The 144,179-nt window shown below is 46.0% G+C and overlaps 1 protein-coding gene across 2 annotated transcripts; it reads right to left on the bottom strand.

Moving 5' to 3' along the window:
- Positions 1 to 6,372: 6,372 nt before the first annotated feature.
- LOC138267996 (cortexin-1-like) lies at positions 6,373 to 114,310 on the bottom strand. 2 transcript variants are annotated; one of them, XM_069217296.1, is made up of 3 exons: positions 114,257 to 114,310; positions 12,004 to 12,067; positions 6,373 to 8,227 (listed from the first exon to the last, which is right to left on the bottom strand). In XM_069217296.1, the coding sequence occupies exon 3, from the start codon at positions 8,133 to 8,135 to the stop codon at positions 7,878 to 7,880; it is 258 nt and encodes an 85-aa protein (XP_069073397.1). In that variant the 5' UTR covers positions 8,136 to 8,227; positions 12,004 to 12,067; positions 114,257 to 114,310; the 3' UTR covers positions 6,373 to 7,877. The 2 variants fall into 2 exon arrangements, with proteins under 2 accessions (XP_069073397.1, XP_069073396.1); XM_069217295.1 differs by lacking the exon at positions 114,257 to 114,310 and adding an exon at positions 112,617 to 112,735.
- Positions 114,311 to 144,179: the final 29,869 nt, after the last annotated feature.

Here is a 144,179-nt window from a genome sequence, read left to right on the forward strand (position 1 = left end):
ACTCCATTAATTTTTAAATATTTCACCTTTAAGTAGGTACAGCCTTTACTGTGCATCTCTGGACACATGTGTTTCTGGGTTAGTCCCTTCTTCAGCAGAGAACATATTTGTGGGGTGCTGGGAATGCTGCCATAAATCACCCGGTTTCAGTACCTCTTCCCTGGCCTGCTGGTGCCTGCTCCAGAGCTCGTCAGCCCAATAGCTCAAGGGAGCCTTTAAAGTCACAAACAGTTAGGAGCGCACCTGCCTGACATCCCAGCAATTAATCTGCCCCATTGCATCATGGTAGATGTAGTATCTTCAAAAAACGAACTCCATTAATTTTTAAATATTTCACCTTTAAGTAGGTACAGCCTTTACTGTGCATCTCTGGACACATGTGTTTCTGGGTTAGTCCCTTCTTCAGCAGAGAACATATTTGTGGGGTGCTGGGAATGCTGCCATAAATCACCCGGTTTCAGTACCTCTTCCCTGGCCTGCTGGTGCCTGCTCCAGAGCTCGTCAGCCCAATAGCTCAAGGGAGCCTTTAAAGTCACAAACAGTTAGGAGCGCACCTGCCTGACATCCCAGCAATTAATCTGCCCCATTGCATCATGGTAGATGTAGTATCTTCAAAAAACGAACTCCATTAATTTTTAAATATTTCACCTTTAAGTAGGTACAGCCTTTACTGTGCATCTCTGGACACATGTGTTTCTGGGTTAGTCCCTTCTTCAGCAGAGAACATATTTGTGGGGTGCTGGGAATGCTGCCATAAATCACCCGGTTTCAGTACCTCTTCCCTGGCCTGCTGGTGCCTGCTCCAGAGCTCGTCAGCCCAATAGCTCAAGGGAGCCTTTAAAGTCACAAACAGTTAGGAGCGCACCTGCCTGACATCCCAGCAATTAATCTGCCCCATTGCATCATGGTAGATGTAGTATCTTCAAAAAACGAACTCCATTAATTTTTAAATATTTCACCTTTAAGTAGGTACAGCCTTTACTGTGCATCTCTGGACACATGTGTTTCTGGGTTAGTCCCTTCTTCAGCAGAGAACATATTTGTGGGGTGCTGGGAATGCTGCCATAAATCACCCGGTTTCAGTACCTCTTCCCTGGCCTGCTGGTGCCTGCTCCAGAGCTCGTCAGCCCAATAGCTCAAGGGAGCCTTTAAAGTCACAAGTTCGTTTTTTGAAGATACTACATCTACCATGATGCAATGGGGCAGATTAATTGCTGGGATGTCAGGCAGGTGCGCTCCTAACTGTTTGTGACTTTAAAGGCTCCCTTGAGCTACTGGGCTGACGAGCTCTGGAGCAGGCACCAGCATGCCAGGAAAGAGGTACTGAAACCGGGGGATTTATGGCAGCATTCCCAGCACCCCGCAAATATGTTCTCTGCTGAAGAAGGGACTAACCCAGAAACACATGTGTCCAGAGATGCACAGTAAAGGCTGTACCTACTTAAAGGTGAAATATTTAAAAAGTAATGGAGTTCGTTTTTTGAAGATACTACATCTACCATGATGCAATGGGGCAGATTAATTGCTGGGATGTCAGGCAGGTGCGCTCCTAACTGTTTGTGACTTTAAAGGCTCCCTTGAGCTACTGGGCTGACGAGCTCTGGAGCAGGCACCAGCATGCCAGGAAAGAGGTACTGAAACCGGGGGATTTATGGCAGCATTCCCAGCACCCCGCAAATATGTTCTCTGCTGAAGAAGGGACTAACCCAGAAACACATGTGTCCAGAGATGCACAGTAAAGGCTGTACCTACTTAAAGGTGAAATATTTAAAAAGTAATGGAGTTCGTTTTTTGAAGATACTACATCTACCATGATGCAATGGGGCAGATTAATTGCTGGGATGTCAGGCAGGTGCGCTCCTAACTGTTTGTGACTTTAAAGGCTCCCTTGAGCTACTGGGCTGACGAGCTCTGGAGCAGGCACCAGCATGCCAGGAAAGAGGTACTGAAACCGGGGGATTTATGGCAGCATTCCCAGCACCCCGCAAATATGTTCTCTGCTGAAGAAGGGACTAACCCAGAAACACATGTGTCCAGAGATGCACAGTAAAGGCTGTACCTACTTAAAGGTGAAATATTTAAAAAGTAATGGAGTTCGTTTTTTGAAGATACTACATCTACCATGATGCAATGGGGCAGATTAATTGCTGGGATGTCAGGCAGGTGCGCTCCTAACTGTTTGTGACTTTAAAGGCTCCCTTGAGCTACTGGGCTGACGAGCTCTGGAGCAGGCACCAGCATGCCAGGAAAGAGGTACTGAAACCGGGGGATTTATGGCAGCATTCCCAGCACCCCGCAAATATGTTCTCTGCTGAAGAAGGGACTAACCCAGAAACACATGTGTCCAGAGATGCACAGTAAAGGCTGTACCTACTTAAAGGTGAAATATTTAAAAAGTAATGGAGTTCGTTTTTTGAAGATACTACATCTACCATGATGCAATGGGGCAGATTAATTGCTGGGATGTCAGGCAGGTGCGCTCCTAACTGTTTGATTAGGAATTATGTCGTGTCGTCACAGGAAGTGATGTCACAACTCTATCGAACCCATCACTTTCATAGGAACTATCCTATTTTCTATTGAACGGTGCACAGAACAGTGTCTGAAAGCCCCCGTGTACCACTGAGATTGTTTCCAATGTGGCACGCAGCGAGTGAGATCTTTTTTGTAATAGAATCAGTGTTCTTTGAAAAGAAGCGTCTTTTCATTCTTTGATTGTTGGAGAAGGGTTGGAGAAGTTCGGTGATCAGTTAGGAGTTTGTTCCTGATCCAGGGCATTCACTGGAGAAGACTTACCTTCTGGTTTTTTTTCTTCCATTTTTTGCACTTTTTCTCCTGTCTTGCACCGGGGTCTGTATTATACAGGGCACACTCTGCATAGCAGCACCTTTACCTATGTACAGCTGGCGCAGACGGGACAGTGTACCCTGTTATGTATGATGCTCTGCCCTAAGGGCAGCCACAGACTCCTAGCTGCCATCATGGCAGCGCTTGAGTGAAAGGCGGAGCAGTTTTTTGCTGAAATCTAGTATATGGTTAGGACTCCCGGTTTTATGTTTTAAATTTTTTTTTTTTTAAACATTTCCGTCTGTATTTATCTATACTTATTTTTTGACCTTTCTATTAGTATGTATCCATAGTTATTTTGTGGTTTCCAAATAAATGGAGTAAAAAACGGTTCATTTCCACATTCATTTAACTGATAAATATGCACTCATACTTTGATTCTTAGCGTGTTTCTGCAAATTCAGCAGCCAGATATAGCAAAACACTGCACTTGCAAATAAATATTATCAATTTCCTACAACTATATTTTAACATATGCCTGCATTTAAAGATATCTTAACCTGTGGTTTTACTCTTCATGGTGTCTGTCTGATCATCTGTTGTCTTGGAACTCACAACAGACAGCATGGAAAGATACTCTTTAGAAGCACAATCTTCCGTATTTTTCCGCTTTTAAAAATAAATACAGCCAGGAAACACATTGTTTTCTGTCTGTATTTATCTATAAAATCAGTAAAAACAGAAAACTGGGAGCCTTATATATGATCTAAAGGAGTGGTCCAGACACTCTTGCAACTTACATTATGGTAACTTACTGCTTACATAATGGTACCTCATGTAGTTACAGTGAATACTCTTAAGTTTATAAGGGGATCAGGGAGTTTGCAAGGTAACTTCACTGAAATGCCTGGGGTAGCGGAAGTGACATCATGCACCCTTTGACCTCCACTGTCACTCACTCACACATACATTCACACTTACATACACTCTCTCTCACACATACTTATACATTCACACTTACACACACACTAGCACACATACTTATACAGTCACACTTACACACACTCTCTCTCACACATACTTATACATTCACACTTACATACAAGCTCTCTCACACATACTTATACATTCACTTACATACACGCTCTCTCACACATACGTATACATTCACACTTACATACACTCTCACATATACACACTCTCACCCACAGGCAAGCACATAACATATATTTAAAAGCATTTTACTTACCTCAGCTGCCATGGAAGGGCATACTCCAGCTAATTCTACCCAACTGTTATTACACTAATAGTGAAAAATATGTAATTAATCACTATTAGTGTAATAAAAAATTGACAAAAACACAGAGTGGAGCCCCAACCAAGGTACAGAAGGACGAGCTACCCCTGTGTTCCTGGCACTGAATTTGCCACCTCTCAGGCCATAGGTCGCAGAGGCAATGTCAGGGGTGGGAAAGGGCAAGCTTGGGGACCCCTAAATGATGTCCATGGGGGTTCCCTTTATACATCTGTGTTAAGAGAAAGATCCAAGAGCACTGCAATGGGTTAACAGATAAGGTAGCTAGAAGATAGAGGCCAGTACACATTGTGTGACAGGACAAAGACGTGCACTTTAGTGTGGGTTGTAGTAGACAAGTGCACATGTGCAGAAGCCTGACTGATTTCTAAGGAAATATCAATGTAGTCTGAGACACTGAGGGGCATATTTATACTCCGTTTGCGCCTAATTTGCGTCGTTTTTTTCGACGCAAAACTAACTCCATATTTATACTTTGGCGTTAGACGCGTCTAGCGCCAAAGTTCATGGAGTTAGCGTAATTTTTTTGCGTGAACACCTTCCTTGCGTTAATGATATGCAAGGTAGGCGTTCCCGTCTTAAAAAATGACTGCGATGCATATGCGTCGTATTTATACTCCCGGGCAAAAATGACGCCCGGGAGTGGGCGGGACTAAAAAACCCGCATTTGCGCTGCATTTTAGCGCCTGGGTCAGGGCAGGCGTTAAGGGACCTGTGGGCTCAGAATGAGCCCAGAGGTGCCCTCCCAAGCCCCCAGGGACACCCCCTGCCACCCTTGCCCACCCCAGGAGGACACCCAAGGCTGGAGGGACCCATCCCAGGGAAGAAAAGGTAAGTTGTGGTAAGTATTTTTTTTATTTTTTTTTTGTGGCATAGGGGTCCTGATTTGTGCCCCCCTACATGCCACTATGCCCAATGACCATGCCCAGGGGACAGAAGTCCCCTGGGCATGGCCATTGGGCAAGAGGGCATGACTCCTGTCTTTGCTAAGACAGGAGTCATGTTAATGGCGTCTGGGCGCCAAAAAAAAATGGCGCAAATCGGGTTAAGACGATTTTTTTGCCTCAGCCTGACTTGCCCCATTTTTGGACGCCCAAACGCCATTTTTCCCTACGCCGGCGCTGCCTGGTGTACGTGTTTTTTTTTCACGCACACCAGGCAGCGCCGGTCGGCTAACGCCATTCAATAAATACGGCGCCCGCATGGCGCTTCAGAATGGCGTTAGCCGACGCTAATTTTTTTGGTGCAAAACTGCGTTAGCGCAGTTTTGCGTCAAAAAGTATAAATATGGCCCTGAATGTGGTTAAAGTGTATGTTATTTCACTTAAAACATCTGTGTGAAAGATTTCCAACTTTCCAAGTGTGTTGTTAGAAGTCGCGGTGTAATGAACACGTGGTACCACTGGTGATGCTGGCCAGTCTTAAAGCTGCGGTGAGTGGCCGGAGCCTGAATGCGAGTAGATACATGAAGGTCACCAGAAAGGTGACTAGTGAACAAGAACGTTTTAGACATGAGAGTGTGGAGATGATCCAGAAGGTAATAGGTATTTAGATGGATCAGCGTTGGATGAAGGAACTAAAGTCAGTCAAGGAGAAGGAAATGCTTTCCTATTAATTTGTGAGTCAATTATGGTCCACATTTCTACTATACCCTTGTTAAACCTGTTTGGCCTATATATGGTGGGTTATCTAAAGTGTCTGAACTGTTGGGTAGGGGCGATCATTATATAAGTCTGGAGGCCTTGGGATGCGGGTGGATCAACATCAGAGAGTTTGGTCGGAAGCTTAGTTTGGCCTTAAATGTGCCTCATGGTAGTTCAATAAACTTTACCAGCCAACTTTCCTTTCCTCGCTTTCATTGCTGAATTTACAGTTTTTACTTTGTTCAGTAATAGAAAAATGATGCTGTCATTTTACAATCCTTATTGTTTATTTACGTTTAAGGCCATCAATTGTATATTCTGGCCTACTGAATAGCCTTGAAGGAGGCTAGAATGATGGAATTACAGTTTTTTAATGCTAGGCTCCCTTCAGTCAAGCCTTTCCATTTTTTCTCTGAGTGATCTTTCTAAGCACATCTAAATGTTAGTAGTGGACAGTGGCAGACACACTACATTCAACTCTTCTCAAATTTAAAAGCTGTTAGTCCACAATCTAATGTCGATGGGCAAACAGATATGTAGTTCAAAGTATTATCTGTGGGAAACCATCTCATGATCATGCAGGGTAACTGTGAAGAAGTACCAACACCACCACTTGTTTTTAAGCTTAGCTGCAGCGATAAGCACACATTTTATTAGAGGAACTTGTGGAATTACTTCACACTACAGATAACAGAAGATTGTCCTCGAAGAGATTACCACTAGATCGCATTCAAACAAGATATCTCAGCATTGTAAGTTCAGCCCAGGCAGCAGAATCCTGATGACTCAGAAATATGTTTGTGCACAGAGCTGGAGTGGCAAAAGCTACTATTTTGTTGACAAGGGGAAGCCATGCTAATAATTCTCATTACCATTTGTCATCTAAAATGGCTACCAAAACAGGGGAAGAGCAAGTATTAGTCAATCCCTACTAGTATGTTTCTTCCAGTAACGACGATGTGGCCCGGACCACGATTCCATTGCTCTGAAGAATATCCTTCTATTGTGCATAATGCTGTTTTTATGCTTTATCTGCCACTACATGATATTAATTTAATTTGCCATGTATCATCCACATGAAGGGTACTCAGTATAAGTGGAAGTATATCTTGATCACCCTGGTTAAATGCACGGTCATGAAAATGGTCAAACTTTGGTAATCATGAAGAAACCAGAGGGCTTAGTGAACACATTTAGGCTATAGGTTACAGTACATCTCACAAAGCATACTTTTTCAGTTCTGACAGTCAGGATACAGACTGACATTGGGGTGGTATCCTTAAATACATCACAATTCACAGTCACTCACAAGACAAATCACTGGAGTGGAATTAAAATGAGCAACCCCCAAAAACCTGAGAAATCCAGTAAGACACAATTCCATACCACTGACACTGAAGAGCTGCTAACTAACAATTCTCAGTGGAACAATGACTAGTAAAATCACCCCCTTTCAGGGAGAAGACCCTCAAAAGCAGACCCCCATTTTGAAAATCCCATTTTCACATACAAAACAAAGTATTATATTTAGAAAACAATACAATAAGGGCCTTTCGGTATACCAGGCCTGGAATGTTCAAATTTTGAAGGCATCCAAAGTTAAAGGCAGTTAAGCTGTCTCGTGCAGAAATGTAGCTGTATTCCCAATGGCTACTTTTGGGACCTGTCTCTGATTCTCCACCAAAGCTTCGCTCGGGATTGGTCTGTGAGAGAAGACTTTGGCTAGCCTCTTGGACTCTGGGAGAATCAAGAGTGTGGGTGACTCAATTAGGCCCTATTGTTTTAAGACTTTTGAGACTTTTTCCATTGATCAATTAATGATCCGGATGGATTCAATGTCTGCAAATTGTTAACAGAGCCAATGGCTGATTATGCAGAAGGCGTTCAGAATAAGGATCTTTCATCTTCATAGTGGCGGCTCAGAGCAGTAGGGCTTATATCTTAATTTTAATTAAACCAAATCATCTTTAACACCACATGGTTATGTATAGATCTAAAGCAACTTGCACATTTTAGCTAAATGATCAATATGCATTGCGCCTGTCTCTGACGAGTCACCACCAGTTTGCTTCTAGATATTTCCACAATGCTTTTTTACACTCATAGGCTTCCATTTGTTGGAAGATACCAATTTACACCAAAGCGTAGTCAAACTGCCCTCTATCCAACCCCTCTTTGTGGTCTGTCCACGAGGATGCAGGCATTCTGCTGTAGGGATCAAGCAGAATTCGGACACACCGCACCATGAGGATGACCAGAAAGACCATCAGGAGTATCACCAGTGCAAAGACCGTTTTCTGCTCAGCATCCATGCCCATGCCGTTTGTCGGGTCATCCAGCAGGGTCGGAGAGAGCAGTAGTTCATAATCTGTGGTTGCTGCATAATTCATTGCAGAAGCATGGCAGTCTGCAATCTATGACTGCAAGTAAGTTATGAGAAAATCAGTCTCCGCGACAGATATTCACCAGAATGATGTAAACCCTGAAAGAGAAAACAGGATTCGGAATAAGTCATTATATAAAAAAACTAATCTTCAGAAGTAATACATTTTTTTCAGCAGCAGCTTGTAAATTTGTTTCCATACAAATTCAGGTACTTGAAGATAGGCATACACAAAAACTAGGCGGAATATCGGACATTTTAGCTAAGCGGCCATAATTAAGACACTAGGGGCCAGATGTAGAAAGATTCCAAATTGCGATTTGCAATTTGCGAGTCCCTGCGACTCGCAAATTGCAAGTCGCAATTTGGAATGCAGAAAGGTGTCTCAGACACCTTCTGCAACTCGCTATGGGGTCGCAAAGACCCACCTCATAAATATTTATGAGGTGGGTCGCAGTTTGCGACCCCATAGCGAGTCTAGGCACTCACGGGGATGGTGGCCTGCTGGAGACAGCAGACCACCATCTCCGTGACTGCTTTTAAATAAAGCAGTTGTTTTTTTTTCTCTTTGCAGCCCGTTTTCCTTAAAGGAAAACGAGCTGCAAATAGAAAAAAATACCGAAACCCTTTGTTTCGGTTTTTTTCAGAGTAGGCAGTGGTCCATAGGACCACTGCCTGCTCTGAAAAAATAATTTTGTGAGCATTCACAAAGGGGAAGGGGTCCCGTGGGGACCCCTTCCCCTTTGCGAGTTACCATCCACTTCAAGTGGATGGTAACTGCGAGTTGATTTGCGACCGCTTTCGCGGTCACAAATCAACTTAAATCGCGGTGCGAGTCGCAAATAGGAAGGGAACACCCCTTCCTATTTGCGAGTCGGAAACACATTTTGCGAGTCGGTTCCGACTCGCAAAATGTGTTTCTGCATCGCTTGAGGGCTTTTGCACCTCGCAAACGGCGTTTTTCGCCGTTTGCGAGGTGCAAAAGCCTACCTACATCTGGCCCTAAATGAGTTAGACCAGCCACAGAAACCTACTTGTCAGAGCATTTAAACCTCTCCAAATTCCAATCTTCTATACTTAGAACTCAGGAAACACATTGGGCCGCAGGAGGATCCTACCCCTAAACACTGAGGGTGTTAGACACTATTTTTGTAACAATACTTTCAGATGCAGGATAACCCTGTCCCATGTCAAAACTTTGTACGGATAAAACTTGAAATAATATGTAGGTGGTGAAAAAGGCTGATAATGAGGAATTTATGCAAGTGTGACAATTCTAATTCTCGGTTCAATGGTCATCGATCGACATATACCACAGTCGTTCTTTTTGAAGTATAAATAGTATCAGTTTTAATGGTCGCTCACCAAGCTTTTTACATTTTTTGTGTTTTTGAGACACAAAGTTCCAAAGGGGGAATCAAACAACGAATGATTCCCAAACTCTGTATGTCTTCTCCCAAGGTATGGGAGGGGTCATTATTTATTTCGGTCCATCACTGCCTGGTTTTTGCCAGTGTTGTTGGACAGCACAAAAAGGAATTACATTGTCCTCCCTAAATAGGGCAGCCACTGTAATGTAATTCCTCAACAGCCCCTACTCTTGCAGGCAGTCAGAGGACATCTTGGCTCCATTGATAGAATACTGTCCTCAATAAATAAGGTGGGTGGAAAGACTGGACAGAGTACCCTGACCACCAAACTCTAAATTGGACTTCAAGTGATTTATACCAGGGCAGATTCAGGGCTAATAACAATACAGCACAACATGAGCTATTTTCTGTTTCCCTCTAAAGTTTGGATGTTTTTAATCCTGAAAACTCACAGGAAGGTCGGGCTCTCAATACTCAGAGGCTGATTCGAACATTGGAGTGTTACAGCTCCATTGATGAAAGTGAAGTTACGGAGAACAAATAATGGCTTATAATTGCTGGTATAACCCTTCTGACCAGCTTTCCAGTGTTTGCTTTTCCTGTTTTCCTCTGTTTGATTTAGAGCATTCTACCCTCAATGGATGAAATGTTCTAATAGCCTTATAGGCCTTCTACCTCAGGCTATACCTATAACTTGTGAGTAGGGCCTTTTACAACCGGTATAGCTGTCTACAGCGGGCTATAAGGCTATAATATGTCTCTGCCAGCAATATGGTTTTATCTGCCAATGGTAATAATATCTTACTTCTTCAAAGAGAGTCTTGCATTAATCCACAGCAGCAGGAGTAGTACTTCTTGTGTTTTTCAGTTTTCAAAGCATAGGTAAAAGAAATGGTATGCTCTATTGCTTATTGTCCTTGGATCATTGGTTCACTGCGTCTGCCCCACCTATGAACTGATTGCTGTATAATTATTATTTAAAATAGTTTTGTAAAAGCTTCAACCCTTACAATCATTTTTATATTAACTATTTTTTAGTAAACTTTATTAAAATGTATACATTATTTGATTTCAAATAATTGTAATATCTAATTAAATGTTTAAAAGATTTAACTATTTTAAAATAGACAATGTAATTTAAAACTTGAGATAATTTGTTTTATTTTGCATTATTTCCTATGCAGTATTACTTTAAGTTCGTGCCACCATTATTTTCTTTGGGCATGTGTTGCATGTCAGTGGCCGAGTGCTGTGCTGGACTTATGCCAAGGCAGAGCTTGAATACATTTACGACTCTTTTGGCTCCTTTTTGGCTGAAGTAACTCGAGAAGTGCATTTTGAGAAAAACTATGGGCTTACTCTTTTGTGGTTGGGTGTTTTTGTGCTTGCGTGTCCCTCACCAAACCTGTCCGTACCCTGTCCTAAGACCCTCATTACCTCTTCCTAATACATTTCTATTTAGAAGAAACTGTTACCCATTTTCCAGCCACTTCCCTAAGTTCCTCCAACATTTACTACTAAACTATATATCTACTTGTGCTGAGACCTTGGCAACCAGAGTGCAGAACTCGGCATAGAAAACACATGCGAGGCAGAGGTCTTTTCATGTTGGTTAGTCAATAGGATTTTGTAGTATGTAAGTAGGTTATTAATCATACTACAAAGTGAAGTTTGTGAATAGGCTCCATAAATGTCATGTGGCAATAATTTCACCATTTACTGCCTCATAATAATACATTGTTTGTGTAAGCACCAGTTAGCCTTGCACCATGGCACAGGGACAGCAAACTGATTTGTACTGTGTATTGTATTGTTTTCTTTTGTGCGCCTGGTGCACCCCCAGGACACATTTCACCATCTGATGATTGCCCAAAGGTGAATCATGAACTGTGTACTTTTCTGGAAAGTTACACATATTATCCATGGACATATCATGCGAGTTACTTTTCAGCCATTGTGTGATTCTATGTAATTCCTGAGTTGGTGTTCTATGCATAGCCAGGTATTGAACTCAAAAAAGTATGTGCAAAAGTTGATCAGTGCTATAGTTTGTGTAGCTTGGTGTTGCTTTTTTGACATATCTGTTTTTGACATTTTGAATACAACATCAGTTTCAAAACATAGCACTGCCATAGAGCTTGCTTAGTTTTGCTTTCTGACACACATGCGCCCATGCAAAACTTCTGTAAACCCGGGCGCAGATACCTCTGTTCAAGTTTCGCATGTTTCTGTACTGACACACCCCTAGGCATTTTAATATTATATAGAGGTTACTGAGGTGGTAAAGATTGGACAAGTTGTCTTCTCTAGGGCTCAGGGGGATGCCACTTTTGAGACCCCTGGAATTTTGTTGAATGGATATTCATGACCTGTTCTTGAGTTGTTCGGAATTTCAGATTTTGGATATTCTTTTTAGACACAAGAATCTTCATGATTTGTTTTGATTTATTCTAACCAATAGAAATGCATGGACACACATGCAGACAGTATCTAGACACTACTCACCATTCAATGCCAAGTTGATTCCTTTATCCCTCAATGATTTCTTTGCCAGAGAAACAATCTTACCCTGTGAATGAACCAGAAACAAACATGGTCCTTATTTGGTTGCAATGATATCTCACGATGAATTTCCCCAATATTTGCCAACTGCTAGCCCACAATCCGGTGTCAAAGACCATTCCCTTTTACATTGGCTGACTTAAGAAGTTATAGTAGTAAAGGATGCATGCAAAATTTCCAGTGAAGCGTCTAAATGCTTGAGTTCAGACTAGCTTCCGTTAACTTCTCCATCTTGGGAGACAAAGCGTGCACCATCTTTTGCCCACCTTGCTGCAGTAGGCACTGTTAAGGTGACTTCAACAAAAGAGGGTCCAAAAACAAGATAGCTTCCTGTGTGAAATGCCAGTTCATATTATATGTGTGGGAGCTTAAAACCAGAGGACATGGACCCTAGTCCTCCATTTGAGATAAACGTTACTAGGTGGTGGTAAGGTCCCAAGAGTAGATCTTTTCAAGCATCCAATTGCAGGTTGTAGAAGTGTTCATAAAAGAAGACTACGGAAAGGAATATTAACGTTTTCCATTCAAGATTTATTGTTGAGTGCCAAATAGTTTCAGTCCACAGAACTGGATCACAACATAAAGCAAAAGCTCAGCCAACACGTGTTTCGCCCCTCATGGCGTGTATGCCAGGGCTTTTTCAAGGCTGTAAAGAAGAATGTGATCCAGTTCTGTGGACCTTCATTTGAAACTATTGAGCACTCAACAATAAATCTTGAATGGAAAACTTTAATATTCCTTTCCGTAGTCTCCTTTTATGAACACTTCTACAACCTGCAATTGGATGCTTGAAAAGATCTACTCTTAATGTGGGACCTTACCACCACCTAGTACTGTTAGGGTGACCCAGCCTCTTCACAGTGGCATAACGAAACTGGAGAGGGCCCCCCTGCAAAGAACTTGGAGGCCCCCCCCCTCTGGACTCACTCAGGCCGGTGCTGTGCTAAGGGGCCCCCTGGAGCTCATGCCCCCCTTCAAGGCGGGGGCTTCAGAGGCCTTTGTTACGCCAGTGCCTTTTCTGTGGCTAGTCCACCAACCTGTACCATTCGTATTGCTTATGTTCTCCTCATTCTAGAGTAGAACTTTCATACCTTATTATCTCCAAGCCTACATGACGAAACTGTACATACCCATGCCTAATTTGGGGTTGTGGAGGGTTCCTGATTATCTAGAACACGGCTGTTCAAATATTTCTTGGAATTAATCATCTCCTGTTATCAACTCGCTATACAGCATCCAGAATATTATATTCACTGGTTTCCAGTAATTTATTTGGTAGTCTGGTAAAAAACATTTGGACTTATTTGCAGTGCAGAGGGCAGGTTACTCCATCACAAACGTGACTAATATAACGGCCACCGATTACAAGCAGCATTGAATATAATGCACTACACCGGATGGGATGTCCATCATGTTTGTGATGGAATAACTCAACCTCCTAACTCTAAATCAGATCCATAATCTGAAATCACACCTTACAATCTACAGGGCAAGTGATGCCCTGTAATCAAGAGTACTAGCAAATTCTAAGGAAAATAGGGGTAAGGGTGTGGTGTAATGGCCAGAGTGGATGACTTTCTAACTGAAGTACAAGGTTTGAGTCTCGGAGTCAGCTCAACGTCCTGTGATTCTGTGAAAATTACTTAATCTACAAAAATGAATGTGTCCTTAGTACATTTAAAAAAAATCATTAATAGAAGGCATTTCTGACAGGGGCGGAGCTAGCCGGTGAAGATGGCGGCAGCCTAGATGAGTAGCTCCAGACCCACCTTTCACAAACCCTGAAACTCCCGGACCGCGCCGGGCGCTGCAACGCAGTGGGAGTGCTAACAGACGGCAGAGGCTTGAGCCGACCAGAGAGTGTTGGCGGCGACCCTCCCACTGGGCACACAACAAAATAAACTAAGCGGCAGTAGCAATGCCGTACAAGATGGCAGGCGTTCAGCAGCACTGAAATGCCGTGAGTGACAGACACAGGCGAGAGGTGCAGCTGCGGTGCCGACGCCCCACCACCTGAAGTCCCAAAGGAGCGAAGGGGTGCCTGTCCTCTGGGGACACTAGTGGAGAGAAGAGACCTAGACATGCGGTGAAAGGAGCTGAACAGGTATAATGGACAGCAGCCTTCCTTTCACTCCCCTACCCCATCCCCCGCTGCGGCTGTGCCGAACGTGAGCCGCATGGGGGTATGAGGCCTTCAGTACACAGCTGGTGAGGCCTACCGGGAGCGGTGCACGGCTGGTGAGGCCTAACTGGAGTGGCACTGAAGAAAGGTGCAGCCAACAGTGGAGAACACAGCGCCCCCACCCCAGGCACAAAAGAAGACGTCGGCAGGCGGGCCTACCAGATTTAGGCAGTGAAGCCACGGCAAAGCCGCTGGGCGCAGATGCCCCCCTGAGAAGAGAGCTGAAAACTGAGAGGACCCTAACACGCTGAGACATGCCCGGATGTTGTCCAGAGGTCAAAGGTGAGACAGCGCTGAGAGGCGGACAAGACAAGCGCTGGCACGAATGGAGGGCACCCCCCTTAGGGGGTATGCTGAGACTGGGAGCGGGGGAGACCACCCGGCGAGCAAGGGTTACCCATCTGACTGTGGGCCTACGAGTGACGGCCTAAGACTGCCAGGCAGCCGGGGATGGCTTTGAAGACACGTGGGAAGAGGGCCCGGAAATTCGGAGGCCCCGAGCTGCGGGGGAGCTGCGTGTCCTGTTGGGACATCTGGAGCCCGTAATGGCAGAGGGGGGACTAACATTGGTGGCAAGAGGTCCCCAACTGATCGATGCATGAGTAAACCGACTAGGAACAGTTAAGCACTGGAGAGTGATCCTAATGGGGAAACAGCTCCGTAAACTGCAGGGATTGTGGGCAGTTAGCCCAGAAAATGGGCAAAGTGCCAGAGCACCGATGCCACAGTTGGCAATCCAGCCATCCCAAAAGCATGCCACCTTGCAAAAAATATTGGAGGTGATCAAGGACTCTAAGAACACCCTCCGGCAGGAGATCGGTAAGTGTTGTCCGAGCTGGGCTTCCTGAGAACTGATCACCAGAAATTGACTGATAGGGTGAAAAACAAAGAGGAAGACCTGAGTGAACTGGGTGCATCGCACCGTGCGCAACAAATCAAACTCACCCACCTCACAGACAGAGTACAGTGGCTAGAGCACTGGGCAGAAGATGCAGAGGGACAAAGCGGTTCAACAACGTACATATCATAGGGCTTCTAGAGGGGGTCAAGGGAACAGACATGGTGGCCTACCTGGAGCCCTGGATGTAATTGCTTATTGGCAAGCAACAACTCGCGCCTTCCTTCACACTGGAAAGAGCGCACAGAGTCCCAGACAGACCTCCTATGCCACGAAGTCCTCCCTGACCGGTTGTGGCCAAGCTTTGCACTGCAAGGACTGGAACCTATTACTACAGAGAGCACCCGAAGCAGGCCCCTTTGAGGTGGAGATCAGCAGAGTCAACATGTTCCTGGACTACATGGCAGCAGTGCAGGCAAAAAGGGCATCCTACATGGAAGTGAAGATGTCCTTAAGAACAGAAAGAATCCGTTATGCCCTGTTATTTCCCTCGAATTTAAAGATAATATGGGACGGCCGCACCCATTTCTGTCTGAGCCCCAAAGAGGCATGGGCCTGGCTTGAAACTTATAAAAGCTGGAAAGACGGCCTGGGAATGAATGAGCCCACGACGCCTAGACGCTGAAGAAAGAGACACCGCTCCGGGGACCAGCCTCGCAACAAGAGAGTGGTGAGGCCAACATAAATGCAAGCAAGCCAGGGAAAATGAGTGGAGATCAGGGCAGCGCCATCTTTGACTGAGTCACCCACATCTGATAAAGACAAAAATGACCAAACTGATGCTCGTGAGATGGAAGACACATCCGACCTTGAGTCGGTCACTAGCGTGCTTGAAGATCTCCCACATGTGACGCCCCAAACAGCAGAGGACCTTCTTTAGTGGATGACATCTCTCAACACTGTAAAGAATTCTTAGACCAGGAGCAGTAACTCACATATGGCCTGGGCTGGTCTGGACACCATCGAAAATTGACGGTCTAAAGACATCACACAGTAAACTCACCCCCACTCGCCCTTGGGCTGCTCCAGCAGGGTGAAGATGATGGATTGCCACAGACTGACATCACAGGTTTGGGCAGTCACCCATTGCCGAACTGCCACAGGGACGGGAAGTTGTGGTTGGAATTGTATTGTTATTGTTAATGCCCAAATATGTGAATGGTGTGTGGGGTTGCAGGAGGGATACGGGGGTGATTGGGGACCCAGGACAATAGACATAATAGATCCATGGTGAACAATGATACTACTCTTAAATTGATGTCCTGGGACATACAGGGGATGGACACTGCATCAAAGCACCAAATAATCCTGACATACATGAAGAGGAGAGGGGTCCACATTGCTATGTTACAGGAGTCCCACCACACTAAGGTGGAGGCCAACTGCTTCCATGAATGTTTCCAGGGGCAACTGTTTGCCACCACTTACTCTGCATATGCTTGGGGAGCATTGGTGTGGGTACATGCGGGAGTGCCCTTCAAGGCTACTCCAGTACATGCCGACAAGAAGGGCTGTTATGTACTGGTAGAGGGCCGCCTATATGGACGACTAATAGTGCTGGGGAGTATGTATGCCCAGAACCCGTTTGCCTTCCTCCATACACTGTCCAACCAGTTGGCGCGATACCCCGAAGGTCCCTATCTCCTAGGGGTGGACTTCAATAGCGTCTCTGTAGGAAAGTACCCTCTTTCTTGGCGTGGTTGCCCCCATTTTCTGCCTGTTATCAGTTTGTTTGACTGTGTCTCCTGGAATTCTGCTAACCAGGACCCCAGTAGTTTTGCTCTCTCCTGTAAACTGTACCTTTTTCTTCCCACAGTTGGCATACTGGCCCCCCATGTAAGTCCCTAGTGTATGGTACCTAGGTACCCAGGGCATTGGGGTTCCAGGGGATCCCTATGGGCTGCAGCAGTTATTCTGCCACCCTTAGAGAGCCCATGCAAAGGGTTCTGCAGGCCTGCGTGAAAGGGTTGCATGCACCCATTTTCACCACAGGTCACTGCACCAGGTCACTGTAAGTCACCCCTATGGTAAGCCCTCTCAGCATTAGCAGAGGTGCCCCCACAAACTCCAGATCAATTTTCCTGGACTTTGTGAGTGCGGGGACACCATCTTACACGTGTACTGGACATAGGTCACTACCTATGTCCAGCTACATAATTGTAAATCCAAACATAGGCATGTTCGGTATCAAACATGTCAGAATCATGCCCTAATACTGTTGCAGGTATTGGAAGTATGATTCCATGCACTCTGGGGGCTTCTTAGAGGACCCTCAACATTGCCACCACCAGTCTTACGGGGTTTTCAGGAGAAGGCAGAACAAATGATTTCCTTTGGGAGAGGGAGGTATCACCCTCTCCCTTTGGAAATAGGTGTGACTGACTTGGGAAGGGTAGCCTATCCAAGCCACTGGTTTGCTTTGAAGGGCAAATTTTTGTGCCCTCTGTGCATAAACCAGTCCACACCAGTTCAGCAATCCCCAGTCCCTGCTCTGGCACAAAACTCAGCAATGGAAAGGGGAGTGACCACTCCCCTGTCCATCACCACCCCAGGGGTGGTGCTCAGAGGTCCTCCAGAGGGTCTCTGGGTTCTGCCTTCTTAGTTCCAAGGTTGGCAGGGAACTCTGGGAGCATCTGAGTGGCCAGGCCAGGCAGGTGATGTCAGAGCCCCATCATGATAGGTGCTAACCTGGGTAGGTGACCAATCCCCCTTTCAGGGCTACTTAGGTTCTTTCTCATGGGTGGGTCCTCAGATTCAGCTTGCAGGACTCCACCAGGATTCCTCTGCAACCTCCATTTTGACTTCTGCCCACTGGAACTGTGACTGGACCCTCCAGGAACCGACAACGCTGCAAACAACGAAGAAGACTCTTCTGCAACTTTGTTTCCACGATTCCTGCCAGCTTTGCAACATTTCCCCAGCCGTGCATCCTCAGAAGACAGCAACTCTTCAGCCTACACAAGAAGGAGAAGGAATCTCCTTTGGAGTGAAGGAGTCACTCCTCTGCAACCGCATGCACCTACAGCAAGCGACGACCAGCTGCGTGGATCTCCCCTCATCTTAAACTGCATTGATCCTGCGTCACAGGTGGTGGTCTGGAGTAGTGCTCTTGGTCCTCTCTGCCAACTGTCCAACTTTGGTGAAGGTAAGCCCTTGCCTTCCCACGCAGGACAGTACCCCCGTGCACTGCATCTCTTGCAGCTGCCAAGGCTTGTTTGCATCTCCTCCAAGGGGTCTTCAGGCAACATGTAGCTCCAGCCCCCAGCACTCCTTCCTGCAAAGCACAGCCTCCTGAGTGGTTCTCCGGTGGCGTTGGATCCTCTTTTGTAGTGCTGTGTGGTCTTCTTCTGTGACTCCTGTGTCCCCGTCCTGTGGGACTCCTGCGGGTGCTGGCTCTTCTCCTAGGGGCTTTGTGTGATGCTGAGGGTCCCCTGTGACTCTCCCTCCTGGATTGAGACCTCTTGGGTCTTGTTGGTCCTCAGCAGCACCACTTTTCTACTAACTGTGAGTTTGCCTTTGCCAAGGCTTGTTGGTGGAATTCCTGCACCGACACCCGTCTGCAATCTTCACTCCAGCATGAGACATCATCTGCATCCATCAGGAACTCTTCTTTAGCTCCAGGGCTGCAGTGCTGACCTGTTCTTTATCACCATCGACCAACTCCTACGAGTACAGCTGGGTGGGTAGTAGCTCCTACTACTCATGGACTCATGGACATTTGACTTTTGGACTTGGTCCCCTCTCTCCACAGGTCTTTTTTCTTCAGGAATCCACCTCTGGTTTTCTTGTAGTCTTGTCTGGGTGTCTTCTTTTCTTCTTTTTTTGTCCTTTTGGGTGTTTTGGGAAAATTGCAGTGATTTACTCCTGCTTTCCTAGTCACTGGGGGGTACTGTGTTACTTACCTCTGTGGTGTGGTTTTCTACTACTCCCAGCTCCCCTCCACACATTTCACTTACGTAGTTGGGGGTCCTGTGTTCCATTTTTCTAGTATATGGTTTGTGCTCCCCCTAGGGTCATTGGTTATTGTTATTTTCACTGTTTTCCAACCTTTTCTATATCTATTTCTGATTGCTAGTGTATATATTTAGTGTATTACTTACTGTTATAATACCACAAATTACTAGAAGGGCAACCCTCCTAGTGGAGGGTTGCCCTTCTAGTAATTTGTGGTATTGTGTTCCAAAAATAAAGTTCCTTTAATTTTGTACAACTGAGTGTTTTCTTTCACGTGTGTAAGTGCTGTGTGACTACAGTGGTGTTGCATGAGCTTTGCATGTCTTCTTAATAAGTCTTGGCTGCACATCCACAGCTACCTCTAGGGAGCCTGGCTTCTAGACACTACCTACACTTCACTAAGAGGGGATGCTTGGATCTGGTATAAGGTGTAAGTACCTTAGGTACCCACCACACACCAGGCCAACTTCCTACAGTCTCTGACCCAGACTGGACCTCTCCACCCCTCTGTGCAGGGGGTGGCAGCACTCAGGGTGGCAAGGGGCCTGACACTGAGGAGATCTAAGTGGGACATGGAGGACATCTGGCAGACCAAACACCCCCTCAGTAGGGAATTCTCATACTACTACCCCATCTATCAAGTACACACTAGGATTAATCATATGATCTGCTCTGCTGGCCTCAACACTGCCTGTGTGCATTCAGAGTATTTGGGCCGCACGGTGTCCGACCATAGCCCATTAATACTAACAATGCAGACATTGGAGAAACCTTCACCGATCCCGACGTGGCACCTGTATCCTAGAGCTATGGAAGACGAGGCCTTTCAGAGGGCCTTAATAGTCAAGCTGACGGAATACCTTACACTGAACTCTGGGACAGCCTCTACCAGGAGGGTGGAGTGGGAGGCATTGAAAGACCCCCTCCAACACCAACCAACCACGCACGCAACCTAGGCTTCGTCCTCGACTCCGCCCTCACCATGTCCAAGCAGGTCAACGCAGTTTCTTCCTCCTGCTACAACACCCTCCGCATGCTCCGTAGAATCTACAAGTGGATCCCGACGGAAACCAGAAAAACTGTGACCCAGGCCCTCGTCAGCAGTAGACTAGACTACAGCAACGCACTCTACACAGGCATCCCAGCAAAAGACATCCGCCGCCTCCAACGTATCCAAAACGCCTCCGCCCGACTGGTCCTTGACGTCCCCCACTGATGCCACATCTCCCACCACCTGAAAGACCTCCACTGGCTCCCCGTGGACAAGAGGATCACCTTCAAACTCCTCACCCACGCTCACAAGGCACTCCACAACGCCGGACCAATTTACCTGAAAAACAGACTCAACTTCTACGTCCCCTCCCGCCAACTCCGCTCCACCAACCTCGCCATCGTACCCCGCTTCCAACGCAAGACCGCCGGCGGCAGATCCTTCTCCTATCTCGCCGCCAAGACCTGGAACGCCCTCCCGACCTCCCTGCGACAGACCCAGGACCTTCTCACCTTCAAGAGACTCCTCAAGACCTGGCTCTTCGACCAATAGCAGCAGCCCCCCCTCAGCGCCTTGAAACCCTAATGGGTACGTAGTGCGCTCTATAAATACTGTGATTGATTGATTGATTGATTGGTCAGAGGCCATTGCCTGAGACAAAAGGTGGGGATTCGGAGGGAGCTGGAGGCTGGCATTCTCCGCATAGAGACAGCCCTGCGTAGGTTGAAATTGGAGCTGGGGACCAACCCAGAAGCTCCCCGACAGCTCTTAGAAACACGAAAAGCCCACAATGATGCACTGGAGCGCCTTCGATGTCATGATTACAAAGCATAAACAAACAGGTTCCACAAAGAGGAGGGAAGGACGGGGAGGCTACTGGCCTGGTTGATTAGGCCGGAGAGCAGGGGCATGCTGATCACTCGCCTGAAGTCTAGGGACGGGACTCCACTGTACTCACCGGCACCCATTAATGATGAGTTTAGATCTTGCTACATGGCCCTTTATAGCAAGCCGCAGCTTGCAGATATGGGCTCACTCCACAATTACCTGGAGGGCCTGCACCTGAGAACACTTTCTGTGCCGGAAGGCGAACATCTTAGGGTGCTGGTGGACGTCCAAGAGGTGCAGACTGGTATCAAAGTTCTGGTGATGGGGAAAACCCCCGGGACTGATGGTCTCCCCCCAGAATTTTATCAAAGATTCATAGGAGTCCCGTTGTCACAACTCGTGGAAATGTACACAGAGGCCTATGAGAAGGGAGAGTTGCCCCCCCGCACTAGGGAAGCATGGGTGATACCTCGTCCCAAGGGGAAACAGGACGAGGTGACGGTTGCTGACTTCCGCCCACTCTCAATCTTAAACACTGATTTTAAAGTGCTCAGCAAAGTGCTTGCGAATAGATTGCTCCCACATATGCGGAACCTTATTCATGATGACCAGAATGGGTTCATCCCTCCACAGAACAGTGGCTCTACATGCTACTGTACAATGAACAGTTCCCACACGACCTAAGAGCAATGATAGTATCGGTGGACCTAGAAAAGACCTTTGACACAACACGATGGGACTACCTGGAGGCTGTGATGCTACATTTGGCCTAGGACCTAATTTAGGGGGGGGGGGGTGGGTTAATTTACTTTACACACATCCCACAGCACGGATCAAGACCGGGCACACGATGTACAGCAGCCATAATATCTATACGGGGACCAGACAGGGCTGTCCGCTCTCACCCTTACTGTTCGCTATAGCCATAAAACCACTAGCGGAGAGTTTCGGGCCGTGGTGTGTACTCAGAGGAGGGATCCCACACATCATCCCCCTTTACGCAGGCTACCTCCTTATTTATTTACGGAATGGGAATGCTGTGCTACCCCAGGTGCTCCAGATGCTGGAGGACTTTGGTAGACACTCAGGCCTACAGCTCAACAGAACGAAGATGTGCGTGTTCCTGATTGCTTGAAGGGGTGTCACACCCACTTTTGTGTCCGGTGGTTGTACTCTGGGCCCCCCAAATGTTTCAATATCTGGGAATTCAAATTTACCACGATCGGAGAGACCTTAGAGAAGGTAACTTGGGTGAAGCATACAGTGCATTGAAGGCTGCTGTGGCTTTCTGGCACTCGTTAAATTTACCCATGGCCGGGGTCAAACTTTCCAAGATGGTGATGCTCCCCAGAGTCCTTTACTATTTTACCAATCTGCTGTTGCACATTCCGACATCATGGTTCTGAACCCTGGATGCACTATTGCAAGAGTTGGTGTGGGGCAGGGGGCGTCACCGGGTAGTGCTGGGGACCCTTTGCCTGCCTCCAGCAAGGGGGGACTCAGAGCCCCCGACTTCCACCTATGCTACCTGGCGGCTCAACTTCAGTGGCCAGCACAATGGCTAAACGGGTTAGACTTATCAGCGACCCCCCTAGACAGAGAGGCTAAGCGGGGGAATAAATCCCCAGTCTGACTGCTCCGTGGGAGGCAGATACCCCCCGGAGCAAACACACTGGCGCCCACAGCCACAGCTGCTTTAGTTTAGAGCCCTTAGGAGAACAGGCACGACTAACCCCTATGCCCAGGCCCTACCGCTTGTTGGACTACCACATGGTGAACCTTGTTCCTCCTTTACCTCCAGACAACTAAAACCCTGGATAGAGGTGGGGATTAAGACTGTGGGAGACTGTTACCAAGAGGGGATGTTGGTACCTTTTGGAGATTTAACAGAGCAAACGGGTTTAATTGCTGGCCAATTCTTAAATTACAAGGCTGTTACACGTGCATTGAAGAATTTGTGGGGCGACAGCAGTGAGGAGCCCCCCATGGCTGCAGTCCTCCAGACTATGTTGGTTGTTGGTGGGGGAGCTCATCTGGTCACATGGATTTACAGGGCATTGAACTGGATGTTTGAACTGCCACTGGACGGACTGTGACTCAAACGGGACACAGATATAGGCAGAAGTATGACAGACAACGAATGGTCTAGAACTCTAGCACATCCACACAAGATTTCAAGAAATACACGCCTGAAGTATATACAGTATAACTATGTCCGCATGACCTACCTCACGCCACAATCGGATATATGGGTGATGACGGGGGCTTGCCCCTGATGCCTGGTGACTTGGGAATGTCCAACACTAAGACACTATTGGGAGGAAGTCCTTGCTCTGCTCAACAATATCTTAAACAGACAACTAGACAACAAGCCGGCTGTATTCTTACTGGGATTTTTCGGTAGGCCTTCATCAAAAAAGGTGGGGAACAGGTTTGCGTCCCTGGCATTGGTGTTGGCACGCAGGAGAGTGGTGATGGCCTGAAAAAATAAACATGGGCCTAGACTGGACACATGAGTAGCGGACATCACACACTGGGTGAGGCCAGAGGAAAGGGCACTACAGAGAGAGGAAATGAGGCGACCGATAACCCCCATGTGGGCAGACACATGGGAGACCCTAGATGCGGTTACAGATGATAACTCTGAGGGGGCACCGGTCCAACATGGGCTAGGGGCGAGTGAGCACTAACCTTCGGTTTACCCCTGCAGACATGCGCACTTGGTGGAGGCCTCTACACTGCACAGCCTACCTTGTGGTTCCCCCCCGGTCCTCCTCTCTTGTTTGAAGGGGTCCCAACCAGGCATTGATAGGTGGAGGGGACCGCAGAGATGCGCGATGCACGATGATATGGCATTTGCAGCCACACAGATGTACTAACCATATATGGGCAAGTTAATAGATTACCTGGTTATTTAGTTACTTTTCCTGGTATTTCTTTATTGGTTTATGCTCTAGGGGAGGACGGCTATACAGGCTTGCAGAGATGCAATCGATGGAAACTGACTCCCCTTCTCACAAACATGCCACTGAGAAATTGATGCACCTTAGACGCCTACACTGCGATTTAATATGCTGGGATATAAGATTGCAATAAAGGTTACCTTGAGTTAGTGGTACTATAATGCATAAAGCAGCCACTTATGGCTATGTGAATAATGATATGTATTATGTGAAATACCAATAAATAAAACTGTTAAAAAAAAGGCATCTCTGATGCCACAACAGGGACTCAGAGGTTTTGGAAAAAACACTTTTGGATTGCAGCCGAGGATGTTAAAAGACAGAGGTACTCACTGATGGTTGCTTGGCTTCTTTGTGGAATTTAATTATTTATTATTTATAATTTTTATACACCACAGCTCATATAATAGGGTGATGGTGTGGTTTACAGTTAACAAAGTACAAGAAGCAGGATCTAAAAAATGCATTTAAACAGAAACTGTAAGACAGATAATTAAATTAAATGAGTATAACATGGTGTTAGGTATTATGGGAAGGCAGGTGGAAGCAGAAGGGATGGAGGAGTAGCTAAGGTAAAAGTGGCAATAAATAGTACTTCACCTGTTGGTGGGATGGTTAAAAAAGGATAAAACATTAAGGTCACTATGGAACAGAGTAGTTATATTTTCAGGGTTTCCTTTTAAAGAGACGCTTCCGCTCTTCTAAGCTGCTTTGGAAGTCAGTTTCACATTGGTGACTGGGCCCAAAAAAAGACTTTGTCACAGTTGAATGTGATGTACATCCTTTTAAATCCAGGTGAAGAACTACTTTGCTTGGAATAGATTGGTGATTAAACTAAATGCAAGTGTATGCCACCTATTAGAGGCCTTGGGGGTACTTACCACCTGAGGTGGGCTTCCATCTCTCTACCAGCTCAATCTGCCAGCACCATTGCCTAGGCGTTTGTGGTTAACAGTTAGACTCAAGTTTCCTGCCCTCCAACAAACAACTGAAGGGCACCACCCACCTACATCCTGGACCAGAGCAAGTCAGAAAAGGTCCTGAAGTAGAAGATCCTGACAGAGCCCCTTTCATTCCCAGAGTGAATAAAGGTATGAAGAGCCCATATGCCAGCATACGATTTAGGAAGAACAGTGTTTGCATCAATGAAGCTTGGGTTCCCTTTACTGATGATGAAACACAGTGAAGCACCCATGCAGCTTCCTAAGTGGGAAGGAACCATACTTAAGGTTATGGTCTGGGAAATGTCCCAGTTACAAGATAGGCTTAACCATAAGGAAACCATGAACTAAAAATGAAGACATGGCATCCAGCTTCTATGGCATGGATACTCAAAGTACGGCCAGCGGGCCTCATGCGGCTCCTCTGACCTTTACATGCCGCCCCTTGGGCAACAGGAGCACTGGGCAACTGTTTGCTCGACTCCGCACTAACAATAAAAATATTAAATAGACACACAATCATTTATTTCAAACTTATTTGGTGTTAAAAAAATGAAGTAACTAGGGACTCCTGCACTTAACTTTAGAAACGCCTTCATTTTTAAAGACATCTTGCAGCACAAGTGTAAAAACTACAAAATTAAAAAAGTGTATTTAGTTAACATTCAGAACATTTTTGCCTTAGTACAATTTCTTTTATCAGTGCATTGAGATGTATTCATTTAAAAGTGATAGTTTTCAAACATAAACATTCTTTCCTCTACCCTAAGAACACCATCAATAGTAAATTAAAGAGGCAAGCCACTTGGTATGTGCACTTTATGGGTGGCCTGGGTTCCTATCATAAAGAACAACATTATAGTTTAATAAATCAAACATAGAAGCAGGTTTTGTGCAGTGCACACCATGAATCATGTATTTTGAAGTCATCTTAAATGTGATAATGTAGAAAAAGGAGGGAAAGTGAGACTAAACAATTGCCTAGGATCACACAATTTGGAAAAAAGGTAAGCCGGGATTAATTCCAGGTTTTCTAGTTTCCTATTGTTTTTTTTTCAGCCACTAGATGTATATCATTTGCTTCTCTTACACCTACCTTGCCACCAATCCCCCAGCTACTCCACCCGACCGCCACTGCCCTGACATCAATGCGGTCCCCCAGGCACGTCACAGACCAAACTTTTTGGCCCCTGGGAAAATGTTTGCGAGTACCCATGTTCTATGGGTTCCTTCTGTCAGGTGACCCTATGACATCACAAAATCATCCAGAATACCCCAACCAGGGAAATGGAGGCCCCTAAGTGAATACTGACAGCATTAAAGAAGTAAGCGCTCCTTCTCGGTTACTAGAACTCAGGGGCGGTCACTGAGAAGGGAGCAAAATATATTAGGCCCGACAACTGCAACCATGATACAGTGCATCGAGGCAAGTGGGTAAGGTATGTTGCTATATTATTTATCTGTAAGTCAAGAAGTCTACGGTGGGTTGTCAATAGGGTAATGTTAGAAATGGGGTCTCTAGTTGGCAGTCAGTTTACACCCTGTCCAAGTAGGGACCCTCACTCTAGTCAGGGTAAGGGAGATACACAGCTTGAATAACCCCAGCTCACCCCCTTGGTAGCTTTGTACGAGCAGTCAGGCTTATCTTAGAAGCAATGTGTAAAGCATTTGCACATAACACACAGTAATGCAGTGAAAACACTACAAAAGAGCACCACACCAGTTTTATAAAAATAGTCAATATTTACCTGTGTAAAACAAGACCAAAATGAGATAAATCCAACATACAGTAATCAAAATATGAATTTTACAAGAATTACTTTAAAATGCAGTTCCTTGAAGTCGATAGCTCCGTCGGGCCTATCACGGCATTGTGAGCAACAAATCCAATATTTCAGGCCAACCGCTGGTTTGTGGGACAGCTATGGTGTTGAGAAGACCCGCAAACAGTCCCTTGGAGATGTAGGGCGTCGTGGTCCTCGCAATGAGATATGGAGTGCGGTGCTGCAGGCGTCAGCAGCCGTCAGTTCTGGAGGTCGGTGCAGGAGTCGTCAGCCCCTCGAAGTTATACACATTGCAGATTGAACTCGGCGTTGATGGTGTCGGTGCTGCGGTGTGAAGTGGAACAGTGCGACGTTCGGTCCCACAGGTCTTAGTGCAGGCAGCGGCTCGGTGACGGTGTCCTGCGGTGTTGGTGAGACCAGGGCTGTGGTGTGAAGCAGGGCAGTGCGACATGCAGTGTCTCCAGGTCACAGTGCTGGCAGCGGCGTCATTGTTGCTGGGGTCGCTGGCGTTGGTGGACCGGGGCTGCGGTGCAGGACAGTGCTTCGTGTACGTCACGTGGCCACAGTGAAGGCAGCGGCAACTGTGTCAGTGTAGAGCGGCGGTATTGTGGATACCAAGGCTGCGATGTGAGCAAGGGGATGCGAAGTGCGGAGCCCGCAGGTCACGGTGCAAGCAGCGGCTCAGTGACGGCGTCAGGTGTCGTGAGACCAGGGTTGCGGTGCACAGCGGGGCATTGCTCCGTGCAGCATCATCAGGTCACATGGCAGGCAGTGGCATCATTGACGGCGTGGTGGTGGTTTTTCTTCTGTTGCAGCACAAAACACACAGTTCCCAGTGTTATAGGCAGTTGAATCTGAAGTCTTTCATATCCCTGAGACTTCTAACAGGTAGCAAGCTCTACTTCAAGCCCTTGGAGAAACTTCACAAGCATGATACACAGCAAGTCCAGTCTTTGTCTTCTTTAAGGCAGCAACAGTAACTACAGGCCAGCCCAGAAAATCACATGCAGCAAAGGGGCAGTACTCCTCCTCCCGCTCTTCAACTCTTCACCTTGGCAGAGGTTCCTCTTGATCCAGAAGTGTTCTAAAATTCTGGGGTTTTGGGACCACTACACATACTCATTTCTGTCTGTGAAATAGGCAAAGGTCAAAGGAAAGTCTCTGTTGATCACAAGATCCTGCCTTGCACAGGTCTGGGTCCAGACACACACCAGGGGGTCGGAGACTGCATTGTTTGAGGACAGGCACAGCCCTTTCAGGTGTAAGTGTCAGCTCCACCCTCCTCACTCTAGCCCAGATGGCCCATCAGGATACCCAGGCTACACCCCAGCTCCCTTTGTGGCACTGTCTAGAGGGAATTCACAACAGCCCAACTTTCAGTCTGACCCAGACGTGGAATACACAAGCAGGCAGAGGTACAGAATGGTTTAAGCAAGAAAATGCTCATTTTCTAAATGTGGCATTTTCAAACAGACAATTTAAAAACCAACTTTACAAAAAGATGTGTTTTTGAATTGGGAGTTCAGAGACCCCAAACTCCCAATCTCTATCTGCTCCCAAGGGGAAACTCTACCTAAATGAAATGTAAAGACAGTACCCATGTTAACCTATGGGAGGGATAGGCTTTGCAATAGTGAAAAACAAATGTGGCGGTATTTCACTATCAGGACATGCAAAACACACCAGTACATGTCCTACCTTTTAAATACACTGCACCCTGCCAATGGGGCTACCTAGGACCTACCTTGGGGTGACTTACATGTAGTAAAAAGGAAAGGTTTGAGTCTGGCAAGTGGGTGTACTTGCCAGGTCGAATTGGCAGTTTAAAACTGCACACAAAGATACTACAGTGGCAGGTCTGAGACATGTTTAAAGGCTACTCATATGGGTGGCACAATCAGTGCTGCAAGCCCACTAGTAGCATTTGATATACAGGCCCTTGGCACACATGGTGCCCTTTACTAGGGACTTACTAGAACATCAAATATACCAAACACTGTTAAAACACAATCACCAATACAATTTACACAGGAAGCACTTGCACTTTAGCACTGATCAGCAGTGGTAAAGTGTGCAGAGACAATGAACTAGCAAAAACAAAGTCCAACATACCATAAAAACAGGAGGTCAGAAGGCAAAAAGACAGGGGAAATACACCAAAAGATGCCAGGTGTAACACGTATCCTAAAGCATTCCATGGGAATACTCTACCTACCTGAGCCCCTTAATAATCATGCCGCAAGACCGACCTTCCAACAATTTGCGTCCAACCTACTCATCCTTTCATCGCTGCTCCAAGAATGCTAGTTTCACGGGTCTGGGAACCAAGCTACCTTACCATCAACAGCAAGGACTGAAAAGCCTTTACTTTCCTTTTCATGTTTGAAAAACTTTATTAAAATGTTTTACATAGATACTGCACAATGCCATACAAAGATACATGAATCTTCCTTACAGTAACCCATGTAACGGGATGTCACTTTATAGATATACTTGTAATATAGGCATGATATTGAAGATAACCAGGAGACAGTGAAGACCTTTAGCATTTGAAAGAGAGAAGTAGTGATATTCAGCCAGAACACCTCATCTTGGTACTCCAACTTGTGGCCGGCCGAACTCATACCCACACCCAGAACACACGTAGGAACCTCAGAATAATCATTGACAGCAAACTGAATATGACTGCACAAGTCAGTGCTGTCACTGCATCCTGATTCCACCCGCTAAAGATCCTGAAAATCTTCAAATGGTTCCCAACCAACACAAGAAAAACTGTCACTCACATCCTAGTCATCAGAAAGTTGGACTTAGGGAACACCCTCTACAGTGGGATCACCAAGAAACTCACTACAAGACTACAGACCATCCAGAACACAGCAGCCAGACTCATCCTCAGCCTCCCACCCAGATCTCACATTACACCGCACCTCAGGGAAATACACTGGTTTCCAATACACAAACATTCTCAATTCATACTCCTCACTCACACATTTAAGGCACGCCACAACTCAGGCCCCACCTACCTGAACTGTCACATCTCCTTCCACCAAGCATCCAGACACCTCCGCTCTGCAGGACTCCTAATCACCAACATCTCTAACATACACAGAACCAGATCATGAAGAAAAGTGTTTTCTTACATCGCTCCTAAAGCATGGAAAGACCACATTACAGCCCCCTCCTCTCATTCTGAATTCCGCAAGAAGCAGAAGACCTGACTTTTCAAAGAACCAATTTACCATAAATAGGGCTACGCAAACACACCGTCTCAGAGCCAGGATACCCTAGCAGGTGATACTGCGCTTTACAAATACACATAACATAACAAAAATCTATATAGTAAGTGAGAAAAAGGCAGGGAGGCCAAAGAACAGAAACAGAGTCAACTACTGTGTAAAAGTTAATGGACATGTATTTGAAAATGTATACAATTAAAGAGAACCCAATATTTGTAAGCATGTGTGAAAACTGAACAAATCCATACAAACAGCAAACTAAAAAACACTTAAAAGAGCCCATGAAAAGCACATAACCCATACATATTCCAGGTGGGTTGAGAACTTCTCCACTCTCTTAATAACCAAGTTTTTTTTACATTTTGGATCTGGATTGATATGAAGTAAAAGAAGTCCATATAATGTTTCTTTTAATACAAAAATGTATGGTAGGATTGTTAGCAAAATCCAATGTGTGGTTGTGATAAATGCCCTTCTACTATGTTTTATATGATACATTGCAGTATTTTTCAATTAGTTGTATTATGTTGAAGTGCATCTGCCAATAATTAAGCTACAAATTGAAAAAAGAACTTCTGTAGTTGCTGGGGGTCCAACCCGAAGATATATTCTTGAAATTCACCTACGCATGGGAAGCCTGACTTCTGCGCCATGCCCACAAAGGTGGCAGAGAATGCAGAGCACTGGGGAGTGGAGGTTTTGTCTTCTGTTGCTGCAATTCTTAGGCCCACTGGAGGCAGTCATGGCTTGTGATTGGACTCAGTCAACAAGTAGCAGACCAACATTCCTCACTGGTATCAATGGCTAAAAATGGCTGCTGTCCATCTTAACCACAATTAGTGAATCGGACCTAAAACTGATAATATGGAGGATATGACCCTGCTGGTCCCCTGCTGAGACTTCCTTTGTTTCCAACACCAAAGCCAGCAGCTGAGTTTCAACCAATATGCGATGGCTCAATGGCAATGCACGGTTTTCACCTTTGACAGGTGCAGGCTATATACCTGTGTGTCCGCAGACTACTGTTTCTGGCCTCCTTTCGTTGGCCAAGAAATAATTTCTTGAATTGCTTCTAATGAGTATCCGTAATTTGCGTTTTTAAAACATATCCTCAGTACCTTTCTAGCAAACCTTAAATGCTTATGTATTATAATGTAAAGATGTCTGTCACCAACTGGACACTTGTTCACTCTATATGCCACTTGGCATGTGTACAATAATGATATGGAGTGGCTACAAAATATTTTTTCCTACTCATACATTTTTAGTTTCACACAGCATAAAGAGCTCACTCTCATATTTAAGACAGTATAGAAAGGAATATTCTGCACTATTTGACAAGTGACTGACATGAGTGCTTTTTCGCAGTGCCAAATGGAAAACCCTGTGATTAAACATGCAACATATGCGTCCAAGGTCTTTAAGCACCTATGGTAGGATGCCACGTGGGTTGTACTGTAACTGCCTGTACTTCCAGTCGGTAATACATCTTCTAATCAGGTCTGTGATTATTCCTCAAGGGTGTGTGTTTGTGTATTCATTGGATAAGGAATAATACTAGATAGTGCAGCCATCCTCTCATGTCGATCGGTGTATGATCACTTGATACAAATGCAAGCCGCGGGAAGCAGCTACAGTTCAGGAGGGGTTTCACGAGTCCTAAGACAATTGTGGAAAATGTCTGTCCCACCACAAGTGGGTAGTAAAGGACAAAAATAATTATGGTGCAGTGAGCCCTTTAGAACCTGGGTCTCAGTGCCATTGGACCTGTTCTTCTAACGAAAGCCATGTGCGTCCACCTTATGTTTGCTAGGTCTAAGAATCTCAGGAAGGAGAGCCATCTTCGATTGGGTGGGATTCAACCTCAGAAGATGAGAAAGCATCTAGGCCTTGAACATGTAAAGGGAATCATTAACCAGGCTTGCTGGAGGGCTCACCCACTTCACCTTGCAGACTGAGGCAGATCTAGATGTTGTCGGCTTAAATTAAAACTCTCAAACTGAACACAAGCCAAAAGTAGGTTATGGGTGACTTGAACTATTATTAGGGAGTGGAAAGAGTCTTTAGGTTCTGCTGCAGGACGAACCTAAAAGAACAAGATTGCGAGAACGAATAGAGATCATCTACTCCCAGTATGAGAGGAATGAACCAATCCAATGGAGGTAAGACCTCTGGATACCAGCGGTGTCAACACGTTTGCAATGTTAGTGGATGGTTGATGTCAATGGATGATGTGATCAGCTCTAAGACGATTAGGGCTGTAGCAGAGGGCCAACTACATCCAATTGATGGTCATCACTGGGATAGACCACCCAGATGCACACCCTGTCTGCTAAACTAGAATTTTGGTTCTTTTAATGATAGATTGCAGTAGAGTGATCTTAGCGCAAACCAAAGTCAAAATTAACAGTGTTTACCTTCAGAAAACAAGATTTTGATAGAAGTGAAATGATTAAGACAGCGCAAGATGAAAAAGCTAGGATAATGGTCCTGTAGTGACCTAGCAGAATGCCAGGTGACCTGAAAAAGATATGGAAAATGTGTCCTCTTGGTCAACGATTGGGCAGTAATATATAGGTAAAACTGCTGTACAGTGGTGCCTTACTCCAGCAAACCACTGCAGACCACGGGCTCTGGTTGTAGCTTGGCAGAAGCCAAGGTGAGTTTAGGAAACACTTCTGGAATGTTCCATTCCAATTAGCATACATGGAGATAAAATATATGTATTTATATGTAAATGTTTTATTTTTGCAAGCCTCCATTTTCCATATACTCTGCACAATTTTTAATACAAAAAAATAAAAATGTTTGTAATAAAGTCTTATTAGTGTTTTATGCGGCACTAATGGTCAACCTGCTATATTGCATTATAGAGATTAAAAAGAAAGAACGAGAGTGATAACAAGAGGTTGTTTTATATGATACTTAAAGCAGCAGTTTGCTATAGCTGCACATACCGCCTTCTACTGAATGGAACTGTACTCAGTTTTAGAAATTCTCATGAATTTATTGATCAAAATATTGTGAAAACATTATATAAATACTTTGTACATAGCATCTGTCAGCGCTCAAATTTGGAAGACGCCCGACGGAAGCTTTATGGAACTCTAGGCCCATTAAACCCCTGAGTTAACAGGTATTGCTGCTACGAAATAGAGAACATGTGAGAGAAAAATTAACGGCGTCACAGCGGACGCCCCAGCAGAAAACGGAAAAGGCTCCGATTGTATCTGGCTCGACGTGGAGAAAGGTGTGGGCGTGAACCGGCCATCAGCGTCTTTCGTTTCCCCAAATCCAAATTTAAAGAGTACTGTAGTGAAATTATATAGCGCTTGGTAACCCTGACGAGGAGTTGGAGCGTTCCTGCTTACATTACTAAAGCGCCAACATCATGTGCGTCAAGGCGCTGGTACTTCAGAGGTGTCCTGTCCGTCAGAAAAATGAGCGCTTTCCGTCAAGTGCTAACAAATGAAGATGCTTTGAACAGGAAATGAGGATGGGGACCATCCCACCTCAGGGGAATAACTGATGAAGACGTTACCCCCACCACCAACTAAACTTGAAAAAGAACCGCCATCCCCTGCAGGGCAGCGCAGAGGACCCCGCCCAGGTGCGAGCATCCCTGCGGCCACCGGTTGCTTGTGCATGTCACGCCCAGCGCTCTCGCCCCTCCATCCAAGAGACTGTAAGATCTGGCGGCACGAGACGCCCTCTCCCCCGCAAACACGCAGCGCTTTACCTGTGGCGCGCCCCTCCGCCTCCGGTGCAGCAGCGCCCGGTGCCTGCCAGCCTCCTCCGCCAGAAGCAACAGTTGTGTCCCTCCGCCGGGGAGGGCGGGAGAGGGCTCCGCTCCGAGTCTCCTGCAGGTTCCTATGGCAATCCCGCCAAAGGTCAGGGAGAGAGAGCGGGGCGGCCTCTCCCCGGCACCGGAGCTGCCGGGAGCCTCTGCCAGGCCGCCCTCGGCTCCTCACGATAACAATCGAATCATTGAATTCATAATTAATCGCTGTACGCGGCGAATCTCCTGTCCGCGCCTTCTTTACACTTTTCTGCCAGGCACTGAGACGGAGTGCCCGTGTTTGTCCATCCATCATCCTCGGTTTGTCAGTGTCTGTTTGTGTAGCTCGAAAACTAAGGGATTTTGTGTGTAAAGCTGAGTTTAGCCCAAAATGGTGTTTCTGTGGAAAGCTCGGACTCAGCAGTAAAATGTGCCAAAGGCCTTATTTAGAGTTTGACAAAGGGGTTAATGTGGCGAATATCCCATTTATTGTATTACAGCTACCATAGGGTGTGATGCGCTTGTAATATGTGGAGGTGATGCACATCATGTTTGTGACACAGAATCACATCCATCATACTCTTAGTAAAACCCTTTCTGTCCATCACGGCCCATAAAGTGAAACACAGGCCACTGTCGGGGCCCAGCATTATCCGCTCTCCAATAAACATGTCTAATCGGTGGTACGTGCTTTTCTTGGTTTAATTACCTCGCAATCCAAAATGATTGGGTAATTACTTAAGGTTGTTGATATATTAGATACAAATAATCTACTTTAAGACGCACATGATTAGGGTCTCATTTAGAGTTTGGTGGACGAAATAGCTTGGTAAAACATGGCACTATAGTGTTGCGTTTTGTGGCAGTTTATCTCACATGCCAACCTCTAAATAAGTCCCTAAAGCCTTTATTCCAAGGTCTGACTAATTCCCAATTTGGCCTGTAGCAGGAGTCCTTGAGCGAGCCAGGAAAAGGCTTGAAGCAAAACTGTACCTAATCTTTTCCTCCCACAGACACCTCTTCTGGTAAATTCCCAGTTCATTCAGAGGTTAACTCTGAATTGTCCAGAACTTCTCCAATCCAGAAGTGCAGGGACCTCTGGAACGGGTATATTAGGGTGCGGACTATGGATGCAGGATCCCCCAATATCACTGCTCTTAACATTTAAGAGAACTGGAAGCTGAAAAAGTGATAGTTTCTGTAAAGGGGGATAGACCTAAAAAGCACAGTAGGTTGGTTCCGATAATTTAAAGATAAGACGGGGAACTATGAGATTTACCTTAAAATTCCCAATTTTAGAACCCATGCTTTCTGAAACCCACCCCCAAAAAATATAAAAGCCAGAGAATATATTACCAACCATGAAATAAACACATGCAACTGTTTCATTTCAAATCGCTGCTGCAGCGTTCAATACGAGAGGTGAATGATCTGGAGAGTACAGTGACCGGGTTGCATCTGAATGCTATTATCAATGGGGTGCGTGGCCTGCATGCACACACCAAGTGGTGTGATGGGGTGAGGCGACTGCATATTTCTCCCAGAAAATTCAAAACATGGATGGACTGCATTGGCAGGGTCTAACTGCCCGGATGTGTAGTGAGTGTATGATTGGAGGATGGATGGGCGTGCCTATGGTGTGTCAGGATATTCTGAAAGAATGAAGCAGTCTTGACTGCACAGACATCTGGCATGTTTCTGCTGCTCTGTGCACCAAAGGGCTAGCCTGAGATGGTCCTCCTTAGATGGTGCAGCCCCATAGGGTAGCCCAGGAGGTTGATGCGTGAGCAGGAGCACAGACCAAGCCACTGTGTTGTGTGCCCCTGAAGAGTCATATCTCTCAACTGTTCCAAAGGATGGATTGGTCCGGTTTCCTTAGCAACACAGTTGATCTGAATCCAGGAGAAGGCTATGTGGATGATAATGTCAGATGAGGCTAACAGTCCATTTGGAGTGCACCACCATTGGGTAGCACCTTATCAAGTCTATGGCTGCTGTACAGTAATCATGGATGGAACCAGATAAACTCCTAGACCGGGTCTTGTTTACAAATCCTTGACAGCCCAATAATGTTTCTCCAGGGAAGGGAAAGAGTACCGCAGGTCCTTATCATTTGAAATGTAGACTTAGCATTTCAACTTTCAGTGCTAATGCTTTTAATTTCACTAAACGAGGGATGAGATCCAGTCTGGTAATGGTGCAGGTCCAGGTATAGGGAATCCTGTGGGAGCCCCAGGTCATAGGTACTGTATGGACTGCGCAACTGTATCCCCAGAGTATGTGTTGAAGCTGTTAGGATTAAGAAGGATATGTTAAACTGTAAAACTGTATTTGTATATGCGGTGTGGCCAGAGTCAGGCTCAGTAGATAGTCTAGGTGGGCCTTTTCCAACAAAAAGTGGGTCTTCCGTACTTTTCATAAAAGTGTTTGGCCCTTCGCATGTGTCTTATCGTTTTTGAGGGAGATTGGAAATAAGACTGGTAGAAGAGCAGGAGAGAACACTGTAGTTAGATGCTAGTGGACAACACAACATGCAGTTACTTGTATATGTAAAGCTCATGCACCCTGTAGATATCTTGTTGCTGAATAGTTGATGTTGATGGTTACCCAACTCAATAGTGTCTAGTTATTAAACGTGTTAAGACTTAGTTGACATACCAGGATTCCAATTTACGACCATGGAGTTAATCCAGATCCATTTCCTCAGTGCCGCAAATCCAGTTTAGATACCCCTCACATGAGATAAACTGCACCTCACACTCTCATGCATATTCAGCCTACCCACACATCACAGGGTGAGTCACCCGTAGCCTCTCTTCAGGGATGGGAACTTTGCGACAACCGTTGACCTTACTGATCACGGGAGAACCAATGTATAATAAGGCTCCACGCCAAGAGCATTAATTTCACTCACTCATCTCTTTTGCACCTTCTTATTTATGTTATGTATATTCTAGGAGGGCTTGTTTTTTTTAGCTTTTGATGCATTTAAATTTATTGTATTATTTTAACACTATATTTATTATAATAACTCAATTCTACTGCAACTTCTTATTTATGGTATGTCTTCAGATGGAAGATTTGTTTTTAACTTTTTGATTCATTGAAATTTATTTTTAATATTTTGAATGCTACGTATTATTATCTATTTTTTATCACTCATTTCTTCTGGGCTTTCCTATTTATGGTATGTCTATAGGTGTTTTTCTTACCTTTTTATGCATTTGCATTTTTTGCTATTTTATATAATAATTACCTACTTTCAACACCAAGATAGTTATTAATTCTCCCTCATTTATTTTCACCTTCATATTTAAAGTTTAAACAATAGTTATTTACCAGATGTGATTATTACTTCTCATTTATTTGTTTAGCTCCTTTGTATTTACGTTATGGACCGGTGGAGGACGTGGTATATTTGTTAATTTTAATATTTTAAACAATAAATACCTGTGGACCTCATTGAATTCGGGGCCGGTGCAGTAGCGCTGGGCCCAGGAGCATGAGAGGGCCACAGAACCCTGATTATTGACCGACAAAATAGATTTGTCTTGAATATTCTCACTGACAGTCTCATTTGGTTATAGCACTAGCATTAGATTGTTTGATAACAATCCTCAATGGCGGAACATATTAATGAAAAATAATACCAAAAACGTTAATGATCAGTAATGGGTTCAGGAAGTAATTGAAAACGGTGTCATCAGTAAGTAACGATCATCGGTTGATAGGCAGTGAGGACTCTGCGGACCCCCAACAAAAGGCAATGGGGCCTGAGGACTAGATCACCTTGATAAGAGTAACACAGTTTGAAATAATAAATACATATAAGCGTTTTACTGTCATTCTCCACGTTGTAATTTACCAACTCGTTTTAATCAATATTTGTTTACCTTTGTAAATAGTGATATGTGTTCCATTTATAGATGATTTTTGTGGGCCCAATTTACTTATGTAGTGGAATGTAAAGGTTAAAAGAGTACATTTAAAGCTATCTGTCACCCAGGACTCTAGGAGTTTAAGAGTTTATTAGATGGTACAGCCTTTTAACATGTCTCTTTCAGCTTTTGTTCTAACTGAAGAGTGGAGGCATCACTACAATTGAAAAAATAGGAAATAAAAATTTGTGAAATTCAAGGCATGTTTCTTCTGAGATAAAGCCCAGAACAATCACTATCTAACAATAATGTAAAGCTCCAAATACATTTAGATAAATTCAAAATCAGTAAGAAGACTAAGTTGCATCAACACATGTAATATTTGGCACAAAGGGTAACTATATCTGAATTATGAGGAGTACCTTGGGGAGTATTCTTTATATAATATAACCAAATTACAGTTTTGCAATCACAAATGAATCCAAAATTCCTCTGGTAAAGTGTATTTCTCTGTGCTTTCCACAACAGAAAAAGTATAATGATCATTTATTTTAGGGAGAGAATACAAATGTGGCAAATTTGCCAGACCAATGGAAAAAGCTGCAACAAACATTTGCTGTTCTTCTATACCACTTTAGAAGCTTTGGCTTGTGGGTACTGTCTATATACATTTGTTGCTTTAAAAACAGAGTGATCTTTTTCCTAACCACGACATCTTGTACAATCTAGCATACCTAAAAAGAAGCACCAGAACATTGCAACAGTCACCGAAATAGTTATGTATCAATGAATTTCCCCATAGAGACAGCAGAAATGATTAAACACTTTGCTGCATCAGACCGCTAATTATTATAGTAGAAGGACCTTTATATACAGTAGCAGAAGTCATAAAGGTCAATCAGTATCTCTTCAAATTAATGCTGTTGATGTGTCAAGAAAAAGTATACAACTCAACATCACCCAGAAGGCAACAATCAACGAGAATCATTTAATCACCCACTGGAACATGCATACCATGTAGTTGAGAAAGTCACGAGAAAAGAGGCTAACAAAAACAAGCAGAAATAAAGAAATGTGATCCGGACCAAACGATGTCCGAAGTTAGCGATCTGCTTGCAACCTTGATTGTTGGACAAAAACCAAAAAAGGAGACAATTCATTGCAGGCTGCACGTCCCACAACAACACAGACCTGCTCTATGGGATGTCTGAGTATTTCACCACACCCATCTGTGCCCAGTTGGGCCACTCGTTTAATTTCTCTCAAATACAGATGATCTTTTACTCACAGAAGTGGAGGGGGACGAGGAAGTTATGTATATAAAGAGTCAAGGTACATCCTCCCTGCCATGCAGTATAATCCAAAAGTACTAGACACTCTAATGACGGCAGTGCGTGATCCTCCAAGCATGAGAGCCTGCAAAGCGGCATGGTTTATCATCAGGCCCCATCTTACTGTTGCTCCCGAAGGTGATCCACATGGTGGGCTTCACCTGGAGCTCTTTGAGAGGAGAATTATGTGCCTCAGTATCAGTGAGGTGTGTGGGATGTTAGCAGCAAAAATGCATGAAGGCAGGTAAAGTTTGTGAAATCTATTAATATATGTGATATGTATACCATACATTATGAGGTTTTTGTAAGTCATTGTGGAGTTGCTTTATAAGGTCATTGATCTCTAAGGTGACTTGGATTATCCTGATAAGTACATCGGGCTACTTTATTTCTTTTAACACATGGTCACACCTTCACCTTTCCCACAAATCAATTAAATGCTTTGTGTGTTGCTCTTTCATATGAAAGAGATAGCATGTTTGCAAACGTGTACAAAAGTAGATCCTCTACAAATTTAACATGCCAAAAAAGCAGTTAAATATTTGTTTTTAGAAAATATTAGAATTTGTCTAATATATCAGATTAAAAAAAAAGAAAAATGCCATAGCCAGAAAGAGTAGGAACATGCAGAGATGCTAACTTTTCTATAGTTACCTAAAGCTTTACACAAATAAACATGTTGCTATCTGCTTATCACTGTTCATCTAGAAAAACACAGCAGTAGATGGAAAACATATGTTTTGTTTTAATTTTTCTAAAATTTCAGCTTTATACTCCGCGCCCCTCCTTTTGCCTTGGCTGCTGACTGTGGAAGTTGGCATTCTGATGTCAGAACTCAATTGTAATATCTTATTACAGTTGAGCAGCTAAGTCATTTCTTTATCAGGCGACTAGATGCATCTCAAGTCAGTAATAAAGATATTTGAGATAGTTTTTTTTTATACAGGGATTGCAGGATCTGATGAATTACATTTGGATATTGCATAATTAAAAACAGTGTACCAGAGAATCTGCAATGCAGATCAGTAATTTAGTGTCAACAAGTTTCTGCCCATAACCTTTGCAGCCCTTAGCAGTCCTGGTCATTGACCAGAAGTAGCAACCCATCTTCCTATTGTCTATCCCTGCCTTTGGGTCTCAGCATCTATCCTTCGATGTCGAATACACATATGACCGGGTCTCATCACATTAATGTGCAAGTGGTTGATGGTGGTTAGCTTCACTTCTGTTCTTTTAGGCCGTTAGTAGTGTAAGTGCTTAGATAAGAGTTTTTTAGTGATTGATTTCACATGGTTCGTTTTACTCATAATAGGGGGAGGGGCCATCACTTATATGTCTGCCCGGGGCACATAAGCTACTTCAGAAAAATAATCAGACTATGTTGTCCATATGGGCATAGGTCCTTATGCAAGTTAGGCTTCTGGGAGCCTTTACATACATGAAGGTGCAAATGTAAGAGACATCCACATATAATAACGTTAAAGCCACAGTGTTTAATTTGAGCCATTCCTAATAGGTGGGGGCGCACCAGCACTTTTTTTTATTGTCGACCAGCACTTATTGTTCCTCATAGGACTTTGGTTGCGGAAAAGGAAGAAAAAAGAACACAAAATAGGGATAGAATGACGAAGGAAAGACGGAAAAACTGCGAGAAAGAAAAAAAAGGAACCTAAAGGGGGAGGGGCGGGGCCTGCCTGGTGGTGGATTAAAGTGACAGGAAGTGGGATCAAGTCTGCAGTAGCCTTAGTATTCGGCACACAGATATTCAATAGCGGCTTCTGAGCAAAACCTCTGGCCCTGGCCCTTATTCTTTCACAAATTAGGCACTGTTTAAAATCATGTTAGCATTTTGAGCTAAATTGTAAATTTGAGGTTTGTGTCCACCAGGTGGCAGCAGTGGCCGGACACAGCAGCAGGTGAAATGTAAAGCAGAAGCATGCTAGGGTGTTTACCTTTCCACTTCGTCCCAAATTTGCCTTAATTACCAAATCAAATGGGTGCGGGTTTGCACGCGCTGAAAAACGTGCTTAAAGCACACCATGCGATCTCACGCCTGCGCCTGCATGAAATCTGCACTTTTCCAAAATCTCGTGCATTTCCTTGATTTCCGTATGATCGCATAAATATTTTGTACCTGGGGCATTACTAATCCAGATTAACGAATGTGTGCATAGTCAAACACAAAGAAAATGACACTATTTTAGGTCTGGCTTGATAGTGCAACTGCTTATTACCTGACATACTGTTACCAGTTCTTTGAAATAGACACAGTGGGCTTTGACTCTTCCCAGACCAATATTTGTTTTCAGGTCATACTGCGGGCAGCTTATTGTATCATTCCACCCCTTGTGAAGTACTCGACTCACAATTAATGAGGGACTATTTTTTATCTCAAATGTAGACTGATTCATCACGTATTATATTTTAGAGTTTCCTAGTTGTAGTGTATACAAAAACATTCCTTTTAGTTTTAATACAATAGGATCCTGGGACAAAATATTCAAGCCAGACCTACTGGCTTTGCCACTGTTTGTTCTCTCTACACCTACCAACATGTCTTTACTTTAATGGGGATATCGTTCCCATTCCTTGCTTACATCTTGTGTGATGGTCAGTTCATTATCTTGAATACACAGGGCTAACGCAGCATTTCATCCTTCTGTGGTCAATACATTGAGAACCATTATATTAGGTAACAATAACGTGGTATTTTATTTCTAAAAACTAAGGTATTCACTACCATATAATATTAATGACTATGAATAAAAACTATAAAAATGCAAGCACTTCTGTAATGATTCAGTAATGATTAGAGGTAATTCTGCCCTTAAAGATGTGACCTCCTGCCTACAGGGAAAGAAGCAATGGATAGCCAGCCTTATGTATGCACACACCCATAAATATGCATTTAAACTACTCAGCTACTATTCATAAGGCCCACAAGTTGAATGTGTGTGTGTATATATATATATATATATATATATATATATATATATATATATATATACACACATATGGTATTTCCTTATCGAAAAACTGAGCCAAAAGGCAGTAGAGCATGGTACATGGTTTAAGACAAGCATGGCGGCCTCAGATGATGATGAGGAGCGCTCGCCTACCCAGTGTGGCATGCTTCATCGATGGGTTCCATGACTGCAACTGGAAAGCATTTGGTCATACTACTGTTCGTTGTTGTAAAGTTGCCAAGCTATGCGTTGTCTGGTTTCAGGTGAGTGATGAAGGACCTTTATGTCTACAGTGATGTCCTTCCAGATTATATTACAATTGTGTATGAGGGAGCTTGAAATGCTTTTATTGGTATCTCCCTTCCGCAACATTGAAAATAGGAGGGTCAAGCAACCAACCCTGTTTTTTCTGTTGACATGTTTTGGTGCTTGAATATTGGTGAGCACTCTTCTTCAGGACTGTAGGTCTCACAACAAATATTGTGAAAATATTCCTGGTTAAAAGGGCATGTTATGAAAGTTCATTCAATATATTCTGTGTTTTTTTCAGGACTGTTAACAGAAGAGGAAACACTTATTGTTCATAGAACAGGGTGACCTTGGGCAGAAACAATGCAAGCTTCCATCATTCATAGGACAGGTACAGCTTGGGCAGTAGCAATGCAATCTTTCCCCATCACAGTAGAAACAGAACTCAAGCAGAATCCGTGCAAGCTGTGCTTCCTTAAACAAGTAGTATATCACGGGAGAAGCAAGGGGAGCTCCCTCCTTTCACAGAAGGCAGCAAGTGCAATCTTCCATTCCCTGCAGAACAGATTCAGCAAAACAGATGAGTGCAACCTTTCATCGCTCACAGACCATGCACAGTTACAGCGCGAGTGATGTACTCGCTACAGACAGCTCGCGAAAGCAGGTGCTTAATGCACTTTAACAAATGGACTAGTGGGGGTGAGTGAATGAATGAATACACAGCACCCTGAAAGTGTTACTGCTGTCACTCAGGAACCAGCTGTCATTGCTGTAACTTCTGTAGTTATGTCCTTCAGTCTTACTTCGGTCACCTTCTGTAGATCCAACTGCTGCTAGTCCCAGGCACGTCTGTCATTAACTCTCAGACCTCAAATGCTGAACCCTTGCTACAACAATGCAGAGACATTCCCCACTCATGACGTGAAAGGAGAGGAAAATATTTGCACATGCCAGGTATGGCCATTTAAAGGCAAAATGGCAAAAACAAAAAAAGCAACGTTTTGTCCCAAAATTGATCTTCCCTTCCATTGCCCCTTCTTTCTCTCTGTTTCCACTTTCTCTACAAAATACGAAGCTTCTCTCTTTCACTCTCTCTTTGTACCCACTATCTCCCCTTCTCCCACCCAAACACTCCTCTTTCCATCCCTTTCTCCCTCACATGCACTCTCACACACTCCTCTCAATTAAATGATCTTCTCATTAACACACAAGCCCACAACACCCTCCCTCTTGCAAACCCCCTGCACTTGCAGACTCCAATGACTTGCCTTTCTGACACACTTAACCTCCTTTACACATCCTCCACCTGATCACATCCTGTTTGCTTCTGAAATCCTGATTCTCACAAGCACCTTTTCTCCCTTTCTCCCTTGAACACAGTCACTCATGGGTGTATTTTTTATTATCCCTATCACCAGGGCAAATGTTGAATCATCATTTTTTGTAAATTACCCCAGTGAAAACAAGGCTCTTTCCCAATTAGGCAACATTGACTTACGCACCCTGCTGATGAGATCTGAAGAGAAAACACAATGCAGGATTGTAGACTTAAATCAATGAACTGACAATTTCATTGTGAATGTGGCTTTTAGTTGCGAAAATGGAGCAAAATGAAGGTTTGGAGTCGTTTACAAATTGTTGTAGTTTGTGTTGATTCATTAGTTTTCCACATATTGAGAAGTAGCCATTACCTAGTAGGTCACTGTTATCGGAGCAGCCCAGCCACAGTCCACATAGCTGATCCTGAGAGGCACACAGGGCCAACCTCTTCAGAAAAGTTTTAAGTACCTTTGCAGTACGTGCTGTACAAGCCCAGCCTCGGTTTTGTACCTCTTGAAACTGATGAGAGCCGCCGGTTCAGCCAGATATTATATACCCACTCCTACTAAATTGGGGTCAATCAAAACTGTTGCCAATCAGGGACTTACTCCTGATCAGCAGATGAAGTGATGACATCACCAATCATTTTGATTTCGAACTTGTTCCCTGCACTCAGACCTGCTATCTCTTGCACTCAGCATAACACAATTGTCGTGTCTGCATTTTTGAAGAAGTAGCTAATTAAGCATTTTTTTACTCTCCAGAATCCTGTGTCTTTTTTATTTCATTATCATTACTAAATTGCAATTGCACCCTTTCACAGTGAAACTCAATAAATCTGTAGATGAGATTTAAGCACCTTTTACATTGCTGACAGAGTAATATTTATTCTGCAGTGATTGCACTGGATGGATTCCCATGGCAAGGAACAGTACATTTATCCCCAGTCTGCTAACTCAAGGCATTTTCCCTTGAAAGGTACCTCTGTTCTTTGGCTTGGGTAAGTCCCATTGGACTGGACGGGTAAGGCGATGAGTGCACATACATTTGTTGGCATCAGAGCATTCTGTCAGGTGGCTGAGGCTGTTTCGAGGGAAAGGAACAGTGTGAGCGAAAGGTGCTGTGGAAGATTTGTTGGAGGAATGGAAATTGGTGGAGATTTTTTGGGGGCAGACTCTTAAATAAAGACCTCTCTGGTTTCTCTCGGGGGTCCCCTCGATGCTACTGAGCGAAGAAAATGCAGGGCCATCACCTTGAATCTGGGGTTGGTGCCAACCCTCATACTTCTTTAAGTGGAAGTGAAACTGAAGCCATCATAAATATATGAAACATAGGCTTCCGTATTGCTGAATGTTTCATCGAGACATGGGGCCAGATGTAGCAAACTTTTGCGAGTCGCAAATGGCCCGAATCGCTATTTGCGACTCTGCAAAATCGGAAATGGGATGCAAAAATCCCATTTCCGACTCGCAAAAAGCGATGCGAGCCGTTACCGACTCGCAAAATTTGCGCCCCACAAATAGGAAGTCGCAATTTGCGAGTCGCAAACCATATGCAATAGCAACTCGCAAATTGTGACTAGTCGCAAAAAGCCCAGTTTGCATGTCCAATTTACCACTAACTCAGGGCAGGTGGTAACCATTACCAAAGTATAAAAGGAGACCCAGAAGGCATCTGGGTTACTCAAGATGGCAGAGATATACCTGATAGGAGTGAGGAGGAGAGCCCACGCAGCCCAGCAGAGGAGGAGGAGGAGCCAGAGACAGGAGAAGATTTACAGAACAAGGCAGACACTCTTCCAGCAAACTGAGGAGGAAATATATGATAAATACAGACTTAGCAGCGCAGCTATACGAGATTTAATAGATTTACTCAAACCACAGCTAGGACGCCAGACTGTGCGCGGCATGCGCCATCCCTACGCATGTGCAAGTGCTATGCTCACTGCACCTCTTGGCCTCGGGGAGCTATCAGGGGGTCATTGCTGTGGCAGGTGGGGTATCCCAAAGTGCACTATCAAGGTTCCTCAGGGCATTCCTAGAAGCCTTACTCACACACATGTCCCGATACATATACCTACACAGGAATGAGGCAGAAATTAACAGCACCAAGTTGGACTTTTACCGGATTGCCAACTTTCCCCATGTCATAGGGTGTGTAGATGGGACACATATTCAAATATGCGCCCCTGCAAACCTGGAATATCTGTTCCGCAATAGAAAGTGTACCCACTCACTCAATATTCAGGTTGTTTGTGACGCCCATTATGTCATCACTGACATGGTAGCTAAATTTCCAGGCAGTACTCATGACTCCTACATTTTTAGGCACAGTGGGATACACCAACGCCTGGAACGTGGGGAGTTTGGAGACGGATACCTCCTAGGTAGAACTGCATACACCTTGTAGACATGCACACAGATCAATGTGCACACCAACCAGGACTTTCTAACAGTGTACTTTTTGTGCCCAACAGGTGACAGTGCATATGCACTACGGCCATGGATACTGACTCCGTACTTAACACCCAGCGATGAATGTGAGAGGCGATACAACAGTGCACATAAGAGGACCAGGAACGTGATTGAAAGAACCTTTGGATTGCTGAAAGCACGGTTCAGATGCCTTCACCGAAGTGGAGGTGCCCTCCAGTATACCTCCATAACGGCATTCAAAATAGTTGTCGCATGCGCTATCCTGCACAACATTGCCACCCGACGTGGGCTACCTCTCACCCCTGCAGACCCAGATTCTGAGGATGAAGAGCAAGAGCAACCACATCGCCATCATGGGGATAGGAGCATCGCAAATCAAGGCAGACTGAGACGGGAACACATTGCAACCCAATACTTTGGAAGGTACATGCCAACTTCTACCATACTCACCAATAGAACAAACACTCCATGTGTTAAGTGTAATGAACAAATTATTTAATATGTGCAAAAACCAAACTATATACAAGGAAAAACTGTTCAGGGACTTCAAAAAGTCCACCTGGCATGGGACACATTGCCATCATGTGCCCCAACATCAGGGACAGTGGTTAGTTCACAGCCTACAGCGGCCTCTTCCAGCCTGGCTGGTACCAGGTTGCTCAGCAGTGCTCTGCCTTGTACTCCCACTCCGTAGCACCCTGGTGTCACCAGCAGAGACACTGCTGACAGTGGAGCCCTCCTCACTGTCTTGTGGGGTGTCCCCTGTACCCCTGGACACCTTCCGTGCCTCCATGAGGTCTATCGCATGGGTGATTCGGCCCAGGCCCCTCGCCACATCACCCGCAAAGTGGCCCATTTCAACCTGGAGGCTGACTGTTCTCCTTGACAGCCCAGTTGTGTTCACTGCCAGTCTGCAAATAGAGGAGGCCATCCTGTCCAGCCTTTGGAGCAGCTGGCGGTCCCTGCGCCGCGCACCCTCACTCTGCGTAAGCAGTCCAGCCACCAGTTCGCGCATTGACAGGGCTAGGTCACCTGTGTTGTTGCCAATGACCTCCAGTTGTGCATGAACCTGCTGCATGCTGTTTGCATGGTTCCTTTCGAAGCGCTGCAGAACCCCACTAATCCGCCCTAACTGTTGATTCTGCAGGCGCTGACCCCGTAGCAGTTGTGCCTCCGTCGGTGTTGTGGATGGAAGCCCTGACTCTGCCTGTTGCCCTGCTCTCCTCTTCCTGTGTCGCCTGCGCAGCGGTGGAGGCCCTGTGATGTGTGATGTGGCACTCCGGCTTGTTACTGGTGCAGGCTCCAAGACCACTGTTGTAGCGGGTGTTGCCATAGAGGGGATGGTGTTGGTGGTGCAGGTGGGAGTGGTGGGTGCTCCTGTTGTCTCCTCCTGGGGCTGGCTGACCATTGGCACCTGGCTGCTTTGGCTGGTGGTGGTGTCTTGTGGGTGACCTGTGGGACATGGGGAAACACTGTCAGTGTCTACTATCTGTTGCACACTTCCTAATAAACATTTGCCTATTAACTGCCTACTTGACTACATTGCCCATAATGCATCATGCTGGTATTTGCTACTCTGAAATGGCGCTATCTTGGTTGTGCATGCCCCTGTGTACATGGTGGGTGGGGGTATGGCATTGATGGGGGTACAGGCATATCACATGGTACTCACCGGTTGATGTTCCGGGCTCAGAGGTGTCCAGTTCTCCAAATCCAGTTACTGACTCCGGCTCCAGGGTCTCCTCCACCCTTTCCTCCAGGGGTGTGGGTGGTGGTATGGAAGATGGTCCCCCTCCCGTGCCTCTCATCTCCCGGAGCCTTTCTGCCACCCTCTCCTTGGTCCGGGAGCGGAGGTCGTACCACCTCTTCTTTAGTTCATCCACACTCCTGTGGCTGACCCCCAGGGAGTTTACCTTCTCCTGGATTTCCTGCCAAATTCGTTTTTTGGCAGAGTCTGGCACATTGAGGGCTGCCTTCCCAAAAAGCTCATCATGGCGCTGACAGCACTCCTCTGTGAGCACCTCCAGCTCCTTCTCTGCAAACTTTAGCTTTCTCTTTCTGGGAGTGTCAGCCATGGTTGCTGTTGCTCTGTTAGCTGTGCTGCAGTTAAAAAGGGTGTGGTCCTCCCTCCTCCCAGGTGTATTTGTAAATTTCCTGGCTGTGATGTCATCATCATGTGCCAGGAAGTGTTTTCCTGAGTGTTCTGGAGTGGTTTCTGGAGTGTTCTGCAGCACCTGCTTTCAATTTTCAGCACAGTCGCAATTTGCGACACCCACTCGCAAATTGCGAGTCCATTTTTTGCGCGATCGCAAAAAGCGACCTCGCAAACAGCGGACTCGCTATCTGCGGTGCGACTCCGGGTGCGAGTCGCAATTTGTCCACGCAAATTCTACCTGCATTCCAGTTAGCGACACGCAAATTGCGAGTCGCACATGCTCGCAAATTGCGAGTCGCTAATTATTTTGTACCTACATCTGGCCCATGGTGTATAAAGGCACATCACTGAACCTTCGGGCTGGTGAAGTGGGTCAGCTACGAGAAGGATGTGAACGAGGACAGAGTGAGAGATTTTAGCCCTCACCCTCACCCAGACCTAACACCTCACACGGTGCCATTGTGTGTCACATGATTTCGTCTCCCTTAACAATGTCACCCATGAGGAGCCGAAACAACGCACTGGCGGGAAAGATGAGCTGGAAAGCACTGCAGAAAGTGGTTTTCCAGCTCGCCTTTGGAGGAAGTAAGCAACCAGTGTCCTTTGGATGAAGTGAAAAGTCCCCAGGACATCAGTGACAGACTAATCCACCCTTTGTTTCTTTTAGTGTGTCGGGGGAGAAGGTTAAAGGAGGGCAGAGTGCCACTTAGGTAGATCTAGGCACGAGACCCTGCACCCTCTAACACTCTACTCCCTCCTCACATGGTAAAATGTATTTATAAGTTGGCAGGTCTTCTCACACTTGAAACAATACAAGAGCTGATTTCTTTGCAACCCTATGAGGCACATCCTGCAGACAATATTGCAGGATTTTTCAATGTAAAGCTTAAAATTGTTCTGCAAATATATCATCAGAACACAGCGGTGGCGGCCACAATGGTAAAGAAGGGGGCAGGGGTACGACTGGGATGGGGAAAAATAATAAAAAAAATAAAGAAATAAAAAACGTACCTTTATCTGCCGTTCACGCTGCCTCCTGCTGCGTCGCTCATCTTCTGGTGACCCAGCATTCACGGGGACACCAGCACAGACTCCCCCGCAATCCTAGAGCTGCTTTCATGCTAAACCTAGCATGAAAGCAGCGTCAGGATTGGTCTGAGCGGCTCTTACTGCCACTCAGAGACTGCCCTGGGGTCTGTGCAGTTTCTGCAGCGGCTGCAGCTTCTGGAGAAACCTAAGTGAGCATGTACCTTTGGGTGGCCTGAGACCCTTGCGCACTTAGGTGCACTCTCTCCTCCTTCCACCTCCCACCTCCCACCTCCCATGGTCCAGCCCCCCTCCCTGCACTGCTAGCTGAGCCAGCAGATGAAAAATAAAACGATAGTGTAACTATAGTTTTATTTTTCATCTCCTGGCTCTTGGCCAGGGAGCGACGATCCTCCCCAAATGCAGAGAAGCCGCCCCTGTCAGAATATCCATTCATATAACTTTCAGTTTTTTTGGTAGCTGCCTGAGAGTAGGCTAGTTTAAAATGCATCTTTTTAGTTTTCTTCTGAATTCAAGGAGGGAACTGGCTGCTCTGGTGAGGAAGCGGAGCTTAATTCAGGTCTTGGGGGCAGAACTTAATTTGAGCCAGCGGTTTCTGGTGCTCAGTACCAGCACCTAATATTTAACCCCAGCACTTATGTCAGTCGGTCACATGGCGGCACTATATGTCAATTTTTAGATCAGCACAACAACAGCTGTTTATTAATTCAATATACAATACAAATGACTGATGTATGCCACCAAAGCCATTGCTATAGCATTGGGTGAAGAGGCTGAAATGTCACACTTGTAGGTGAGTAATGGTTATTAGTTGTATTATTACTGTAATTGACAGCATTGTAAGGGTGCAAGCTGCAGTGGACTCCTGACGAGGGCAATTATTTTTTTTACAAATCGTACACTGCTTGGGGGCATCTAAGAGAAGGCGCGTCCTCCTATTTTAGTGTGTCAGATGCAGGGGCTATAGCCGAAGAGACGCCCAGGTGATCTGAGGTACCTAGGAGAGGCATGGAAGTGATGCTGGAGTTCATTCTTGATAAAGCCTCATGAGAGGTACATCCTCACGCTAGTTGATTACATTTATTTAACAATGATAAATCTGATAAAAATAAGTAATTAGGTATTCCTCATATTCTATTAAGGTTGTATTTAGTAGTCGTGGACTTCAAGTGTCTTGGCAAAGTAACAACAGAAGTTGGAACTGCAGAGAAACAGAGCAAAGTCAAAATGGATTTCTCAGCCATTGGGATCCCACTGGTCTTCCTGACTTCCACTCTTCCCAGTGTTTGTGGCCTGGAATTTCTGAGTGTAAAAGAGATGAAATTACATCTCACTTGATCGCTCTTCAACCGCTTCACTTATATGGGCAACAGTAAAGGATGATATGTTTATTTGTAGTCTTCAAGGCTTTTATGACCAGAAGCAGAGGAAATCACACAGTCTCATTCTGCCAGGTAAAATGCTTCAGCTCCAACACTTGCTTAATGTTTTGTACAATTTAAAGAAGAGATCAGTGCGACACCAACATAGGGTTTAGGGAAATCTAGAACATTTTTAATCACAGCAGTAAGCAGTTCTTCTTCCCAAAATTACAGCATCAGTAATCCTTGCATTATCTCGTTTCCGTAACTATACTCGGACCCAAGTTTAAAAGTAAGAAAAATAATTCCATCTCAAGTTTTTATCCATCCAATTTAGGTAAGAGTCAGTTATAATCAGGGCCACTAGAATTATGCGGCAGGGGAAGGCCAAATTATGTGGCAGGGTTGAGTAAATTATGCAACAAAAATGGCAAAATATGCAACATAATGTGGCCCATTGGTGATAATATTACTTCATTATGTTGTCATTTTTACATTTGTTAACACTGTCTTTTCATTAGTTGGACCTCACTAGTACCAGTTTAACACCAAACTATAGAAATAAACAACAGAAAGGAGAACAGTCAAACTTTCCAAAGGGCCTTTCAGTGAGCCGCAACAAGCGTTGCTATGTTATTAGTAACTTTTGAACCGTTTGAGCTTGAATCTATTTTTTTGTTAAAATCTACGGATTATGCAGGAGATGATGGATTATGTGGCAAATGAGGCAAATCTATAATTACGTAAAAAATACTGCGGCTGTACACCCAATTCCAGTGCCCCTTTCTATAATATACCGGATTAAATTCTGTTGATTACTTCATAAAGGAGCAGAATTGCAGACACTTTCAACATCCTACACCTTAAGAAAATTGTCAGTAGTTAAATATTCCCAAAGGAATTTAGGCCCATATTTATACTTTTTTTAGCGCCGCATTTGCACCGCTTTTTGACACAAAAGAGATTGCGCCGCTTTTGCGTCAAAAATCGGCGCAAATGCGGCACTAAAAAAGTATAACTATGGGCCTTAGTGTTAAACATTTTATCAGTAGCCTATTTCTCTAATTAAACCTGCACACGTGGGCAGACCATTTAGGATCAATATCTGTAATGCAATTTAGGTATTATATTCACAGTGATTATGGCTACTCCTTTTTTAAATGTCGGCCATAAAGACTGTCCTTTAATGACGACAATCACACCCTGATTGCATATTGTCAGTAGAACTGAGCTCTAAAAACAGTAACAGTCCTTTTGTCTGGTGCCATTTTTCACCAATCCCACAAAGGTGATGAGAGGAATGCTTGCAAATAGTCTAACCACTAGCAGTCACTCTGGGTAGCATTCCAACCAATCTTTTTCTCCCACTGTGCCACCCAGACAAGGGCCGCCTTATGCAAATCAGTACTAACCATGCTCCTCATTGGAACAGTCCATCCCAAACTGCCAGGCAAAAATTCAGAATCTATTAGCCTGCACATGTTCTTTGATTGTAAGACTGACATATTTGGCCTAGATATGGCTGGCCCGTTAATTCAGCCCAATCACTCAAAGTGTCTAATATGGAGGTTACCAGTAACTCCAGGAGGGGAATTACCAGGTGAGAACACCTCTAAACCTTTTAAAATGTACATGTAATTTCAGGAATCTGTATGAAATGTATAAATCTGCATTTTCTGCTGGAAAATCTGTCTTGAAGATTTGTTTTATTGTGGTTCATTAGTCCATTTCCCATACAGAGGTGCAGAGAGGGGTAAACAAGGTCAAAGGAGCAAAGTAGCAATCAGGAGTATATGTTTGTTTCTCAAACTTTCTAGGACACAAATCACAAACATTTTGCTGTGACTTAGGCCCTCATCCTGACCTTGGCGGGCGGCGGAGGCCGCCCGCCAAAGTCCCGCCGTCAGGTTACCGTTCCGCGGTCGAAAGACCGCGGCGGTCGAAAGACCGCGGCGGTAATTCTGACATTCCCACTGGGCTGGCGGGCGGCCGCCTTCAGGCCGCCCGCCAGCCCAGCGGGAAAGAGGCTTCCACAATGAAGCCGGCTCGGAATCGAGCCGGCGGAGTGGAAGCTGTTCGACGGGTGCAGTTGCACCCGTCGCGTATTTCACTGTCTGCGCAGCAGACAGTGAAATACATTTAGGGGCCCTCTTACGGGGGCCCCTGCAGTGCCCATGCCAGTGGCATGGGCACTGCAGGGGCCCCCAGGGGCCCCGCGACCCCCCCTACCGCCATCCGGTTCCCGGCGGGCGGACCGCCGGGAACTGGATGGCGGTAGGGGGGGTCGGAATCCCCTCGGCGGCGCAGCAAGCTGCGCCGCCTTGGAGGATTCCAAGGGGCAGCGGAAAACCGGCGGGAGACCGCCGGTTTTCCTGCACTGACCGCGGCCAAAGCGCCGCGGTCAGAATGCCCTGCGGGGCACCGCCGGTCTGTCGGCGGTGCTCCCGCCGACCCTGGCGGGTTAGAATCACCCCCTTAGTCTTGTGGTAGTCTTGGCTTAGTCCTGCTTCTCAGGACTGTGGGACAGATTTAGAGTTTGGCAAATGGATTACTTCATAGCAACATAACAGATATCCCGTCTGCCTTATTACCAGTGCAGTATATCATATCCCATTTCTAATAAATCTAGGATATCCACTGTGACGGAGTAAAACGTCCGCCAAACTCTAAATCAGGACCCAAATCAGGAGTATTCATGCTTTCTCCCGGAAATCAGGAGTAAATCTTTAGTACTCAAAGACTAAAACATTGCAACATATTTGCAATTTGGCCACTATAGTTTGTTTAAAAACGTAAGGGTAGTGATGTGTTATTTAGTGGAACTTCACTCCAACATGTTTCAAGGAGATTCTTTAAAATGTTTTGAACTTCATGTAGTTTAAAAAAAAAAGATAAAATGAATGGTAGATTCTACCGGAGATAAACTTAGTAAAATCCCATTTTAGGTCCTATTATATATGGGAATGTTTTTCAGCAAAAAAAGTTTTTGAGAGGAAACGTCCACTATAGGTAGAGTTATGGAAAATCCATAAACTTCAAATCAGCTAGCAAAAAGGCAGCAGAGCATTGTACATAGTCAGAAGAAAGGATATAGTCAACAAGTGCTTCATGCACCCTTACACCCCACATAAAATGGATGTTGTGATGCAGCCATAAAAATAACACGACAATTATTTCATGCCACTCTAGATCTTTAATAACTAGACAAGAACGTGCTGCACTGAAACAGTTCCAATATATTATGGTTAGTGTTAAACTGAAAAGTGAAAAGGTCCTGGAGATTATTGGTAGGCAACTGGAGAAACAAAGGAAATCAAGAAAAGATCCTAAGATCAACAGATGCTGTTGAGGATACTTAAATCTTGTAGAAGACGTGGATGTAAGAAGAAAAAAGATGTTTAAAAGATACAATATATGGGTGAAATAAGGTATACCTCCCATTCTCTAATTGCTGACTGTGTTTCCAAGACAACAGCAGCTCGCCTTGCTTATGTCTGCATGCTTAAGGATGCTTGACGTGTGGGGCTCTAAGCCTTTTAGTTACATTAAGCTCTTGCAGGAAGTGCACAAATTGGTTCTCTTGTTTGAGGATTGTATTTTGAAATAAGGAGAAGCTGTTCACAATTTTAATAAAGTGATAGTATTTGTCATTAGAGCCGTCATCCCTCATTTGAGCAGTCAAAGTGGTATTGACCATAAGAATGATGTATGTTAATAAACAATGATTTATCAAATCCACAAACTGCCAATTACTGAAGTTAGCAACAGTAAGGGGCATATTTATCAAAGGTTTTGCATCGCTCTTGCACCACGCAACGGGACGCAGGGCAATGCAAAACCTGGAATTAAATTTACCAAGCCACGCAAGGCCACCTTGCGTGGTCCTGCATGGCTTGGTGAATCTGAAGTAATGCAAGGCAGCACAAGTCACTGCCTTGCATTACTTTGCCCTGGGAGGTGCATGGGTGGAGAGTGAGTGTCCCCACACATCTATGTATGGATTTTGACACATTCCCAGATTTACCAAGACAGGCGCCCTTGATAATGCATCAAAATGCCTCACCTATCCAGGGGAGGTGCAACAAGGAGAATGATCTTTATTTCTCCTTGTGTTTTTTCTCACACATAGAAAGAGGAAAAAGCATCAAAGGGTTGTTTTTGTACCGGAAGGTGCCCCTTCCTGTATTAAAACAATCCTGCCTGCAACACAGGCATCCATGGATCACAGTGCAAGGGTGCTGCGTTGATGCTAGGCAGCACATAATGTGCCAGTGCAAGGAGAGGACAGGAATGCACCATATTATGTTAAATACAGAGCATTCCTCCCCTCTCCCTGCACTGCAAGGTGTCTTGCTCGCTAGTTTAAAAATCTGCCCCTAAACGCATGCTTTTTTAAAATTGTAGTCATCAAATTGGTTTTTATCACAGGGGGTTGTAAGGAAGTTCTCAGTGGTAACCCAGCAGCAATGCAGGGGTAGACTTCATTGTTGTAAATTAAGCTGGTGGTTGTTCATCAATTCTAAGTGCACTCAAAGCATCCTAGGCAGAGGAAAACAGAGAAACTAGACCACATCTTCTGTCAGAAGTATTAGGGGTACCAAATAGTTTTGCCACTTGTATACTTTTGTAGCACAATGGCGTGGGGCAAAAAACCTTTTCTTCCATGTGTCAAAATCTCACAGTTTGTTGGTGTAGGCCAAATCTCCTTTTTGCTCAAGGACTGAAACATGTTATACTGCAGTAAGAGGTCAACAACCAATCACATGTTGCCTGACATGTTTCTTTATGTCTGCCTTCCACAGAATATGCTTGGAGTATGGTGATGCTGCCCAGTCCAAACACCTTAAGTTCAGCGTTTTGGGTGTTCACTCAGTTTGTGGAATACACTAGGTAGAAGAGTCTGCATTATGTCCACGGTGTTCAACTCAACTCTGTTGGTTCCTCCCCAGTGTATTGCTTCACCTTTTGTTATATAATACAAACAAGTCCTAGGGCCTCATTAAGAGTTTGGCGGATGGAAAACTCAGTCCGTTAAACTCCAGACAGGGTGGCTGCCACCTACGCGGCGACTTCCCTGCCAGAGTCATTGGGAGTTTCCCACTAGTTTGGCGAGCAGAAACCTAAGTTTCCACCTGCTGGCCTATCCAGAAGCAGGCTACAGCATTGTCTCCGGCTCGTAATTGCGCCTGCGGCAATGCTATAGCCAGCATGGGGCGCCAGCACCCTCGCAATGTTCACTGTCTGCAAAGCAAAGCGGACAGTGAACATTGCGATGGTGCAGGGCATGGGGGCGCTGCACTGCCCATGGCAAGTGCATGGGCAGCGCAGGCCCCCTACGCCAGCCTTTTCACGGCGGTGTTGCCGCCATGAAAAGGCTGGCGGAGAAGGAGGTCATAATCCGCGGGGCAGGAGGATTAGAATCTCCGCCAGGATCCAAGATCCTGGCAGAGCTGGCAGTTCCCTGGCGGTCATACGGCCAGGGTTGTTATGTGGCAGTCGGACATCAGCATCCGCGTGGTCCAGACCGCGAGTGTGGCGGTCGTTAAAACTGCCACACTCATAATGAGGGCCCTAATGTCTAGATTCATTTTATTTTATTAATGTATTTCCTATTTTAATGATAACCTTTTATTTTGCAATCCCAATAAAAGGGTAAATGGGAGCAGTAAGCACTATGACTTAGGAATAGCTAATTGCAACATCAATCGTTAATAGTTCCTCCTCTGTAAAATCACATGTAGCTAATAAAATATAGAGTCAGGAGATTTTACATATATATATATATATATATATATATATATATATATATATATAAATATTGTGGTTATTCCAGGCAAGGCTTGTATGCCCCAGCTTGTGTATAAAATGAATCCACGATGAAGGATCTTATTAGAAAACACATCAGGTAAATTAATGCTGCTCAAAACTGTAATTGGATTTTAAAAGATAGGAAAGTCTTTGGAAAAGCACACGAATGTTACAGCTTGAGAAAGCCAATTAGAGGTGGGGAAATATTTCTCATCACTTAGGAAATAAAAAGTGATTTTTCAAAGCTGGAACAGGGATTTACAGTAATGTTCCTCATTCTAGCTGAAGTGAGCGCTTATTTTGAATTAGGCCAATCTATCCGAAAATGAAGCAAGCTACGATAAAGAGGAGCATCATTACTATGGCCCTCATTCTGACCTTGGCGGGCGGCGGAGGCCGCCCGCCAAAGTCCCGCCGTCAGGTTACCGTTCCGCGGTCGAAAGACCGCGGCGGTAATTCTGACTTTCCCGCTGGGCTGGCGGGCGGTCTCGTTCAGACCGCCAGCCAGCCCAGCGGGAAAGAGGCTTCCACGATGAAGCCGGCTCGGAATCGAGCCGGCGGAGTGGAAGCTGTGCGACGGGTGCAGTTGCACCCGTCGCGTATTTCACTGTCTGCGCAGCAGACAGTGAAATACATGTAGGGGCCCTCTTACGGGGGCCCCTGCAATGCCCATGCCAGTGGCATGGGCACTGCAGGGGCCCCCAGGGGCCCCGCGACCCCCCCTACCGCCATCCGGATCTCGGCGGTCCGACCGCCGGGATCTGGATGGCGGTAGGGGGGGTCAGAATCCCCGCGGCGGTGCAGCAAGCTGCGCCGCCGCGGAGGATTCAATGGGGCCGCGGTACACTGGCGGGACCCCGCCAGTGGTGCCGGTCCGACCGCGGCTTTACCGCCGCGGTCGGAATCCCCATTGAAGCACCGCCGGCTTGTCGGCGGTGCTCCCGCGGTCCTCCGCCCTGGCGGTCAAACACCGCCAGGGTCAGAATGAGGGCCTATGTGTTATATCTATAACCTGTGTTATAGGTTTCCGCTCAGGCCACTTGACTGATGATGCGTAACTAGAAAATTGTGCGTGGTGAATGCGGAATGATGGCGCCGAGAGTTACTTGAATCTGGAGGCTGAATAGATTAGTACTTTCTCCTATTGGGGTGTCCTAGATGCAGCTTAAATACATCTTCTCCCTGGAGCTTACTCATAATGAAGGAACATTTTTTTTGGTTTTGCAATTGGCTAATCATAATAAAGAACCCAGCTCAAGAAGGCCATTATGTTGAAATTATAGCACTAACCCTATCTCATCCCTTCCCTTTCCACTTCACCCTCTGACCTTAACTCCATACCCCATCCTAACCTCAAACCTTGTCTACACCATTTCCTCTTTCACTTATCCTGATCCTCACCCCAAAGCAAATTTGGACCCTTGCCCTGAACCTAAGCCTATCCCAAATGATAACACTAGCCATACCAAACAGAGGGCCCGATATGGAACTTGGAGGATGGACCACTCCCTCACAAACGTGAAGGATACCCGTCTACTGTATCATGATCCCCATAAGATATAATCGGATAGTAACACGAGGACGGGATATCCGCCACGTTTGTGACAGGGTATTCCCCTCCATCAAGTTCTAAATCAGGCCCTTAGATTTTTACTTTTTCAGTAACCCTACAGTTAGTCCTAATCCTCAACTCAATTCTAACCTTTACCCAATACCTAATTGCTATCCTAATGGTTTTATTTTTTAGTTGATAGGGCATTGCATTTATTTCAATAATCTGAACTCATCCAATGGTTTTTCTTTTTTTCTTCATCATTTCCTTCATCAGTATGTATTTTGTTTCATTCGCGATAGTGGTGATTGTCGTTCTTTGTTATGATTCTTCCTTCTTGTTCTATTGCTATGTGCAGTTGCAGAGTCACAAGTTTCAAATCCCATGCCGCGATAAGGTCGCATTTTGTCCTGAGCGGGTGGCATGTGGATATGGCGAGGAGGCTGAGGCCAACAAATGTCACTCCAGTGGACGACCATTGAATTTAGGGATTCTTGCTGTGTTGGCATGAAATGGCTTTTCCAAACATGCCCCTTCTAAGCGGTGCATTAAAACGAAATTTGAAAGTTATGCGGGCAACCATATTGTTTCAATCCACTAGGATTTATTTCTTCAGAAATAAACTGCCAAGGCATATTTTTGCGCAACTCATAATAATTTTCCACTTGCAGATTTCACATGCTCAATCCAGGTGATAACTAAGAAGGGCACAAAAATAGAGTTAAACCCTATTTTAGCTGGTAACTCCTGTTAGCAGGTATAACAGGACTCACCCACCCCCTGCATCTTGTAATAAAGGCCGAGATGTTTTATTTAATTTGGTTGTTCATTTGATCTGAATTCTGTTTTTGTTAATATATTTTGCTGTTTAAATTTGAGATCATGTATATTACTAAGCCGGTACATTGTTTGGTATTTTTTTTATAAACCTATGGTTGTGTACTGTGTGACACACAACAAGACCTGATAACTTGACAGGGAACTTTGTTGTGCAAGTTGCAGTCATCCTGGGGACCCACAGAAATGGGGAGAACTACTGCTGTGCTGTATTCAATCACTAAGATGTTAAATAAATTTTAGGTGTTATATTTTTTGATCTTTTTAAACATTATTGTATTTAGACATTAAAATTACGCTATTAATGCATATTCACAAAAAAATCAACATGCAATCTTGAAATGATTGTCCCAATATATATCTAATATTTGTAGTTCCTAGCTTTTGATCAAACGAAATTAACATTCATATATGTCATAAATGCAAGATCAAATATTGGCTTTTTTCCTCTTTTTACAAAAATACTACACTTTTTAAAGCTAACACAGTAGTTTGCACTACGTTAGGATCCAAATGAACAGCCCCTATGCCCTAGCTATTTCCCATATCATTATAACCAAAATGTACCATATCTGGTAAAAAAGCTTTACCATTTTATCAGATGTTTCCTTTATATTACTTTACTATTGGAAATTCCTTACTCAAAATAGATTTCACATGAAAGTCTTCTCAGAGATGAACATTCTCCTATAAGGCCAACAAGGTAAACACACCCGAATTCAAATCAGATTGCCTCCAGGCCACAGTCAATAGTATACACCCAATGAGTTGCCACAGCATTGGTTTGTCACAAAGCTGACTTGATATCAAACATCTCTAGAAGCATTATCTGAAGTTCTTAATTGCAGGGCTAGACTCCAGGCTTACCTTTTTTCAGAAGCAATCACATGCACACCAAACAAACACCAGGTAACTGTGAAAATGTGGTATAGCACAACTTTATTCAGTGCCTTTGGAATTATGCGACAAGGGAGCATCAACTTATGTGGCAGGGTTGACTTAATAATGCATCAGGGAATTGTAAATTAGTTGGCATAGTGTAGCATATTTCTTTGATAGTATTACTTCACTATTTTGTCATTTTTACACATGGTAATACTGTCTTGGGCAAAGGATTCATCTTATTAGTTCTGGTGTAACAACCAAATATATAAATAATCAACTGAAAGGTGACCAGCTAAGGTTTGTGCAGGGCCTTCCGCTACCCACTAACATGTCAACACATTTTTGGTAACTTTTTATCCGTTTGAGCAAGAAATATATTTTTTTTTGGTTAAAATCTGCAGATTAGGCAGCAGATGATAGATTATATAGCAAATGCAGCAAATCCATAACTATGCAAAAAAGCTGCAGCCGCAGGATCACATGTCAAGTGGCCCTGACTATATTGCATTCATTTGATTGCATGCCAAAAATATTGCATCCACTATATCAACCTAACCATTATATTGTGATAGATGTCTAGGAAAGTGGATGCAACATTACAAATAGTAAATATATAATTACCATGAGAAGCAGTGGTAGATGATGTGGTAGATTCGTTATTTTTGTACATTAATATGATCACCTTTGCTATTGTGTCAGCCAACCTAAAAATATGTTTTTTTCTTACAGACTCAACACTTTATTTAATTAATACTCACATGACTAAGTCCTGGCATACACTGCACATCTAATCAAAACCAAACAATAATTAAGTTACTATTTTACATATGGTAGCAGTGGTTGAGTCAACCGTACAACCTAGAACAATGTATAGCCTGGGTAAAACCATACAAGAAACTTACTTAATAGAACAATTTGTATGAAGAAGGGTGTGGCATAGATTGCACTATTGCTACCCATTAGATACACCCAGATGTCTATAAAGCTTCACTCAATAAGCATGTATGAAAGATCCGGTGCACACTTCCATATGAAGTCCATAGTTAGAGTACCAAGAATTTACAAATATATAGAATTAAGAAGCATATTCAATTAATAATACAAGTACAAAGATACAATGAATTCATGTCCACAGGTTGACAAAATCAAATAAAAATCAGCTGGTGAAGAGATGAAACTGAAACACATGGAAAATCATTGTTATATTGGTCAGAAGCTGAAGTCTGTAACAATGTTAAGTCAGGCACTACTTGTGCAATGGTAACAACAGCCAACACATTTTTCGGTCAAATTCTCTTAAAAGTGAATATGCGATCATAGCGAAAAAAGTTTCTTATATGTCTTCCTTGCAGGACAAGGTCACAAATTAATTTCTCAAAGTATAAGTAGCAGCCGAAAAATAAATAACCCAAGTAGGTATTCATGTACAAACATAGAGGGCCTGATTTAGTGTTTGGTGGACGGGTAACTCCATCACAAATGTGACGGATATCCCGTCCACAGTATTACGATCTCCATAGGCTTTTATGAGATCATAATACAGCAGATGGGATATCCGGCCCAGAATATTTAGTGCAAAATGAAATAGTGTTTCTTTCACATCAAAGATTCACATCAATGTGTATTTCAAGCAGTCACCCTTGCTAACAAAGGCAGTTCTCTCAGACAGGAAGTTATGGAATTGTGAACTGGAAAGTTCATCATTTATTGGAGGGATCAGGGTACAATGGTAGTTGAAAACAATTGCACACTTCGAAGGTTAAGTTGGTTTCACTGTGATGTGTAAAGTGTATTTCATTGTGATGGATAAGGCTGGACTTCACTTGGAAGGTTAATGCCGGCTTCACTTTGCAGGTTGTGGTTGAATTTCACCTTGATTTTTAAGGGACACTTCACTTTGCATTGTGTGGTGGACTTCACTCTGATGTTTATGGTGGGCTTCACTTTGCTGGCTATGGTAGACTTTACTTTGATGGTTAAGATAGACTTAATTTTATTGTTTACATGGACTTTACTTTGCTGGTTAAGATGGACTTAAATTTGCAGGTTACGATGGACTTTACATTGCTGGTTAATATGGACTTCACTTTGCAGGTTAACATGAGCTTCACTTTGAAGGTTAAGGTGGACCTCTCGTTACATTGGCTCAGCTTTGATGTTTAAGGTGAAGTTAACTTTGATGATTAAGGTTCACTTCACTTTGCTGGTTAAGCTAGACTTCACTTTGCAGGTTAGGGTGACCTTTGCTTTGCTGGTTATGGTGTGAAGCAAGCGTTCCCATAGCCCAGGATGCTTATAAGCGTATTGCCAAAGGTTTACACAACCAGATCAAATCATATACCACACAGATATTACCTGATGAAGTAAGTGAAGAACTGTCTCTTGTGCAACAAAATATATTCTCCTGGGGTGTTACCATTCAGCTAAACACAATCTACAACTAACCCTTTATGCTCCTATGAATGGTGAGTCACATAGGGAAGGAACGTGTAGGAATCCGCCCTCTTCCAAATAGATCTGCCGGGATAGTGTGCAGTGTCCATGGAGTAGAGCACTCTCCACCAGTAACAATAGCCCTTTCTAATCGTGATTGATCTGTCATTGCTCCAGAATCTCGAGAGGTAGAAATGTGGTTGTCCAAAACAGATCTCCTAGGCATCCATCTAATGATTCTCAAACTATAGGTTGTGGCTAAACGACTGCATCTCCCCATGTCCCTCAGACAAATGTGGACCTTAAGACCATGTAATGTAAGAGCATCCTAGAAAAGCAAGGGTAGGTAGAATAGCTTGTTGCCCACCTGTGTGGATGGATAGATGTGAAGACACTTGCTCTCTGGTTGGCGTCCATTACATAATTTTCAAAGTACATGGTTTTAACAGCTAGACTAGTGCAGCCAAGATTCCCAAGTCCAAGCACGTGTGAACGCAGAAGCACACAAGCATACGCACGTCTACTAAGTATGGAAGGTACTGAAACACACACAAAGCCAAAGTAAACTGCCCTGGACAGAAGAGAAAGGACCATCATTGGCCCTCAGCACTGATGCACACCGTGATGCCGACTCACTGGTCTATTAAGATCGAATTTATAATTGTTTTTTTAAACATGTTGGTTTATATAGACAAAACATTCAAATACCTACAGTCGACCACAAAATATAAGAAATGTCAGTACAAAGCAAATTTTAGTATATATAGCTATTAGAAATTCTAATTGACAGGCGCAACTCAGCCACATCCATTCGTCTCTCTCAAAGTTGTCGGACAGTGAAAAAACACATAACTTATTCCCAGCTCACCTCTAATGTGCACTTTGATCCTGCCTCAAGGCAGTCCATAATTTAATCCCGATTGAAGGATTAAGCACAGAAAAGCTTTCTTAAGATATTTCCATGTTATGCTGCTATTTAATGCCTCAGACCTCTTTTAAATGTGTGCGCAGTGCTTTATTTAATATGTTGTGCTGGAGGCAGTCACTGTTGCTAGGATCTGCCCTTTTGCTTCTCCAGCTTCACATTTAGAGGAGAGATGGTGTTTTTTCTGGGCAAGTTTTCAGACCAGGATTTTACTGACTGCAGTTCCAGTCTTTTTATATATTATTACAATTAAACCATAGGCACCAGCACTCACTTCAATTTATTACTTCTGTCTTCAATGCCCACTTTTATAAGGATCAACGTCACATTTCAATATGTGCTAGATGGTCTCACAGACAATTAAAACAAGCATTGTCAAAACCAATAGATCTGACTTTTTGGTTAGAAGTAGTGTTTGGTAATAGTTGGGTGACTCTATGTGTGTTGCCTGTCTGTGACTTAGAAAGAAAATCCCACAATGAAGTATAATTTTGGGCTACAACAATATGAAAAGTCAAAGCGAGGCCCTTTGTTGAACAGACTAAACTAGAGTAGGTATGCTGCATTGTCAAAGAAGAATGTTTGAAAAGGAGTTAGAAGATGAACTTTGTAATTCTTGCACTTAAAATGCATATCCAGCTAATGTTATAGAGTGGACACTTGAAAAAGAGCCATTCCTTTTGTTCCATCTTAAAGGCACTCTATGTGCATGTACATCTTTACTTTGTGAACAAAAAACCTGTAAAACCAACAGCATGTGACCATGACAGCAAAGAAAAACAAATTGAATATGAATGAGATATGAAATTCTGGCAAATGCTACATACCTATTGGAGAGTAATTACGAGAGGCAAATGACTTAATTTAGCTACATCAGACACTTGAGAAAGTCACTGAAAACAAACTTTGTTTCATAAATGAATTTGTTGGCTTGCACAATGGATAGATGATGGGGACGGTAAATAATGCAAGGGAGAGGCTCCAGCGGTAAATGAAATACAGAAGTGACCTTAAAATGTGCGAGGAGCATCAAAGACCTCATTACTATGATATCTTCATAACGCTGGGTCTGCCAACGTATCAATCTTTAATAGCTGGATGCAAATTTGGCTCTGATTTTCATGCAAAATATGACTGAGGATTTTAAATACAGACTGTGTTTACTCGGCAAAGGTTAATACGACTTCCCAGTGCCCTTAAAGTGTCCAGCCAGTGGGAAAACAAGCTGCATGATGATTGCTCACTGTTAAATTTCCCACATTGACCACCAGAAGAAAAAAAAAACCTAGCCCATGATTCCTGTGTTGTTAGTATTGTTATAAGCAACAGCAGCCAGCATAGGAGACGTAACAAATTGGGAAATTGTGTTCATCTGTCACTGTGATTGTCTAGGTTTCTATCCACTAATTTTGTAATTTGTACTTTAACTGCTTTGCACGTTGTCTATTTATGAATTGTTTTATATTGGTTTGTGTATGCTTTTATAGTTATAATGCAATAGAATATAAAGACTATTTGATTCATTGGTCACCGACTGTACTAGATATCTTCTCCTTCTGTAAAATGGCCGCCGCTGTATCATTCCATACAATCATAACCAAAATATTGTCTGGCAGCAGTATCGTGTGCACGTCATCGGTAAGGTATCAGCATGATTCGACGACAGCTTGCCAGCAATCCCAACACTCAAGCCCTGTGACCTCATGTGTGACAGCCGTCAGTCACTAGTAGGATTCCAGTCCTTGAGTCACGTACCTCTCTGTAGTTAACTTCAATAACCCCTGAACTTACATTTTCGACCCTTGAACCCTCCTTTCTCTGAATGTCGCTCCAACGCATAAACATTTATGCCTATGTACATTCTCAGTCAACTGTGAGCTTCTAGAGTCCTCTCCTCAAGCTCAAGAAACATCCATGGTACTCATCAGCAAGTACCACTCAACAACAGCGAGTGCATCCATGGGATCTAGCTAAGGGCAGGCTCTCTCTCCCAAAGGACCTAGCTGCTAAAAATGCCTGGGTGCTTGGCGGTAGCCAACAATTAACCTCGCAATAAAGACTCAAACACAAGTTGTGATTAATTGTGGCTTGGTAGGCCGTCGGCTGCGCTTCTCGCTTGAGACCTTATCTCACCCATATGCCAATCCTAACCACTCCCCTGACCACACCTTTATTTAAACCCTAGGCCACATGACCTAGGCAGAGAACAACTACGAAAAAGGGGAGGGGGAGCATGGGGGACTAAACAATACTTTACACCCCTCCAGTCATGTCCTCATCGGTAGTGTCCCTTGACCAATAGCATCACTGGCGCGACAGTCAGGTGTTCTGGGAAGAACATGAAACCTTCAGTATTGACAAGCTACTCTTCTGTCTAAAGATGCTTCCTTTCAGTTCCTTTCGAGAGTCTTTCTTCCACGCTAATCAGAGCCAGGGAGACTGTTGCCATGACAATGATTAGCGGGCTTCCTGCTATTCAGGAAAGAAGGCGTCCCTTCCATTGCAATCTGTGAGTGCCACCTTCTCAGATGACACATTGCAGTGTCATTTTCTGGAAAAACTCAACAGTTAATGGTCCAGGAAGTAGACCCACTTGCAGACTTCTGTTCCATGTAACGCTAGAGTGTACTTCCTCAGGACCACCTTAAGTAGTTAAAGATGAGGTCAACTTGGTGTGACAATGGTTAGGTTCCCTACAACCGTGGACACAGTTCAAGAGGGTCTGATTCCTATGCAACCCCACATTAATTCCTTATTTTACCGCATACTCTCACCTATAGGTTTGGTTGCTTTAAGCAACTGAAATCTTTCTGTGAAAGTGAAGAAATATGCAGTGTTCCCTTAGGTCCCATAACTCTAACAGGCTGGTAACTACCCACCTTGTAGCTAACAGACCTCTTGTAATGATAGTCTTAATGATTTGCTGTTACCTACTAAAAATAAAAGTAAAAATGTCAAGGAGGATGTTTTAAAAGGGCAGTAACCAAGAAAGATCCAGGGCTTCAGGGATCTAAAAGAAAGTATTGGTCCAGGAAAGAGGGGTGACATCAATAGAGCAACAATGGGGCAGACTCAGGAAATCTAGTCCTACCAGCAAAAACCAAGATGCATTCTGTCTCATCCTCGCATTGACTGGTCGCCAGTCCAGCCACTACCAGATGATGGGCCCTGGGAATATCAAATAGAGAATACCTTGTCATGGAAATATCGAGGACAAAATATTGAAATCGAAAGGTCATATGGTAAGAAGGTATAGATTTTCTGCACCCAACTCCATATATATGCACCATGAATATGTATGTATCCTCAAGGTACACAGATATGGAGTTAAGAACAGTAAATCTTTACTTCCTCTACCTGCACATATCTTTAGATATTTTGGTCTTTGCTATTTTGGCAATGATATCCTTATATGATGATATTTCTATCTTCGATATTCTGTAGCACAATCCCTTGGGATCCCGGTAAGGCTGGGGATGAATAGGTGAAATCTTGACCTCCAAAAGGTAGATTCATGTTTGTTCAGATTTTCTGCATAATTACCTTCCAAATGTTTCTCTTGCTTACTGAGTGGAAATGGTCAGTGGCGGACACTAACCAATGCCTTCAAAAAGGTGCATTGCTCCTACTCCAGGCACTATATTGGCTGCATCAAGTGCTATTTCACGTTTTCAGCATCATTCAACTCATGTACTGCATCCCTGACTTGAACATGTTTACTATCTGAATTTTGGGCATCTCCTGATTACTCTCGTTGGTGAAAGCAATCTCTGCTGCCGATCTGCCTAGGTTAGTGCATTCAAGATGTCTGTATTTGTCTATATCAATGTGCTTCACAAGGGACCACTCTGGACCAAAACAGATCTTAGTGGGCAGAACAATTAGAACATGCATCAAAGCGAAAACATTAGGGTAACACATTCCATGTGGCATCATAGTACAGATAAATCACATACTTGAGTATCACTGCTCACACAACAGCACCTCCCTAGATCCAGTATCGCACAAATATTCAACACTGCACTTTAGACAGTACTCTGCAAACCCACCCAACACAGTTCATATATTCCTGAAACTGGGCTCACAACAGCACACATAATAATAAATCACACTGACAACACATCACACTGCACGTGGTTACACATAAGAGGATGGTGCAACCCAGATTGTACCAGTTTCTGGATGTCGTGCGCACACCCTACTGTTAGAAAACAACACACAACATTCAACAGAGCATACTACACACAATGCACGCTACATACAACACTGACCACAAACTCAACACAACTCAGATAGTCAATGTAGTCGGGTATCAGTGACCCACACCCGTGCTAATCAAAAAACAACAGTGACTGCCTCCAGCACAACATATTAAATAAAGCACTGCGCACACATTTAAAAGAGGTCTGAGGCATTAAATAGCAGGACTCTATCAACTGACAACAGCACCCTACTCTTCATAAACTATTCACTACTCCAGAGCATCACAGAACAACCTAATCTAACCTACCACTGCTGACACCCCACAGCAAGTTTGTTTAAAGGAATACAGTGGAGCACAAAAAACATAATACTGTCAATTACCTGAGACACATACTTTAAGGTAAGCAATCCACATAAAGGAATATTTAATGGTAAATTATCAACAATTTCAAGATTCAAAAACATCTGACTGACATTAAAATATGAGATGCAGCAGTAATGCAATGTTTTCCTCTTCTGAACTGAACTACTTTATCTGTGCCAGTGTTTTCCCTTGCTGAGCACTGGCACTTATTTCTAAACTATGACACATATTAATGAGAGTCCACCACGTGGTGGAACTGTGTGCCTATGTTTTAGCAGAGTTCATGAGGTAAATGTTTATCTATTTAATTTACTTTTTTTAAATGGTAAAACTAGCGAGTCCAGTCCTTCCCTACGTTTTGAGGTGACTTCGAAAAGTGCAAAATGTCATTTTTGCTTGAGTCTTATCATTAGTAGACAAAGATAGCACTCAGGTGCAGTCACAGGCACTGCAGAGGTAGACTACTGTGAAATACAGGGCCGGCTTTAGGGCAGTGCGAGCGGTGCAGCTGCACCGGGTGCTGACCTGGATGGGGGGTGCTGATACCAGGGGGACCCTGTGTTCAGCAATAACTTAGGAAACTTGTGATTTAAAAGCACCAGCTGAAAAGTTCCTTGTGCTCCAGTCTTCAGGAAGCAATTAAAATGCCAAGATACCTCTTGTGATTAATGTTCTTGCTAGGGAGAGAGATCAGAGTTTTGTCCAGTGGCAGTTTTGACTCGCCATAAAGTAGCATAGAGGGTTAATATGCCTGCTGTAAAGAACAGAACTATGTTTTATGTAGATAGCTGAGTGGATTAGTAAAGCCAGCCTTTACTAGCGCGTTAAAACAAATGAAATGTAAGTGAGAGAGGGGCTGTGGAGAGATGAGGGGCCCTGTTGCTGGGTGATAGTGAGGGAATCCGAAGAGGAGGAAGGAGATCATGGTGGGGAGTGCCAAAAAAGATTGACGCACCGGGCGCCACTAACGCTAAAGCCAGCCCTGGTGAAATACCTTGGGTCTGGACACAAATTAAGCACTGGAATTAAATAACTGGGGCGCTGAGATGGTCGTGTGTCAGACTTACACCACTGAAAGGGCTCTAAGGCTAGGCGGGGTCAGCACGTCAGATGATTTGGTTCACTCGTCCCAGCTCTAATATAGGGGCGATTGTCATGAACCTCAAAATTTCTCCAAAGGCAGCAATGCCTCTGATGCAAATTAAAAAACGCTTGATATGACATTCTGGGAGAGAATCATTTTAAAATTTTGAGAGATGCGTCGGTACCAGCATAGCTGCAGCCCAGATTTACATTGAAACTGCACTGAAAATACAGCTCTTCCGGGGAGGCAGGGATTGGTCTAATCTAAGTGTCATTAAAAGAGGTCTGAAAGAAGAAACACTGAATAAAGTTTGCTCCTATTTTAATGAAAGGCGATGAAGACATTATTATAATGAATAAGACCCGAAATCATTTTATTAATGCCAAGCGAGCTGTGAAGTCCCTAGATGCCTGTAATAAAGAAATTATGTAACTATTCAACCATAATAAGTTATTACAGCTGACTGCTGATGTCACTATGCTTGCTACCAGAGCCAGCAGTCAGAGTGCAAGGCAGGTCATGGGGCACATTTACAGTCAATTTTAACAAGGAAAACAGGAACAGGCATTTTTCTTTTTCTAATATCTTTTTCTGAAAAGAAAAAGTGATCACCAGAAGGGATATTTTTTAGAAATGGGGTTTCTGGTTGGCTAGGGTATGCACCTAAGCCAGGCAGAACCCATCCACTCCAGTCAGTGCGAGGAAGTTACACAACCCAAGATAATCCCTGCTCACCCCCTTGGTAGCTTGGCACGAGCAGTCAGGCCTATCCCATAGGCAATGTGTAAAGTGTTTGCACAACACACATGACACACATGACGCGCCATCCCCACCACAAAGGAAACACAACACCAAGTAGAACACAACATGTCAGTAAAACCCTGCTACCCAAGCAGTTGTCAGAACATTACACATTACTGTTACCCTGCAGAAATCAGCAGCAGTCACATATAACACACAGGTTACTTATTATTCTGTAACATAAGCAGTAGACAGGAAAATATTACAAGAATAATGCACGTCACAAGATCCTCATAAATGCCTATACCGGGAACATTAGGAAACACATGGCAAGTCATAAACACAGATTAGCCTAAATACCCATAACAGGAACATTAGCAATCATATGCCAAGTCAGATAAAAAAAAAACAGGTTAACACAACATCCTCATAAAGCCCATACACGGAACACCAAATGTGCCTGCTTTCTCGAGTGCCTTGGAGAAAATGGAGGGGGGAGCCTGGCGCTCCTCCTCGCCAAACGGGGCCGGTTATATGGTCGGGGGTGGCACGCACCCCCTCTATGTTTGTATTGGGGCCCCTCTGGGGGGCCCTTGCCCAAACCAGGAGCCTACAATCTGTGTGGCCCTCCCCTGGCCACGATCAGCCCTCCCGGGTAGGGGGTGCACGGCCAAACAGCGAGAGGGGTCAAGCGGCGCGGGGGCCTCCGATGAGACTCCCTCCCATCCTGCGACCTCTAAAAAAATCAGGGCCCAGTTGGGCAGGGTAGCCTCCGATGAGGCCTCCTCCCCACCAGTCCCAACAACACTTACTTGGGGCCTGGTGGGGAGCCTCCGATGAGGCTTCCTCCCCGCCTGTCCTCAGACAGGTACTCGCCCCCTCCCGATCTGGTGCATGAGTCAGCCACGGTCAGCCCGGGCCACAGTGGTGATTAGCCCAGAGTTGGGGCCTATTGGTGCCCCGGGGGCACTCCTTGGAGCGTGCTTCACTCTGGGGGCACTGCTAAGAGTGCGGTCGCTCCAGTCTTCACTCTGTGGTGCCCCCTGGCACAGGACACGGCACGCTTTCGATGCGCTCATGTTTTGTAAACGCCCGGGTCGCAGCAGTGATCCCAGCAATTACACAGCGGAGCGCCACCCGACGCGCTCTGAGGCGGAACAAAGAAAGCGCTTTCCAAGGTGCTTCATGACTAGAACCAAGGCGCTCTCCAGGCTCTGTAGGCAGAAAGAGAAATCGCTTCTTCAGGCGCTCTGCCACAAGGGTGAAGCGCTCCTCATGCGCTTTCGCACTGCAATTCCAAAGATGTTGCAGAGCGTAGGAGCCACAGTGCCCAGCCTCTGGGAACAGAAGGGTGGAGCACAGAGCGGCAGAGCCCAGCAGCAGGCCTGCACAAAGGGTTGCAGTCAGTGGAAGTTCCTCCTAGGGACCCAGCAGGTCACAGGTCAGAACAGCAGCAGCAGTCCAAGGTGGTTCTGGGTGAGTCCTTCCAGCAGTATTCTGTGTCCAGTTCCAAGCAAGTTTCAGTGTCAAGTGTGTCTCCTTTTCATGGGGAAAACCACCTGTACTTATACTCAGTTTTGCAAAGGTTTAACAAAGAGGGGAAGAGGAGGTTCCAGCCAGTAACAACTGGGTCTAGGAGTGTCCCCTCTCTACTCCAGCACAGTCTCCAGACATCAGTTGGGGGTAAACGAGCCCTTTGTGTGAGGCCAGGGCACAGCCTTTACAGATGCATGTGTGCCCCGCCTCCAATTCTCTCAGCCCAGGAAGACCATTCAAAATGTAAATGCACCTCTGTGACACCTCCACCCTCCCTGTGTACAGGCTGTCTGAAAAGTATGCACAAAGCCCAGCTGTCACTCTGCCCAGACCTGGATTGGAGTCAACCTGCAAAACACCAGAATCATAAGCACAAGGAAATGCTCACTTTCTAGAAGTGGCATTTCTGTAATGATAATGAAAAAATCCACCCACACCAGTTAGCAGCATTTCTCACTACCATTACAACCATACCAAACACGCCTACGCTACCCCTCATAAATCAGACAATACCCCCCAGACATAAGGCAGGGCATTTCCAATGTAATCCTATGAGAAGGCAGCACTCACAGCAGTGAGAAACCAAGTAGGCTGTTTGTCACTACCAGGACAGGCCAAGCTACTAGACACATGTCCTGCCTTCTATATACATAGCACCCTGCCCCTAGTGCTAGCTAGGGCCTACCTTAGGGGGACCTATGTGTAGTAAAAGGGATTTCTGGGCCTGGCAAGTAAATTTAGATGCCAGGTGCCTTTGGCAATAAACTGCGCATGCAGGCCCTGCGCTAACAGGTTTGAAAGACTACTTCAGTGGGTGGCGCAAGCAGCGCTGCAGGCCCACTAGTAGCATTTAATTTACAGGCCCTGGGTATATGGATACCACTGTACAAGGGACTTACAGCTAAATTAAATGTGCCAATTAGGGTATAAGCCAATCAAACCACCTTTAGAAGGAAAAGCACCTGCACTTTAGCATTGATCAGCAGTGATAAAGTGTGCAGAGTCCTAGAGCCAACAAGAGGTCAGAAAAAATAGGAGAAAGGAGGCAAAAAGTCTAGGACTGAACCCACAAAAAAGAGCTAGGTTCAACAATATAGCTATGTCAGCATGTTTATTTTTCCCATGTTATAGTTCATTGCAGGAAAGGCAATCTAAATGTGTATACACAATCTGAGTCACATCTTTTTTTTACTCTGATTACCATGAAACTGATTCTAATATTGTTTTTGCAAAACTACTATCAGCTTTTGGTGTGTTTATTTCCTATTACAGGTTCTGATTTTATTTGTCGTGCCTGCAATGAACACGAAAGAGCAAGACATCAAGTATTTAAGCTGTTTGTGGGAATGGTGATGGTATGACCATGTATTATGAGGAATAAATTACCTCTGTTGTAATAATAAGGAAATGGCAAGTACCCTCAGAGTTCCAGGATCTTATAAAGGAACTCATCCTCGCTCCTTTATATGGTCATGCAACTTCTTGGTGGCTTGAAATATCCTTTTAATGTACTGCAGGGGGTACTTTATCCAAAACAGAGTATAGTTATTTGAAGCTACAAACACACTTATGCACACCAAGCACAGAGGTAAATCTAAGTACATATATTATTTGGGAGGGCTGCTGAAAGATCACCTCCTCAAACTGATCTTAGTAGCTCTTCTCTCGATTCTTTGTAGATAGGTATTCTCGTGAAAATACATGGGTGGTTGTATGGAATGTCTATTCATCACTGGATGCTCCCTTGACCCAAGGGCTGCTTCTCAAACCCTGTCCCTGACTGAGTTGATTTGACAGCCACGCCCTTCTTTGGTACTTAGGCTGCCCCTGACCCCATTGCTCTGACTGACTCTAAGGATAGCTATGTATCGCCTTTCTGTGACTCAAGGCACTGAGTTTATCACTAAGCCCCTTTCCCCTTTTCTTCTGCAGTGGAATATTTTTGCCTTTTATTAGCAACAATTCTATCTCTCTAGCAGTAAGACCATCTATGGACTGCTCTTCCTCCAGTTCCCTGACAAAATAACAATAGAAATTGAGGACCCATGAAGACTTATAGCAAATTTAAGCATAAGTCAAAATGGATTTCTTAGCCCTTGTGCTTTGAACTCATCTTCCTACCTTCCAGTCTTAACAGTGGCCTCGGCATGGAATATCTCAGTATAAAAAGGGATGGAATATATATTTACATCAGCTACTGGAAGGGGATACAACTCTGGGTGCATCAGGTTTGAAAGGGCAGATGAAATTGTGAGCCCTCATGATCTGAGAGGTACAGTGATCAGAAGAAGGCACAATGAATGAATTTAGTTTAGAGATACCCGGGTACCATAAAATGAGGTTCTGTGACATTCTAGTGCCATTGTATGGGGTTCAGCAATATCAAGTTTTATTGAAAGGGGTCAGAGGTGGCCTGGCACCAAGGAATGAAGGTGAGAGATTCCCATATTTCCAGGGTATGTTGTTCAAAGATTTCCTAAGTATCTGGGAATGTGTACATAGGTATCCTAGCATCAGGGAATAGATTTATTAGCTTACTGCTATAGAATAATGTTCAGAGGTATTCTTAGTACTACGAAATGGGTTTGTGGGTATCCTAGAACCATGGATTGAGGTTTGGGGGTATCCCAGGACCAGGGTTTGAGGTTCGGATGGTGTCATAGTACCATGGATTGAGATTCAGAGAATATTGTATTACCATGGAATGGCTTTCAGAGGTATTAATTGATTTCAGAGGTATCCATAGTACCAGAAATCGGGTTCAAAGATATCCTAGTACTTTGGAATGAGGTTCAGGAGTAACTTAGTACTAGGGATCGGGGTTCAGAGTTCTCCTAGTGTGCTGGAATGTGGTTCAGGGATTTAGACAGGATATTGGGGTTCAGAGGTATCTTAGTACCATGGAGTGGGGTTCAGATGATATTGTAGTACTTTTGAATGGGGTTTAACCGTATCCTAGTACCATGAAATGAGGTCCAGGAGCATCTTAGTGTTAGAGTATGTGGGTCAGAGGTATCCTTGTACCCTGGAATTGGGTTAAAACTGGGTAATGGGGTTCTGTAGTGTCCTTAATGTCAGGGACTTGTGTCCAGGGGTCTCCCAGTATGCTGGAATGGGGATCAGGGACATAGACCTGGTAATGGGGTACAGATGTATCCTCACTACCAGCGAAAGGGGTCTAGAGCAGTGGCGGCTTGTGCGAGGGAAAAGGGGTGGGGCGGCGCAGCACGTGGCAGGGAGGAGGGGGGAGAAATAAAATAAAATAATGAAAAAAACTTACCTAAATGCTGCTCCGCACTGCTCTGCTCCTCCGTCCTCGCTGCAGGCACAGGCTCCCAGCCTGCCCTACGGCTAATCCTGACGCTGCTCATAGCAGCGTCAGGATTGGCTGTGGGCACCAGACTGGGAGCCTGTAAAAACTCTCTCCAGCCAGGCACCACAGAGTCGGGCTGGAGAGAGCCAACTGCGCATGTGTGTTTGTCCGGCCCGAGGCAGCCGGCCAAACATACATGCACAGTAAAGGGGAGTGCTATGCACTCCCCCTCCGACCCTGTCATGACCATGGCCCGCCCCTTTTAATACAAAACATAGTTTATTATTGTTTTGTATTAAAAGGTTTGCAGCTGCTGCTGCTGGCGGGGCAATGCTCCTCCGCCATAGTAGAGGAGCCACGCCTGGTCTAGAGATTGTGTTATTGGTAGAGAGACAGGATAGTTTTAATAACAGGCAATAGGGCTTGGAAGGGTTTGCAGATCTTCTTCTACCAATTATGGGGTGGGGGGGGGTGATATACCTATTTCAGGAAAGGGGATTAGTGATAGATTAGGTGCCTTCTGCCATAGAAAGGCGAGTCAGAGGTATTCTAAGAAACAGACAGCCTAAGTACTAGTGGAAAGTGTGGCTGTCAGAGTCAGCTCAGAGTCAGGGAGAGAATTTCAGAACATCCTTCGTATCAAGGAGATGGTATGAGAACAGTGCACGGAGAAATAGCCCACATCTTCCTCTAATCGCAAGTGAAGAATTTGTTTCTTCAAAACTGCTGTAGGTTTAACCATGAACTCCACTCACACACCCCTCGTCGGCCTCCGTCCGAGACCTCTCTGCCTGACTCCGCCCACAGACACAAGAGAGGCGTGCCTGACCCTTACTGGGCCCCAGGAACCAGATCTCCTTATCCCAACTTAAAAGACATCCCTGTATGCTGTCGACATAGCATAGCGCTTTTATCTGCTTCTATGCTTAATACTGAGTGAGTCCCGAGCGCCTGACCCTTTTCTATGAGTAAGCTTCTGCAATGCAAAGGGTCTCGCATTACATTGAGTTAGAGCTATTAGCATTGTAAACTCCTAACCGGACTTTTCTTGCCACAATAAATGAAAGAAAAAAAAACAAGCGTGATCGTGCTGCGAAATAAAGAGAAAAGGTAGTCCAGAAACCATATGGAAAACATAGAGCTTGTATGTTTCCAGTACTTTACCGGTGCTCTCGAGAAGGGCTAAACACCGGAAAAGGCATGACGTATGCATGCCTTTCACAAATGAAAACAAGTGGATTTTAAAAGGCAAGCCCACAAACCAATAAAAGTGACTGACGTAACATGGGCCTGGTTAAAATCCCCCTAAAGAGCGATTAGAAGAGGGACGGAGCGTTTTGTGCTCGCCCCTAGAAACTGAAGGCCTCAGAGCCCACCGAAATTCTCCTTCCCCCCCATTGGAGCATGAACGATTCATGAGCCAATACTTCTCTGGAAGCGCCACAAGCACCTGGAACTCCATCTCAGCGAGCCTCTGCCTTACCACGTCATGTCATCTTCAAAGCAGAAGCACTGGCAAAGCCAATAGGTCTCACCTATTGGCTTTGACAATGTTTTGTAGCCATCCTGTACAGTAGTGCAGATACTTTGGAGTGTCGCTAAAACTAATTCAAGAAAGCGCTATGACGCAGCTGGGGCTAATGCGCTTTTTTAGGGTCGAGCCTGTGTTGCATGCGCTCGGGCATGCGTATCGCAGCAAGACTCTTTTGTATTTAGAAAAGGGCTCAGAGCCCTGTCAACTTCACGTCAGTGTTTTTTATTGGTTCGTGGGCTTCCCTAATAAAATCTGCTTGCTTTCATTAGTCGAAGGCACCCATATGTCATGCCTTTTCCGGTGGCTAGCCCTCCTCGAGCGCAGCGACCAAGTACAGAAAACATGCGAGGCTCGCTGTTTTCCATCGGGCTCGTGGACTTTTTTTTCTCTAATTTACGAGCGCGATCTCGCTTGGCAGAAGTCGAGCGCTTTACATAGTTGATTTCACTTTTTCGGGTTATGTACATAAATGCACTTTTGCCCGATAGGTGAAAAGTCGGGTTAAGAGTTTACAACGCGATAAGCTCTAACATGAGCAAACGCGAGACCCGTTGAATTGTAAATGCTTGTTTAAAGTGCGCAAGCGCGGGGTGCATCACAATCTTTCTTTTATTATCATTTTTAGTCATGCTGCCCAGCACACTGCTATACAGCACGCACTTTCTGACTCTGTGAACCTCACTCTGCTTTTAGATTCACGCTCACTAACATATCCCTGGGTGCTCAGTCCACGCTCTGCAGAGCTCTCAGTTTCTGACTCTGCCTGAGCTCTCAGTGTCTGGTTGATTAGGTTTGACTTTATCCTCACTGACATGTCTCGAAGCCTTAAATGTCCTGCTCTGCTGACCTTTAAGTTCTGAGCACTGAGCGCCTGACTGATTACATAGCTGATTGCCCCAGTCTGCCTTTGACTTCACTTTGACTGATGTGAGCTCTCATTTACCGACTCTGCCTGAACACTGAGTGCCTGACTAAGTTAATAACTCAGTCCTCACTCTGGCGTGTGTTTCAGTCTCTGACATGTCCTTGAGCTCTCAAGCCTCACTCTAATGAACTCTGGATCCCTGGCTCGGCCTTAGCTCTCACTTCTCGCCTCCGCTTGAACTTTAAGTTTCTGACTAACTGAATCTCCATGCCTGATTCCTCATGAGGTATTGGAGCTTAATTATGCTTGAGCCCTCAGTGCCTGACCCTAACTGGGCTCTATATATCTTCCTTTACCTGACCTCTCAGTGCCTGACTCTACCTGAGCCTTCAGTGACTTGCTCAAACTGGGCTCTGAATATCTGCCTTTACCTGAGCTCTCAGTGCCTGACTCTACATGAGCCATTTGACTCTAATAGGGCTCCAGATATCCTCCTTTACATGAGCTTTCAGTGCCTGACTCCACCGGAGATCTTGGTGCCTGACTCTACCTGGTCCCTCTGTGCCTCACTCGAACAGAGCTCTAGATAACTTCCTTAACTTGAGCTGTCCGTGCCTGACTCCACCTGATCCCTGACTCCTCCTGAGCTATCAGTGCCTGACTCCGTTTAAGCTCTCAGTGCTCGACTCTGCCTGATCTCTCAGTATCTGAATCTCCATGACATTACTCCTCGTGCAGCCCTGGTGCTCAATTATGCTTGAGCTCTCAGTGCTTGACGTTAGTAGAGCTGTCAGTGCCAGAATTTTCCTGACCTCTCAGAGCCTGACTAATTGAACTCCCAGTGCCTTTGTCTGCCTGGGTCCTCAGTGCCTGACTCTAACTGGGCTCTATATATCTTCCTTTACCTGACCTCTCAGTGCCTGACTCTACCTGAGCCTTCAGTGACTTGCTCAAACTGGGCTCTGAATATCTGCCTTTACCTGAGCTCAGTGCCTGACTGTACATGAGCCATTTGACTCTAACAGGGCTCTTGATATCTTACTTTACATGAGCTCTCAGTGTCTAACTCTACCTGAGATATCAGTGTCTGATTGTACATGTATCTCTATATTGGACTTTGGCCTTGATTTAAGAGGGCCTAGCGCCTCCTTGCGCCACATTAGCGTCATTTTTTGGCCGCTAATGTGGCCCAAGGAGGCCAAAATCGCTGGTTCCCTAACTGCTGCCATGGTGCACCGTATGTGAAATACGGCGCACACACACATGATGGCATTAGGGGGGCGCTAAGGGGTGCAAGAAAAGTGGCGCTACACTGTATGCCGGCCCTTTATCTCTGCTCCAGTGCCCACTTTTCTGGATCCCTCAGATTCCTCAGTACCTGTGTCTAGCAGGACGCTCAATATCGGCCTTACCTGAGCTCTCAGTACTCTTAGTCCCTGACTTAAGAGGGCTCTTCAAATCTGCCCTTACCGGAGCTATCAGTACCTGACTCTACCTGAGACCTCAGTGTATGACTCTAGGAGGGCTCTTGATATCGTCCTTTACCTGAGCCCTGAGAGCCTGACTTTACCTTAACCCTCAGTGCCTGACTCTAACAGGGCTATCGAAATCTTCCTTCACAAGAGCTTTCAGTGCCTGACTACCTGAGCCCTCAGTGTCTACCACTAGCAGGGCTCTCGATATCTGCCTTTGCTTAATTCTCATTGCCTGACCCTACCTGAGCCCTCAGTGCCTGACTCTAACAGGGCTCTCGACATCTGCTTTTCTGTATCTCGGTATCGGATCTTATCTTCATTCCAGTGCTCCCTCCCTTGATCTCTCAGTGCCTGAGCCGTTACTTTTCACTCTGCTCGTTACTAGACACAGATGTCATTGGCTCGGTTGCCTGACATTAACTCACTTTGTCAGTCGGGTGTTTGGCCCGAAGGCTCAAGACCTTCTTACACTTAAAATGTCCACAGCCGCACCTCCGCCCACCACTTATACAAATAAGTCCCGCTTAATACAGCGTTGTGATTTTTGAGGGGATTTATTTAAAAAAAATAACGGTGATTTGCCCAGCTCCCTGCATGGGAGTTTCCTTTACCACCCAATAGTTCTCTCCAGAAATGTAAACAATGTTTTGCTCAGTTTAATCAGATAGTGTAAAAATGTCTCTTTTTCCCGGGCTCCGGCCTCCCTGAGATCCTTTCAGCTAAGACCCAAAGAGGATTTTATGGCATTCAGGAAAGGACGATTGTTTCTGAGAACGCTGACAAGATGGCGCACTTGAGACCAGCAGAAGCAGATGTGACTTTGTGTAATATAATCCAGTGATCCTGCAAAGTATTCTAAAGCATTAGGGGCGATTTTGCGCTCATGAAACCGTGAAAAATATAAAAAGGTACCTGTTCCTGTTTATACTGTTCCTTTTTATACCGGTTCCAACCGCCAGGAACAGGATGGCGGTGAGGGGTGTCGTGGGGCCCCTGGGGGCCCCTGCAGTGCCCATGCCAATGGCATGGGCACTGCAGGGGCCCCCGTAAGCGGGCCCCACATAGAATTTCAGTGTCTGCATTGCAGACACTGAAATTCGCGACGGGTGCAACTGCACCCGTCGCACCCTTCCCACTACGCCGGCTCCATTCGGAGCCGGCGTCCTCGTGGGAAGGGGTTTCCCGCTGGGCTGGCGGGCGGCCTTCTGGCGGTCGCCCGCCAGCCCAGCGGGAAACACAGAATGGCCGCCGCGGTCTTTTGACCGCGGTGCGGTCATTCGGCGGCTCCCGCCGCCCGCCGGGGTCTGAATGACCCCCATAGTCTGGGACATCCCTGATGCCATGGCCACTGTTGTTTGAAATGACGCACTTGCAAGGAAATGGAGCACTGATAGCACCTGCACTTGAGGGGGGATTCCTGTGGGATGGCGGATTGCTGACATCAGGTCAGGCTCCAACTGGGCACACAGTTCCTGGATTGTGGCACAGTCAAACCTGTAGGTGATGATTAAATGTCGCTCCTCCATTGTCAACAGGTCCACCAGCAGTCGGTACACCGGAGGATACCGCCTTCTCCTCACATGTCCCAGCGGACGGTGCCTAGGAAGGACAACAGCGACCACAGAGTCAAACAACTCAGAGGTATGTAACCACAGTCTACACAGAACACGAATCTTAATCCAAAAAGTTGCTTGTATGTGTGTTGAGTCTAGGCCTAGGTATGTGTGACGCACTTAAAAATGAACCCATGTGGGCCCCTGAAATGGCGGCTGCCTGACCTCTAAACTGCGACAATGGGATGTGAGGTAACTGCGCTGGCGTTGTACACCGTCGCGGTAGGCGGTCAAAGACCGCGGCGCAATGCTGCATTGGTTAACATTGGACACTATGGGTCCCAGGAGCCAATGACGAAGTGCGCCGGCGGTGATGGTACGCACCGCTGTGTACGTGACCGCCATTTTCTATCTGTTCAATCACTCGATACCTGATCTTCGACAGGAGAGGACCTACACTGCAAGTGCTGCTGTGACCTCGGTCTGGAAGAGAAAATGGCTTGTGCGTCTGGGGAAAGGGCCCCTGCCTTCACTGCACAGGAGTTGGAGAAGCTCGTGGACGGGGTCCTCCCCCAGTACACGCTACTCTACTGTCCTCCAGACCAACAGGTAAGTACACAGGGAGCAAGTTGTATGGGCTATGCCTGAGTGGAGAGGGCTGTTTGTAAGAATGAAGGGGGCACAGTTCTGCGTGCATGAAGGACTGTGAATGCATGTGCCACATGGCAAGGGTAGGGATGTGGGCCACTCACTTCGAAGGTGCAGTTGCTAATGACTTCTCTTTTTCCCCTGTACATTTCATTTAGGTCAGCACCCACCAGAAGAAGGATATTTGGCGTGTCATCACCAAGGACGTCCGGACCCTGGGGGTCCACCACAGACGGAGCACCCACTGCCGTAAAAGATGGGAGGACATTCGCCGCTGGAGCAAGAAGACAGCGGAGGCTCAGCTGGGGATGGCCTCCCACCGTGGGAGGGGTGCCCGTCACACCATGACCCCACTGATGTTCCAGATCCTGGTGTTGGCCTACCCTGAGTTGGATAGGCACTTGAGGGCATCACAGCAGACACAAGGGGGTGAGTACAACTTCATTCTGCGGACTTTGCGCGCAGTGAAGGTGTCTGAGTGGGGAAGGAGGGCTGTGGGTTCCCCTAGGCCAGGGCGAGTTCTGTAGGCTAGGCCCCTCCGTAATGCAGGCCATGTGGCACTCCACCCCACCTCTGTAGAGTGCCAAGTACAGGTATACATGCCCCTGTGTCATCTATGTGTGCAGATGTCGACCATAGCCATGTAGGCCATATCCCAGGAACTGCATCTGTAGAGCCCAACAGTGCGGCGTAGTGCAGGGGGCTGCTGTGTCTGTATTGTCCGCCAACGGTAGCGGTAAGCCATGCACTCAACCTGTCTTTCTTCTGTCGTCCCCCCCCTTTTTGTGCTCTCCCTGTTCTTGTGTGCATCAGCATCATCAGGCGGAGGTACAGTGGCACCGGAGCACGAGGGAGCTGCATCCCACATGGCCATGGAGGGCCACACCACGGAGTCTGAATACACCAGTGGGACGGAGGGCGAGGGGAGCTTCACGGCGGTCACAGGATCTGCAACCAGGGACATGGACTCGTCCTCCGATGGGAGCTCCCTTGTGGTGGCGGCAAAATCTGTGCCCCCCACTTCTACAGGTACAGCCGCCACCCCCCCACCAGCACCGCCCTCCCAGCAGCCCCTCAGCCTTCGCCCCGTGCCCGCTCACCCAGGAGGGTGGGCATCACCTTCGCCCCAGGCACCTCAGCCCCTGCCCCTGTCACCTCTGCTGCCCTCAGTGAGGAGGCCATTGACCTCCTCAGGTCCCTCACTGTTGGGCAGTCTACCATTTTGAATGCCATCCAGGGTGTAGAAAGGGAATTGCAACACACAAATGCATTCATTCTGGTCAGGCAGCCCTTCATCGAACCCTGCAAACTCTGGCCTCAGCACTGATGGCAGCCATTGTCCCTGTGTCTAGCCTCCCCCCTCCAACTTCCTCCACCCAGATCCAATCCCCTGTACCCCAGCCTATCCCAAGCACACCATCAGACCAGCATGCACACACCTCACCACACAAGGGAAGCTCAGGCAAACATAAGCACCACACATCCCACAGGCACTCACGCAAGCATCACACACATACAGACACACCAACATCCACTGCCTCCACTGTGTCCCCCTCCTCGTCATCTCCCTCCTCCCTCCCAGTCTCGTCTACACTCTCACCTGCATGCACTACCTCTACAGCCACTAGGTCCCGCACCAGCACACCCACCACCATACCCCGCTCACGTGCAGTCACCACCCCCACTACCATTTACACGTCCCCTGTGTCCTCTCCCAGTGTGTCTGTGACGCCCCCTCCCAAAGCACACAAACGCAGGCACACACCCACCCAACATACATCCACCTCACGACAGCCTCCAGTGCATGCACCTGCACCCAAAGCCACAAAAGTTACACCTCCTCTTCCTCCACTCCCAGACTCCCTCCAGCTACCCGTCCCAGTGTTGCTAAGAAACTTTTCCTGACCAAGCTTGACCTCTTTCCCACCCCCCCTCCAATTCATAGGCCCCGTACTAGCACCTCAGCCAAAAACTCTCCGGGACCAGTGGTGCCTGTTGTTAGAGGTATGTGGAGTGCACCGGGCACCAGGGCAGCCAGTGTGACACGGAGCCACAGCACAGCCAGTCCCCCCCCTGTGAAGCACCAGAAGTTGGACAGTGCCCGGCGGGAGAGGGGGAAGACTCCAGCCAGCAAAGCCGCTCACAAGGGTCCCGGGGGGAGTGTCCACTCAGCTGTGACTCCTCCCAAGGTGGGGAAGGGGCAGAAGAAATCACCAAAGTCTGGGAGGAGCAGCACGGCGGAGAAGACCGCCATCATCCCCGCTGCCCAGGAGGCCACCGCCAGCCCAATCGTCAGTGGCCAGGAGGCAACCGCCAGAGTCAGTGCCCAGGAGGGCAGCCCGATCGTCAGTGGCCAGGAGGCCACCGCCAGAGTCAGTGCCCAGGAGGGCAGCCTGATCGTCAGTGGTCAGGAGGCCACCGCCAGAGTCAGTGCCCAGGAGGGCAGCCCGAGGGCAGCCCGATCGTCAGTGGCCAGGAGGCCACAGCCAGAGTGAGTGCCCAGGAGGGCAGCCCGATCGTCACTGGCCAGGAGGCCACCGCCAGAGTCAATGCCCAGGAGGCCACCGCCAGCCACAGCCCAGCTGCCCAGGAGGGCCCCGGCAGCGACAGCCCAGCTGCCCAATGAAGGACCGCCAGCCCCAGCCCAGCTGGGCAATGAAGGACCGCCATGGCAAGCACCGTTGAACAGGGCAAGCACCGCTCAACAGGTCAGAAACTGCAAACTCAAGCACCGCTGAACAGGGCAAAGATCGCCATGGCAAGCTCCGCTGAACAGGGCAAAGACCGCCATGGCAAGCACCGCTGAACAGGTCAGAAACTGCTAACTCAAGCACCGCAGAACAGGGAAAAGACCGCCATGGCAAGCACCGCTGAACAGGGTAAAGACCGCCATGGCAAACACCGCTGAACAGGCCAAGCACCGCCGAACAGGGCAAGGACCGCCAACTCAAGCACCGCTAGCCCATGAGCAGCAGGGGCAGTGACGCAACTGGGACCATCACGGGGGTGAGTGATGCACTCTGGGCACAAGTCCCCCTCAAGAACCAGTGGAGACATGCCTCCACTCCGTCTGTCCTGCACAGGATGAAGCACTCTGGGCACCAGTCCCCCTCCAGAACCAGTGGAGACATGCATCCACTCCGTCTGTCCTGCACAGGATGAAGCACTCTGGGCACCAGTCCCCCTCCAGAACCAGTGGACACATGCATCCACTCCGTCTGTCCTGCACAGGATGAAGCACTCTGGGCATCAGTCCCCCTCCAGAACCAGTGGAGACATGAATCCACTCCGTCTGTCCTGCACAGGATGAAGCACTCTGGGCACCAGTCCCCCTCCAGAACCAGTGGAGACTGTTATCCACTTGAGAGACTGTGGCTTTGCACTCCCCAGGATGGTACAGTGGGCAAACCACCCACTGTAGAGACTTGAGAGACTGTGGCTTTGCACTCCCCAGGATGGTACAGTGGGCAAGCCACCCACTGTAGAGACTTGAGAGACTGTGGCTTTGCACTCCCCAGGACTGAACAGTGGGCAAACCACCCACTGTAGAGACTTGAGAGACTGTGGCTTTGCACTCCCCAGCATTGAACAGTGGGCAAACCCCCCACTGTAGAGACTTGAGACACTGTGGATTTGCACTCCCCAGGATGGTACAGTGGGCAAACCACCCACTGTAAAAACTTGAGAGACCGTGGCTTTGCACTCCCCAGGATGGTACAGTGGGCAACCCACCCACTGTAGAGACTTGAGAGACTCTGGCGTTGCACTCCCCAGAATGGTACAGAGGGCAAACTACCCACTGTAGAGACTTGAGAGACTGTGGCTTTGCACTCCCCAGGATGGTACATTGGGCAACCCACCCACTGTAGAGACTTGAGAGCCCCCTCGTGGATCTGGCGTGGTGCACTCATCCGTCTGAGGTGCCCCCCCTTCCCTGCCCCCTGAGGTGCCTGTTGTATTTGTATCTGATGCCCCAGCAGTGTTCTCTCCGTTTTGATCAGGTATCTGTTGTGGGCCTCGCCCATGCATTTTGGGCCCAGTGGTCCACGGACAATGACTTGTGCATTACCTGCACTACTAATCGTGGTGTATATTTGGTTGAATGTGTGTGTGTATATATATATATATATATATATATACATATATATATATATATATATATATGTAGATATTTGGTAACTGTATTTTGATATATTACAATGGTTCCACTCATTTCCTTTGGTCTTTGCATTCTTCTGGGGGGTTTGGGGGTTGTTACTGTAATGTTTGGATATGCATCATGTGTGTGTTGTAGTGGGTGAGGGTCGGGGTGGGGATGTTGCATGTGTGTGTCCCTGTCTTTTGCCTCCCCCTCCCCTATGTCGTGGGTGCAGTACTCACCGTTGTCTTCGCCGCCGCCGTTGATGATCGTCGTATAGGAGCAAGAAGACTAGTGCAGGAAGAAAATGGAGTTCAGGCTCCATGGTGCACTCCTTCCTCATGGAGTGTGTAGAGGTGAGCGTTTCCCCTTTGAAATGGCTGTTTCCGCCGTGTTTTTATCCGTGGTGAATCCACCCCGGAAAAGGTGGCGGATTGGTAGGTTGTGATACTGTGGGCGGTACTTTGTCTCCCGCCTGACTGTTGGCGGTGACCGCTGCGCTGTTTGTTTGTACCGCCGTGGCGGTCGGAGTGTTAAAGTGGCTGGCGGGCGACCGCCAGAAGGCCGCCCGCCAGCCCAGCGGGAAACCCCCTTCCATGAGGATGCCGGCTCCGAACGGAGCCGGCGGAGTGGAAGGGGTGCGACGGGTGCAGTTGCACCCGTCGCGATTTTCAGTGTCTGCTTGGCAGACACTGAAAATCTTGGTGGGGCCCTGTTGGGGGGCCCCTGCAGTGCCCATGCTATTGGCATGGGCACTGCAGGAGCCCCCAGGGGACCCACGACACCCGTTACCGCCAGCCAGGTTCTGGCGGTCAAAACCGCCAGAACCAGGCTGGCGGTAAGGGGGTCGGAATCCCCATGGCGGCACTGCCTGCAGCGCCGCCATGGAGGATTCCCTAGGGCAGCGGGAAACCGGCAGGACACCGCCGGTTTTCCGTTTCTGACCGCGGCTGTACCGCCGCGGTCAGAATGCCCCTGAAGCACCGTCAGCCTGTTGGCGGTGCTTTCTCCGTCCCCGGCCCTGGCGGTGACCCCCATAGTGACGGAGTCAGTGAGCTGTTACACATCACTAGTATGAACAGTGAGCACACGATAAGCCTAACACATAATACAGAGTCCGTGAGGCATCACACATCACTGGTGTGAACGGTGAAAGCTTGATAAGTTTAACACATAGTGACGGAGTCCGGGAGCTGTTACACATCACTTGTGTGAACAGTAACCACCTGATAATCCTAATACATAGTGAGAGAGTGTGAGCAGTTACACATCACTATTGTGAAGTGTGAGCACATGATAAGCTTAAAACATAATGACAGAGTCAAGGAGCCGCTACACTTCACTAGCATGCACAGTGAGCACATGATAAGCCTAACACATAGTGGTAGAGTCAGTGAGGCGTTACACTTCACTAGTGTCAACAGCAAGCACACGATAAGCCGAACGCATAGTGAGAGAGTCAGTGAGCCGTTACACTTCACTAGTGTGAATAGTGAGCACATAAGCTTAACACATAAATCTGTGAGGTGTTACACGTCACTAGCATGAACAGTGAGCACACAATAAGCCTAACGCATAGTGACAGTCACGCAGCTGCTACAGTTCACGCTTGTGAACAGTGAGCACATGATAAGCCTAACACGTACTGGTAGAGTCAGTGAGGCGTTACACGTCATTAGTGTGAACAGAGAGCACACGATAAGCCTAACAAATAGTGAGAGAGTTAGTGAGCTGTTACACATCACTAGTTTGAAGAGTGAGCACATGATAAGCCTAACACATGGTGACTGAGTCAGAGCCGCTACACTTCACTAGTGTGAACAGTGAGCACACAATAAGCATAACGCATAGTGAAAGAGTCAGTCAGCCGCTACAGTTCACTCTTGTGAACATTGAGCACATGATAAGTCTAACACATAGTGATAGAGTCAGAGAGGCATTACATTTCACTAATGTGAACAGCGAGTACATGATAAGCCTAACGCATAGAGAGAGAGTCAGTGAGGCGTTACACGTCACTAGTGTGAACAGCGAGCACACGATAAGCCTAACACATAGTGAGAAAGTCAGTGAGCCATTACACATTATTAGCGTGAACAGTGACAGAATCAGTCAGCCGCTACAGTTCACTCTTGTGAACAGTGAGCACATGATAAGCCTGACAAGTACTGGTAGTCAGTGTTGTGTAGCCATTTTAGTTATAGCTCCATGCACGTTATTTTAACATGCTAGGCCTGCCGCTGTGCACTTTAACCTACATATATTTTATTCGGCTTCACCTTATTATTGTTACAGTAGCCACTTTTACGGTCTTGTTTTATTTCCTTCTATCTAACTGTTTTTGCCTAGGCCAGCACAAGCCATTCTTGCTCACTCTGTGCTTCTTCCAAGGCTGTAGTAAGATAGGTTGCCGGTGAAGGTGGTATAAAGTTTTGTCTCTGACATTCATAGAAAACACACATCCTTACGTAGGGACATTTTCTCAGAACATCAGCTGTTTTATTATAAAAACACTTCCCTGTCCCTTACACGTTAGAGGGAGATTCCAGCCAGAGAACCACGATTGTATGCTGATTGCTGAATGCTTTGCTACAGCTGCTTATGCAGACTCTAGGCCTTTGCTCAGGTATGGGGGACAATGTCTTCCCAGGGGAACCTGAAGGGCAGAATTAGAGCTTAACACACTGTGCTCTACTATAGCCTAGGTAGGAATTAGTCTATTGACTCTAGCGACAATATGGTAGCAATATTTCTATGCTTACTCTCCTTGTCACAATTTTAATCCTGTCATGCTGTATCGCCCTGGTTGCTGCAGTCCATGCTTTGCTATCTAAGATGCAGTTGTTTTATTAAAGCCTTGTTGAAACCTATACTGCCTCTGTTTGTCATTGTGTATGTGAGACTAATGTAACTGAGAGAAACAGATAAGATCTGAGTGACCACGGTTTCCCTGAGAAATCAATTATGTAATGCGCTCGGATGCCCAATCATCTTGCCCTTAGGTGGAGATGAGGCACTGCTAGTTAGCCGGAACAAAACCCGGATTGGAGCGACAGTCGTCACCTGTAGTGGGTCAGACTCAGTCTCCTACACTGCAGGCGATTCTGCCACTCCAAATCCAGTAGTAATAAGGAGAGCCTTTGTGACATGGCACCGCCAACTTTTGGTTAGGCTCTAATTTTCGGGTCCTTCTGAGTATCTCTGTCTCACTATATACAAAGACACCTCAGTACTATATACGGAGACGTCTGTGGTATTGAGGGTTTCCTCCTCAGCTAATTAGGGAACACCTATTGGATGCTGGAGGCCGTTCAAGCTTGAACCTTAAAAGGAAAATCCCTGTTTTGTGTACTTATCTCTGAACAAAACTACCATCTAATATGGCGAATCCCCAGCAGGTAGCAATTGCAGTCAATATGAGACAACCCCTTACTGCACATTTATTGGCAAATGGCTTAACGGTCCAGGGGGGTCCAGTCACATTTGTTGTTGACGCAGATGAAGCTTATAGAACAGAACTCTTTTATTCTTGGGTCACATTTCCAGCAGTTGAGGGGAACACAAATACATTTCATCACTATACACTTGCAAACTTTTCTGGACAATACAGAGCATACACATATTTAGAAATACCTTTATCTTATCAAGAACATAATAATTGGTGTGATGGTGCCTTACCCCACACAATTTTACCAGTTAGGTTGGGTCCTCTAAGTAATGATGGTCCTACCTGGCCTTTATTGGCCACTTATACACCTCAGCCTGCAGTAGCAAACTTAGCAGTAGCTGAAGCCCGTCACTTATATACTGACCTGACAGCAATATATAGACGTCTAGTACAATTTGTAATGCAAACATTGAATACAAACCTAGCACGTGCTGCTCCAGGGCAACCATATACAGTAATCCCAGGCATTAATCCAGCGACTGTATATTCGATCATGGGTAAGGTACCCGCCAAACAAGAAGAAATTCCATTTTGGCAAGCTGAAAAAATGAATGCACTGGAAGTAGTATTTCCCCATATGGGACCTCAGAATAAAAATAGAATTTTGACAATGTGCTTGCCATTTGGGATGTTCCCCACAGTTGATAACTGTAATACCTGGGGCACAATATTTGCCACGCTCTTTACAACCGCACACGGTACACCGACACTTACCAGAAGTGTTGAAACAAAGTCAAGATGAATATGGGGCAGCCCCGGCCCTAGACTTGGGGATGCAATTAATGGGCACCTTTGCCACAGTTTTCTCAATTATTTTAAGTAACCTTAAAGGGGAAGCGGTCGCACTAACAGTGCGCTTGTGGCTCCGGGATATTCCTCAACAAGATCAAGAACGCGAGCTGCCAAAGATTATCACCAAGACCTATTCTAGAATTAGTCGAGATAGTCAGTGGGCCAGACCAACTAAACCACAATTTCAGGGCAAATCTAATAAAGGTTTTTCCAAGCAAGCTCCTGAGGGTAATAAGAAATGCTGGGATAAAAAACAACAAACTCCTAAAAAAGAAAGGGGAGAATCTCCGCATACGGAGACCTCACAGAATAGATATAATCTCCGAAATAGAGATAATATAAAAACGCCTGATAGATATCAATATACTGATACGAGCCAATCTCATTTCTTTCAGGACTCATCGGAAAAACGCAGTGAGAAAGGTGGGTGGTCAGAGCAAAGAACAGAGTAATTGAAACCGAGACAGGAAACACTCATCGGAGGTTTCTGTTAAAAAGGAAGAGAAACCTCCCCAACAAAAACCCCTATTTAAAAAGAAAAAGGTGGCAGCAGTTGCAGTTCGACACGCCACTCAAGAAGAGGGTCCACTTGAAGAACAAGAAGTGGGCACTAGCGCTGCTAGACAGCGCAGCAGAGGTCACAATAGTTCGCTGGAGTCTTCAAGAGCATCTGGAGGTGAAAGCAACTGATGACTTTCTACAAGTAGAAACTGCGGACATACATGTCTCCACACCTGATAGGGTGTATTAAGTAACGCTGCAGTTAGAAGGAGACATTGAATGCACAATAGACGCAATCTTTTGGGATCGCGTGGTAAATATATATGATGTTTTGTTGGCCGAACAAGATTGCCCACCTGAATTTGTCCTTACCTGCCCATATGGAGAAGATGTATTCAAACATTCTTTCTCGCCCCTTGTTCTGGAGGAACTTGCTGAATCCTATGCCATTGTTTGGGCATTGGCGCAGGCACCCGCGTTATGTCGCAACCACGTAGGATGGGACAAATATTCCCCTCTATCATGTAATTCCTATAAAAAATCAACCCCATCCTTAACCTCAATAGCCACTAAAACATGATGCAAAAGCACCCGTGAGAGAGATTATCACACAACTGGAGTACCAAGGCGTAATTGAACCCCTTTGTCTCCCCAATGAATAATCCTTTATTCCCAGTAACTTAACCGGACCATTCATATCGAATAGTCTTAGACCACAGACACCTAAATAGTAATTCACACACATATGCTATACAAAACTCACATAGCACAGCACTAATGAACAACATAGTGTGCAAAAAATACAAAACAACACTGGACATTTCCAATGTTTTTTTTCTGACAGAATATAGTGCCTGAGAGTAGAGACTTAACAAGTTTCAGCGCGATAGGCTCCCAGAAAAATTCTGTACTTTACCCCAGGGGTACAAGAACAGTCCAGGACTTTTCGCAGCTCGTGTGACTGCAATTTTGCATGACATTGACCCTGAAGCATTGTCCTCTGTCGACGATGTCTACCTTACGGACGATGAACTGCTGCAACATTTAAGACGGGTAGCCTGCATTGTTGTGGGATTTGCTGAATTTAGCTACAAATTGAACTTCAAAAAACAAAAATAGCCTTCCTCCTCAGCGTCCTGTTTCTGGGATATGAGCTATCGAGTGAAGGAAAGAACCTAGCACCACAATTCTTAGAAAAATACGCACACTTACAACCTCCAAATACGATTAAAAAACTCCAATCTCTATTGGGTTTCCTAAATTTTGGCAGAACTTACATTCCTGATTATGCAACACGCATAATACCTTTATATGATTTAATACGTACTGACTTTTCAAGTAAATTTTGGACAGTCGAACAGACACGCATTCTCAAAGACCTGCAGACAGTCATGCTTGCAGCACAACATCTACACACAAGGGACAACAAAACACATTTCATCATCAGAGTAATTGCTGGTGCCATTGGTTTCACCTATGTAACCTTTAATGAGGGTGAGACTGTCCCGATTGCATACAAATCACATTTGTACTCATCAGCAGAACAACGCTTTGCTCCGACTGAGAAAATTCTCACTGCTGTTCAGATGTCTGTCATTAAAGAAAGACCTCTAGCTCAAGGCAAATGCATTATTGTTGTTTCTCCCATCCCAGCTCTTGAGGCTGTTACTAAAGCCAGCGTTCCAAACGCTAAAGTATTACATCCACGTTTCATACGAAGGGCCACGTCTCTGACAGCCACATTTTTAACCCAAAATTACAAACTCAAGAATTTTTGCAATATGAACTAGAATACCCAGTTCCTGCAAACACACTTTCTATTGTTCAATATCAAAGAGCCATGTACACTGATGGCTCTGCACAACCTGCAATTGGCACAAAACATCAATACTCCGCTGCTTGCGCAGTCATAAGTGGCTACATGGAGGGCAATAAATCATGTCCCCAGCATACATACATGCAAACCCTAGGGGATTGCACAGCACAGCTAGCAGAGCTAAAGGCTCTGGTGATGCCACTAGAACAGACGGATCCTACACAGCTAACACTGATTGTTTGCAATCTGTACTATTGTGTCCAGTCCTTCAATGAATACCTGCATTACTGGCACCAGAATGGGTTCAGAGATTCTAAAGGTAACACCATTAAACACAGACTTCTGTGGGGGAACATAGTGGATCTGAAGGAAACGCTTCCAAATGTTCATGTTCTACATACACTTGGACACCAGCGCATTGGAAAACACATGGCTGGGAATACACTGGCTGATTAAGCCGCAAAGTCAACAGTAGCCATGGCCACTGTTGCTGCAGTAACCCGCTTAAGTGCAAAACCGGACGAAGACATATGGGCTGCTGTGAAAGCTACAGCTGATGGCACGCCTTACCCTATGGAGTAGGAGGTCCTCATCCTCGGACGCACCCCCTCGGCCTGGGACGACTCCTGGTGGCCCACCGCGCTGGGACCCCCACCAACGCCAGCCAACCACACACGTAACCTGGGTTTCGTCCTCAACTCCGCCCTCACCATGTCCAAGCAGGTCAACGCAGTTTCCTCCTCCTGCTACAACACCCTCTGCATGCTCTGTAGAATCTACAAATGGATCCCGACGGATACCAGAAGAACGGTGACCCAGGCCCTCGTTAGCAGTAGACTAGACTACGGCAACGCACTCTACACAGGCATCCCAGCAAAAGACATCCGACGCCTCCAACGCATCCAAAACGCCTCCGCCCGACTGGTCCTCGACGTACCCCGCCGCTGCCACATCTCCCACCACCTGAAAGACCTCCACTGGCTCCCCGTGGACAAGAGGATCACCTTCAAGCTCCTCACCCACGCTCACAAGGCACTCCACAACACCGGACCAGCCTACCTGAACAACAGACTCAACTTCTACGTCCCCTCCCGCCAACTCCGCTCTGCCAACCTCGCCCTCGCCGTCGTTGCCCGCACCCAACGCAAGACCTCCGGCGGCAGATCCTTCTCCTACCTTGCTGCCAAGACCTTGAACACCCTCCCGACCTCCCTGCGGCAGACCCAGGACTTCTCACCTTCAGGAGACTCCTTAAGACCTGGCTCTTCGACCAGTAGCAGCACCCCCCCTTCCCTTTCAGCGCCTTGAAACCCTTACGGGTACGTAGTGCGCTCTATAAATGTGATTGATTGATTGATTGATTGATTGATTACCCTAAGCATTTCCAGCTAAATATTCCTACCGAATGGGAGGTTGCCTAAACGCTGAGGTTAAGCTACCAGGCATCAGGGTTCGAGATAATCCCAACAAAGATGTAAGCCCAGAGTTGATTAAAGCAGCGCATGAGGGGGGGTAGCATCTGCCCATGCTGGTGTGGCGGCTATGATATCATTTTTACAAGCCCGTTATTGGTGACCAGATCTATACAAAGAGGCCAAGTAGTATGTCCTTTTTTGTGGCATCTGCCAACAAATTAAAGTTTCCACTGCTAAACGCCCACCGCAAACACCCCTCCTAATCTCCAACAAACCCTCACAATGTGTGTACTTGGACCTTTGCAGTCCCCTAAGACTGGACAGTGCATTCAAATACATCTTAGTTGCTGTTGACTCCTGCTCCAGATTTCCATGGGTGTGGCCACAATGTTCGGCTGACGCTCGGACTGTTATTAAAGATTTGCGAGTCTTTATCGGTACATATGCAGTTGTGGCTTTCCACTCAGACCATGGCCCTGCTTTTGCCTCAAGGGCATTCAGGGATGCCATGGCTTCATTGGGGGTCCAACTCCAGTACTCGTCTCCATTTCATCCTGAGGGAAATAGTGTTGTGGAGCGATTAAACTGTGATCTAAAGCAATTCTTAACAGCCAGAGTCTTAGGTACGGGTCGTAGTTGGCTTAACCACCTGTATGGAGTCCGGAGAGCACTTAACAATCTTCCTAGAAGGTCCCTGGGGGGGTCGTACTTCATATAAGTGCCTGTTCGGAACTCAAATGTATGTTCCAGATCTTGACCGTCCTGGCGTGGAGACGGCAGAAACACCTTTTGACATAAATAATCGTGTCACTGTTTTACAGAAATTACAACAGTTCTGTAATGACAACTCTTCTGCCAGTGCTGCCTCCACAGGAAGTAAGGATGTACCTGTAACGCCTACTGGCTGGATTTCTAGTGTGGGGGATCTAGTACGTGAAAAGGTTGCTGTGAAAAAGGAATTTGGTTCTTCTTATTGTGCACCAGTCCCAGTTTTGGGAATACACGGTACCAGAACTGTCATTCTACCACCGTCGGCAGGTGCCAAAGAAGATCATTTTGTCTCCATCGACATTGTCAAGCTACACCATGTGGCCGATCCTGCACAGCCGACCAAAAGGAACAACCAGTAGTTCCCAATTCCCTCTCACTACTGGTCAAGAAGTTCCTCTACAAGTCGTAAGCAGCAACACTGACACCTCTCCGAGCTTGGGGAGGGTGGAAAATGATTTTACATTAGTTCCACTGACATCGAATAATACAGAAATAATGGATTGATTCGACACAACTTCAACACAGACGGATTGTGCGATTTATTCCGTGCCACCGCGGGAAACACCAACATTACCCATAAACACGGCTACAGTTTTTGCACAAACTGCTTCTGGGTACTTTGCCGACATCAACAACGACGTTTCAGACTCATTCGCCTCTTCGACACCTGAACTGTCAAAAACACCTAAGCTGATAACGTGTCTTAAAATAACTTATTTCATTCTTCCATGGAACTATCTGTGGCTTTTCTTGACTGTATTGGCTTTCCTACTTTGGGATGGGTTTGTTATAACATAACATTCTTTTTAATAATACATGGCCATTTTCTTCCTGAAAAATCAACAGTTGAACTCGTGGATGAGGTCCTAAAACCACATTTTTCTTCTCACAAGGTCCGAAGAGACTTGTCCTTTGTAAACATTTACGCCATACCAATTCCTGATGGGACTGTTTGGGATAAAGTAACATTCAATAAATACGGCCCTATGGAGGTCATTCAAATACCATATGTGTTTAAACTTTCAATGAACTATAAAATAACACCCGGAGTTGTTTCTAATGATTCGGATGTGAAAACAGTTGATTCAATGATGACTGAATTACAGTATTATACTATCTTTGAAAACTAAGATGTTTATAAATCTAAAGAGAATTATGGCGATATGGTTTGCTATAATAATTATGGCCACCATTTCATCCATAAAGCAAGTAGACCAAAGACTATTTTTAATTACACACAATGGGAACATTGGCCAACTCCCCCACAAGGGAGTTCTAAAACATATTCAGAAAAGTTTACATATTTTTCTGGTCATGATGTTAAAAATGCTGAGTCATATTACTTTAAATAGCCACCCATGGAAAACATACGCATATTATTGACAAATACGAAATTTATATATTCAGATTCCTTTGTTTCCCGGTTGACAATAGAGGGCTATGAGTATTGGCTGAAGTCGATTGACTTAAAAGGTGAGTGGGGAACTAAACATTGGCAAATAAGGGGAAAGGAAGCTTTATTTAGAGCATGCCTGATACCTGTTTAAAAGATATTTTTAAATGATACTGTACAACAAACAAGTTGCAAAGATTAAGGAATTGAACACGCCCAGTATTCCTGCCCCTGTGAAATTTTATAAATGGCAAAAATACATTAATGCAACTGAAGATCAGCTCGATGAATGGGTGCATAATGACACATTTAGGGTCAGATGTAGGAAAGTAAGAAATTGCGACTTGCAATTTGCGAGTCATAGTGACTCACAAATTGCAACTCGCAATCCGGGATGCAGAAAGGTGTCTCAGACACCTTCTGCGACTCGCTATGGGGTCGCAAAGGCCCACCTCATGAATATTTATGAGGTGGGTCGCAGTTTGCGACCCCATAGCGAGTCTAGGCACTCACAGGGATGGTGGCCTGCTGGAGACAGCAGACCACCATGTCTGTGACTGCTTTTAAATAAAGCAGTTTTTTTTTTTCTTTTTGCAGCTCGTTTTCCTTAAAGGAAAACGAGTTGCAAAAAGAAAAAATACCGAAACCATTTAGTTTCGTTTTTTTCAGAGTAGGCAGTGGTCCGTAGGACCACTGCCTGCTCTGAAAAATATATTATTTTGCATTCACAAAGGGTAAGGGGTCCCATGGGGACCCCTTCCCTTTTGCGAATGAGTTACCATCCACTTCAAGTGGATGGTAACTGCGAGTTGGTTTGCGACCGCTTTCGAGGTCACAAAGCAACTCAACATTGCGATGCGGTCGCAAATAGGAAGGGAACACCCCTTCCTATTTGCGAGTCGGAATCACATTTTGCGAGTCGGTACCGACTCGCAAAATATGACTCTGCATCGCGTTTGGCCTTTTGCGCCTCGCAAACTGCGTTTTTCGCAGTTTGCGAGGCGCAAAAGGCTTCCTACATCTGGCCCTTAATGTTTCACTGTCACATCCTGGTGGGTGTTTATTGTGGCTAATAGATACCAATGGGTGTCATAAACGTTTTATAAACTCCTCTGGGGGTTTTAGAACTAGTAGGCCAGACCCTCGTTATATATCATCTGAACATGCTGGTATTTTAACAACATATAGGCCCTCATTACAACCTTGGCAGGTCAGTGTGAAAGCGGCGGTAATACCTACAACAGGCCGTCGGTAAAAAAAATGGGATCCCAACCATGGCGGAAACCACCAACACAGACAGCCACTTTAACACTCCGACCGCCACGGCGGTAGCAACAAACACTGCGGCGGTCACCGCCAACAGACAGGCGGAAGACAATGTAACACCCACCACATCACAACCTGCCTATCCGCCAGCTTTTCTGGGGCGGTACCAATGCCATCAAAAGCATAGAGGGAACAGGACTTAGAAGGGAAACCACTCACCTCTCGACACTCAATGAAGAACCAGGACGCCATGGAGCCCGAGCTACAGGTCCTGCCCATGCTGGTCTATCTCCTCATCTACCAGGAATACAAAAGGCGGCGGCGGCAGCGACGACCACGGTGAGTACTGCACCTAGTACACAGGGGATGGGGAGGAAAAAGAGAGTGACACGCACACGGAACACGCAACACCCCCACCCCCATCCTCACCCACAACACCATACACACAAACACATGCATCAACATTACATTTACACCCTAAACCACCTGGAAGAACGCAAGGACAAAAGGAATTGAGTTAAATCAGTGATATTTTAGAAATAGGCAGATATACGTAATGGATAGAAAAACAGAATTTACAAAAATATACAATATGTACATAAGGCCGTACATTGTCCATTCAAAATGTCCGTGGGCCACTGGGCCAAGAATCATGGGTCAAGCCCACACTTGACTCCTGCCTCAATACGGAGAGAACACTGCAGGGGAATTAGGTCGAAAACACACAGGCACCTCAGGGGGCTGGGGAAGGGGGGGCACCTCAGCCAGAAGATGGAATAACGCCACTGCTTCTGGAGGGGGCTCCATGCCCACAGCGATGTCCTGGGGAGTGCAAGGCCACAGTCTCTCAAGTGGGTGGGTTGCCCACTGCTTGGTCCTGGGGAGTGCAAAGCCACAGTCTCACAAGTCTCTCAAGTGGGTGCTCTGCCCACTGCTTGGTCCTGGGGATTGCAAAGCCACAGTCTCTCAAGTGGGTGGTTTGCCCACTGCTTGGTCCTGGGGAGTGCAAAGCCACAGTCTCACAAGTCTCTCAAGTGGGTGTTCTGCCTACTCCTTGGTCCTGGGGAGTGCAAAGTCACAGTCTCTCAAGTGGGTGGTTTGCCCACTGCTGGGTCCTGGGGAGTGCAAGGCCACAGTCTCTCTAGTGAATGGCTTCTCCGCTGGTTCTGGAGGGGGCCTAGTGCCCAGTGTGCTTCATCCTGCCAAGGATAGGGTGAGTGGATGCCTATCTCCACTGGTTCTGGAGGGGGCTTTGTGCCCAGTGTGCTTCATCCTGCCAAGGATCGGGTGAGTGGGTGCATATCTCCACTGGTTCTGGAGGGGGCCTTGTGCCCAGTGTGCTTCATCCTGCCAAGGATAGGGTGAATGGGTGCCTTCCACCACTGGTTCTGAAGGGGGCCATGTGCCCAGTGTGCTTCATCCTGCCAAGGATAGGGTGAGTGGATGCATATCTCCACTGGTTCTGGAGGGGGCCTTGTGCCCAGTTAAGCAACACTTTGGGTGTGGCAGTTCACATTCCCTCACCTGGGTGTCTGAGGCCTGAGATTTGCAGGGAACAGTTTACATGACAGTCCACGGAGACAGGGCTCGACTCCATCCTGCGGCGGCTAAGGCTGCAAACTGGTGGTAGTGCTGGTGCTGGTGGGGGTGCTGCCAGTGGTGGTGAGAGGCTCCAGCCCTTCTCCTGCAGCCTCGGACGGCTGCCCACTGGGGCTGCTGCTGCTGGTAGTGGTCCTACTGTCAGCGGTGCAGGTGGTGGTGCTTGCTGCGGGGCTGCTGGCGGTGCTGGCTGTGGTGCATGTGCCGGTGCTGCCAGTGGTGGAGGGAGGCTCCAGCCCTTCTCCTGCAGCCTCGGACGGCTGCCCACTGGGCTGCTGACAGTAGTGGTGCTAGCGGCGGTGCTCGTGGCGAGGCTGCTGGCAGTGCTGGCCGTGGTGCAGGTGGCAGGCTGGCAGTTGTGCTGGTAGCCACCAGGCCTTCACCTGCAGCCTCCGACGGCTGAAGTGCCTTGCCTGGTGTTTTCTTCCCATTCCTCACCTTGGCAGATGGTGGTGTGACCTTGGCTCTGGCAGCTGGAGTTTTGGAGGAGGCCTTGCTGGGTGGTTCGTGCTCCTTGCCCTTGCTGCATGCTGTCCCCTTCTTCACCTTGGCAGGTGGCGGAATGGTTTTGTCCTTTGCAGGGGTTGGTAGCACACAGGCTGGGCTGACGGGTGCCCCCTTTGAGCCTCTGTGAGTTGCAGGTACCACAGCGGACATCGACTTGGTGGCGGAGGTGGTGGCCTGGGTTCTGGACACCCTGGCCTGAGGGGAAGGATGGGGAGGGGTAGGGAAGAGGTCAATATTTGCCAGGAAAATCTTCTTAGAGACACTGGGGTGGGAAGAGGAAGAGGGCTTGGGAGTGTAGGAAGAGAGAGTGGTTGTAGGAGGTGTCTGTCTGCTGAGCAGGTGCATGGGCTTGATGCTGTTGTGACGTGGATGCCTGTTGGGTGGGTGGGTGCTTGCGTTTGTGTACTTTGGGAGGAGGTGTCACAGACACAGTGGGAGAGGACACAAGAGACGTGTGCATGGATGTAGGGGTGGTGACTGCTCGTGAGGGGTATGTTGTGATGGGTGTGCTGGTGATGGAGGTAGTGGATGAGGATGTAGTGCATGCAGGTGTGAGTGGAGACGCTACTGGGAGAGAGGTGGACGAGGAGGGGGACACAGTGGATGTTGGTGTGTCTGCATGGGGATGATGCTTGTGTGAGTGCCTGTGAGATGAAGTGTGGTACTTGTGTTTGCCTGAGCCACTTCTGGATGTTGATTTGAGTGAATGCTGGTCTGAGGGTAAGCTTGGGATAGGCTGGGGTTGAAGGTATTGGGTCCGGGTACAGGAAGTTGGAGTGGGGAGGCTAGAGACAGGTACAAGGGCTCCCATCAGTGTTCAGGCCAGAGCCTGAAATGCTCTCTGTTGGGCCGCCACGCCAGAGTGAATGCCCTCCAGGTATGCATTTGTTTGTTGCAAATGCTTCTCAACACCCTGGATGGCATTCAGTATGGTTGACTGCCCAACAGTGAGGGTTCTCAGGAGGTCAATAGCCTCCTCACTGAGGACAGCAGGGCTGACTGGGGCAGGGACTGAGGTGCCTGGGGCGAAGGAGATGCCCACCGTCCTGGGTGAACGGGCACGGGAAACACGCTGAGGTGCTGCTGCGAGGTCGGTGCTGGTAGAGGGGGTGGCGGCTGTACCTGTTGTTGAGGTGGGCACAGAGGTGTCCGCCACCACCGGGGAGCTTCCATCGGAGGAGGAATCGCTCTCTGTGGTCTCCCCTCCTGTCCCCGTCGTGGTGTTCCCCTCGCCCTCCGTCCCACTGGTGCCCTCACTGTTGGTGGATTTGGCCTCCAGGCCCATGTGGGATGCAGCTCCCTCCATCGCCGGTGCCTCTGCTCCTTCATCAGATGATGCTAATGCACACAAGGACAGGGTGACAAAACAGAAAGGGGGGAAGAGACAGAGGATACACTTGGTCAATTCCAGCAACACCACTACCGTTGACGTACACAACACACAGGGAGCAGCCCTATGCATTAGGCCATGCACTACCAGTTACTAAGATAGTCACCAGCCCATGGGGTACAATGCTTCCCGCCATTAGCTGCACACCTGAAACCCACAGGACCCTGCCCAGTAGTAGATGCCCACTAACACTATTGGGGTAGGAGTGCTTCAGAGCCTGCCCAATAAGGGACCTACCCTGCCATCTTCGCCCTGGCCTAGGGGCACCCATAGCCCACATCCCCCATCCAGGTACCTCTTAACGCACGCAAAGTCAGGATTCAGAATCCGTTCTCAGCCCCTTGTGGCTGCTGTGATGCCTTAAAGCGCCCATCCAACTCCGGATAGGTCACCACCAGGATGCGGAACATCAGGGGGGGTCATGGTGCGACGGGCACCCCTTCCTCGTTGGGAGGCCAGCCCCAACTGGGCCTCCGCCGTCTTCTTTGCCCAGCAGTGCAGGTCCTCCCACCTTTTCCGGCAGTGGGTGCTCCGCCTGTCAAAGACCCCCAGAGTCCGCACCTTCTTGGCGATGACACGCCAAATACCCTTTTTCTGGTGGGCGCTGACCTGCATGGAAAAGACAGCAGAAAAGTGAATTAGTCAACCATCTAGACCATCACACTCATGGCCCACCATATCCCTCTCATCCCCTGACACACATACATTGACCGCCTCTGGCCAGGATGCCTCTGCCCCCGCTTACATGTGGCTTAAATACACAGCACTCCATACGTTCATGCCCACGCATCATGCTCACAGTGTACTCTCCTGTTTGTCTGGAGGACCGTAGAGTAACGTATACTGGGGTAGGACCTCATCCACCAGTTTCTCCAACTACTCCACAGTGAAGGCAGGGGCCCTTTCCCCAGACACAAGAGGCATTGTCGCTTCCAGACACAGGTCACAGCAGCACTTGCAGTATAGATCCTCTCCTGTTGAAGGTCAGGTAGCAAGTGAGTGAACAGATAGAAAATGGCGGTCACGTCCGCAGCTGTGCGTAGCGTCACCGCCAGCGTACATTGCCATTGGCTCCTGGAACCCATAGGGCCCAATGATAACCAATGCGAAGTTGCGCATTGGTCTTCGACCGCCTACCGCGACGGCGCACAACGCCAGCGGAATTACCTTATTTCCACTTGTCCCTCCTCACAGGTCAGGCAGCCGCCATTTCAGGGGGGCACAAGCCATGGTACCTAACTGTGTCACAGCAGACATTGGCACAGCAACTGATTGTCGGATTCACATACTGGTTCTGTAAAAGGAAAAAATCATCATTAGTGCAATAGATGTGCGAATATGACCCTCTGCTCACTGTTTTCTTCCATAGGCTTCAACTGCTGAGGCTAAATATGAGATGGCGGCATCCTCTGGTGTACAGACCCCTGGTGGATCTTGCAACAATGGAGGACAGACACATTATCATAACCTTCAGACTTGATCGTGCCACAATCCAAGAACTATGTGCCCAATTGGAGCCAGACCTGATGTCAGCTATCCGCCAGCCCACAGGTATCCCCACTCTAGTGCAGGTCCTGTCAGTGCTCCATTTCCTGGCAAGTGGTTCCTTCCAAACAACAGTGGCCATGGTATCAGGGATGTCTTAGCCAATGTTCTCCAACGTGTTGACCAGAGTTTTGTCAGCCCTGCTGAAACACATGCGCAGCTACATCGTATTCCCTCAGGTGGAGGATTTGTGAAGAATTTGGCCACAGTGAAAGCAGACTTTTATGCCCTGGGACATATCCCCAACATCATTGGTGCCATTGATGGTACACATGTGGCATTTGTCCCCCCCCCCCCTCCGGAGAAATGAACAAGTTTTCCAGAATAGAAAAAGCTACCCCTCTATGAATGTGCAGATGGTGTTTGGCGGACCAGTACATCTCCCATATGAATGCCAAATACCCTGGCTCTGTGCATGACGCCTTTATCTTGAGGAAAAGCAGCATCCCATATGTGATGGGCCAACTCCAGAGGCACCGAGTGTGGCTAATAGGTGAGCCCAAGGTCCCACACAGTATAAGTAGGTGTCTGCCCATGGGGTTGTCCCTAAGGGTTAGTGTGTGTCTAACAGTTGTCCCTTGATATTTGCAGGTGACTCTAGTTACCCCAACCTCTCATGGCTACTGACCCCAGTGAGGAATGCCAGGACAAGGGCAGAGGAACGTTACAATGAGGCACATGGGTGTACAAGGAGGATTATTGAAAGGACATTCGGCCTCCTGAAGGCCAGGTTCCGGTGCCTCCATCTGACAGGTGGATCCCTGTACTACTCACCCAAGAAGGTGTGCCAGATCATCGTTGCATGTTGCATAACCTGGCCTTGAGACGACAGGTGCCTTTTCTGCAGGAAGATGTGCCTGGAGATGGTCTTGTGGCAGCGGTGGAGCCTGTGGACAGTGAGGAAGAGGAGGCACAGGAAGAAGATGTTGACAACAGAAGCAATATGATACAGCAGTACTTCCAGTGACACACAGGTAAGACACTGTAACTTCACTTCACTTTTCAGTTTTCTGTTGGACATTGTATGTGGCAGCCTGTTTCCCTATGTCCATGGCCACTGACTGTACCCTTTGGCATCTCTATTTTCAGATCTCTGTGCCCCACTCTGGCTCCTGCTATGTGTACTGCTGCCCACCAAAGGTCATTCCAAAGTGTATTTAACTGTACATTTGACTTGCAATACCTTGATAATTTTGAACTAATACATATTTGAATCATTTGACAGACTCCAGATTGGTATTCATTCCAAGGGTGTTTATTTACATGCTTATAAGTAGAGGGGGATGTGCAATGGGCTGGGCTGATGGTGGAGGAATGTCCAGTTAGAGTCCAGTCTCTTGGTATCACAGGTGCATTGTCCAATGGGGCATATGAGTAATGGCAGTTCAAGGGGGACAGGGTGACAGAGTGGGACAGAAGGGTGACAATTAGGAGAGTCTTATTTCCTGGCGGGGTCTTGGCAATGTTCTCTGGCTTCTTCCTGGATAGCAGGGACCATTTGCAGGTGGTTCTCCTTCTGCAGGGGGTGGGGTGCTGGGGCCTGTTGTTCCTGTGGTGGGGCCTCCTGTCCACTAGCGCCGGTGGAGGTGGAAGGCTGTTCATCGGTTTGGCTAGTGTCAGGGGCCCGTTGGTGTGCCACTGCCTCCCCCATGGTGTTGGCCATGTTAGCCAGCACCCCTGCAAGGGTGACCAGGATGGTGTAGATGTGTTTGAGGTCCTCCCTGATCCCCAGGTACTGTCCCTCCTGCAGCCGCTGGGCCTCCTGCAACTTGGCCAGTATCTGGCCCATGGTCTCCTGGGAATGGTGGTATGCTCCCAGGATGGTGGTGAGTGCCTCCTGGAGAGTGGGTCCCCTGGGCCTGTCGTCCTCCTGTTGCGCAGCAGTCCTCCCAGCTTCCCAGTTGTCCTGTGCCTCTGTCCCCTGAACTGTGTGCCCACTGCCACTGACCCCAGGTCCCTGATCGTCCTGTGTTTGTGGGGTTGCCTGGTGTCCCTGTGGTGGTGGACACACTGCTGATTGACATGTCCTGGGGACAGTGGCATGGGCCCGATGGGTGGGTGATGTGCTGGTGTTTCCTGAGGGGGGAGGCTCTGTGGTGGGCTGGGACTGTGGCAGGGGAACCGACTGTCCAGAGGTCCCTGTTTGGCCAGGTTGGTCATCCCGATCCAGGCGTGCAGAGCTGCTGTTGTCACTGTGGGACCCTTCTGGGGGGGGACTGAATGTAGCTGGCCCCTCCTCTCAGGTGACATTGAGTGGGGGTCCTGTGGGGATGTAAATGCAGTGTTATTGTTTGTGTGTGTGCCATCCTGTGCATGGGTATGTTTCCCTCTATGGTTGTTATTAGCAAGGCAGCTTTGGCTTGTGTGAGTTGTGATTGGTTTGGCTAAGTGATTGTCACTAGTGTGCATGCTGTGGTGATGGGTTTCCATGCATGTCTGTGAGTGGTGACCATGCATTGTTGTTGCATGCAGGGCTTGGTATTGGGATGGGTGGGTTGTGATGGTGGGGTATTTGTGAGGTGGTGGGGTGATGGGGGTGTGGGTAGGGGTTGTTGTTTGTGATGGCATGCAGGTAGGGTGGGGGATAAAGTAGTAAAGAGTTGACTTACCAGAGTCCAGTCCTCCTGCAACTTCTGCCTGGCCTTCAGGATGCATGATCACCAAGACTTGCCTCTCCCATGTTGTTAGTTGGGGGGGAGGAGTTGGGGGTCCACCGCCAGTCCTCTGAACAGCTATCTGGTGTCTTGCAACCACGGAACGCACCTTCCCCTGTAGGTCGTTCCACCTCTTTCTGATGTCATCCCTAGTTCTTGGGTGCTGTCCCACGGCATTGACCCTGTCCACGATCCTCCGCCGTAGCTCCATCTTCTTTGCAATGGACGTCTGCTGCACCTGTGATCCGAATAGCTATGGCTCTACCCGGATGATTTCCTCCACCATGACCCTTAGCTCCTGCTCTGAAAACCTGGGGTGTCTTTGGGGTGCCATGGATGTGGTGTGAGTGATATGTGTGAGGATGTGTGGAGTGATGTGTGAGGTGATGTGTTAGGGTGTGTTCTGTGAGGTGAGTGGACGGTGTATCGGTGATGGTGTTCTGTGGCTCACATTGAGTGGGTGCTCCTGGCTTGTGTCTCTCTCTGTTGGCAATTTTTGTTTTCATTGAAAGGGTTGTGGGTAATGTGGGTGTGTGTTTTTTAGTGGTTTGGGTGTGTGGGTGTGGTGTGTGTATGTTTGTCAGGTGTGTGTAGTTTGAATTGTCCAATGTGGTGGTGTTTTGTAAATGTGTGTGTATTTTGAGCGCGGCGGTGTGTACCGCCAATGGTTTACCGCGGTTGAAAGACTGCCGCAGGGAATCGTGCGTCCTGATACTGTGGGCCTATTACTGGTGGCGTAACGATGTGGATGTTGGTACTGCCAGTTTATCACTGACCTTTGGTCTGGTGGACTTGTGTAGGTGTCTGTATAGTGGCGTATTTCTTGGTGTGGGTCATAATAGTCGCAGCGGAATACCGCCGCAGTCACTGTATGTTGGCGGCCGTCAGGTAGGCTGCATTTACTGCCACAGTTGTAATGAGGGCCATAGTGTAGGGAAACTATGCCAGCAATGGTTAAAGAGTTCTTCACTAGACACAGTTAGAGAACACCTCAGTCTCCTGTCCATTAACACTGACTTACAGTACTTCCTGTTAGGCCCCAGAAAACAACATAGGAAGCGTTTCTTCTATGAAGTATATAATGAACTTTGGAAGTTTTCCCAACCCTAAGCTGCTGCTTAAGGCAAATAGATCAAGACAATTTACAGAAGGCATTAGCTGTTGTAGATAATGGGATTAATACCCTGTCCGACCAGATATACACCTTAAATAACATTGTCTCTTCTGCTATAGACATCATACAAACAGACATGTCTTTATTACATCACGGACAGAGTCAACTAAGGTGCATTATGCAGTTGGGTTGGACACTTCAAACACTGAAGGCAGGTCGCGTTCCCTAGCAACACGTCAGCGCAAGGGAAATATTTTCTACTTTTAATCTAACACGACAACAACAATTAATGGCTAAGAAAGAAGAGACTTATGTCATGCTTAACATCAAAAGTTAGAAAAGGTGCATTTTACTGTGGCTGAAATACCATCTGCTGAGTGGTTAATACACGGGGACATTAATCTGCCTATTTTCACACTACAATTCACGTCCTGTTTAAAATACATTCCGGTAGGCAGATATGAGAGACTGGGAGATAGTTACCAACTTTCCGAGACACTTTGGTGAACTTGTGGGACGAATATTTAATGCATCCAGTACTACTGGAATCGCAAATTTCTTTAAGGCTGTTGGTTCTGGTTTCGTTCACACCTTCTCCTCCATATTCAGTTTAATACCATCAGCCATCCTCTCAATATTCTCCAGCATTTTCGGGGGATTTCCAATAACTTAGGCTATAATAGTTGGCGTTTTGCTGTTGTTATTTCTTTTGCACAATGGCTGTCCCGCCGCAACAAGGAGGAATGAAAACGCTCCCATCAGCGGAGATGTGTCGTGAACACATTATGCAGTATTTTGGAGCAACTCTCCTGGAGTAATTGGAGTGTGACTGGTCCCTGTCATTCAGGCAAGTTTTGTATTGTGTGCAGCCTGTGTTTTGGTGGGTCTGGTGCTCTTTCGAACATGCACTGGAAGTTTGTCTTTCTACGCAGCGATTGCTTTCATTGGACGCTGATCAGTTGATGTTCTTGCTGAGGGCTCATTACCAGTCATGAGGTTGAGGGTGCATTTGCTTCGGGAAGCTGCTTATGAGTTGCCCTTCCTGGAGGATGTGGCTCTTAACTCATTATTGGGCACACCATGGAATGCTGCCTTGGCTGAGGCTCAGGCTATGGAACATGACTGCTCCTTGGTCCTTCTCAGCAATGCCTTTCCTACTTTAGCACCTGCCGAAGTAGAAGATTTCCTGTCCTCCGTTGTCCCGGAATCGATTGGAAATACAAAACAATAACTGACTATTGAAATTCGGTCCTTTTATGCCACATGTTAATGTTTTAAATTGTCCTTTTATATATGCTCATGTGTCCTTTTAACTTGTCACTATTGACATTTTTTATATATATATATCTTAAGTTGAGTTTAGTAGCTTTTATATATACTTAGGCTTTGAACCACCTTCAACCGACAAGGGGAGGGTGTTTTGTGGCCATTTTAGTTATAGCTCCATGCACGTTATTTTAACATGCTAGGCCTGCCGCTGTGCACTTTAACCTAGATATATTTTATTTGGCTTTGCTTTATTATTGTTACAGTAGCCACTTTTACGGTCTTGTTTTATTTCCTTCTATCTAACTGTTTTTCCTAGGCCAGCACTTTGTTCTCAAACAAGACATTCTTGATAACTCTGTGCTTCTTCCAAGGCTGCAGTAAGAAAGGTTGCCGGTGAACGTGGTATAAAGTTTTGTCTCTGACATTCATAGACAACACACATCCTTACTGAGGGACATTTTCTCAGAACATCAGCTGTTTTATTATAAAAACACTTCCCTGTCCCTTACACGTTAGAGGGAGATTCCGGCCAGAGAACCACAACTGTATGCTGATTGCTGAATGCTTCGCTACAGCTGCTTATGCAGACCACAGGCCTTTACTCAGGTATGGGGGATGATGTCTTCCCAGGGGAACTTGAAGGGCAGAATTAGAGCTTAACACGCTGTGCTCTACTATAGCCTAGGTAGGAATTAGTCTATTGACTATAGTGACAATATGGTAGCAATATTTCCATGCTTTACTGTACTTGTCACAATTTAAATCCTGTCATGCTGTATCACCCTGGTTATTGCAGTCCATGCTTTGCTATCTAAGATGCAGTCGCTTTATAAAAGCCTTGTTGAAACCTATACTGCCTCTGTTTGTCATTGTGTATGCAAGACTAATGTAACTGAGAGAAACGGATGAGACCTGAGTAACCACGGTTTCCCTGAGAAATCAATTATGTCATGCACTCGGCTGCCCAATCATCCCACCCTTGGGTGGAGATGAGGCACTGCTAGTTAGCCGGAGCAAAACCCGGATTGGAGCGACAGGTGTCACCTGTAGTGGGTCAGACTCAGTCTCCCACACCGCAGGCGATTCTGCCACTCAAAATCCAGTAGTCTCATTAGAATAATGAGAGCCTACGCGACAAAAGAGTAACTTTACACATTGCTAGTGTGAACAGTGAGCACACGATAAGCCCAACACATAGTGACGGAGTCCGTAAGCTGTTACACATCACTGGTGTGAACAGTGAGCACCTGATAAGCCTAACAACTAGAGGCAGAATAAGTTTACACATGGCTAGTGTGAACAGGGAGCACATGATAGGACTTACACATAGTGACGGAGTCAGTGAGCTGTTGCACATCATTTGTGTGAATAGTGAGCACACAATAAGCCTAACACATAGTGACAGAGTCTATGCACTGTTACACATCACTGGTGTGAACAGTGAGCACATGATAAGCCTAACACCTAGTGGCAGAATAAGTTTACACATCGCTAGTGTGAGCAGTGAGCACATGATAGGGCTAACACATAGTGACAGAGTCAGTAAGCTGTTGCACATCACTGGTGTGGACAGTGAGCACATGATAAGCTTAACACATAGTGATGGAGTCAGTGAGCTGTTGCACATCACTGGTGTGGACAGTGAGCACATGATAAGCTTAACACATAGTGATGGAGTCAGTGAGCTGTTGCACATCACTGGCCTGAACAGTGAGCACATGATAAGCCTAGCACGCAATGACAGAATAAGTTTACACATCGCTAGTGCGAACAGTGAGCACATGATAAGCCTAACACATATTGACGGAGTCAGTGAGCTGTTACACATCACTAGTGTGAACAGTGAGCACATGATAAGCCTAACACATAGTGAGAGAGTTAGTGAGCAGTTACGCATCACTAGTGTGAACAGTGAGCATACAATAAGCCTAACACATAGTATCAGAATCCATAAGCTGTTACATATAACTTGTGTGAACAGTGACCGCCTGATAAGTTTAACACATAGTAACGGAATCAGTGAGCTGTTACACATCACTATTGTGAACAGTGAGCACACAATAAGCCTAACACATAGTGAGAGAGTCAGTGATCCATTACACATCACTAGTGTGAACAGTGAGTACACGATAAGCCTAACACATAGTGACGGAATCCGTGAGGCATTACACATCCCTGGTGTGAACGGTGAATGCTTGATAAGTTTAACACATAGTGACGGAGTCAGTGAGCTGTTACACATCACTGGTGTGAACAGTAACCACCTGATAATCGTAACACATAGTGAAAGAGTCCGTGAGCCGTTACAGATCACTGTTGTGAACAGTGAGCACATAATAAGCCTAACACATAATGACAGAGTCAATGAGCTGCTACACTACACTAGCATGCACAGTGAGCACATGATAAGCCTAACACGTAGTGGTAGAGTCAGTGAGGCGTTACACTTCACTAGTGTGAATATTGAGCACATAAGCCTAACACATAGTGATGGAATCAGTGAGGCGTTACACGTCCCTAGTGTGAACAGCGAGCACACGATACACCTAACACATAGTGAGAGAGTCAGAGCCGTTACACATCATTAGCGTGAACAGTGAGCACACCATAAACCTAACACATAGTGAGAGAGTCAGAGCCGTTACACATCATTAGCGTGAACAGTGAGCACACCATAAACCTAACACATAGTGAGAGAGTCAGAGCTGTTACACATCATTAGCGTGAACAGTGAGCACACGATACGCCTAACGCATAGTGGCAGAGTCAGTCAGCCGCTACAGTTCACTCTTGTGAACAGTGAGCACATGATAAGCCTAACAGGTACTGGTAAAGTCAGTGAGGCGTTACATTTCACTAATGAGAATAGCGAGCACGCGATAAGCCTAACACATAGTGAGAGAGTCAGTGAACCCTTACACATCACTCGTGTGAATAGTGAGCACATAGCCTAACACATAGTGACGGAGTCAGTGAGGCGTTTTACACGTCACTAGTGTGAAGAGCGAGCACACGATAAGCCTAACACATAGTGAGAGAGTCAGTGAGCCCTTACACATCACTAGTGTGAATAGTGAGCACATAGCCTAACACTGTGTGACTGAGTCAGAGCCGCTACACTTCACTAGTGTGAACAGAGAACTCACGATAAGCCTTACACGTAGTGGCACAGTCAGTGAACTGTTACACAATCACTAGTATCAGCAGTTAGGATGTTCTGAGTCTAACACACAGTGACAGTCAGTGAGAAGATCAGCATCACCAGACTGAACACATCCTAGCCCAACACACTGTGGGAGTCAGTCAGCCAGCACTCGGATGCGCGGTAGTAAGGTGTGCTGCGCCTCGAACAGTGACTCATCTCTGCGCTGTAGGGCGCACGAAGGGTGCACTGGGCCCTAATGAAAGCCAGGATATAAGACTCCCACGAGTGGTGGGGTACCTAAAACATCGTCGTAATCAGGGTTCAGTGGGCGCCTCAGGCTCCGCCACTGCACAGTCTGAAAGCCTCACAGTGGCGTGAGGCTACATGTCACTCCCACCGCCCGCGCAGATGGCGATAATGACCCCCCACCCACCACTCTTCTTCTCCAACAGATCATTGATTTTAAGTGAGTCTGGGCCCCTTGCAGAATGCCACACCCCTCCACCACAAGGGGGCGGGGTTCTGCGTTACGCCCCTGATGGGCCCTGATTTCCCCTTCCTCCTTGCCAGCCCCCAGCGTTCTGGACGCCCCCTGCACGTGCAGCGCCTGCAGGTGCTGTTCACGCACCTTTTCTCTCTGAGGTTCCCATCCCGGGGCCAGGGTCCCCCTTCATTACGCCCCACCAGCGACATATTAAGGTTTTGGGGCCCCTGTGCCAAGCATATTTTGGGGGCCCTGTTCAGAACAGCTTTTTATTTTATGTTCCGATTTCAGCTCTTTCATGCGCTCTTTGGCCATGTCACTGACAGAGCACAGGGCACTCGTCCAAGTTCTAAAAGAGTTTACACCTAACATTCATGGATAGTGACGTGTTTTCTTTATAATAGCAACAGATTACTATTATTGCAAATAATATGTGTGACCGCTCCTGTTTCTCACATATGAAGTCCTGTTTTGACCTGACATAACTTTTGTATCAATGTTAATGAAGTTAAAAAACATAAGCATGTTTCTGGAACATGCCTGTATTTGACACCCACATTAAAGTAAATTTAAGGAAAACGGTATTTAAAACAATCTGTTTTAGAATTATTCAAAGTCAAGATGGGAAAACTCTCTGAAGGGCAGGGCTGGCTCTTTCTAGGGCCCCCCTGAATGCCTGGGGCTCCCGGCCAGAGCCCACTTTACCCGTGCCTTAAAACGTCTCCGCATCCTGCCCTTCCCCATGGCCGCCTCTTTCCTTCTAGAAGTTTCCTTCTAGAACGTGTAGTTTCCAGCACTCTTCTCATCCGTGTGGGCGACAAAAATGTCCCACGGTGCTGCTAGAACGTTTACCCGGTGGAAGGGGGCGACCACGCCGTTCTAACCTAACATGTAAACCAGCGATCTTTGCTCTGCAAACAGAAGGCGCTGGTTCTCTAGCAACCCGAGACCCCACCGCTCCTAAACCGCCCCCTCCTCTACCCTGAGCCAACTTGTGCCTATGGTTCTTCACATTTTTTTTTATTATTATTATTATTTTGTTGCACTTTCTACTATAGCCCAAACTTGATCGAAGGCATGAGAGCGCTTTACATGAGCACTAGATACACAAGGACACATTAATTTTTTTCAATCATCCAATGTACCTTACTGGAAGACGAAATTAAACACAGTGGGGCAGATTTATGAAAATTGGTACTGTACCTAGTGCACCGCTACTTTTCCTGCGCCCCTTAGCCCCCCCCCCAACGCCACCATGGTAGCATCGTATTTAGTGCTCCATGGCGGTAGTTAGGATGACTAGCCTCATCATTTTTTACGCTAGTCCGGCACTTTGCAGGATTAGCGTCAAAATTTATGACACTAATCCTGCAAAGCAGCCAGAGGCCCATTGTAATCAATGGGAGCCTCTTTTAATGCCCGCACTTAGCAGGCGTTAAAAAATGCAGATTAAAATGGCACAAAGGAATCTCATAGATCGTATGTGCCATTTTTACGCCCCCCCAGGCCCAGAACGCCCCCCTTGCATACATTATTCCTGGTGCAGGCATAATGTGGCAAAAGGGGTTATAAAGTGGCGCAATGCAAGCATTGCGCCACTTTGTAAATATGGTGCCGTGTTATTCCTCTTCCAACTCCACATTAGCGTGAAAAAAATGATGCTAATGTGGTGTTGGAACAGCGCAAGGCCAGCATAAATCTGGCCCAATATCTGCCAGGCCCAAACCTCACTGATCCCCTGTCCGGCATGTACCCTGCAGTACACCGGCCTGCTGGAGCTGTCTCGGTTTTAAGGGTCAGGCAGGGTCCTCGGAGATGCTCCCGCTTCCCAGAAATACTCCTCTGGCGGTATTACCAGAGTTCTTCTGGAGAGTACCCTCTCAGCATCTCTCCCAGGCAATACCCTCTGGAGGCTTCCTCTCCTTCAGCAGCTGACCCAGGCGGTATTCAAAAAGCTCAGTCCCTCAGCATCTTTCTCCGGCAGTGGTCACTAAAGATACTCCCTCAGCAGCTCTCCCAAGCATTAACCGCCGAGCCTCACTGCAGTACCTCTTAGTAAATACCACTAGAGTTCTTTACCCAGCAGCTGTCATCAGTGGAATTCTTAGATATCCTCTCTAAGTAGCTCTCTCAGGCAGTATCCTTTGGAGATTCTCTCTCAGCAGCCCTCACCGGCAGTATCCTAGGAGATCCTCTCTTAGCAACACTCACATGCAGTTTCCATGGAGAGCCTCTATCAGCAGCTCTACCAGCAAGTACCTTTAAACTTCATCACTCAATATTTCCCTCAGACAGTATTGTTAGAGATCCCTGCTCAGCTGCCCTTTCAGGCAGTATCCTAAAGAGATCCTCTCTCAGCATCCCTCCCATGCAGTATCCCATGGAGATCCAGTCTCAGCAGCTCACCTAGGTAGTACCCTTTGACATCATCACTCATTATCTCTCTCAGACAGTATAATTAGAGATCCCTTGTCAGTAGCTCTCTAAAGCAGCATCCTAGAGAGAGCCCGTCTCAGCAGCCCTCTCGGGCAGTAACCCGTGGAGAGCCGCTCTCAGCAGCCCTCCCAGGCAGTATCCCATGGAGATCTGCTCTCAGCATCTCTCTGAGGCAGTATTCATGAAGATCCTCTCTCAAGAGCCCTCTCAGCGAGTGTCAATTAGAGAACCTCCCTCCCAGACAGCATCCCATTGAGATCACATCTCAGCAGCTCATCCAAGTAGTACCCTAAGACTTCCTTAATCATTATCTCACTCAGGCAGTATCCTAAAGAGATGCTCTCTCAGCAGCCCGCTCAGGCAGCATCCCATGGAGATTCTTAGCAGCCCTAAAAGGGACTATCCATGGAGATTCTCTCTCAGCAGCCCTCCCAGCCGGTATGCTTACACTTCATCAATCAGTATCTCCCTTAGACATCATTGGGAGTTTCTTCTTAGCAGCGCTCTCAAGCAGTATCCTATGGAGATCCCCCTTCAGTAGCCCTCTCAGGCAGTATCCCATGGAGATCCCCTCTCAGTGGCTTACTCAGCTATTACCCTTAGAATTGTTCACTCAATCTCTCCCTCAGGCAGTGTCCTAAAGAGATCCTCTCTCAGCAGTCCTCTCAGACAGTTTACCACACACAGCTCCTCTCAGCAACCTCACCCAGAATCTTTCTCAGAGAGTATCATTAAAGAACGTCCCTCCGCATCTCCCTCAGGCAGTATCCACAATGGCCCACCCTTGGTATGTCTCTCAGACTGTATTTTTACATACCTTCCCTCAGGCAGTATTGTTTGAGATCCCTTCTCCGCAGATTTTCCAGGCAGTATCCACAGAGTTTGTACATAGCAGCTTTCTCCAGTGGTTCCTTAGAGATTCTCCCTCCTCCCCTCTTCCAGGCTTTATCCAACAATGATTTTCTCTCAGCACTTCTCCCAGGATATTTCCAAAGAGTTTCTCAGGTAGCACTAGAGAACATCAGCTTTCTCCGATAGTACCTTCTGAGATGTTCTCCAAGCAGCTCTCTCGTGCAGCGTCACTGGGACTACTCTCCTAGTAACCATTCACACACAGTGCCCTACAGACCTTCCACAGCAGCTGTCCCCAGACATTACATGTAGAGCCCATTCATAACATCTCCCCACTGGTATTATCATTAGAAATCTTCTAGAAGGTAATATCTTCAGCGCTCCTATTGAGGCCACTCTTCCTAGGCGCTATCTTCAAAGACCCTCCCTGTGGTCCCCTTTGGCAGTATTTTCAAAGGATCTCTCCAAGTTGCTCCACAGCTGACGTGATCTGTGCTCTGTTAACATCTGCTCTCCCATGCAGTACCCTGATAGACTATCCCCTGTTTACGAATCCTGGGCGGTATTTAAAGAGACTCTGCTCAAGGCACTATCCATAAAGACACCCACTTTTCTACCCAGCAGTTTTCTCAGAGATACTCTTGGAACTGTTCTACCCAAGCACAACGTCGAAGTTCTCTTTTAGGCTGTATTATTAGAGACCCACACCCGGCTGCTCTCGCAGGCAGTATCTTCGGAGACACTCTTCCAGCTGCTCTCTCCAGGCAGTATCCTCAGAGACCCTCTTCCAGCTGCTCTCTCCAGGCAGAATCTTCAGAGATCCTCTTGCAGCTGCTCTCCCAGGCGGTGTCCTAAGAAGGTCTTACACAGCTGCTCTCCCCAGGCGGTACCCTCAGAAGTTGTCCTGCAGCTGCTCCCTCCAGGCGCTATCTTCAGAGTCCCTCTTGCAGCTTCTCTCCCCACGCAGAAACTTTAAAGATTGTCGCAAAGCTGCTCTCCCCAGGAGGTATCATCAGAGGTTCTCACACAGCTGCTCTCCTCGGGTAGTATCTGTAGAGTCTCTCTTCCAGCTGCTCTCCCAGGCAGTATCCTCATAGACCCTCTTCCAACTTCTCTCCCCATACAGTATCCTCATAGACCCTCTTCCAGCTGCTCTCCCCAGGCAGTATCTTTAAAGCCCCTCTTCCAGCTGCTCTCCCCAGGCAGTATCTTTAAAGCCCCTCTTCCAGCCGCTCTGCCAAGGCAGTATCTTTAAAGCCCCTCTTCCAGCTGCTCTCCCCAGGCAGAGCCCTCAGAGGTCCTCCCACAGCTGCTCCACCCAGGCAGTGTCCTCGTCCCCTCTCCCAGCGTGTTCCCCTCGCCAGCCATCTGTTAGACCGCGCTGGGCTCCCCCCCCTCGGCATCTTAAGACGTTATCGCATTTCCCCTTCGCGCCCTTCCCGCCTCTTTCCCCGCAAGGCGCACGAAATTAAAAGCTTCTTTTTAAAAAGCCGAACAAATATTGCAGGTGAGTCAGCGCACGGGGGCTGGCAGCCTTTTCATTAATTACAGCAGAGGGAGCCCCCCGGTAGGGGAGCTCGGGACTGCCCGCGCAGGGGAGCTCACCTTCTCAGAAATATGAGGAGAAATAGCGAAGCTCTTCAGAATTGAAAATACACTATATTTGCATCCTGTCTGTCGAAGTGTAGGGCATCGCATAACGACAGGCCACGCCCCTGCTTTATAGTGCCGGACGGGGGGGGGGGGGGGGGTTGGGGGTGCGAACTGCTTCAAAGTTTTGTGCGAGGTAACCACGCTCCCTAGCCCTGGGGAACCCGTCCCAACCTTTAAGCATGTGTGAGTGTGTCCCTTTCAGTGTGCGTGTGTAATATGTGTGTGCACTTTTCAGTGTTTGTGTGTACTTTTTCTTGTGTGTGTAGTTTGTGTGTGTACTTTTCAATGTGTATTGGTGTGTGTTCTTTTCAGCTTGTGTCTGTATTTTTCAGTGTGTGTGTTTATACTTTTCAGTGTGTGCCTGTGAGTGTACGTTTCTGTGTGTATTGGTGTTTGTGTGCACCCCTTTCAGTGCATGTGTGTGTTTCTGTGTACTTTTCAGTGTGTGTGTATGTGTACTTTTCAGTGTGTGCGTACTTTTCAGTGTGTATCCGTGTACTTTTCAATGTGTGTTTATACTTTAAAGTATGTGTATGTGGGTGTACGTTTCTGTGTGTATTGATGCTTGTGTGCACCTTTCAGTGCATGTCTGTGTTTCTGTGTACTTTTCAGTGTGCGTCTGTATGTGTACTCGTGTGTGTCTGTATGTGTATTTAGTTTTCAGTGCGTATTGGTGTGTGTACTTTTCAGTGTGTGCCTGTGTACTTTCAGTCTGTGTGTGTGCAGTTTCTGTGTGTTTACCTTTCAGTGTGTATTGATGTGTGTACTGTTCAGTGTGTGTCTGTGTACTTTCAGTTTTTTGTGTAGTTTGTGTGTGTGTTACTTTTCAGTGTATGCTGGTGTGTGTGACCTTTCAGTGTGTTTATGTATACTTTTCAGTGTGTTTGGGTGTGTGTAATTTTCAGTGTGTGTCTGTGTACTTTCAGTTTGTGTGTGTGTAGTTTGTGTGTGTGAGTGTGTTACTTTTCAGTGTGTGCTGGTGTGTGTGTACTTTTCCATGTGTGTGTGTACTTTTCAGTGTGTATCCGTGTACTTTTCAGTGTGTGTGTTTATACTTTAAAGTATCAGTACGTGGGTGTACGTTTCTGTGTGTATTGATGCTTGTGTGCACCTTTCAGTCCATGTCTGCGTTTCTGTGTACTTTTCAGTGTGTGTCTGTATGTGTACCTGTGTGTGTCTGTATGTGCATTTAGTTTTCAGTGCGTATTGGTGTGTGTACTTTTCAGTGTGTGCCTGTGTACTTTCAGTCTGTGTGTGTGCAGTTTCTGTGTGTTTACCTTTCAGTGTGTATTGATGTGTGTACTCTTCAGTGTGTGTTGTGTACTTTCAGTTTTTTGTGTAGTTTGTGTGTGTGTGTTACTTTTCAGTGTGTGCTGGTGTGTGTGTGTGTGTGACCTTTTCAGTGTGTTTATGTGTACTTTTCAGTGTGTTTGGGTGTGTGTAATTTTCAGTGTGTGTCTGTGTACTTTCAGTTTGTGTGTGTGTAGTTTGTGTGTGTGAGTGTGTTACTTTTCAGTGTGTGCTGATCTGTGTGTACTTTTCAGTGTGTGCCTGTGTACTTTTCAGTGTGTGTGTACTTTTCAGTGTGTATCCGTGTACTTTTCAGTGCGTGTGTTTATAGTTTAAAGTATGTGTATGTGTATGTGGGTGTACGTTTCTGTGTGTATTGATGCTTGTGTGCACCTTTCAGTCCATGTCTGTGTTTCTGTGTATTTTTCAGTGTGTGTCTGTATGTGTACTTGTGTGTGTCTGTATGTGTATTTAGTTTTCAGTGCGTATTGGTGTGTGTACTTTTCAGTGTGTGCCTGTGTACTTTCAGTCTGTGTGTGTGTGCAGTTTCTGTGTGTTTACCTTTCAGTGTGTATTGATGTGTGTACTGTTCAGTGTGTGTCTGTGTACTTTCAGTTTTTTGTGTAGTTTGTGTGTGTGTTACTTTTCAGTGTGTGCTGGTGTGTGTGTGACCTTTCAGTGTGTTTATGTGTACTTTTCAGTGTGTTTGGGTGTGTGTAATTTTCAGTGTTTGTCTGTGTACTTTCAGTTTGTATGTGTGTAGTTTGTGTGTGTGAGTGTGTTACTTTTCAGTGTGTGCTGGTGTGTGTGTACTTTTCAGTGTGTGTCCGTGTACTTTTCAGTGTGTGTGTTTATACTTTTAAGTGTGTGTATGTGGGTGTACGTTTCTGTGTGTATTGGTGTTTGTGTGCATCGCTTTCAGTGCATGTCTGTGTGTCTGTGTACTTTTCAGTGCGTGTGTATATGTACTTTTGCGTGTCTGTGTCTGTATTTACTTTTCAGTGCGTATTGTTGTGTGTACTTTTCAGTGTGTGTCTGTATGTGTGCTTGTGTTTGTATGTGTATTTACTTTTCAGTGCGTATTGGTGTGTGTACTTTTCAGTGTGTGCCTGTGTACTTTCAGTCTGTGTGTGTGCAGTTTCTGTGTGTTTACTTTTCAGTGTGTATTGAGGTGTGTACTTTTCAGTGTGTGTCTGTGTACTTTCAGTTTCTTTGTGTAGTTTGTGTGTGTGTTTGTGTGTTACTTTTCAGTGTGTGCTGGTGTTTGTGTGTGTGTGACTTTTCAGTGTGTGTATGTGTACTTTTCAGTGTGTACTGGTCTGTGTGTACTTCAATATGTGTCCGTGTAATTTTCAGTGTGTGTGTGTGTGTGTGTATGCGCCGCTTTCCTGTGCTGGAAAGAACATTTAGTTTTTTCGTTCCCATCTTAGGAGGTCACTCCCTGCCACTCAGTCTTGTAGGATGGACCATACACGTCATTTCCGGCAAGACTTCTGCCCCTGCTTCTCATGTCGGGAGAGTACAATTATTTCCCAGTGAAGGAGGAAGAGCACTTTCATTCAGTCTTGGGTGAACCCCTGCTTCTCAGTCATGGAATGTACACCCGGATTCCACAGAATTCACGAAAAATCTTCCCTTTGTTCTGAGTCTCTGACGGCTCCTTTGCATCTCATTCCAGTAACATGCTTCGCGCTTCTCCATCGTGGAGGTGGATCCTGTATATCTCCATATTAGAAGGACCACAAAGCTTCTCACTCCTGAAAGAACCACCATTCATTGGTACAGGGTACACCTCGCTACTTCATTCCGGGATTGTACCTGCTTCTCATTCATAGGGTATATACTCTGCTTCTCGGTCATGAGGCAAGACTACCTTGCGTCCCAGGCCTAAAGCGACAACGATGCTTCTCATTGCTAGAGGGTACTCCTTTCTGCTCCATCTTAGGAGGGTCCCTGCTTCTCATTCTTATGGCATATTCTCTGCTTCTCAGTCATGAGACAAGACAATCTTGCTTCTCGCCCCTGAAAGAACCACCATTCATTGGTACAGGGTACACCTTGCTACCTCATCCCGGGAGTGAACCTGCTTCTGATTCTTAGGGCATGTACTCTGCTACTCGGTCATGAAACGGGAGGACCACCTTGCTTCTTAGCCCTGAAAGGACCACCATGCTTTATATTGATAGAGGATACTCCTTGCTGCTCCATTCCAGGAGGGTCCCTGCTCGCGTTCTTAGGGCATAATACTCTGCTTCTCAGTGACTAACAAAGATCACCTTGCTTTCAAGTCATAGATGTTAAGCATCATGAATCTTAGTTTTGGGAGGACCCCTCGCTCCTCATTTCTAATAGGATCCCATTCTCTTGCTTCTCGTTCCTGGAGTGTCCTCCCTTCTTCTCAGTCACAGGAAGATCACCTTGATTCTCAGTCATGGAGATTAAGCATCCTAACTCTAGGGATGGTCCCCTGTTTCTCAGTCCTGGTATAAACCTCATTCCTGGAGTGTCCAAACTGTGTCTCTCTCAATCATGCTGAAGAAGATCTCCTTCATTCATTCAAAGACCTGGGAAGACCCCTTTCCTTCCCATGCTGCTTCCCTGTCATGGGGGGATACCATGCTTCTCCATCTTGGGAGGACTGCCCTGCCTGTCGGTCCAGGACGAATCACCATCACCTGCTTCATACTGAGCAAATACACAATGCTTCTCAATAATGGAGAAGACTGCTTACATGCCCCATCTTAGAGGACCACCTCGCTGCCCAGTCATGGAGAAGAATCCTCTTGCCTGTTGGACCCGGGAGGATCACATCCCCTGCTTCACATTCCTGGGGCGAACGCCCCACTTCTCTGTTATAGAGGAGGGTCCAATGCTTCTCATCTTAGGAGGAGCACCCTGGTTCTTAATCTCACTTGCTTTGTTCTTTGAGAATACACAAGGCATCTCGGTCATGGACGGAGGCGACCTTCTTTCTCCATCTTCGGAACCACCCCTTCCATCTTGGTCCAGGGAGGTCCTCTTCTTAGTCCTGTAGTGCTGATGATGTTTCTTATCTTCTTATCCTGAAAGAGGATTACTCTATTTCCTGGAGGATATGTTCCAGATTATTAATTATTAAATCTCCTTGCTCTCCAACCTGGGGTGTCACTACTACTTCTCTGACGTGGAGCCCCTTCCCACAGATATCAGTAATGGGTATACCAGTTGGTTCCCCTAGGAGCTCTACTCGTTCTCATTTATTCAGGTTCTTGGTATAGCGTTTTGAGATCCTGTTTACTGGGTAATAGTCTTGTAAAGGGAAATGGCAAAGAAATATAATTATATAAGTACAAAGAAACAGACAATAAAATACAAAAAAATTAGGTCTTCAGGATTATTATAACCTAGCAAAAATCATTCATAAGAACAGAAATTGATGTTTACAGAAGTGTGGTGATATCTTTGTAGGTTGGTTTCGCGGTGGCCAGATAAATGCTATGGGTAAAGATTTACTAAAGTTAAATTGTCTGAGCACTTACCCATATCTCAGCCCTGGAAGCAGCACCACACCATCCATTGAGTTAGCAAGAATCTCCTTTCTGCTCATTTTTGTTGGGAAGAAGGTAGCAAAGTTGGTCCTTCCTGATGTGACTCTAATGGAATCCAGGATCTGAACCAACACTTTTGTCTTTGGTGGGGTAGGATGTAGACAGTTTGTCTTTTTTCCCTATTTTGCAGACCAGAAACCTCAAAGGACTTTTTCCAAGTCATCTGAGTCACTACACTTCACATAGGGATAATGATTAAAAATGTGTTCTGCCACTCCTGTACCCACTTGTTCTAGACGTTGCGCACAAGCTCCACCTCCGGCTAGCCTCACCATTCAGAAATGGATAAAGGAGGCTGGTCCGTGTTGTTTGGAAACCTACCACTTACGGTAACGAATGGCCGTGGAACTGTTATCTGGCCATTGCTTCATCTGTAAAAACAATAGTGCAGGATCCCACAGTTAATCTTTGGAGACCACCGGTGTTTCTGCCAAATGCTGAGGTTGTCGATTCTTGATTCCACCTCATACCTCATTCTTCAACTGCCCTACACTCCATGGGGCATATTTAAGAGCCCTTAGCACCACTTTAGTGTCCTTTTTTCACACTAAGGCGGCACTACAGTGGCTCTTTCCACGCTCCATATTTACCCTTGCGGCACATTATGCCTGCGTCAGGCATAATGTATGCCCGGGGGTTTTCCCTTGTTAGGGGGACTGAAAAAATGGCGCTGTAAAATCTAAAAGATTTCTTTGCACCATTTATTTCTGCATTTTTAATGCCTGCACAGAGCAGGTGTTAAAATGAGGCTCCCATTGTTTACAAAGGGCCTCAATGTGCTTTGCAGGATTAGCGTCAACATTTTTGACACTAATCCTGCAAAGCGCCAAACTAGCATCAAACATTTTGACGCTAGTTACCTAACTACCGCCATTGTGCGCCGTATGTTTAATACGACGCACACATGGTGGCGTTAGGGGGGCGCCAAGGAGGGCAGGAAATGTCACGCTGCATATGATGCAGCGCCACTTTTCTTAAATTTGGCCCCATATCTCTTTATCTCACTATTGCAGGTTCTTTCTCATCTCTTCTTTCTCCATTGGTCATAGTCCCATCCCCCTCTTTCTCCTGTTCCAGCTTTTCTCTGCCTTGGTATGAGTCGAAACAAGTGCCAGGACCACCACCAGCAACCACTGGCACAGAGTAAGCACCACCCCCTGAGCTTGCTGGGGGGCTGAGGGAGGGGGGCATGAGGGAGCCCCCGCCACCAGCTCTGAAGTGGTGGTTTGTTTCTCTATATGCTAGCAGGTGATGCACTGAAACTGCCTGGCACTTTAAATCAAGGATATAAAGACCATGAGATATGATGCTGTCTGCTCACATTAGACTCTCTGCTCTTCTGAATCAGGAACATTAGGTTTGCAGGCTTTAAAACCCAATGCACACATGAACAGTGAGAGCCGCCTGTTTAAGCAATCCATCACTGCCCTCATTTTGAAGCCGGTAAAAAAGAAGTGGGGCTGAAAGAACGATATTGCCAGTACTGGGTGGTATTCCAGCCCCACTACTAAGTGATTTTGAATTTTCTGTCCACAAGGGAGGCATTCAGCAGCTGAAATTACCAGGCTGTTTACTGCATGTTTTTCCAAGTTTTTGCTCATATACCCCCCCCTGAATTTCATACTGTGGAATGTGTGACCTCAACAGCAGGAAGAAATGCTAAATGTGATATTATTTTTTTCAGACTCACACCCAGTAATATTGAGTGGAACTCAGCATTCAGTAAAATGTGTAGCATTATGTTAGTAGAAAAGGTTCTGTCTTCCACTTTCTCTTTGACGCTACGCAGTGCAGCAATGTCTTTAGCAGCTCGCAATCTAACAATGCTTCGATATTTGCCTGTCCAGATGTAGGCACAATTGTCTCTCTTCCTCCTACCATACCACTCCTTTCGTACCCCAGCTCTTCTTCTCGAGGCTCTTACTGCAATGGAGGGATCGCCTTGTTTTCCCCAGGATTCGGATTGATTGTGATTAATTGGCTCATGACATGACTCGACTTAAATACAAGATTGAATTTTCCGCTGAGAAGTCATTCTGTGTTTGGAAAAATTTCGATAATTTGCAGAACTGCTGAATGGGCTCTTTCCCATTTCTTTGCAAGCAGTAAATGAGATTGTAGAGTTGATGCATGAGCTCACGTGCATAAGTGTGCAAAGACTGATAACTCTTCTTTATTGGATCAGAGACATGAGGGTGCAGGTAAGACATAATACGGTCATCCGGAGTAGGATGACCTTCCTGATCAGCCTTCTTCAAGTTCTCGCTTACACTCACAAAACCAGCCACGTGCACAGAAAAATGCACCAATACCACACACCACACTGTAACACACAACAGAAGCTCAGATTGGGAGACAATACCAATCACGCCTTCAAACCCCCACCTACAAACAACAGGAAATGACAAAGGAAGACAGACACATCTGTGACATCATGCTGTATTAGAGTTCAACCACCACTCAACTTGCTGTAATGTACTCCCAAGGGCACTCATAACACTGGTCTGAAATATGCTGCCGCCACAGCTCCACGACATAGCCCATCCAACCAAATGTGGCACTGGTTTGTAGCCTGCTCACATGCACATTGAAAAGGATGCTCGCTAGTGACACACAAAGGTCTCCCACACGACGCAGTGGAAGATGTGGTACTAGTCTACACGGAACTCACACACTCCCAATAGTACGCTTATCATTGGTCTCCAGCATGCTCCAAGCACAGCAATGATAAACTTATCAGTGGTCCATATCAGGCTGCCATTCACACTGAATGAAACCTTTTATAATTGTAAGAAAGTGGAATATTTTTTTGGGGTAGGGAGTCGTCCGTCATAAGAAATAATAAATTAACCTAAGCTTAAACCACTAATAGCTATGGCACAGAGCAGAAAGAATTAACTTAGGGCAATGGTTATTTATTATCAAGTATTTCTACAGTACCAAAACAGTAATAAAGTAAAAACACCAAACAATTCAAATCCTAAACCAAATTAGGAAAAAATAGTAAAATGTAACAAACAAAATGACACAAAAATAACCAAAATTCAATAAGGGAACCAGATACTTTTTAAAATTTTAAGTAAAAATAGCACCTAAAAGCACTAAGCGTCAATGATAGTTCATGGAAGTAGTAGACCGGGACCTAGGCATGAATTTAATCCAACTGCAATGAAGTATGGGTAAGATTCACCAAGCGGGTTCATCCCGGTCAAAGATTTTACCATCTGACTTAGTCTTCCTTATGGTGTTCAAAATACTCCTGCAGGGAAGCCTGAAGTTGTATCCGAGGAAGGTGTATCGAAATTGGATGTTTTTCCTGTGAAGTTCCCTTGATGGCTCTGGTGGTCTAGGAAGGCCATTTGATGGTTTTTAGACCAGCTCATTTTGGTTGGTTCAAAGTCCTGAAACTGAGGGACAACACCTAGGGGCCAGAACTCACTCGGACAGCGGTCTCTATCAAAGTCTAGGTGACACTAGTCAACTGGTCACTTCAGGCCTCTTGCAGCTTGTTGTGTCCTGGTAGCCATACAGGTGGTGAGCCAACAGACCCTTGGTGTCCACTCCTTTGTCCAGCATATGAGAGAGAGCTTCCGAGGTTAGCTATGAACCAGTGCATAATTGTTACTGCCTCTATGCCTAATCCTTCTGGGTCATCATAATTGTTTGGGCCATCAGACCAGTTTTGGGGCTTACCCATTTGAGAGCGCAGGGACTTTTTTGTTTGTGGTGGTGGCAGGGGCATAGCTTTGGGGGAGTACTTGGTTTGTTACACACTCTAAATACATTTCTTTTCTTGTAAATAGTTGGGTACAGGTGCTTTCAGTTGGGTTTGGGGAGTTGTCTGTCAAATTTTCCCACTAGTTTTGACTTATGCACAGATAGAAACACACACAATCTCTCCCTTTCTCTGTTTTGATAGTCTTCAAAAATGTTGGTAAGTTTACAAAATACCAATCTGCATTTCTCACCCTTTACACTGCCCTTTAAGACCTTCTCATGACCCCTGCCCCCATATAATATATTTTTACATTATATGCCAGCTTGATTGTTGGGAAAATCCTCACATCCCACCAATCTTACTGACCAAGCTACGCCCTGGGCGGTGGTGCTAGGCTACCTTGTTAACCTGGGACCCCTTGAGACAGAGAACATCACCACACCACAACAGTCTGCAAAAAAAACAACCTGCATGTAGGTATTGGATAAGGGCCATAGACTGAAAGCATCACATACTTGGTAGCTGCAATCTCTGAGATGCGTGTGTTCAGTGTAGCCACATTTTGTAATGCATAAAGCACAGAAAACTAAGATTTGATAATAAAGATTAAAAAAATGTTATACTAACTCTTAATCAGGGCCACTTTGATTATGCAGTTCTGTGGTATTTTCTGCATAATTATGGACTTGCCACATTTACCACATAATTCGTCTTTTGCTTTATAATATGGTGATTATAACAGAGAAAATTGCTTCTAGCGCAGTTTTTTCAAAGTTTACTAAAAGTGTAATAACACGTATTGCTGCACAGTGTGAGGCTTTACGCAAGGGTTGACTGGTCGCATTTCAAAAGTTTATTGATATAATTGGCTGTTAGGCTGGTACTAATGAGGTTAAAACTATTCTCAGACATTGTTAATATTGATAATTATGCCAAATTAATGAAGTAATGCTATCACAAAATATGCTCCATTAAGCCGCACAGTTTGCTCTCATGCTGCATTATTTAGTCAAGCCACATAATTTGGTCCTCCCTTTCCCATAATTCCAGTGGCACTGACCTTTCGTGCTACTGCAAACATGTTCCAACTATTAACATTAGGCAGGACGTTACAAGAAAAGCCCCTCATCCTGAGAAACAGTGTTTTAACACCATGAAGAACAGTTACAAGTAAAAGTAACAAAGAGCAGATTTGCATCCCTGAAAAATGCTATCAGAAATAAGCTTGTGTTGCAAATTAAAGCCATGGGCATCCTTTCTAGCCAATCAGCAGTGTCGCCTCAGTGTTTCTCCTCCAGATTCAGGGGCACATTTATCGTTATTTCACATGGGCAGCAGGCCACTGTGCTGCGCTGTGTGAAAGAGCAGGAGTGTGCCATATTTAACACGATACTGCTCATTCCTGTCCTTTCCTTGCGCTGGTGCACAGTGTCCTGTTTGGCGCCAACGCAGGCCTACTCGCACCATAGTGCAAAGGTGCCTGAGTTACAGAGAGGATTGTTTTTGTGCAGGAAGGGGCACCTTCCTGCAGAAAAGCAACCCTTAGAGGCATTTTCCTCTTTGTATGTGTGCTGCAATATCTCTCCTCACTAGGCCTCCCCTAGGAAGGCGTAGCATTTTGACACATTCCCAGGTCTACCGGTGCTAGTATGTCTGGAAATGCTCCAACATCCATGGGTGGGTGCGTGGAAACAGCCACGCTCACCCAGGGAACGGCTCCCTGGAGCGATTTGCGCTGCCTTGCATTAGTCCAGATTTATCAAGCCACGCAGGTCCACGCGAGGTGGCATTTTTATGACGATAAATCTCACTTAGGTTTTGCGTCGCCCTTTCATGGCACAGTGGCGACGCAAAAGGATGATAAATATGCCCATCAGTGTTCCCCGGTTGTTGTAATGATTTTACATTTGCGTACATGTAATGCTCACCTGAATCATCAATTACAGCCACGTGAATTATTTGCTGAAGATCTAAACCATGTGCAATGTCAACTACCAGCAAGAAGATAAATACGGAACAGGAATCCCCTGTGGCAAAGCAGCCGAAGCGGAAATAGGGCGATCAGTGTGAGAACGAAATTCTCAACTGCTGGTAGTTTCAATGCTTACATGTTATTCTTTTTGCTTAAAAAAATGGTGTATTCCAATCCAATATTCAGCCCTTGGCAAGTGGAACAATTGGATTACTCCAATCCAATAATTAGCAAGAGGCCAGGGAAATGGACAGATATTTTCTCACCCTCGGAATTACTGCTACTGGGGGCATCAGCACTCTGGAGATGGGGGACATCTGACATTATGAGTTAGACCTTTAGGGGCCACTATGAAAAGGGGAATTAATTGGTTCTTTCAGCAGCCTGAATTGAATTTTCTGGGTTTGCTCAGATCTTTTAATTCCCCATTTCAAACTCCTAATTAGATGTGAATTGGATGCCCACTAGTTTGCCCATCACGCAGGACTGCAAATTACTAGGCACTCAATTGGCACCTGAGGTTCTGCAGGCCAATCTTGATAAACCTTAAGAAGATAGCCTTTTCTATGATAACTACTGTTACAGCTTCTCAGAACAGACTTTCTTGAAGAGAAATTAAGGTTGCGAGGAAAAAACAAAAATCTGCACAAATTGCCCGTCCTGGCTAGTCCTTTGATATTCTTGGTAGCCCGCGCTCAAGGCTTGGCAGACCTATGTCTCTTCTGTAGTCTTCCTCCAATCCTTTCCCGTAGACTCTCAGTAGTGAATAAGGGACCGCTGAAGGGCTCTTGTGAGACAAGAACTGAGGACTCTTATGTGGTGGCCAAAATGTGCACAGTGTTACTGCCACCGTCTGTGGCATTCGGGTGAAATGTGTGTGTGTGTGTGTTCACGATTCTCTGTGTGGAACAAGTTGTTTCTGATGCACATGCCTACGTGGCAAAGTATGATTTTGTGTACACCACTTGTATGTGTGTGTCTTAATTCACAATGGCAAAGACAAAGGCCTCAGTACTGACTTCACCCTGGACACGTCACAACTGAACTGTGACTAGAGCTCGTTGTTGTGTGGGTGTGCAAGTTTAACCCACGATTTGGCACCTCGATCAGTTCTCACAGTTTTAGCAAATCGTGACAATGTCAGAAACAGCAACATCGCTGTGGGGACTGGTCCACATAGTGTGTGTGTGGGTACCTTAAAGAATGTGTGGCAAAAACAGTAAGCGTAGATTTAGCAAGACTTCTTGACACTGCAGAGACATGTAAGGCTACTCTGCATCAAGGAGGCGGTCCATCAGTTGAACATGGGCATTCCAGTGCCTGCAGAAATGTTATTGGTCCATCAGTTGACCATGGGCATTCCAGTGCCTGCAGAAATGTTATTCGTCCATCAGTTGACCTTGGGCATTCCAGTGCCTGCAGAAATGTTATTGGTCCATCAGTTGACCATGGGCATTCCAGTGCCTGCAGAAATGTTATTGGTCCATCAGTTGACCATGGGCATTCCAGTGCCTGCAGAAATGTTATTGGTCCATCAGTTGACCATGGGCATTCCAGTGCCTGCAGAACTGTTATTGGTCCATCGGGTGACCTTGGGCATTCAAGTGCCTGCAGAAATGTTATTGGTCCATCAGTTGACCATGGGCATTCCAGTGCCTGCAGAAATGTTATTGGTCCATCAGTTGACCATGGGCATTCCAGTGCCTGCAGAACTGTTATTGGTCCATCGGGTGACCTTGGGCATTCAAGTGCCTGCAGAAATGTTATATGACCAAAGCGCTAGCTACCAAAATACTTAGACATGGCTGTGCACCAAAAAATAATATCTTTTGAACCAGGCGCAAGGTAAGCGAATTGTTTTTAGATCTCCTGATATTTTGCACGTTGCATGTGTGCTGCACGATACAGCACACATCCAGTCTGTAAAATGTTAAATGCAGGTGCCAAGAACCGGCAAACACTTGCACAAATTAAGCACTGCACTTCCTCCTAACAAGTACCTCCTTCTATAACCAGATCCCCTTGCTAGTTCCTTCCTTGCTCCCTAGCTGTCATAACTTGCTCATTCTTGATCTCTCCGCTCTCCCTGATGGCATTTTACTTCTCCTCTCAAGTCTCTCCCTTCTTGTCCTGTCTGACTTTCTACTCTTCAACCCAGAAGACTGTGTTTTTTTAAATGATTAGATCTTCTTTTCGGCACAAATGGCCATTAAAGCACCTAAAAAAATATTTACATAAAATCATACAAAAATACAATTATTCAGAGCTTTATAAAATCCTGTACAAATCTGTAGCTACAGTCTTTCACAACATTAAAAATCCCAATAAAAACCAATAAACAATTAACATATTTGTCACCCAATGCTAAAATTATGCAAATTAAAACAAGGGATAATCATATTGCACTTCAAATAAATTGGAACAGGCTTGTTTCCCTTAGGAAACACATGTTTTTTTGCTTCACCCTCCACATCACCTTCACCTGTCAAATTAGTACAAAATTTACAGCTTTGTTAATATCTAATCGCGTAATCCTTACCACCTCCTTGAGCATCCTCATACCCAAATTCTGGCCCAGCAGGATTATCTAATCAGTGCGTCCAAATTAAATTAATAAAATCAGCTAAAACCAGAGATTCCTAATTAGTCAATTAAGATAAAAGTACCCGTATTCCATTAAACCACAACTCACCAAAGAGATTTCCTCCCTTTAAGAGTCAGGTATCAGCCTAGAGCTTTAATTATTCATGAAAGTTTTTGGCTAGGAACCTGGCTCGCTTGTGCCAAATGCTAGCGACTCACTGAATGCACAATGGGCTCTGTGAGAGAGAGAGAGAGAGAGAGAGATAGAGAGACACACACACATATATATATAGGCAGGAGAAGAAAGGAGAGACTCGAGAGGAAAAGTAAAATGTCATGAGGGAGAGCAGAGAGAATAAAGACAAGAGAGAAGTGGAAGCCAGAGAGTGAGAAGGACAAACACAGGGGGATAGGAGGCTTCAGGGGGCGTGGTTGGGGTGTTACACCCCCCTCCCCAAATGTATTCTGTAGTAAGTAGTTGGGTACAAGGGCTTTTAGTCGGGTATGGTGAAGTATCTTTTCTTCTTCCATATTAGTAATTTTTCCTCCTTCGTGGACCCTTCATCTCTCCTTCGCCATCTTTTCCTCCTGTTAGTCTCTCTTTGCTGCCTGGCTATCTTCTCTTTTGTCTCATTAACCAAAGGCTCTTCCTTCTTGCTCTTCTGTTTTCCATTTTCTCAGTGGCTCTCCCTGGTCTGTCTCCCACTTTACTTTCATCTCTCCTTGGTTATCTCTTTTTAGGCTTTTCTGCTGTTCCTTCTCTGCTTTGTTCTCTCTACTTCTTCATCTTCTTCTTCTTCACCCTGTCTTGCACTTCTTAAAGAGTGTCTTTTCTTCATCTTCTTTTGCCTCTCACTGATTATTTCATATTTTTTACTGCTTTGTATCTTCGTGGTTCTTTTTTCTTCTTCCCCATGAGGCTGTCATCAGCTCTCCCTTCTTCCTGCCTAGACCCCTCTCTTCTCGCTGGCCCTCCCTTAAATTTAGTATGTGCTTACTTTTCATGTATCTTCTTGCTCTCTCTGGTCTTAGTTCTTAGTCACGTTTCTCAATCTCTCGCTCACTATTTTTTCCTCACCTGTTTTAATCTCCTACTGTTCTCTTTTCCTACTACACTTGTGTCTCTCCTTCTCTGCTTGGGTCTTCCTTCTTGTTCCACTTAAGTCTCACTCCTAATATCTTTCTCACCCCTTTTTATACTCGTCAGTGCTCCATCGTTCCCTTTCTTCATCCTCTGTAAAGTAATTTGTGAGTCCTCTCTTATCTATCCTCGTCTGCGTGTCTTTTGTCCCCTCTTCTTTTTAGTCTGTCTTTTAAGCACCTAGTTCTACCTTCAGCATGCGATGTAGTAATTCTCTTCCTTTCACTGTATCGTTTGCTTTAGCCCCCTTAATCTACATGCCTCTCTTCTCTTCCTCTTCTGACTTTCCTTTCCTTTCACTTCTTCATCCTGCCATGTCACTTTCTGATATTCTATTCTTCCTGCTCCTCTTTTCTGTGGTCTGACTCTACCTCCCTTTGGCACATTATCTTTAGTCTTTCCACGCCTCTCTCTCCTCCTCCACTTTGACACTCCCTCCCTTTCGTTTTTCATGTCTTCATCTCTGCTTCTCTATATTTGGTATTTCCCTGTTTCTCTCTCCCTTTACTATCTATCCCTGCCCTCTCTTGTTCCTCACCTTTCATCTCTCCCTTGCTTCATCATATCTCTATAAAAACACCCTTGTTCTATCCCCATTTTTTGTCTCTCCTCTCATTTCCCTATTCCCTTTAATCTCTGTAGGGCCTCTTTTCTTCCTTTTCTGAATCTCCATTCCTATCTCTTCTTCATCCTCTTCAGTCCCTCCATAGTTTTTGTATTCACCCCCTTACTTTTAGTTTCTTCATGTCTCAGTGTTGCATCTTTGTCTTTGGGTTCTGCCAGTTCCTCTCTTCCTCTTCTTCCTCCATGATCTTTCTCTGTCTCTTTTTTGCTCATTCTCTTTACTCCATGCCAGCCTTTCTTCCATCCTCCCTCTCTTTTGTATCTCCTTGCTGTCTCTTCTTTCTCCACTTTGGTATCTCAGTGGTTCTCTCTCCTCTTTTGTCTCGTCCATCCTCTCATTCCATCATTCCATTCGTGCATCTCCCTTGTTATCTCTTCTCATCCTCTTTACTCTTTCCCTAGTTCTCTACTCATCCGCTTTTCTTTTGTTTCTTCATGCCTCCATCTCTGCTTCTCTATCTTTGTTTCTCTCTTCTTCTACTGCAGAGATCTCTCTATGTCTTCTCTTTTGCTCCTTCCCTTCAGTCTATCCCTGACTCTCTTTCTTTTTCCTTTTCTTGTCTCTCCTTGCTGTCTCTTATTTCTCCTCTGCTGTGTCCCAGTGGACCTCTCCTGTTTTGTCTCTCCCATCCTCGCCTTTCCTGATTCTCTGTAATCTGTGTATTTAATCTCTCTACGGCCCTCTTTACTCCCTCTGCTGCCTCTCTCTTTCTAACCGCTCGTCATCCTTCGTAGTCTTTCCCTAGTTTCCCTTTTGTCCCCTTTCCTTCAGTTTATTCATGTCTCGATCTCTGCCTCTTTACCACTGGTCTCTCGCTGTTTCTCACTTCTTCGACCTCAGAGGTCTCTCCATACCCTCTCTTTTACTCATTCTCATTAAACTATCTCTTCCTCTCTTTCCTCCTCTCCCTCCTTTGTCACTCTTGCTGTCTCTTCTTACTCATCTACTGTCACACCTCTTCTCCCCTCGTAGCCCCTCTTCTCTTTCCGTATTGTCTCTTTTCCTCACTTTCCCTCTTCTTTCCTTCCCCCCCCCCCCTTTCCTCTCTGTTTTATTTCACCAAAGTAAGCAACAGTAAAGATTTTTTGATTGGATTATTTGGCTGCTGAATGCTCTGCATGCCATGATCTGATTTCACAATGACCTTTTAGTACCGGCTAGACACTCTCGGATCAGGTCTGAGCGGCTCAGGGAGCGGTTATGCAGGACGTGTGGCAGCTCAGGAATAATGATGAGCTTTTTAGCGTTGCCATGGCAACTGCCATCCTTCATCCACACATAAGCAAGACAAGTTGAAGTCCAAAGATCAAAACCAGTACTTTTCTACAATTTCGGATCACTGCTTTCATATCTGGGCATTTATAATCTGGGACTGGAATTTTATAACATTCACCTTCAAAAGATAGGGTTTGTCTCATTGGCTGATTGAACTGCTCACTTTTACTAGCATATATTTGTCCAATAAATGGTTTTATTCACTGTCTACTTTAATTCCATTGCTGGAAATATTGGGCTCAATTCTCAAAAACACTTATGCAACAACCCTAATTACAAGTGTGGGGGAGGGGCATGAGGTATTAATTGGACCCGTTAAGGTGTGGGGTGAGGAGTGAGATATCAACCGGAGGTGCTAAATACATTTAGTTTCGAAATCAAACTCGCAAGTTGCCATATCATTTGGAATTCGGTGCACGTGGTTGGACTGGCCCATAGGACAATCAAGCAGTGCCCAATGGGCTGGTCTCATAAATCACTTTGTGGGCCAGTTTTTTTCAGCAGTTTGTGGGCCTGTTTTATAGCCAGGTAGGCCGGTTTCTACTGTTGATTCCCCTAGCACCCCAAGCAGTGCCAACAGCAAATACAAATGCATTTAGGGCCAGATGTAGCAAAGGTTTTTACCCATTCTGTGTCTATGGGAAAAAGTGTTCGTACATATGGCCCTTAGTCTCCCATTCCTTGCAAAATAGGCATGCAGCACATCTTCACATGTTCAAAACTGAGTTGGTTTGCTCATGTGGACCCCTTTTTTTAGCTATCTGTCTCACTAATGGAGGGGCCACTTTTATTTTGGCACCCGGGCCTATTTTTCGTCCCAGTCCGTCCCTGTTGGTGCCTACTGCATCGAAATCTGCAAATTTGTTAGTTGCTACATATTTTGCTCAATCTTGGGCCTGATTTAGAACTCTGCGGATGGGTTACTCCAAATTCAGAAAAGTTGGTTTTACACTTGGAAAGTGATTTAGTCATATAAAGATTATCGCATTAAAAAATCCATGAACTTTAATGGGGAGGGAGTGTTCCATAGCGGGAAGTTCCTGTTTGTCAACGCCCACAAATGTACAAGTTTGTGGTTTTCACCATACCTGTCAGGCCTGCTGTTGATGATTGACTCGGGTAAGGCAGAAGTAAATCCATTTCCTGAACGGAAGTGGAATGAACACCCAAAAAATGAGTCGGATGTACTGAAAGGGTTTTCACCAGTGCTTAATTTGTGCTTGTTGTTTCCGGTGCTGAGCACCGGCACTTATTTGTGAGGGCCGGGGCTTATTCTTCTGCCTCAAGCATTTGCTACGAGCAAAAGACACATATGGGAAAGACAGAAAAAGGAAAAACAAAAAAACGTCATAAAGGGAGTAAGTAGAAAGTTGCAGGATGAGCTGAAGGGGCAGGGTTGGCCGTAAATGGATTGAAGGGGCCCGAGATGGCTTCAGGATTATGCTGCCTCAGTATTCAGTGCTGGCAGATTTAATTACAACAGCCTTGTGTTTAAGAGAAGGGCTTTGAGCACCGGCACCTCTTTATTTACAAATTAAGCACTGGTTTTCACCAAGGAGTGAAAAACCCCCACCACTTAAAAAATGTACAGTTGAAACTATACGTAATTGCACCTTTGCATTGTTACAACTGCTTATTGACAAAGGTTTTCAGGAGTATGTCTGGAAAAATGACTGTCAGAGGCAGTAGCGTAACGAAACTCGAGGGGGTTTCCTCTGGACTCACTCAGGAGCTCTTAGGCCAGGGTACTGTGCTGAAGGGGCCCCCTTGGAGCTCGCCCTCCCTCCACACCCCCCCCACCATGGGGGCCCTTGTTACATCACTGGTCAGAAGTTTCATGAGGATCCTATGAAACTTTTGTGACTAGCAGAAAAAAGCCACTCTACACCAGTGCAACTCACAAGCCTAGATTTACTCATTTCTTTGTGAATGGGACCCACTAAGTTTTATTTCACTATTCAGCTATTCTGTTTCCAAAAAGGAGGGTCTTCTCTGTAGGCGACTGGGGTCAATTACGCACTCTTCTGCATAGTAGAGCGGATGAAGATCTTCGCTAGTATACTGTGCAGGTTGCTAAATACCTTTCAGATGGGTAGGTTGAAATTCCGAATCTGTGTCAAATATGTGGGTACAACTGTACGAGATGACATTTCTTTTTTCCCAGGTTTTATTTCAAATTTATTCTAATTTGACAACTGCATGAAAGTATAAAATATATATTTATTAACATTAAAATTCTAGTAATTCTTGTTACAATGTAAATTGCATTTCTTCAAATGTGTTTTTTGTATTGAAGACAGATTTCCAGAATCTCTTTTCTACAATTCCTCGATTTGGAAGAATTTTTGTCCCCAATGTAAGTTTTTGAGTTTCTGCATCATTATGGTGGTGAAATGGCAACGTCTCTGATGTCAGCAATCAGATCTATACTCAGCTCTACTCTCTGTGGCTGACTTTAGCTCTGACGCCGCCATTTTGAAATAAAACTACTGTCTTCATTTGCAATATGGCGCCTTCTTCCCACACAATGGTGTAGATTAGAAACCTCTTTTACAAGTATTGGTCTGCTATCTTGCTGTGTCATAACAACCAAAAATCCTCAAAAGAGTTAAATTCTAGGGACGCGAGCTACAACCTCAATGGATAACGAAAAACAGGAATCCCTATCAGGTGGATAGGCAACACGTGCATTCCCAGACAGCGGTATAGTGTCATACCAATGAGCACCTATGGAGTCACATGCGCGTTCATGAAACGTTAGTCAATTACAAGAGACATGAGGCAGGTGGGACAAGGCTCTGCCTGATTTCCTGGGTTTTTTCCTCACTGGCCTTTGTTGGCTTCTGTCATCCTAGCCCACCAGTACAGGTCACTCCATCCTCTGGTGTGGTTCAGGCAAGCAAGCTTCCTTAATTTATATAACCTGGCAATGGATCAGGCGCGGGTCGTTGCCCACTTGTTCTATTCTTGGAATCTTCCACCGATCCAGTCCCAACCTTGGTGGGCACTTCACAGGAATCAGACTTATTTTTCATGAAACATCTCTCTAGAGCTGGCCATCCCCTCATAGCCCTCACTCTGAACATTCATCCTCGGGCTGGTTTCAGACACACCCTTTTGCCGTACTGGCCAAGCACGTCTCATGCAAAAGCACATTGATGGACAGGTCCTACACAGGTAGACATCAAAACGCCTCCCACTTACTAGCAGATAGTTATCGATTATTGTGCTCCAGTAGGGCATTTGCAGCTCTGCCACCTATGGGGAAACAACTCAAGCATGCATCAGTATACCTTCATCCTTACCAAATATTAATTAAATCAGTCACACGTCACTGCAGGCAGACACTCACCCTTTCTCTAGGGAAATACCCCTTCATAGGTATTGAGGGTGGCTCAAAAAGAATCTGAGAGTAGCACCTTAAAATTGGCGTTTGCAAACTTTTGATTATGCCGGCATACTCTTGTGTAATTTGCTGTATTTTGCATTATGCTTTTTATACAAAATGTCCACAATTACGCCGTTACGTCACGTCAAGTAATTTTGTGTCCATTTGGGGCAAAATCCAATAATAGGAACATGGGAACAATGTGAATAAAACAGAATGTGAGAGGCTGTTTTTTGCGCCATATGTGATTTAGTGCAATGGTTTTATAGTAAAATGCATCTTCCCTTTGAAAATGGACGTGCAGGCCATTTCATGCTAAAACAATAGTCCTAAAATCCAGGTTTGTGTAACTTCCAGTAATTTCCCCTATATTTTGGTATCGCACAATCTTCACGCACCCATGCTACGAAATAGGCGTAGGTAAAATGAAATTTCTCCCACAGGAAAAACATCTCCCAACATTACAAAGAGATGTGTGTTCACTCACTTACATGTAAGTAAATACATCTGAAAAATATTATTCTATATAAGATGTGGTTGATTTCTTTGGGTTAATACTTACTTTTCTTAAATTATAAAGACAAACAAACTTTACAACAAAAGACTATAATAAATAAACCGGGTGTGAGGAGGGGCCTCAGTCCCCTGTGAATACCAAACACAGCATTTTTACAGGTGTAAATGAATAGGCAAAATGAATCCTCCCCTATAAAGAATCAAAATCATTACCATCTGAGGTATGTACCTTCCTAGCTCGAGCGTAAGCATATGGCCTCTTGTATAGTTTTAAGTATACTTCTTCTGTGGTCTTCCAGCTATTTCATTTGTTAGTTTCAGTGTCATTTAAAAATCCTTTCTTGCTAGTAGTCAGTCATTCGTATTTGTCCCTCCTTCTTCCGTGTGGGAGCAGGGACCAACTACTGTATAGTTACGCTTTCTCCTGTTTAACTGGCCTGTAGGGGAATTTTTCTTTACTTTGTTTCCTGCTCCTGTCTAGAGAAGCTTCCCTTTTCATTTACAGAGCATTCTTCCTCCAAGCTTAGCTGTAAACAAGGCTATAAATCAGGCTGTTATCTTGGTCACATTGTGTTTTTGTGCACTCTCTGCAACCTCTCTCAGCTGCCCGGCTCCCACTCTTTCTTGGCTTGGATTTTCTTTACCAAGTGTGCCTGCCTGTGTGCTGAGAGCAAGGGTGGAGGATTGCTTGTAGATGCTTATAGACTAGGCACCCAGCTCTACCAGGGCTCCCCAATCCTTAGAGTCAGTTCCCACTTCTGATCCATACTAGGATCCCACTCACAGCTCCATCAGTGCACCTCAGTTCACACCCTTCAAGCCCTCAGCCGTGCCAGTGCCAGGAACCCCACACACGCTGCCTGCCAGAGCACCTCAGTTCTTGCAGTCAGTACACTGCTGCTCCAGTACTAGAACTTCAGGCACAGCTCCATCAGTGCACTGTAGTTCACACACTCCAAGTCTGCAGCCGTGCCAGGAACCCCACACACGGTGTCTTTTAAAGCACCTCAGTTCTTGCAGTCAGTACACTCTGCTGACCATTACTGGGACCGCAGACGCAGCTCCATCAGTGCACTGCAGTTCACACACTCAAAGCCCTCAGCCGTATCAGAACCCCATACATGCCATTTGCCAGAGCACCTCAGTTCTTACAGTCAGTACACTCTGCTGTTCCAGTAATAGGACCTCAGGCGCCGCTCCATCTGTGCACCTCAGTTCTAGCCTGGCAAGGTCACTTCCTTTCCTATACTGGGACCCCGCTCACATACAGTTCCATTACAGCAGCTCAATTCTAATATTCAGTCGCACTGCCAAGCCAATACTCGCTTCTGTGGTTCAGAGGCAATGCCACTCCCATAATGGGCCCCACTCACAACTTCACTATGGAACCTCCAGGCTAACTCTTGGAAACACTGGCACACCAGGGCTAGGTTCCACACATAGCTCCATTAACATACCTCACTTCTGACCTTGTGTGCCTGTTGCTATTCTAGGACTACAGCCCACTTACAACTCTGTCAGTGCACCTCAACCCTACCCTGCAGCACCCCATTATTCCAATACAAGGAATTACACAGTGCTCAATTTCTCATTTCTCACCCTCTGCCTTTCTGTTATTCCAGCACTGGGTCAGGACACAGCTCTGTCTATACCCCAATCCTAATCTGAAGTGCCCTAGTATTGCTATATTGGGGTTCACATACAACTCTGCTAATGTACCTCCTGCTGTTCTGCAGTGCCCCCTGCAGTTCCACACTTTGACTTCTGTTTGAGGACGTAGGGGAGCCAATTAATTCTATTCCTAGCTGCCATCTTTATTTGGGAGGGCCTGTTTCACCTACCTCACTCTGTTCTTTCCTTTACTCTGTTTGCTCTCAATGTTTGCTTTCTTCCCCACTTTTCTATTTCAAGCTATCAATATCCACATGTTAACAGTTTAGCTCTTTCTCGACTATTTATTTCTATTCCTCTACCTTCTTTTATATTTCCCTCCTCCTCTTACTACATCCTCTTTCAAAGCTTGGTTATTTTGTTCATTGTTTTGTTCCTCTCTTTTCTTTATCAGGCGTTCATTCTTTCACAATTTTTTCTCTTCCCTTCATTCTTTCCTTGACTTTTTTATTTGCTCTAACCTTTGACTCGGTATGCGTCCTTTCACTTTTCTTTTTAGATCTTTCTTCCTTCCTTTCTCTGGTGTTTTCTCTTTATCTGTCAATTCACGTTTTACTATAAATCCCTCTTTTCCTGTCTGTATGTGGAAGCCAAAAGATACTTGTTGGGACCCAAAGTGTCAAAGTGGTTTTCCCATTCTGTGTCTGTGGGAAATGTGTCAGTACATTTATGCCCTGGTTCTTTCGCTGCTTGTTTCTCACACCATCCCTCTTTTTTCTCTAGTGTTCATTTTTCTTTTTCTTTTCACACTTCTTTCATTATTGTTTTCTCTTTATCTTTCGTTCGCTAGCTTCCTTCCCTTTTTTCCTACACATTTGCTCTATTTCTTCTCTGAGTTGTGTTTTCATTTTCTCGTTCTTTCTTTCTTTCCCTTTTTTTATTTATTTTTCCCTTCATTTCTCTTTTTCTGCCCCATCCACTTTCTCTCCTGAGGCCTAGTTAGCAATGGAGCAACAGTTGCAGTGGCACAGGGGCCCAGAGACCTATGGACCTCACTCAACTCTAATTACTCCTATATTTTCCGACTGAAACTGACGTCAACCATTTTTCTTTCTTACTCCAGGGCCCATGTCACCGTTACTACGCCACTTGTCCTCTCCATCTTTACTCCCGACTCCCTCTTTCTTTTCACTCTCCAATCCGTCCGAAATTATATTTTTGTTATGGTGTTTTGAGCATTGCACTCTAATGCTAAACGTTTATTTCTGATAAAGGTTTATATGATAATTGTATATGTTTTCAGATAGAGGAAGAAGGTAAATGGAAGTGAATGCTGGGCCACTGGAATTATATGGCAGGAAAAGATGAAATTATAAGGGAAGGTTGACCAATTTCTGTGGCAAGAAAAGTCCAGCTATGAATTTTCAATGCCAAAAGCTCTAACTCAAGAAAATGCGAGACCTAGTGAATTGCAAATCCTTGTTATTGAATGCAGGCCATAGCAATTTAGGTCATTATTTTATTTTAATGTCATTTAATTGTCAATGTTTTTTATGTCACTTAAAAAGGGAGGGTTTATGGTATAAGGATACACACACACATACATTATCTAGTGGCAGTTGCCACTAAGTAGTTATAGTTAGGTCTACATTTCCTTAGAAATAGCTTTTTTGGTTTGCTAATAACTCTGGCCCTGTTTGACGAATCTTCACAAAACTTTTCCAAAAAAAGGTTAATCCACCTCAGCTCCTTTATGGAAGGTTTTGGCGTGATCCATCAAGCAGGGGCTGAGAAAAAAGAGGGGTCCTAAAACTCAAACCTCTCATGCATTTTGCATGGACTTCTTTAACACAGGCTACAGCAAAAACTGCTGAATGGCATTACACCAAATTCATCCGGAAGCTAAATCTTGATCTGCAGAGTGTGCTTTTTATGATTTGGTGTAAATAGTTCAACACTGTTTGATAAAATAAGAGACAAAAATAATTGTGTACCTGGGCGGTTGGGTCTTGCAGTAGCAGCAATTTCAAAATAAAGTGTTCTGATTGGCAAATGGAGCTTTATTTCCCTTTGGGTCATCTCCCACGAGATAAAGCGCTCTGATTGGCTGCCAGCAATATGAGAAGTTAATTACTGGCGGCCATTACAGGACCCAGGAACTTAGTCCCCTGTCGTGAAGTTAGAAAAGAAAAAAAATAATACCCTGCCCCTATAATCCCATGAGGAATACCCAGAGGGACCACAATCAATCCACCCCCGGGCCACAAAGAAAAAAAAATGCAAACAATGCCATAATCCCACAAGACTCTTGCGGGATTGAAAAAAAAAAATGGTGGCCAGGCCGCATTTATCAACTATAAGCACTTGGAAGCCCAACCCCAGTGCTGTATTCATAAAAGGGAGGGAGGCTGTCTGGCCTCGTTCCTCGATCCTCTGGAGGTCCCAGGGAGCCCACCCCTGGGGCCAAACAAATTGTTATGGGAAGGGGGTGTGCCATCAGAGGCACCGAGAGCTCACCCCAGGGCCAAACATATTGTGTATGGGGAGTGGGGGCACGTGGCCCCAATCCCTGAGCCATCAGAGGCCTCAGGGGGGCCACCCCAGGGGCTACAATCATTAAAGAAGGTGAAGGGGGGCACATGGCCTTAGATATTCACTGAAAAAAAAACAATGGATAAAGCAATGTTATAATTAGGTGAATTTGTCAATGACAACATTAATGTTTTTAACTAAAAGAAAACACAGAAATTCAACACTTATAGTTAGCATAGCTGACTATAACTGGTGAATTAAATGAGATGTAAACACATACATTGTAAACACGTTTTGTTAATTCTATTACCTGATATTCTGTTGGAGTGTGATTTTTATAATCAATATTAACAATGAAAAGCTTGCAATGTAATGTTTAATGAAACCGCATAAATGCAGTACTAATGCCCGCGTTTGAAATGTGCCCACGGGGAGTGGCCACCAATGTATACGATGATTAATGAAACTGACTAATAATGAATTAATAATGTACTCATGTATGGTTTGTATTAACGTATCCTAATTAGAGTTATGTATTAGGGTTATGCTAAATTACTCAATAGGCGTTAGTTAGCAAGGGTCTCGGCCTAGCTGCCCGGTCTCATATTAACTGTGTTTTCTAACGTGCAATGTGCTGCTTCCCTGAAGGACATGACGCTGTACTTTTCCAGAAGCTAGAGATATGTGTGTAGCTGTTGTAAGGAAATGCCTCCTTGGCATGGTTGCCCCCTGACTTTTTGCCTTTGCTGATGCTATGTTTACAATTGAAAGTGTGCTGAGGCCTGCTAACCAGACCCCAGCACCAGTGTTCTTTCCCTAACCTGTACTTTTGTATCCACAATTGGCAGACCCTGGCATCCAGATAAGTCCCTTGTAACTGGTACTTCTAGTACCAAGGGCCCTGATGCCAAGGAAGGTCTATAAGGGCTGCAGCATGTCTTGTGCCACCCTGGAGACCTCTCACTCAGCACAGACACACTGCTTGCCAGCTTGTGTGTGCTAGTGAGGACAAAACGAGTAAGTCGACATGGCACTCCCCTCAGGGTGCCATGCCAGCCTCTCACTGCCTATGCAGTATAGGTAAGACACCCCTCTAGCAGGCCTTACAGCCCTAAGGCAGGGTGCACTATACCATAGGTGAGGGTACCAGTGCATGAGCATGGTACCCCTACAGTGTCTAAACAAAACCTTAGACATTGTAAGTGCAGGGTAGCCATAAGAGTATATGGTCTGGGAGTCTGTCAAACACGAACTCCACAGCACCATAATGGCTACACTGAGAACTGGGAAGTTTGGTATCAAACTTCTCAGCACAATAAATGCACACTGATGCCAGTGTACATTTTATTGTAAAATACACCACAGAGGGCACCTTAGAGGTGCCCCCTGAAACTTAACCGACTATCTGTGTAGGCTGACTAGTTTTAGCAGCCTGCCACAAACCGAGACATGTTGCTGGCCCCATGGGGAGAGTGCCTTTGTCACTCTGAGGCCAGTAACAAAGCCTGCACTGGGTGGAGATGCTAACACCTCTCCCAGGCAGGAATTGTCACACCTGGCGGTGAGCCTCAAAGGCTCACCTCCTTTGTGCCAACCCAGCAGGACACTCCAGCTAGTGGAGTTGCCCGCCCCCTCCGGCCAGGCCCCACTTTTGGCGGCAAGGCCGGAGAAAATAATGAGAAAAACAAGGAGGAGTCACTGGCCAGTCAGGACAGCCCCTAAGGTGTCCTGAGCTGAGGTGACTCTGACTTTTAGAAATCCTCCATCTTGCAGATGGAGGATTCCCCCAATAGGGTTAGGATTGTGACCCCCTCCCCTTGGGAGGAGGCACAAAGAGGGTGTACCCACCCTCAGGGCTAGTAGCCATTGGCTACTAACCCCCCAGACCTAAACACGCCCTTAAATTTAGTATTTAAGGGCTACCCTGAACCCTAGAAAATTAGATTCCTGCAACTACAAGAAGAAGGACTGCCTAGCTGAAAACCCCTGCAGCGGAAGACCAGAAGACGACAACTGCCTTGGCTCCAGAAACTCACCGGCCTGTCTCCTGCCTTCCAAAGATCCTGCTCCAGCGACGCCTTCCAAAGGGACCAGCGACCTCGACATCCTCTGAGGACTGCCCCTGCTTCGAAAAGACGAGAAACTCCCGAGGACAGCGGACCTGATCCAAGAAAAGCTGCAACTTTGTTTCCAGCAGCCTTGAAAGAACCCTGCAAGCTCCCCGCAAGAAGCGTGAGACTTGCAACACTGCACCCGGCGACCCCGACTCGGCTGGTGGAGGTCCAACACTTCAGGAGGGACCCCAGGACTACTCTGATACTGTGAGTACCAAAACCTGTCCCCCCTGAGCCCCCACAGCGCCGCCTGCAGAGGGAATCCCGAGGCTTCCCCTGACCGCGACTCTTTGAATCCAAAGTCCCGACGCCTGGGAGAGACCCTGCACCCGCAGCCCCCAGGACCTGAAGGACCGGACTTTCACTGGAGAAGTGACCCCCAGGAGTCCCTCTCCCTTGCCCAAGTGGAGGTTTCCCCGAGGAATCCCCCCCTTGCCTGCCTGCAGCGCTGAAGAGATCCCGAGATCTCTCATAGACTAACATTGCGAACCCGACGCTTGTTTCTACACTGCACCCGGCCGCCCCCGTGCTGCTGAGGGTGAGATTTCTGTGTGGGCTTGTGTCCCCCCCGGTGCCCTACAAAACCCCTCTGGTCTGCCCTCCGAAGACGCGGGTACTTACCTGCAAGCAGACCGGAACCGGGGCACCCCCTTCTCTCCATTCTAGCCTATGTGTTTTGGGCACCACTTTGAACTCTGCACCTGACCGGCCCTGAGCTGCCGGTGTGGTGACTTTGGGGTTGCTCTGAACCCCCAACGGTGGGCTACCTTGGACCAAGAACTGAACCCTGTAAGTGTCCTACTTACCTGGTAAAGCTAACAAATACTTACCTCCCCTAGGAACTGTGAAAATTGCACTGTGTCCACTTTTAAAACAGCTATTTGTGAATAACTTGAAAAGTATACATGCAATTTTGATGATTTGAAGTTCCTAAAGTACTTACCTGCAATACCTTTCGAACAAGATATTACATGTTAAATTTGAACCTGTGGTTCTTAAAATAAACTAAGAAAAGATATTTTTCTATACAAAAACCTATTGGCTGGATTTGTCTCTGAGTGTGTATACCTCATTTATTGTCTATGTGTATGTACAACAAATGCTTAACACTACTCCTTGGATAAGCCTACTGCTCGACCACACTACCACAAAATAGAGCATTAGTATTATCTATTTTTACCACTATTTTACCTCTAAGGGGAACCCTTGGACTCTGTGCATGCTATTCCTTACTTTGAAATAGCACCTACAGAGCCAACTTCCTACATTGGTGGATCAGCGGTGGGGTACAAGACTTTGCATTTGCTGGACTACTCAGCCAATACCTGATCACACGACAAATTCCAAAATTGTCATTAGAAATTGATTTTTGCAATTTGAAAAGTTTTCTAAATTCTTAAAAGTCCTGCTAGGGCCTTGTGTGTAAAGTCCCTGTTTAGCATTTCTTTTAGAGTTTAAAAGTTTGTAAAAGTTTGAATTAGATTCTAGAACCAGTTGTAGATTCTTAAAAAGTATTCCAACTTTTAGAAGCAAAATGTCTAGCACAGATGTGACTGTGGTGGAACTCGACACCACACCTTACCTCCATCTTAAGATGAGGGAGCTAAGGTCACTCTGTAAAATAAAGAAAATAACAATGGGCCCCAAACCTACCAAAATACAGCTCCAGGAGCTTTTGGCAGAGTTTGAAAAGGCCAACCCCTCTGAGGGTGGCAACTCAGAGGAAGAGGATAGTGACTTGGAGGAAAATTCCCCCCTACCAGTCCTATCTAGGGAGGACAGGGTCCCTCAAACCCTGACTCCTAAAATAATAGTCAGAGATGCTAGTTCCCTCACAGGAGAGACCAACACCTCTGAAATCACTGAGGATAGCCCCAGTGAAGAGGACATCCAGTTAGCCAGGATGGCCAAGAGATTGGCTTTGGAAAGACAGATCCTAGCCATAGAGAGGGAAAGACAAGAGATGGGCCTAGGACCCATCAATGGTGGCAGCAACATAAATAGGGTCAGAGATTCTCCTGACATGTTGAAAATCCCTAAAGGGATTGTAACTAAATATGAAGATGGTGATGACATCACCAAATGGTTCACAGCTTTTGAGAGGGCTTGTGTAACCAGAAAAGTGAACAGATCTCACTGAGGTGCTCTCCTTTGGGAAATGTTCACAGGAAAGTGTAGGGATAGACTCCTCACACTCTCTGGACAAGATGCAGAATCTTATGACCTCATGAAGGGTACCCTGATTGAGGGCTTTGGATTCTCCACTGAGGAGTACAGGATTAGGTTCAGGGGGGCTCAAAAATCCTCGAGCCAGACCTGGGTTGACTTTGTTGACTACTCAGTGAAAACACTAGATGGTTGGATTCAAGGCAGTGGTGTAAGTAATTATGATGGGCTGTACAATTTATTTGTGAAAGAACACCTGTTAAGTAATTGTTTCAATGATAAACTGCATCAGCATCTGGTAGACCTAGGACCAATTTCTCCCCAAGAATTGGGAAAGAAGGCGGACCATTGGGTCAAGACAAGGGTGTCCAAGACTTCAACAGGGGGTGACCAAAAGAAAGGGGTCACAAAGACTCCCCAGGGGAAGGGTGATGAGACAACCAAAACTAAAAATAGTAAAGAGTCTTCTACAGGCCCCCAAAAACCTGCACAGGAGGGTGGGCCCAGAGCCTCTTCACAAAACAATGGGTACAAGGGTAAAAACTTTGATCCCAAAAAGGCCTGGTGTCATAGCTGTAAACAGCATGGACACCAAACTGGAGACAAGGCCTGTCCCAAGAAAGGTTCCACTCCAAACTCCCATCCAGGTAACACTGGTATGGCTAGTCTCCAAGTGGGATCAACAGTGTGCCCAGAGCAAATCAGGGTCCACACTGAAGCTACTCTAGTTTCTGAGGGTGGGGTGGATTTAGCCACACTAGCTGTCTGGCCGCCTAACATGCAAAAATACAGACAGCAACTCTTAATTAATGGGACTAGAATAGAGGGCCTGAGGGATACAGGTGCCAGTGTCACCATGGTGACAGAGAAACTGGTTTCCCCTGGCCAATACCTGACTGGAAAAACTTACACAGTCACCAACGCTGACAATCAGAGAAAAGTACATCCCATGGCAATGGTTACTTTAGAATGGGGAGGGGTCAATGGCCTGAAACAGGTGGTGGTCTCCTCAAATATCCCAGTGGACTGTCTGCTTGGAAATGACCTGGAGTCCTCAGCATGGGCTGAGGTAGAACTAAAAACCCATGCAGCAATGCTGGGTATCCCTGAACTGGTGTGTGTGAAAACAAGAGCACAATGCAAGGCACAGGGTGAAAAAGTAGAGCTGGAGTCTGGAAAAATGGCCCAGCCTACCAAGAGAACAGGAAAGTCAGTTGGGAAACCAACTGCAACACAGCAAAAGAAAGGGAACCTCTCTTCTCAGGAAGAAGTTCTGCCCTCTGAGGGAACTGAGCCTTTGGAGCTTGAACCTTATCAGGTTGAGCTCTTAGGCCCAGGGGGACCCTCAAGGGAGGAG

Source organism: Pleurodeles waltl, chromosome 12 (genome assembly GCF_031143425.1).
Source record: "Pleurodeles waltl isolate 20211129_DDA chromosome 12, aPleWal1.hap1.20221129, whole genome shotgun sequence".
In the NCBI taxonomy this organism is placed as follows: Eukaryota; Metazoa; Chordata; class Amphibia; order Caudata; family Salamandridae; genus Pleurodeles; species Pleurodeles waltl.

Coding starts and splice junctions, on each gene's coding strand:
- LOC138267996 (XM_069217296.1), bottom strand. CDS start 8,135: ATGAATTATGCAGCAACCACAGATTATGAACTACTGCTCTCTCCGACC.